This window comes from Labeo rohita, chromosome 13 (assembly GCF_022985175.1).
Source record: "Labeo rohita strain BAU-BD-2019 chromosome 13, IGBB_LRoh.1.0, whole genome shotgun sequence".
Lineage (NCBI taxonomy): Eukaryota > Metazoa > Chordata > Actinopteri > Cypriniformes > Cyprinidae > Labeo > Labeo rohita.
In genome coordinates this window covers 1,454,207-1,598,385 of record NC_066881.1, presented here as the reverse complement: position 1 = coordinate 1,598,385, position 144,179 = coordinate 1,454,207, and the positions used below count along the sequence as shown (strand labels likewise).

The following is a 144,179-nucleotide window of genomic DNA, read 5'->3' as shown; positions in this document are numbered from 1 at the left end:
CAAAACAATTAATTCACACAACTTTTCTAGTCATTTATAATAAGAATTAGGGATAGAGATTTTAAACATATAATTTCTCACAATTTCTACATAAAATTATTTTTTTTAAAAAAAGTATATTCTTTATAAAAATGCCCAAAACTCTTGTAATTAGTCTACCTCATTTATCAAGACATTCTTAGCTTATTTTAATGGCTTTTTGTCTTATTTTAAATCACTTCAAGTCAGCTTGAGGCCCATTTGGAGGTTTGCTGAAGCCCTCTTGTGAACCCCAGATGCATTGCTTAATGTATTTACATTTTTTTATTTTCTGCATTTAAATATGCATTATTTAATATTTTACTTTGAATCTAAAGATAGCTAAGGACTATTGCCTTTCTGTACCTTTAATTGTATATTCTGAACCTTTCCATGTGCTACTGAGGATGAACTGAATGAGTTATACCTGTTTTTGAATAATCACATAGTATTTTATTATTTGGAGCCAATTTTAAATGAATTATGTGACTAAATGACAGCCTGGAGTAGAAAAGTACAGGAAAGTAGTTCAATATTTGTATGTTATGGTGCGTCTTTTGGCTATATTTACACAACCTCTTGCCACAATAAACAGGATGCATGCAAACTCCTGAGCAGATCTGAATAACTTCTTTAACTGACCGGTTATGTAAAGTCCACAGAGCTTCAGAACTGTTCAAACTCATGTAAGTAACACATTTTGTGTAAAAGCTAACCTGCAGAATATTTCACACAAAATTCATACCTTATTTTTCTAAATGCTGACCTCAAGTTATTGGCTAGTTCATTAGCTCATAGAAGTCTTGGTGTAAATAAACGCGAGTTAATAAAGGTTGTTCCCGTGTGGACGTGGCTGCAGCGGAGACCAGTGCTCTCTGTATGTGTGCGGATTCATCTCTGATATGCGCTCTGTCCATTCTGATGGAGTTTAATAGCAGAAAATTGAAGGTAATTACCTTGAAGAGCATTCTCTCTCTCTCCCTCTTGCTGTAGTGACATTAATGGATATTACCAAATTCAATTTGCAGTCTTGAATGGAGCTTTTGTTTTCCAGTGTCAAGCCTTTCAATTACTTACTGCAGTGTAGGCAACCATAACCTTATTTCATGTTTTGTATGTGGATCATAATTTGCCTGTAGCAGAAGGAACAGAGATAAAGATGCTGTGAAAGACCAAAAGTGACCTCTATTCCTCTGATGCACTGTATCTGACAAATGAAATTGATCGTTTGGGCAAAAATGGAAATTCTGACATCATTTACTCCCCCCTCATGTTACTGAAGTCACGTAACACTTTACGTTAAGGTTTCCTTTGTAAAGCGTTTATAAATGATTCATTTGCACATGCATTATAAATCATTGATAAGCAGCTGGAAAAGAGTGTTATTAATGTAATACCTGACAAATAGTGAGCCATTTTTAACTCACATATTATAAATGCTTAATATATATATTAATTTATATTTATTTTAGAGTCAGTGGAGAAAAGAGAATCAGGGGATCAAGTCAGTGTGTTTGCTTTTGCAGTGTTTCAAGTCAGAAAACCAATATGGACACATCCATTGCTAGCAATACCAGTCCATTAAAAGCACATAAAAAGTGGCACTTTGCACAAATAATGCCATAGTATCATATCCATGGATAGAGGCTGGAGAGTACTTTGTGCACCACTGAGCTAACTGAGACACAGTCAAACATAAATGCTAATAAACAATCTATTCCTACTGTTTCTCTTCAGTAAATGCACTGACCAGCCATGCTGGATCCTGAAGTTGTGATTCCTTCAAGATTCAAAGTTGGAACTGACTTGGGAGGGCGTTCCATTTAAAAGTTCCTACTGGGAATTTGGAATTTCCAACTTCCAAGTACAAATGGGACACACCAAAACTCTTCTAGAATATTATAAACATCAACTTCACACTTTACATTAAGGTTCACGGGCATTCACTTTATATTAAGGTGCACTTTTACAAGTTATTAACAGTTCACAGGTGTCCAGTTTACATTAATGTTGACTTTGCAGGTTAATAATGATTATAACTCATTAATAAATCATTCACAGGTGTTCACTTTACAACAGTGTTCCCCAGCCACTGTGTTGCGGCAGCTACACAGGTTGTCAGGTGTGTTGTGAAAAATGATCAAAACTTCCCATCTCTGCTACATTCTGTTATTATTTCAAATTAATGCTTTTTGTCATCCTTATGTCTGTTTGTGGGTTTTACAAATGTTTAATCAATGAAAGCATTCGAAAGAGCTCATAATGCTATGGATCCTCAAACTGTCAGCGAAACTCCACCCGTGCATTTGGAGACAGATCTCTGCTTGTTCGCAATGCAAAGGTAAATAAAGAACTGATGTTTGAAATAAGTACAGCGTTTACTCAAAACACACTGTGTCTATAAAAAAATAATGTTTTTTGTGTGTGGTCGAAGAGTGAAGAAGAGTTTTATTTGCTGTCTAGTTGTAGCTAATATACTTTCTTTCACATTATGAAATTTTGGCCAAATGTATTAAACACAAGAAAAACTGAGCGCCAATATAGCTTTAAAATACGTTATAACCTGTAAGTCAATGAAAATTTAATGTGATGAACTTATGCGTAATGTGCAGTGTTGAAAAGGTTACTTTGGAAATGTAATAGGTTACGGATTACAAGTTACCCTATTTAAAATGTAATACGTAGTGTAACTTTTAAATTACTTTATTAAAGTAATGTCACTTATTACATTTAATTACTTTTTGATTACTTTTCTAAATTTCTAATATTTTCAACTGTTAAACATTTTGAAACATTTAAACCAGGCACAGTTAACATTACGGTAGCACTCAACACTGATTACTGTCAGACTTACAAAATCCTTCATCACTTGAATTAAGATCATAATAAGTAAGTACGATGTAATATATATTTTTATTTTGCGATAACAACTGGCTGGATGTACATTATCCCACGTATTACACAGCTGTTTGCCACAGAAGTAAACAATTAAATACGAAACACTGATCTGAGTTGAAATATTTGAACACAAAGCTTCCATGAAGAAATCAGTTGCTAGCAAGTGACAAGTTTAAACTAGACGGACATTTAAAGGACACAGTGCAGTCACACCACTTTTATTACACAACATTTCACCACATAAATAAGTACTAGTACTTGCAGTACTTGTTAGTAGCAGCAGCTGCAGTCATATTAAGCAAGAGAGCAAGTCCACGATTCCAGGATGACAGAATTAAGAAAGTGAACACATAATACTGAATTGAATTTTAATATTTTTTTAGCTAACCAAACACAAAGCTTCCACCAAGAAAATCTATCAAGCGTATAGCACCAACTTTAGTTGCCCGGATGAGTCTGTGTTATTAGCTTTTACCAGTTGTTATCGGGGAATAACATACCTTGGAATGTCACGACTGACCAATCAAAATCAAGCATTGCACAGAGCTGTGTATTAATTTAATTTAAATCACAGACATCACAAATTCAGACTTAACACCTCTTATTTCTGAGGTCATTCTGAGGTTAAATACAGATTTAAAATCATAACAAGAAATAGTGTAATAGCTATAATACTGGTTTTATGGTTTATGATACAGGAAATCAAATGGTTGCATAGTCATGACAGGAAACACTGGCATCTAACAATGCCTTGGAAAAAAACAATTAATTAAACAATAAAGCATGTGCATAAACCCAAATAGGGGGAAAAAATGAGAGAAGTCAATTAAATCTGTATGTGTGTGTGTGTGTGTGTGTGCGTGAAAATTCAGATATAACCCACTTTGCAATCATTTTCAAAAGTAACTGTAATTTAATTACATTTTTTTTATCCCAGTAACTGTAACTAATTACAATTACATTTATTTTGTAATTAAATCATGTAATTTCGTTACATGTAACTAGTTACTCCCCAACACTAGTAATGCCCCGCACTAGTGATGGGGAAAAAACACTGATATCTGTCATTTGCTTGTCAAAAACTCAATTGAGCATGAATTTCAAAAAATGTTAAGTGCAAGTGTCTGATCATATATAAAGCCAAAATACCAACTCCAAAAACTATAGAATTATATAATAAGGGACTTATTGTGACACTATTTGATCCTTATTTTGACCCAACTCGACAACGTTTATAATTATTAAAAAAAATAACAAAAAAAACTTTTTCCCCTTTGTTTCTTTTTTTTGCCATATTTTAGTGTTTAGTGGTGTGCCGTGGGAATTTTTACTTATCAAAAAAAAAAAGAACAGTTGGGAAACACTGCTTTACATAATGTTCACTTTCACAGGTTATTAACGGTTATAACTCATTAATTAATGATTCACAGGTGTTCACTTTACATTAGAGTTCACTTTGCTGTATAGGGATGTAACGACGTAACGACCGTATTTGATTACCGCGATTTATGATGATTAAAAAAAATACTGTACAGCATAAAGCACAGTTTTAAGTGCCATTTGCGGACGGGACCCAGAGTAGTTTCGTTTTGTGTGAAAAGACGGCGGATGTTTAAAAGAGTGATAAGGGCATATTTTAATGGTAAATGTCAAGAGTGCATTATTGTATGAGAGTGTGCCAGCACGAATCTTCTCGGCTAGCAGCTGGCTTCCTCTCCCATTTATATAGTGATCATGGCTTTGCGCTCCCTCAGATATTATATGTGCGCCCTCAAACATTGTCCTGTATACGCACGAATAAGTGCTTATTGCAAACAGGTATTTATTAAATAATGTTATTTAGTGAAGCGGTAACTAATTTGAAACTTATTAGGTAACTAATGTATTTGCAGTCGGTACGTTTCACTTTGCAGTTGGGGGTTGAGCACCCACCAGCAGAAACATAAATCGGGAATTATAATGAATATTTTAATGAATTAATTATATGAATGTACCTCTTAAGGTTCTGACTGTCTTCAGAAAAGATTTTAAGGCATTTTGTTTTCACCTTCGCTCCATGTAATACCTAAAGTAGTGTTCTGAATCGCAATGCTTCTTTATCCAGTTCACAGGAAACAGCTGTAATTCAGCTTTTCCATAAGCGCCATCTAGTGTCATACAGTGGATTTACAGGGACTTACATTTACATTCAGCTTGTGTGTAGTTTTTTTTTCTGGCCAAACGACCGAATTTGCATGCCTTGCTCTAGCCAGAATTTTGACCGGTTGATGAAAAACAAGCTTAAGTGGATTCTACACATTTGAACAATTCAGACCAGTTATCTAGATTATTTATGGAACAGATAAAATACATATAATAATTAATTAAATCAGTTATCACTTTGACTTAACCCTTTTCTTTATTTAAAGGCTGAAATGTGAGGTTTATCTTTTTATGAAATTTTTTCACAGCTTTATTTGAAAATTTACATTAGATTTTGAACATGCTATTAGTTAAACTGTTGTCAGTCATGTTGTCATCTAAAATCCGGACATCATTGGTAGGCTACTGTTGTTGTTTTAGTGATTGTGCAAACAGAAAGTCATGTCATTTGTTGTTTGTCGATTTTAAATATAAAACTTGGTGAGGTTTTTCAACATTTCCAGTACATTTTAACAATACCATGATAATACTGATAACTGTGATCATTTTTGTCACTATAATCGTGATAAGAAATTTTCATACCATTACATCCCTACTTTGCTGTTTACAAACATCTATAACTCATTAACAAATGGTTCATAGGTGTTCACTTTACATAATGTTAATTTTCAAAGGTTATTACTGTTTAACTTATCAATAAATGGTTCACAGGCACTCACTTTACATTAAAGTTCACAATCACAGGTTATTAATGTTTATAACTCATTAATAAATGGTTCACAGGTGCTCACTTTCAGTTGACTTTGACTGGTTACTAACATTTATAACTCATTAAGAAATTCATGGTTCACAGGTGTCCACTTTACATTAAGGTGCACTTTTGCAGTTTACTAACAATTGTAACTCATTAATAAAAAAGAGCCACAATTGTGAGAAAACCCCCCCCCAAAAAACAAGACTACTTTTTTTTTTATTATTCTGTGGCGGAAACGGTCTTCCATGCTATTCGCTGTTATTAAATGCAAAAAGCATTCAGTATATTCCTAACACAGGCAACTTGAAGGTGAGAAAATGATGACCGAATGTGACCGAACTCACTCGTTGCAGACACACCGATCACTTCAAAGTGCTGAATATGGATGTGAGATGGAGGAGCTGAGCCGTGTGTGAAGGCTGAAAGAGTTTGCATGGAGAGGTATGGTAATGTCCCATCTGTCAACAAGGACATGTCACCCTTGAAGCTATGCAAATCATTTGCAGCGATGAATAAAAATAGTTTAATTGAATATCAAAACTCACAAAGCCTTATTTCAATAAGGCAGCAAATCCATCACGGTGTCACCAAAGTTTAGGGCTTCTGCGTGATTGTTCTGGTCATTTGTGAATACCAGATAAGGATTTTTCTAAATAATATCGATAGTTACAGTATTTTCTTGATGGAATTGAAAAAGAACTACATGAAGAATAATGATAAACATAAATCCTATTATCGAGTTCCCTTTCTGGCAAATAAACATCCTTTTTATCTTTTTATCAAGCGCAACTGAAAATGCAGCCAGGCGTCCTGTGAGAGGAGTAAATGTGGTGACGTGGCTTGTAAAAGCAATAACTTTTTCGTTAGCTGATTTTATGGGTGTCAAGTGACTAAAGATGTGAGTCAGAAGCCGTTGCTTTCGCACACGGCAGAGGCGAACGCAGGCGCGTATGATCTGCCCTCCGGGCTGGTTATACATGGCCTGACATTTCCTGCTTCATTTAGGAGACCAACCGCAGGAGCGCACTGGATCATTACAGTCCTCCATGTTGATTAACGCTGAATTTTCAATTTCCCTCCCGCGTCATTCATGCTGGGATGCCTCTGATGTCAGATCTTTGTCTGCTCGGCGCATATCGTTATTAACATTGTCTTAATCCGCCTTAAGTGATATTCAGCTGTGTCATTGTAATGAGGATTTTATGAAAGTGTGGCACTCAAAGCTTGTTCGCATATTCTTGGCTGATTTTGAGATTTAAACACCCAGTTTTATGACACTAGTGGGAGAGACTTACTTATGATGTACTTATTGCTAAATTATATTCTCTATCATTTTAGGACCACTAGATGTGTATAGCCTTTCTTAAAATCCCAAACAAATTTGTTAAAATTTTGTGAAATGCATGTGCAGCTGGGTCAAGCTCACTTTACAAAATGGCTGCCATCATATATAAAAATACATCCAAAATGACTTTGTTCTACACACATTAGCAAAAAAAACATATATTCTCTTTACATACTGTATTTTAGTTTACAGCAGTCTTTAAATGTCAGCTCTCTCACCATCAATTTATATACCAAACAACTGATAGTTAAAAAGCGAACAAATGTGCAAATATCAGCATTAAATCCTCTTAATACTGAACACCTTTGGCTTGAGATCAAATTGAAATGTAAACACATAATTATATTCTGACGCTTTTAAAGGTTACACTATATGACAATAGTCTACATTCTAGATGCTATACACAACTTTGCAGCTATGACAACTAACTCTCATTAGAGTAGACTGTTAGGTTACGATTAAAGTTAGTAGAATAAGTTGATGCGCTTATAGTTAGTAGAATGTCTGCTGATTTTTTTTGTTTGCCTCTTCAGCCTCTAGAGGGAGCTAACTTGTTTAGTATTTAATGGTTTGCATCTACATGAGAAATCAACTCTTTAAACCTCTTTCAAAAAACCTTAAAAGGGCTATGCGGTAAGACTTTTGAATAAATACTTCATTTTTTAAAGCATATAATTTAATACAGTCATAACATGGCAAAATTGCTGCCACGATTGTAAATTACACATGTTTGGAATATGGTGCAAATGCATTGCTTCTCGTCGTTTCGAGAGCTTCTCTGCGTCTAACTGTGTTTTTAGTGGATTTCTCTGAAATGCCGGCCGTAGCCTGTTCACTTTACTTGCACTACAGCCCTGTGCATCCATGCATCTGAGTTGATTTAGCCAATATCCCATCACAGCATGCCACATCTCCTTCAAGCCAAAGTCGATCACCGGTTCGCCAGCATCAGCATTGGAGCGTTTCCATGGATACGGCGGGTCCGTCGAGCCGAGCCGAGCGACAGAGTGACGGCGAGACCTCGATGTGTGTGTGTGTGTTTGTGAAAATGAGGGCAGCAGCTGCGCTCCTTCAGCCCGCACAGTCCACAACTGAGGAGCTCACAAAGAAAATCAATCTCAATCTCATCAGAAAGCATCTGAATCCATTACAGTCGGCCTGATGTAAATATGCTGTTCACCAGGCTCTGCTCTTTGAGTCCTTGATTGTTTGTAGGCTGGGAAAATACTTAAAAAGCAAATCCCCGGCACTGTCGTCGACATTATCCTCGGATTCGCAGCTGCAAGCACTTTTTCCCTTTCTGTCTTAGCGTGCATGCTATCTTACATACACACCAAAGTCTGACCGACATGAATACTACTGATTAAATGGCCATTTTGAAATGATGGCATTGGCTAATAGCCACAGCCACTTGGCCCAATTATTTTTCAAAGCGATACAGTGTGTTTGCCATTGGAAAGTAATCGCCATTTGTTTTCTAGACTCGGAGAGTTTCTATCGAGGTCTGTCTTAATCTAGAGAGCCTCTGTGTTTCAGGTGAGCAGATGTGGCTGATAACAGCGGCCTAGCGGGAGTCTGGTTTGTCACGGTCTGTAGATTACACAAATAAACAGAAGGTCAGAAACAGGGTCGTAAATCCTGTTCTGGCAGGCATGGGAATCCAGTGAAAGAATCAGAGCCAGTGATGTGAATCTCTCTGGAGAACAGAGGTCGGGAGACTCACCGGAGAAAAGTGATGTGCACTAGTGGTTTCAGCCTATTCTAAACATAGCATCACGCAGTGCTGCAGTGCTCAAGCCTGGAAGTGGTCTTGAGTCCAAGCCCAAAACCACATTTTTATTTGGACTAGGTCTCAATTTGGACTTGACTGTGTCCTCTGATCTCAGCAGGACAACATGTTGGCGCACCTGCCAATGGCTGGAGACTTCAGAAAATTGACCACATATTTAAAAACAAGCAGAATAAACTAGGGAAACACATCTAGAGTGGACTTGTACTCAAACTTTTCTCAGGAATTTAGGATTTTATTTTTTATTTTTTTACAGTCAAATCACATCACGTTTAACATGAAAGATAAAAATATAAATAACAACATAAAATTAAAATGACAAGACATTATTAAATGTCTCCCACTCAAACTCAGTTGGTTGACTCAATTGCAGTCAATCAGTCAATCAATCAATCATTTCATAAATAAATTATATAAATAATTAATGTTTATATAATAAAATACTACCACTACTACTATTACTAATTATTATTATTATTATTATTATTATTTTATAACAGCTGTACAATTAGTACAGTTTATATAATAATAATAATAATAATAATAATAAAATATTAATATTACTATCATTATTGTTATTATTAGTAGTATTTTGTAACAGCTTTACAATTAGTACAGTTTATATAATAATAATAATAATAATTTTTATTATTATCATTATTATTGTTATCATTATCATTATCATTATCAGTATTACTATAATTTTATAACAACAGTACAATTACAATCACAATACTAATATTTATGGGTTTTATTCTGGTGAAAACCACAGGTAAACTTCTCTTTTTATATTATTTTTATATTTTATTTTATAGTATATTATTTTATAATAACAGTGCAATTAGTACAATTTATAACAACAACAATAACAACAACAATAATAATACATTTATTATTATTATTATTATTATTATTTTATTTTATAACAACAGTACAATTATAATCACAATACTAATATTTATAAGGCTTTATTCTGGTGTAAACCACAGGTAAACGTCTCTTACAAAATACTGCTCTTTTGTTGACAACAGATAAAACTTTTCTCATTACAAACTTAGGAAGATGTTTGATGCATTGTTTTTTTTTTTTTTTTTAATGATTCATGATTTTATAACAACGGTACAATTTGTAAAATTTTAAATAACAATAGTAATAATAATAATAATAGTAATTATTATTATTATTATTATTCAAAAACAACATTATAATACTATTATTTATGGGTTTTATTTTAGTGAAAACCACAGGTAAACGTAATAAAATGTTTCTGTTTTGATGACAACAGATAAAACCTTTCTCAGTACAGACAAAAAATGTTTGGCGATTTATGAGTGACTCAGACTCACAGCACTTGTGGAGTTTGAATTTGTGTGAAGTATTAACCATGAAAAGATTAAAGTGCTGCACTTCAGTCTGAAACACGCAGCACATGAGATTACATGTTTATACAATTACAGTGCAGTCTTTGCAATTTGGTAATCACACTAAACCATATCACACTCTCAGGCATTGTTGAAATTCATTTAAAAAGTTACTGGCCATCTGGTGAGTAACACTGTTTGATGAACTGATTTTTATGCACATTTGGCGTTTGGCGAGTGTTAATTTTAGGCCTCTGGATCTGGGTCTTGACTCTGACTCAACCTGCTCAGGTCTCCGCACTGGTGTCACGTAAGCAACTGCTAACCTTGAAGATTTTGAACTTTGGCAAACGTGGCGATCTTCCTGGCAGGCAGCCATTTTATCAACCTGTAAATAAGATTGTATGGCATGTGCGATACACAGTGTTGGGAAGGTTACTTTGGAAATGTAGTAGGTTACAGATTACAAGTTACTCTATTAGTGGGGCTGCTTAAGTCCATTTTTGAGCCGAATCGTTCACTTCATGGTACAAGCACCAAATTTGGTACAAATGATGTCCAGGACATACCTTCTAATAAAAGTACATTGCCCAGCTGAAAATCCAAGAGGGCCGCCAGTTTTCAAGATGGCCGCCTCGTCAAACGCCAAAAAAAGGTTTTCGAGGTAGAACTTGAATTAACAGAAGAATGTTAATGATCCAAGCATCAAAATGAATGTATTATGACTGGAATAACTCGATGGTGTCAATTGAATTCCAATATGGCCACCAATTTTCAAGATAATGGCTATTAAATGACTAAAAAGTAGCGTTTTTGCGTTTTTTCTTCAGTTTTCTGCAATGATCTTAAGTGAAAATCTGCAGAATTCTGAGGGATGTGTTTTTTGTGTGAATCATTTGTGAAAATGTGTCCAAACTTTTGACTGTCACTCACCACACACACGCACACACGCACACACACACACATACAGCAACACAAGCGTTCTTTACTGAAATAAAAGTACTAATTTAGCAATATAAATGATAATTCATTAAAATTCTGTGGTCAAGATTTATTGGTTAGTAATTTTTTATAAGAGTGATGTCAAAGCACAACCAGGGCACACTGGTGACATCACTGCTGTGAGACTCAGCATGGGGTTCAGTGTCAGCTTGTAGTGTACTAACTGTAGTTGTAGTTTACTAACTGTTGTAGTGGTGTACTCACTGTAGTTGTAGTATACTACCGAGCCAAGGGTAACGGGGCTTTAGTTACCTGGATGGTGTACAGATCGCACGGGATTTATGGCACTGGATGAACGATCGGGCTAGGTGTAGGGCACCAGATACTTGAACCTAGTTGCATCCCATATTCCAATGTGCTATGATATTTTGTATGTTTGGGTGGTAAAAGGATAATCCCTCGACCTTCAACTGTATAAGATGTCTGCCGATAATCCATTGAGTTGTGCTACTAAAACTGACTGGAGCCTCTGTCAGACAGATACAAAAGCAGCGTTGAAGTCTCCCCCTACCCGTTATGAGTGTAGTTCTGACGGCTATTCCATGATAGCCAAAAACATACCTCTATTTCAGGCAATCAACCTGTTGCCCATCAGGTTAGACACATCCAGATTGGATGATGGAGGTGGCATTGAGGATACATTGAGGCGAAACGGTGCAATGTATCACCAAAATTGTCGCAAAATGTTTAGCAACTACAAACTCAAGCGTGCCACTAAAAGAGCAGCTGAAACTCAAAATGATCCTGGTGAAGGACATCAAAAAATTCGAAGGGCTAGCACTGAAGTACAGCAGTGTTTCTTATGCGAAAAGATGGAACCAACATCAGAGATGCGACAAGCCATGACCATGCAGCTGAATGAGAGGCTCAATGAATGTGCTCGTAACCTTAATGACGGAAAGCTTCTGGCATTATTGAGTGGCGGAGATGTGGTGGCCCTAGAACTTAAATACCACTGGTCTTGCTTAACGGACCTGTATCACAGAGAGAGGGCACACATTAAAGCGGAAAAACAAGAAAAAATCCAGTTGTCTCAAGAAAAGGAAGCCTTTCATTTGGTGTTCTCTGAACTTCTGACCTATGTCATTGAGGCAAAAAAAACAAACAGTGATGGGCCTTCTGTGTTCCGACTTGCTGAATTGGTTAATCTTTACAGGGAGAGACTTAAGCAGTTTGGGACAGACCTACCTGATGTGAATGCGACCCGACTGAAAGAAAGGCTTTTGGCAGAGATACCTGGACTTGTAGCCTACAAGAAAGGGCGAGATATACTTCTGGCATTTGAAAAAGATGTTGGTCCAGTCTTGTCAGAAGCGTCATCCGATGCTGATGCCATTATTCTCGCCAAAGCTGCCCAGATATTGCGCAGGCACATGGTGAATCACAAGTCTAAGTTTGAGGGCAATCTCTATGAGAGTTCAGTGCACGATTCCTTTCCTCCAGCTCTACTTCAGTTTGTCTGTATGATTGAACATGGGGCAGATATAAAATCTCAGCTGAAATTTGGAGCGACTACAAATGATCTGGCAATGGCTCAGCTCCTTCTATACAACTGCTTTGCCAAGTGCAAAGAAGGTGCTGCCACACAAAGGCATTCCAGAGACAGGGAAACCCCATTTCCGGTCTATATAGGGATGTCTATTTATGCTAAGACCAGAAAGAGACACCTTGTGGAAATGCTGCATGACCATGGTCTTAGTATTCCATATAATCGAGTACTTGACATATCAGCTCAGTTGGGAGATGCAGTTGTAAACAGATACATTGAAGAAGGTCTGGTTTGTCCCCCAAACTAAGAAAAGGCCTCTTCTGCACAAGTGCAATGGATAACATCGATCACAATCCTTCATCTACAACTGCGACTTCATCATTTCATGGAACCAGCATCTCCATCTTCCAACATACATCATCAGAAAATCAAGGCGAAGTTCGAGAACCAATTCTTATTAAGAACAGCAGTGTAAAGAAAGTCCCGGAACTTCCTGATTCCTATACAAATGTCCACCCTGCTTTCTTCACAAAAAAGAAGCCATCTCCTCCAAAGGGCAATGTCACATATGCATCTCTGCCAACTCTCCTCCTGACAAATGAATATGAATGGCTGCAGAAGGTTAGCCTAACACAAGATGTAGATGATGAGGTTAACATCACTTGGTCAGCTCACCATGCAGAGAAGAAGCGAGGTCTTGCATTTGATGTGAGCATTACCTCACTCTTCCCCCTTCTTCGCGATGAGGCCCATTCTATTGCCACAGTGAGGCATACCATGAACAAAGTCAGGGATGCTATTGCACACCTCAACCCTGGTCAGGTCCCTGTGATAACTGCAGACCAGCCTATTTATTCTATTGCCAAACAAGTCCAGTGGCACTGGCCTGACCTGTATGGTGAGGACAAATTTGTTGTAATGTTTGGCGGTCTCCACATAGAGATGGCTGCATTCAGATCACTTGGGACCCTGCTTCAGAGTAGTGGGTGGACAGGTGCTCTTGTGGAGGCTGTGGTGGCCTCTTCAGGAACAGCTGACTCCTTTCTTTCTGCCTCAAGTGTCACAAGAACACGCCACATGCACCAAGTTACAGCATGCTGTCTGTACATGCTCCGAAAGGAAGCATATGAGTACCATTGTGCAGATCAGAATGATGGAGCGCTGAATTTCAATGACTGGTGTGAGAAGTGGACCTCCTCAGTCCTCAGAGTCCTCAGTTTCAATTCTGGGAGCTTGTGTTGTCAATGGAATTGGTGATTTTCTCGCTGGTCAGGTCTTTCAGAGAGGCTAACTTCAACTTGTATTGTCAAGCACTGTCTGCTCTAATCCCCTTTGCAAACAACAATGTGAACTATGCTCGATGGCTCCCCATTCACCTCAGAGACATGGTTTCTTTGGAGCAAACTCACCCTCAGATTTTCAATGAATTTCAGCTGGGAAAGTTTGTGGTCCACAAGACTCACAGGGAGTTCTCAGGCATAGCCATTGACCAAGCTCACGAGCAGGCTAATGCAGTTGTTAAAGGTGATGGTGGTGCCATTGGAGTTACTGAGGATCCATCTGCACTGAGGCGGTGGATGGTGTCTGGACCAGAAGTTAGCCAGTTAGTCAACCAGTATGAGTTGGCATCTGAGGTCAATGAAGCAACTGAAGATATCAGGCATCATGAGCAGACTCGTCAGTCTCAGAAGTCCTTCACTGACAAGGTCCAGAGGTTGTTTGCTGTGATGAAGGATCTGGGTAATCCTTTTCAGGAAGAGTCCAAAGATCTGCTCACATTGGACACAAAAAACATTGCACATCCCAGTGCTGCTGAGCTTGTAAGAACTCACTTGGAGAAAGGTCAAGTTGCCTTCAGAGACTTTTTCAATGGTCTGGGTGATGAGACTTCCTTCTATAGGCCGATTAAAAAGAACAAAGTTGACTTCTTTCGCCAAGAAGCAGCTTCAGCTTGCAGTGACATGAAGAAGCAGGTACTCAAAGATGACTGTCGCCTGTTCTCACAGCTCTTTATATCCTGCCAATCACGAGAGTGTGACCTGCTTGAGTTCTTTAAGCATGAGAATCAGTCTTTCCCTGCAGCACTGAGCGACACAGGGAAACTCTACTACGGCCAGAAGTCTCAGCTTGCAAACATTTTGGAAGCTACCATTTCTCCTCCTGACAAACAACCAGAATGTGGTGCTATTATCATTGATGGTTCCTCTCTTGTGTATTCATTGTCTCCAAAGACATCAAAGACCTTTGAGGAATATGCTGTCCAAGATGTAGTTCCAAAGATCCAGGCATACTCATCAAAGTATGAGCGAACAGACATAATTTTTGATGTCTACTGGACTTCAAGCCTGAAGGCTGAAACAAGGTCAAACAGAGGTAAGGGAGGTCGACGTAGAGTGACCGACAAAACCAAACTACCGCCCAACTGGAAAAGCTTCTTGCGAGACAATGAAAACAAGACTGAACTCTTTGGGTTCCTAGCAGAGAAGATAGTGACCTTGTGTCCTGACAATGTCGTAGTTGTGACCAAAGGAGAGCAGGCTCTTTCAAACAAACCCATCAGCCTTGAAGGTTTAAGTCCTTGCAACCACGAAGAAGCTGACTCCAGAATCTTCACACATGCTCTTCATGCAACCAAGCAACAGATAAAGTCTGTGTTGATTAAGGCATGCGACACAGATATTCTTGTGGTTGCAGTCAATGTTTTTGCGACTCTTCAGGATGCAGGCTTGGAAAAGATCTGGATAGAATTTGGCCAGGGTCAGTCCATTAGGTGGTTGCCAATTCATGATATGGTGGTGAATCTTGGCCCAGAGAAATCCAGTGGCATGCTGTTCTTCCATGCCTTCACTGGCTGCGATGTTGTGTCAGCTTTCCGTGGTAAAAGCAAGAAAAGTGCATGGCAAGCATGGGAGGTTTGCCCTGAAGTTAGTCCTGTCTTCAAAAAGCTCAGCCAATACCCACCTATCATAGAAGATGCAGACCTCAACATCCTTGAGAAGTTTGTCATCACCATGTATGACAAGCAAAGTACTACATGCAAGGTTGATGAGGCAAGACTGGACTTGTTTGCTCGGAAGCAAAGGTCTTATGATGCCATTCCACCAACAAGCGCATCCCTCGTTCAGCATGTGAAACGGTCTGCTTTCCAAGCTGCCTGCATATGGGGCCAAGCAACAGTGTGCAAAATGCAAACTGAAAGTCCTGCCAACTGGGGCTGGCAAAAAGATGGTCAGATCTGGCAAGTTCTCTGGACAACCCTTCCACCCATTGCTCAGACTTGTGAGCAGTTGACAAAATGTGGCTGCAAGACTGAATGCCAAGGACGATGCAAATGCTATCGCTTTGGCCTGAAGTGCACACAGTTGTGTGCCTGTGCATGTGAGGGCTAAGAAAATAGAACAACCAAGTTTAAGTTGAATGTTTGAGTTGGATATTTGTATTATTATTTTTTTATGTTGATTCAAGTTCTGGATCGTAAAACATGCAGCCTATGCTTTGACACCTTTTCTGTGTTTTTATACCGTTATCTAAAAAAAAAAAAAAAAAAAAAAAAAAAAAAATAGCCTATACAAAAAAAAAAAAAAAAAAAAAATGGGGGAGACAAAGACAGCCTCTACGTGGCCTCCCCTACAAGTAGCTTACAGGTCCAAAAGCTTTAAGTGAAACTAATGTCTTTGTTTGTGAGTGTTTTTTTCATTTAATTCGCATTGTATCATCATAATATTCAATAATTTTGATTTTCTAAATGCAGAGTTGTATTTCTCATGTGCAAAAACACATATTTCAATGTATAAACCATCAGAATAGGACTATTCAATCAAAATATAGTTCAAACGCTGTTTCAAACCACTTCCAATGGCGGCCATCTTGAAAAATGGTGGCCACTTTGTTTGTTCAAGTGGGCAACGTACTTTTATGAGATAGTAGGTCCAAAAGCACTTGTGTACCAAATTTGGCGCTTGTACCACAAAGTGAACGATTTTTCATTAATGTGCTCTACTATATTTATGACTTTATTTTGTGATAACAACTGGCTGGATGTACATTATCCCACTTATTACACAGCTGCTTGCCACAAAAATAAATATTAGACATGAAACACTGATCTGAGTTGAAATATTTGAATGCAAAGCTTTCATGAAGAAATCAATTGCTTGCAAGTGGCAAGTCGACTGAATTAAGAAAGTGAACACGTAATATTGAATTTAGTTTTGATATTTTATTAGCTAACCAAACACAAAGCTTCCACCAAGAAACACTATCAAGCGTATAGCACCAACTTAAGTTGCCCGGATGAGTTTTTGTTATTAGCTTTTACCAGTTGTTGTCGGGAAATAACATACCTTGGAATGTCACGACTGACCAATCAGAATTAAGCATTCCTCAGAGCCGTGTAATAATTTAATTTAAATCACGGACACCACAAATTCAGACTTAACACCTCTTATTTACTTTGAGATCATTCTGAGGTTAAATACAGCTTTTAAAATCATAACAAGGAATAGTTTAATAGCTATGATACTGGTTTTGAAATCATATGTTTTCATAGTAATGACAGGAAACACTGGCATCTAACAATGCCTTGGAAAAAATAAAAAACAATGAATCTTAGAAAATAAAGTATATGCACAAACCCAAATAGGAAATAAAACAGTTAAGAATAAACATGCGTCCTAAACTCCTGAAACATTGGTGACTCATTTTAGAGCAGTCAATGCAATTTTGAAAAGAAGTTAATTAAATTTGTATGTGGGTGTGCGTGGGGAAAAAAAAAACAAAAACCAAAAAAACAGATGTAACTCCCTTTGTAATCATTAATATGTTCAAAAGCAACTATAATTTAATGACACATTTTTTCTCAGTAAGTGTAACTAATTACAGTTACATTTTGTAATTAATAGACGTAATTCCGTTACATGTAACTAGTTATTCCCCAGAGCTGGCGATACACATCAGCAGGTCAGTGAACGAGCCCCAGACCGGACGGGACTTAGAGGTTGATCCAGAAATGTGTCCTACTTGACTAAATCAACAGAGTTACAGCAGCGTGATCAGGTCAACTATTTGCAAGGTTTCTGACACTAGGATGCAACAACTGTGTGACTTTCCACAGCGATGAGAAGAAACTAGCTGAGGTGAAGAGTAGGTAAGTAGACATGATTGATCTCTGCACTAAGACAGAAGTTGCTGAACAACACGAGCGTTTGGAGAAAGACAATAAAGCAATTGCTTGAACATCCAGTGCCAGAACGCTCCGGCTTGTTTGCAGGATGACAAGTGTGGGTGTTATGCCAGCAGGAACAGCTCATCTCTCCCAGCAGTCCAATCATCCCAGCCTTTGTCTCCGGATGGCAGGGATTTCCTCAGCGCTGAGGCTTGAGAAGGACCTCTTTCTCTGAGGTGGTAATCGCTGCCAACCTTAATCAACTTCCACCTGCTTACATGAGGCTCTGCATGTGACAGCCGGCCTGCCCACCTCTCAAAGACTGCAGAGAAGTGCACTACCCTTACGGAAAAGAAGTTTATTCAAGTGTGCTGTTAGTATACTTCTTTTAAACTAAAAATAGGAAAGTATACTTTTAGTCTACTTTTTATGTACTTCTCAGAAATATACTTAAAATGACATTTAAGTATACTTGATTTATACTTAGAAAACGTCTACATATATTTAAGCTATACTTGTGCTCCTAGAATCTGCGTTTTAATTGTTATATGGTAGGGGGCACTAGTACGCATCTTCTGTACAGAATTTCCAGAAAAACACAAGTGAAGAAGAAACTGAAACAACAGATGCTTCCACATGTAATCTAACAGGATCAGCAGACATAAAACAGCATCAAAACTGTGTAACGTTATGGAATAAAATGTCAACCGATGGAAAGGTAACAATGACTGTCAAGCTTTGGAGTGTTGATCAGCTCCATCTAAATTTTGATTATCATTCTGAATCCAATTCATTTTTTCAGATTTTTGTTCAAAATTTTCTTTCTTTCTTTATTTTTTATTTATGAAACTTACCCACATTCGAGTGTTTTAAAAAGAATGCATGAATAGAACAAAAAGTTTTTGTTTACAAGCAGATACCCTGTTCTTTCTTTTGATGTTTTGTATGTTCAGATATACATATAGCAAAATATATACAAATTAATACCTAATAGTAGTATACTTAAAGCATGATGTATAGTTCACTTAAAGAAAACTTACAAGTATACTTGCAGTATAAAACTACTAAACTAATAGTTTACTGAGACCATACTTCAAAGTGGACTTAAAATGCTACTACAATAATTTAATGAGTAAACTATCAGTATACCTATAAATTCACTTTTAGTTCAGTTGCAGTAAAGCTAAAAACACAGATGTAAACTAGTTGTGTATTCAAAGTGTACTACTGTCATACTTAAAGTATAATTAAATGTATACTTTTATACTAGAAAGTGGGCCAATTTAGTCCCAAGGAGTACTGAAATAGTACACTTACAAGTATACTACTAGTACACTGATATTTGTATACATACTACATAAAGTATACTAAAAAATATAGTTTATATAACTTATACTAAACTTGAAGTATACTACTTTTTGGTAAGGGATACTTAAGCAGTTTAAGTGTGACCTCCAAACGAACAGTACAGGAGGCCTAGACATGTGTGGAAGACACACCATGTGAAAAAGATGATTCTTTGTTGAAACATAGCAGTCCAGTAAGGCTCTATTTTCAGATCTTTTTTTTTTTTCAACACATCAACCATCTAAACAGACTTCCTAACACATGCTTCTGCTACCTTTTTAGGCCACAAAATATATTAAACACATTTATGGTATGCCTGTTGTGAATAATGTAAGTGAAATAAAAAAAATATATATTAAACACATTTATGGTATGCCTGTTGTGAATAATGTAAGTGAAATAAAAAAAAAAAAAACAATCATCAGCATACAGCACTCAAATCATTATATGAGCGCAAGCATCAAATGAGCCAGCCTTCGCCTTAAAAAAAAGATGCAACAACAGTTTGGGTTTTGTGAAAGCCCACTAAAGCTTTTTATGACGGGAACAATGATACAAAATGAGTGTGTTTTTATAGCACAGACAGATATAGACACGGGAAAAAAGGGTTTTATTGGACACATTACAGGTGTTATTTTCTAAAACAATGTTACTTACACCTGATGAAATCAGCCCTCATGAGCGTGGTGTGCTGGTCACCATAGTGACGGCCGTGTTTGAGGAAGCGTCACGGTCTAAATGCACTGTGCTCATTGCTTTTCCCCTTGAGAGAAATGGGCCAGAAACAGGTAATGGCAGGCTTCAGTACTTCCGAGACAGTGCCGTAACGCCACTTAACTGCTTTCCTCCACCAATGCAAAACAGCACGGTCGTCAAGGCAGAGTCATTACAGGCAGTTTTGCGAGTGAAATAATTTCTTCCAATTCGTTAAGTCACACGTCGTTTAGCTTTGGCCAAAATAAAGCATGTGGTCGGTGTGCATGTGGCAGGACCTGTGACATCTGACTGGACTGCAAAACGCTCGTCCTTTCCCACTTCACATGCCTCCTTAGTATTGATTTGTGGGTTTTGTCAGAGATTTGCATTGTAAACAGGGCTTGTTTGTTCCTCAGTGACATGAACGAAAGGCCAAAACAACCACTGTGACACATAAGACTGATGTCTCGCTCTGCTAATGACATCACTTGTGTCGGGTGTGTGAATAGATGCACCAAACAAGCACAAAATCTTTCAGCATTGCTTTGTTTTGTTTGCAGGTAGATCACAATGCAGTACAAGATTTTAAAAGCATATTCCAGAAACCACATACTTGTAATTTGGATTATGTAATCTGATTCCAAAAATTGAGTACTTGTAGATTACAGTTACTTTTTATGGATTACATATGGTTCATAAAATGTCAGCAAATCATTCAGAATTAGATTTTCCCTAATGCTTCTTTTTTCTCCTTTAAAAGTTTTCTTTCCAAAAATCATAGGATAGCATGTCATAGCATTCAGCTTCAACTATATTGAAAATATAGAATGTAAATGTAATGTAAACAAAAAAAAAAAAAAAAAAAAAAAAAAAAAAAAAACCTTCGACATAAGTTTATTTCATTCATTTAACAAGACATTTTCATGTTCACAGTTCTCCAGTGTCAGTTATTGGTCACATTGACATGCATTTTTTGTTTTTGTATCTATTTTTATTTCACATTTTTAAGGCTGAATTAATAGCGTTCTATTAACTCATGAACCCACTGCAGTTCTTACATGAACCCAAGTTAGGGTAACTCTGGTGTAATATTGTCACATATAAACAGGGATGAGACCAGAAGCAGCGGTAAGTGTAAACAGTAGAATCTTTATTAACAGATTGAGAGTAAACAATGCAGGATGTAAAGATGACTCAGGAATCTTATCTGACTGTCCTTTTAATGAGTAGCGCGAAGTCCGAAGGGGTGAGCAGAGAGGCAGTCCTAAGCACCGGAGAGTCCTTGGAGAAATAGCATGGGTCTGGAGCTAGCGTAGGGGATGTGAACAGTAGACCAGACAGTGAAGGACTGAGGGAGACATTACCCCCTCCTCCAGGGGCGGCTCCCGACACCCTAACAGGATGCCGAGGGCAGCCGCAACTGTGAGGGGCAGGGCGATCCGGGTGGCTGTGATGGAATTCCAGCAATAGTGATGGGTCGAGTACATCATCTCGGGTCACCCAGGATCGTTCCTCAGGACCGTACCCCTCCTAGTCAATGAGGTATTCCAGGCAGCCCCCTCGACGCCATGAGTCCAGGATCTCGTGAACCGTGTAGATGGAAGGCTGGTCCAAGATTTCCGGAGAAGGGGGTTCCGCTTCAGCTCCAGGGGTGTCTGTGGCAGAGGGAGAAAATGCTTTTAGCAGGGAGACGTGGAAGGTGGGGTGAACGCGGTACCTGGGTGGGAGCTGAAGCTGAAATGTCACTTCGTTGATCTGCCTCAGGATGCGGAATAGACCAATGTAGCGGGGACTCAGCTTGCGGCAGGGCAGTCGCAGGTCACGGGTGGAGAGCCAGACTTGATCCCCTGGTTGGCATAAGGGTGCTGCCCTCCTCTTGGCATCAGTGAAGCTCTTGTGACGACAAACTGCCCGCTGGAGATGGTGTGCGGAGTCCCACACTCTCTTGAAACCAGTGGTCTACAGCTGGAACATTAGAGGGTTCCTCCGTCCAGGGAAACAGCAGAGGCTGATATCAGAGTACGCACTGGAAAGGTGTTAAGATGGTGGTATCTTGGCGGAGGGAGTTTTGTGCGTACTCGGCCCACGGGAGGAAACTGCTCCAGCTGTTCGTGAGAGGCAAGTTGAGTCCACTTGCATCGGTTCTAGTACTGGATAACAAGCAGCCACCGAAGCGGGCTGAGGAGCGGTTACTGGTGGCTGGCAGGTGGCTAGTCGCTGGGAAACTCGGGTGGTCCGTTGTAGGAAGGACTCCAGCCCAATGGAGTCACCGTATAGCGCCATTGCCACGCAGTTCTCTGGGTTGAGTCCTTGCTGGTAGGCGCCCAGTACCACAATCTCATTCCAGCCACTAGCCACCGTCAGCGTGCGGAAGTGGAGAGTGTAGTCGTTCACTGAAGAACCTTGGTGGAGACGGAATAGCTGATCGGAAGTGGTTAGCGTGTTTGTAGCGGTGCTGAAAACTTCGGAGAAGTGATCGGTAAATTGTTCAGATGAGTTAATAATGGGATTATTAGAGTTCCAGATAGCCTTTGCCCATTGGAGAGCTTTACCGGTGAAGAGTGAAATCAAAAAGGCAACTTTGTCATTCTCCGACAGGAATTGTTGTGGTTGCATCTGGATGTATAAGTTGATTTGCAGAAGAAAACCGCTACACTCAGCCGCTTCACCCGCAAACATTGCGGGCATGGCCATGGGACAACCTGAGGCAGAAGGCGGCGTGGATGTTGGTCTCAAAGCCGCCTTGAAGGCATTCACCAGTTCCATGAGTGGGTCGGATGTAGCGGGTGCCTCGGCGCTCATGTTCGGTGTCGGTCTGGTCTTCTGTCACGTATAAACAGGGATGAGACCAGAAGCAGCGGTAAGTGTAAACAGTAGAATCTTTATTAACAGACTGAGAGCAAACAGAATGCAGGATGTAAAGATGACTCAGGAATCTTATCTGACTGTCCTTGTAATGATAAGTAGAGTGAAGTCCGAAGGGGTGAGCAGAGAGGCAGTCATAAGCACCGGCGAGTCCTTGGAGAAATAGCATGGGTCTGGAGCTAGCGTAGGGGACGTGAACAGTAGACCAGACAGTGAAGGACTGAGGCAGAGTCTTTTATAGGGCATGGCTAATTGGGTACAGGTGTGTGTATTCAGAACTCCGGTGATGAGGAACGGGTGGGCGGTGCTATAGGTGAAATGGCAGGTGGAGGTGGCTGTAGTGAATGCCTGACAAATATCATGTTTACTGCTTATGATGTTAATATCAAATAATGGGATATATTTTCTTTCTTTTTGCTTGTTTGTATATCAGTATGGTACATTTAATGGTAAGTTTAAGAAGCAATCTAAAAAGAATGCATTACTAGAATACATTGCCTAAAATAACTAACCAAGATTAAGTTACTAAATAAAATTTTCATCATGTAATGTGTAATCAGTACAATTTGTAACTGCCTATAGCTACAGCATTAAATAAATAAATAAATAAACAAATAAATAAAGAATAAATCCAAAGCAGAAGGTCCAGTTTATATATTTAATTTATCAAAAATGAGCGCTTTGGGAAAAGTTCGATTTTATCAGCATAACACATTTTTGCTATGTATGCAAAACCAGACCAATCTGCACCATTCATTTAATTTGTAATCTTTATTTGTTGACTACATTTGTTTGGGAAGTAAGAAAATCACTCCTGTGCATTTTCCTTTGACACTAATATACTTTTATGATGCTTTTGAGTTGCTTATATGGCAGTTCTGGTGTTCAGTTTATGGAAAACAGCAGCCTAAACATTCAACAAAATAACTTTGTGGAAGAAGATTTTGAAGAACACAAGGGTGACCAAATGACAGAATTGTCATTTCTGGGTGAACTATCCATTTAAGGGAACATCAGAAGTCTGTCTGACATCTTTAAGACACACAGAGGCCTTCAGAAAACCAGCTACAAAATTAATAAAAGCTAATTAACATTTAGGATAAGCTGTTCAGTTGTCACACTGTATGCTCATTTTATTGATAGACAAGCGTTAATTAAACTAAGCTGCTGCTTTTGTGTCCTCAAAAGACTTTCTCATATAGTTTCTTTCTACTTTCTGTTCTGTCTTTCTGCATTTCTCTCAATGCTTCTCTGTTCTGTGTATAAATGAATCCTGACTGGAGGGTTTGCATTAGCAGCACATGAATCTAAAGTATTGACATCCCATAATGTACAGAAGAGAAAAGAACAAGGATGAGTCACTCATTCGAAGGGTATTTCATGTGTGTCTCTGCTGCTCTGCTCGAATAATTACATCATATTCATCTGTCTTTGTTCAGAATGCTTATGGAGACCCTGAATCTCACACGCATTCACAGTATGAGGATTTCTCTTTCAATAAAACAAGTTAATTTGAAGTCCCTAAAGCATTCTGTGTTTGCTGGATATGAAAAGCAAGATCTTTTACAATATATACATTACAGCAACCAACGGCAATCATTTTTATTACATACAGACATTTTCGAATGCATACAATTACTATCCTTAATTCATTGTAATAAATCTTCTAAAAGAGTCTCTGTTTTCCCGCTGAGAAATGACCTGTAACCTTTTATGGAGACTCAGATCTGTGAGATCAGTGGCGGTGATTCAGTCTGACGTGGATCTAGCACTGTGTGCTTCCTGAATGAGCTGTTTTCAGCTGTTTTGAGTCCAGAGTAACAATAATGGACAAACTGTCCAAGCTCATACAGCAGGTTTCCCTTCAGTTTGTTTGGGTTGATGTGGGTGGTTGACTAAATCCAAAATAATCCTTTCACAAGGTAAACACTTGACCTGACTACTTCAACTAATGGGTTTATATACATTTATTTTAATCATGACAACTCACAGAATAGTTTGTCATGGTAGTGGATATGACAGTGCTACATACAGCAGATCTAGACAGGTGGAGCTGGGGGAGGTGGAGGGTTTTTGACAGCGTGCTGCGATACGTGCTTACAGCAAATGCAGAAGCAAACGATTTAAATGTGATGAAACAGAGAACAGATGAAACAGACCAGAAACAGAGATCAGCTCATGCCATTTTGGGATGATGTGATTCTTAGCTAAATGCTATAGTTACTGTACGGTGCTTAACAGTGGTCAAAAAGGATTTACAAACCGACTTCTGGATTGACCCCTTTTTGTAAACTCAGACATGTGGATTCAGATGGCAATTAAAGTAACACACTTGGCGTTTGTCAAAAAAATAATAAATAAATAAATAAATAAATAAATAAATAAATAAAAATATAAAAGGTAGGCAATTTAGCCCTGATTTTTTATGCAGGTGATCAGAGTAAAACACAAATATTCTGGATTTAGACAGCAATAAAATCACAGACTAGACCCTGTAAAGTTAAAATGACCTTATTTCCCCATGAGAAACAATTACCATAGATTGATTTTCCATAACCATTGCAAGCCTGTCACTTTCACTTCATCTGAAACTCTCAAATGAAACAAGTTAATTTTATATAAATACTAAAAGTTCATGACTTACTAGAAAAAAGTTTTGTGAAGTCAATAACTAATTATATTGAGTCATAACATAACTCAAACTGAATCAGTTACAGCAGATATAATTTTCCCAGCATGTTTTGCTTCTTATTGTTAATGGACAGTAGAAGATTTGAAATCAAAAACGTGTTATTTTATGCGTTTTTGGCTGAAGATTAATATCTACAATATCTAATAACTGAATAAATCAATAAATATCTAAAACGTCTAATATATTTACAATCATGGACAAAAATATCAGCACCCTTGCAATTCTGTCAGAAAATGCAACACTTCTCTCAGAAAATGGTTGCAGTTGCAAATGTTTTGGTACTCACATGTTTATTTATTTATTTGTTTGCATTGGAACAACACACACACACACTGTCACACACACACAAACACACAGGAGGAGACGAGAGGTAAGCGACAAAGAGAAACAGGGTTTATTGACAGCAATAGAGCAGTAGTGGGATTGAGACAAGAGTAATATCTTAGCTGACTGTCCTTGATGCGGTGAGAGTGTGAAGGAGTCCAGATACTGGCAGCCACGCGGAGAATAAGGAACAGGGAGGTACCAAAACGCAGGAGAACGACCATAGGGAGTCCGGTGCGAGCTTGAGACCCGACAAACGTAAACTGGTCAAACAGTCCTATTTATAGGGAGTGGCAGGTGGGAACAGGTGCATGTAGTCAGAATTAAGGTGACGTGGAACGGGTGGGAGGAGCTCCCAGAGGCGTGGCTTGTGAGGGTGGCTGTGGTGAATGCCTGACACACACACACACACACACACACACAAAAAAAAAAACAGAGAAGAAAAGTCAAAACTCTCCAGCACTTTGTTTGTAACCATTTCTAAGTGCTTTTTGAAGTGTGTTTCGGGTCATTGTCCTGCTAGAAGACCCATGACCTGTAATGGAGATGCAGCTTTCTGACACTGGCCACTATGTTGCGCCCCAAAACTATTTAGTAATCATCAGACTTCATGATAGTCAAACGTGGTGGAGGTTCAAAGATGTTTTGTGGTTGCTTTGCTGCTTCTGGCACTGGATGCCTTGATTGTATGAATAGATACAATCAAGGCATCCAGTGCCAGAAGCAGCAAAGCAACCACAAAACATCTCTGAACCTCCACCACGTTTGACTGTAGGAAAAAAAGCTCTGCTTTTGTCTCATCTGTCCACAGTATGTTCTCCCAGAAGGATTGTGGTATTGTCACAGAAGTTTTGACAAACTCCAGTCTTGTTTTTTTATGCCTTTGTGTCAGCAGTGGTGTCCTCCTGAGTCTCCTACCATAGCGTCACTTTTCATTCAGATGGTGACAGACAGTGTGAGCTGACACTGTTGTACCCTGTGTCTGCAGATCTTCTTGAATTTGTTTGGAAGTTAATCAGTGTTCTTTATCCACTATTTGAGCAATCCTTTGTTGAAATTTTTAATTAATTTTGCTCTTCCATCCACGTCCAGGGAGGTTAGCTACAGTGCCATGGGCTATAAACCTCTAGATGATATTGCTCACAGTGGAAACAGGAACATTAAGATCTCTGGAGATGGACTCGTAGCCTTGAGATTGTCCATTTTTTCTCTCAAATCCACAGAACTTTACACTTCTTTCTTTGCTCCATGCTCAGTGTGACACACAACACAAAGGCTGAGTCAACTTTTCTCCATTTTAACTGGTTACAAGTGTGATTACTATATTGCCCACACCTGTTACTTTGCCACAGGTGTGTCTAAATACAAATTACAGAAGCATCACACGCTTGAAAAGCAATTATTTCTTACAATTTTGACAAGATACCAATATTTGAGTTCTGTGTGAAATTTTATCAAGTTTGACTTTTCTTCTCTGTTTTTTTTTTTCTTTTTTTTTTTTTTTTTTTTTTTGTGTGTGTGTTGTTGCAGTGCAAACAAAAACCATAAGCACGTGAATACCAAAGCATTTGCAACTGGAACAATTTTCTGAGAGAAGTGTTGCATTTTCTGACAGAATTGCAAGGGTGCCGATATTTTTGGCAATGACTGTATATATATATATATATATATATATATATCAATAGAACATTAATTACTGTAATTTTGTGAGATAAATAAGCCTGTAGTTAGATTGAAGGTGGACCAAAAACATGAAGACTATCTTCTGCTTAAGGATGAATTCCCAAAGCAACAAAAATGTCCCAATTAATCTGAATTCACCTTATTTAAAGTAACGTCTGTGCACACTACACCGCAATCTGTTAATCATACATGCATGTGTGCTTGTTTTATTGATAGCTACTTAGCAGTAAGATATTTAAATTGTTTCTTATTTGAATTGTTTTATGTAATTGAGTTTTAGCTAAATGAAGTACTTTTGAATGTATTTATAGTTCAGTTTAATGCTAAGAAATATTATTTTTCCCTCTTGTTTATGTTCTATGGATTATTTCTTATGTAACCTGTTTTGGTTCTCCTGTTATCTGACCTGCAAAGAAAATCATCTTGTACTGTTAGGCAGGCATAACTGTGTACTGATCATTGGTAGATAGTTCTTGTGGTGACACGGCTAGAGCAGAAATGAATTACTTGTACACTGACCATCACTACCAGAGGCTAACAAAAACTTTACTCAACTGCCATGCTGTCTACAGCCTACAAAGACAGCTGCCTTTAAATGCAGCATCCTAATGAAAATGGAAGTGACTAATTTGCAAAGCTCTGCATTAACAGCAACTCATACATAAGCAAAGTCATAATAATAGTCGTAATTGTATTTAAATAAAGTATGATTAGCTATGCCTAGTACCGCTGCTTCATTACTAAGTCGATTTAAAAATGTAAAAAAAGAAAAAGAAATGCTGCTTTTGATTGTCTGCATATGGATGTGTGCATCATAAATACACTTCTTGGCCATGGTAGTGGTGTTTTAGCAAGTAAACACAGTTAGATATGTTTTTAGTGACTGTAAATTAGATTTGTGTCAAAATATTAGATCTATGCATCAGGTCTTGCACTGCAAAAGCAGCCTAATAGATGTGTCTGCCTTTATGCTGCAAGAAACAACAAAACCACTCTACTGCTCTTAATGTTTCATTAAGTAATAAATAACTATAAAATGCATTCTATTGTTTTATATTTATTTATATATTTTATTCTAGTTTTCTTTCTGTTTTTACATTTTTTATTTTATGATACTTTTCAGATATTGCAGAAACATCAGGTGGCATCTGTCAGATGAAATCACACCTCTCCATCAAAGCAGAAGGCCAGTCAAAATGAGAGCCGTTCTTCACCTGTGACAAGTGTCCGAACGTCCACAAGCCCGGCTGCCTTTGTCCTTGAATATAGCAGGACCAAAACACACAAAATCCTGACTTCTTCAGCACTGCTTGGCTGACGTGGCACGTCTCGATGTGGGAGAGTCAGTTCTCTTGGCTGTTCTAGTCTTCTTTTGTCATGGTGGCTTTTGCGATTTCCCTCCCTCGCTGCTGCATGTGAAGTTCGTCATGACAACCAATTAAACACAGCAAGGAGAACAAGCCTAAGTAAAGCAATTAAGAGCTGATGCCGAATTGCGTGCTCACGGCTGTGACTGATATTTAATTTTTGCGCTTACTTGAAGAGGAGTAATTAGAGGAAAAGAATCCAGTGGAAAGATTGAGTGTGTTGAGTCAGACTCCGGTTAACACTTCACAAACATGACCCACACAAGCGCTCTTTGTACGGATGGATGGCAGAAGCAATGCAGTAAAACTCTTCTAAATGAGACTGTGATGAGTCGATATGTAACAGGCGGTAGCATTTTTAGGCACAATTGAAGCCCCACGGGGACCCCATCGGAATGCGATTTCTACTGAGAGGGCATATGATAAAAATGGTACTAACTATGGTGTGAATTTGTTTGTCTAATTTAAGACTATTATCTATGGAGAATCCATGGCGGACACCCAAATCCACTGTAATTTTATAAATAATACAGTTTAGGTGTCACAGATCAGGCGAGAATGTACTTGTAATGCAGTTTGTTAATAAAGGTAGCGTCTATTTGAAAATTTGTGTCAATGTTTTCAGACATGTGAACTCCAGGGCATCAGAAACTGTTCAGCACTCATGAATCCACCCGAGAGCACCTCACCTCGGCCAGATCTTCTGGAATATACTGTTGGCTCTGATGTCGCTATAGTGGTTAAACATGAGATATAATTAGTTTTGGGCAACTCTAATGGGTAGTCTTTGGTCTCATTAAACTATTATTTGTTCCAGAGCAAATAGTTTTGGCAAAATCTCGTCATGTAAATTCTATGTTGTATATCAGAGTGCGGTCTTTGTATGTTTGACTGAATTGCTTAGCAACTTTTATGATGGCTGTTGTTTATTAATTATTATTATTTAATAAATAATATTTTATATAAAAATAGTAGTATTTATGTTACATCCACGCCAGGCTCCACCCTCACTACAACGCAACGCTCACAATCACCCGAGTTCTGATCACCAGCACCTGACAGCTATCATCTCATCAATCAAGCACCACATAAAAGCACACACCAACCTGCAGTCCCTGTCCAAGCTCGACTATTCGAAGTGGACTCGCTGATCTCAACTTATTACCTGTCATACTTACCTGTTTGCATTTACCTGTTATCTCCTTGTTGGTTCCTCGTTCTCCTTCAGATTCCCAGCGATCGCCTTCCTCGTGTCCTCCCGTGAGTTGTGGTGTGTGATTGTGGTGTTTGTCATTGGCTTCGTCGTCGTCGGATCATCTGTGGATACAACGGAAACAGAACTGGTTACATTCTCATTCTACGCTCTCAAACTCTCTCAAGATTGTCTACTTACCTGTTCTTCTCATCCTGTCTGTTGAACTCATTTATAATAAACTGTTATTGCATATACTTACCATCTGTGTCCCGTCCGCTTCATAACAATTTAAAGGGGTGCTATTATGCTTTTTCACTTTTTGAATTTTAGACAGTGTGCGGTGTGTATGTTTGGGCATAAAAAGATCTACAAAGTTACAAACATCAAAGTCCACTCCAAAGGGAGATTTTTTTTTTAAAAATCCCTTTTCAAGAACTACAATGAACAGCTCCTTTGGACTACAACGTTTGTTTTCCGCATGTTCTGATGTCACTACACAGCCCATTAGAATATCATTAAAATAAATTCCACCTACGAAAATTCAAATTGATGGGGGGGTGTGTAGGGACGAGGTGGGGGATTAGCTTAACTTTAGCGATGCAGTGCAGTGCAGTGCAGTTTCAACGAGCTGCAGTGCAGCAGGTATAAACACAAGCATTGACTAGAGTAGCCGTGTCAGAGCTGTAATGCGCCGCAGACGTGTGCAGTGTGTGGTAAGAGATTTATTTATCATACAGTGTAGATAGCTTCACTTATAACGCAAGTGTTTTTTAAAACGCATAAACTTGCACTAGAATAGGTTAGACTAATCAGTGATGATGTTCTTTGATAATGTTAAACTGCTTTTAGCATTATGCTGGAGCTGGTTTTGGGCAACAAAACTAGGTATGTAAATAATTAAATTAGCACGATAATATCATGTATTGGGGATCTTGCAGGTTGACGATAGGACCCAACACTACTGTAGTGTATTATTTACTCACCCTCCATGCATCCTATGACTTCCTTCTTTCAGACGATTGCAATCAGAGTTATACTAAATTTTATCCTGGCACTCCCAAGCTTTAGAACGGCATAGACGGGTGTTTGTCTTCATCAGTCCAAAACAAGTCCAATAAAGTGCATCCATCCATAATAAAAGTGTCTCACACGGCTCCGGAGGGTCAATAGCAAATCGATGCGTTTTTGTAAGAAAAATATCCATATTTAAAACATTGGAATCACTTTAATCTAGCTTGTGCTAACAGTTGTACATGGAACTTGCTTCTTGACAAGGGGCGTGACAGTACTGAAACACCATCTAAGCTGTTCGCAACACAGTGGGACAGCTAACCAATCACAACACATTCGTTTTTTGGATGGCGGGCCTTCATTAAACCCGGAACTAATCAAGCTATTTGTGCCAGGCTGGGAGAAAGGTATTGTAATAATGTAAATTATATGAAAAATAATGTGTATTTCGAACCACCAAGCATGAGTTGTTCTAGTACACCCCCAAAACAAAATTATGACTTTGTAAAAGAGCTTAATACGACCCCTTTAAAAGTGTTTAGTACTGAGAAATGGTGTCTGTGTTCGTGATGGTGATTTTAGTTAGATTGTTCCTCCATTAGATGGCGATGGCATTAGATGTTCTTTTTTGCGTATTTACAAACTTGTGCCATCGAACTGTTGTATAAATGCAATATCACACTCATAGACGTGAGATATGTCTGTATATTTGCACGCTACGGCTGAATCACAGCAGTGCCGATATACAGCCATATCTCACGTCTATGAGTGTGATATTGTTAATTTATTACACGGCTCTGTGGAATACTCGATTCTGATTGGTCAGTCACCACATTACAGGTAACTGCAGTCAGCACTGGTTGCTTGCTAGGAACGTTTTCTTCATGTAAGCTTTGCATTTGGCTGGCTAATAAAATATTAAAACTCAAATCAATATACTCTGTACAATTATTTATGTCATCCTGGTATCGCAGACCTGTAGTCTTGTTTTATACAAACACAGCTGCTGCCATTTTGCGACAATTGTTTTGTGCACTGTAATGGATTGTAAAATACCTAATAAACTGTTAGGATTTTAAAACAGTTCCATCTTAAATCAATATTTTTTATCGCCATAATTATTTATGTGTTGCAATGACATTTGACAACTAGTATGACTATACCATATCTATGAAACGCACAATATGTACGATTTTCTGATTAAAATATCCAAAAACCACTAGAGTTTTAATATTTTTGATGATGACAGGTGACAAACGCACAGAGTAGCATTATAACAGAAAACTTTCAACACACTCAAATGCATCTAGTATGATAAAACAGCGCTGCTTTTTCTTACATACAGTGAACTTAATAAGTCTTTTAATACATTAGCTCATCCGTGGACATGATTTCTGCCCGAGTCCCATTGGAGTGCATCGGCTGTGGGGATGAAGACAACAACTCCCGTGATTCCACACTCAAACATGCCGTCATCAAACTACACTTTTGTTTCTTTGTTTGTTTTAAATATGTGCCCTCTAGCGGCAAAAACTTACATATTGTTCCTTTAATGTCCGTCTAGTTTGAACTTGCCACTTGCTAGCAACTGCTTTCTCCACGAAAGTTTTGTGTTTAAATATTTCAACTCAAATCAGTATTTTAGTTTTGTAGCAAGTAGCCATGTAATAAGTGGGATCATGTACATCCAGCCCCTTGTTAATGCAAAATAATGCCCTTTGGTCTTTTACAACAGCTCTCTGCTTTGATAAGTCTGTCTGGCTTTATTCTGCGATAATAACCAGCTAGATGTACATTATCCCTTACACAGGGAATCCTCCGGCATCAAAGAAAGAGCAAAAGGCACCGCTCCAGATGTTGATGGCTCTTTGCCAACAGGGGATGGGAGTAGGAGGTCTTGCACAGACTTTCTGGACTTTGGTGGTAGGACTGGAACTTGGTAATTCCGAGCTCAGCAAGATTTTTAATGATTGCCTTGATAACCCCTTGCCTCCTTGGGAAATGGAGGGGCTCAAGACTCTTGATTATTGGGAATTCATTGATTATCTCTGTTACCGCATTTTACTAATGCAGTGTTGGTCTGAGCCTATTGCAGTGCCCCCGGAGATGTCAGAGCCCCCTCCAGTTGATAGTGAATCTTCACTGTCTTGCAAAGCGAAGGTCAAGCATGAGGAGGGTAGCAAGGTCCGCTCCAGTGGTCTCTGATCAGGTGGTCCTGGAGGACCTGACTCCGGTGGTCTCAAGTCTGGTGGTCTTGGAGGATTCGACTCTGGTGGTCCCAAGTCCGGTGGTTCTGGAGGACCCGACTCTGGTGATCCTAGAAGTTACTGAGCTGCCCGCTCTCTTTGTCTATCCTGTGATCCTTCCTCTGCTGGCTCCACCCAGGCTCCTTGCTTTGCCAGCTCCAACCAAACTCCTTGACCTACTGGCCCCACCAATGCTTTCTGCTTTGCTGACTCCACTTGAGCTTCCTGCTTTGTTGGTCCAGGAGTTTTCAAAGTCCACTCCAGAGCCCACTCCAGTCCAGGAGTCCTCAGATACACTCCTGAGCCCGCTCCAGTCCGAGAGCGTTTAGAGTCCACTCCAGAGCCTGCTCCAGTTTGGAAACCCTCAGAGTCCACTCATGAACCCGTTCCAGTCCAGGAGTTCTCAGAGTCCACTCCAGAATCCTCTCCAGTCCAGGAATCCTCAGAGTCCAGAGGGGGGTGGGGGCATGATACATGCCATGAACTCTATTTCCCATAGTCCTTTGCTCAGTCTTTTCTGTACTGATTATCATCAGCTTTAGGTCATTTACTCATTGGCTCATCACTATTTATACCATGCTCACTTTGTATTTTGTTGTTGCAGTATTGGACCTATTGTGTTGTGTTTTTGTTACACTGTCTTTATGGATTACTTTTTGCCAATGTTTGAAAGGACACCTAAACTGACAGAAAAGATTGGATCCATTTCAATACCATTCCTGTGATACCAATCGAGTGCTCAAGCAGATAACAGAATCCTGTGACCCACAAAGTCAAAAGCTGAACTCAAATCTAGGAGCAGCAAGGCCATGGTATTAGCAGTGTTTGTGGTCATTAAAATATCACTGAAATGTTTAAAAGAGTAGACTCAGTGCTATGAAGTGTTTCAAAGCTGGACTGAAAATATCATAGAAGGAATTGATTTGCAGGCAATTCTTCTGTAAAAACTGTATGAAAAGCTTTTTTGAGAGTGGATAAGTGTAAAAATGAAACATGGATCTATAATTTGCATATATTGCGGCATCAAGTGAGCATCAAGTTTTGTTTTTTTTTTGTTTTTTTTGAGGATGGGAGACACAGTGGCGAATTTAAAGCAGGCTGGAAGCATCCCAGTCACTAGACAGTTATTAATGATGACCTGACTGTTTAAAAAATGTGTTTTAGAAAACGGGAAGGAAGAATGTCATGAAAAGAAAAAGTAGGTTTCAATTTTAAAGTGATTTCTCTACATGTCTGAAGGGAGACTGGCTCAAATTCACTCCACTGTGAACAGGATAAAGAGGGATCAAGTACAGGCTGTATCGAGGTAAAAACCTGGGCTTGAGTAGTATTGATTTTGTGAGAAAAGAGGTTAAGAAAATTTTCACACTCGAAAGAAGAGATAACAGAAGTCTTAACAGGAGGGTTTAGGACAGAATCGCTAGTAACACTTTAGTATAAGGAACAATTCTCACTATTAACTAGTTACTTATTAGCATGCTATTATTAACATACTGGCTGTTTATTAGTACTTATAAAGCACATATTCTGCATGACCATATTCTACATTCCTAATCCAACTCAATACCTGAATTTAACAATGTATTAATAAGCAGCAAATTAGGAGTTTATTGAGGCAAAAAGCTGTAGTTAATAGTGTGTTAATAGCTACTTCCAAAACTATATGCTGTTACATATACAAAAATGCCTGATTTAGCCCATAAAACCATCAAGACAACACCAGATTTTTTGATTCTTCATTTTGTAGCATAGCACATCTACTTACAGTTTTCTGTATATATACTTTTAGGGGCACTTAATATGTGTCAGCATGAAGTTAGCAAACAGCAAAATAAACAATAAAACAACAACAAGTGCATAATTTATCCATGCTGCAGAGCTTATGGGAAAACATTTAGGGAAATTATGTTGGGCTGACATGGGTTGTTATGCAGTAAGAAAATGACATTTAATATTTGAGACTCAGAAGGTTTCGTAAACTAGAAAATACACTATATTGCCAAAAGTATTCGCTCACCTGCCTTGACTCGCATATGAACTTAAGTGACATCCCATTCCTAATCCATAGGGTTCAATATGACGTCGGTCCACCCTTTGCAGCTATAACAGCTTCAACTCTTCTGGGAAGGCTGTCCACAAGGTTTAGGAGTGTGTTTATGGGAATTTTTGACCATTCTTCCAGAAGTGCATTTGTGAGGTCACACACTGATGTTGGACGAGAGGGCCTGGCTCTCAGTCTCCGCTCTAATTCATTCCAGAGGTGTTCTATCGGGTTGAGGTCAGGCCAGTCAAGTTCATCCACACCAGACTCTGTCATCCATGTCTTTATGGACCTTGCTTTGTGCACTGGTGCACAGTCATGTTGGAAGAGGAAGGGGCCAGCTCCAAACTGTTCCCACAAAGTTGGGAGCATGGAATTGTCCAAAATGTCTTGGTATGCTGAAGCATTCAGAGTTCCTTTCACTGGAACTAAGGGGCCAAGCCCAGCTCCTGAAAAACAACCCCACACCATAACCCCCCCTCCACAAAACTTTACATTTGGCACAATGCAGTCAGACAAGTACCGTTCTCCTGGCAACCGCCAAACCCAGACTCGTCCATCAGATTGCCAGATGGAGAAGCACGATTCGTCACTCCAGAGAACGTGTCTCCACTGCTCTAGAGTCCAGTGGCGGCGTGCTTTGAACCACTGCATCCGACGCTTTGCATTGCACTTGGTGATGTATGGCTTGGATGCAGCTGCTCGGCCATGGAAACCCATTCCACGAAGCTCTCTGCGCACTGTTCTTGAGCTAATCTGAAGGCCACCTGAAGTTTGGAGGTCTGTAGCGATTGACTCTGCAGAAAGTTGGCGACCTCTTCGCACTATGCGCCTCAGCATCCACTGACCCTGCTCCGTCAGTTTACGTGGCCTACGACTTCGTGGCTGAGTTGCTGTCGTTCCCAAACGCTTCCACGTTCTTATAATACAGCTGACAGTTGACTGTGGAATATTTAGGAGCGAGGAAATTTCATGACTGGACTTGTTGGACAGGTGGCATCCTATCACAGTTCCACGCTGGAATTCACTGAGCTCCTGAGAGCGACCCATTCTTTCAGAAATGTTTGTAAAAACAGTCTGCATGCCTAGGTGCTTGATTTTATACACCTGTGGGCATGGAAGTGATTGGAACACCTGATTCCGATTATTTGGATGGGTGATCAAATACTTCTGGCAATATAGTGTATGTCATTGCTTTTTTACAGTAGCAGCACAGACTATTTAAATGTTTTTTTGTCCTTCTGGAGTTTGACAGCCCCTGCTCACTATGAACTGTGGTTATATGGAAAAAAGCTGTGTCAAAATTTTGTTCACCACTGATAAAAGAACACACAACAGCTATTCAACTGCATCCCATTTTTACAGCAGGTGCATCTGATGAGAGTTTGAACTAAACTCTGGAGAGCAGAATAGCCCTGATATACAGGTTTCGAATGACAAAAAAAGGCCATCATTTGCTTTTTTTTTTTTTTCTTTTTTGCTCAAGACTATTGTGTATTGTGTATTAGTATCACAGGATCACATGAACTATTACATCTAGTGTTGATTAAACCATACTGATATGTTCCAGGGTTATTTTTAGTGGCCAGCACATGAACACCCCTCAAACTGTCACACGTATATGCATGAGTAAATGCTTCCTAGCTGTTACTCCAGTTGTGCTTTTATTTATTTTCAAGAGTCAATAGAGAGTTTATAGATCCTGCAGGTTTGTTAAGCTTAATGGCCTTTTCATTGATTGAGTTGCGTGCACAGCTACTTGGTGGACGAGAGCCAGCAATATTCTTTTAAATAAAGATATCTAGGCACCTTTTGCTCTCTGGTTTTATAGCTCAGGTTGTGTTTAATGCACGGTTTGTTTTGAGTGCTGCAAAATAGCCTTTATGAGAGCGTTATTTATTCAGCAGATGTCTGATTAAGCCTAGTTTCTGAAGAGGGTATTGAACCAGCGTGTCTTTCATTGCCGTTGCTGAGCCTGCCAACAGGATTCAATTCAATAATGAAATTGTCTTTCCCTGTGCTGCAGCTGATCTGTGTGTAGCATTAGTTTTAGTAACATCCAAGACCCATTTATTTCTCTAACGCTCACAAATGAGGGTCTGCTGACCTGAACGAGAGGGGGCATGTTGTTCATTCAGTTTGGCATATGAGTCAAACTTGTTGCAAAAGGAGAGTAAGATGACCAGATTATTAAAAAGGTTTAATTTATTTAGGCTGCTGTTGTTTTCCCTCTAGATTAATAAAAGTCATGTATGACAATGTTTTGGATGGAATAGCATAATGCACTGTATGTTGTCTACAACTGTCACAGTATGTTTGTGTTTGAGGACTTTTAAGTTGATACATATTAAAATAAAACCAAAATCGCAATATTTAGTCAAATATATGCATTTGAAAAATCAACTTGTAATAAGTATCAATAAAGCACATGAGTGTCAATGAAGCATACAGTACTGCTCTCGCCACCCTATTTCCTATTTTAAGTAAAAATAGAAAAAGTATATTTCTCTCTAAAGAAATTTAAAGCAAACAGCATAATCCATATGTTGTTTCCGTGTATATGTGATGCCGCTGCCGGCTAGCTTACATCACAGTTCCTACGGTGCGAATACAAACAGGAAAATGTCCTTAGGGAACATTTAGTTCTTAGAAATGTCCTGGTGCCTAGTTCCTAGAATTACGTGGTGCAAAAAACCCTAGTCTATGTATTAAAACCCTTGGTATACCCATTCTGTTCATTGCCCAGTTTAATGTCATATATAAAGAATGGTTTTGTGATTATGACAGAAGTTTGACAGCAGGAGAGCTGGTTGCTTTCCATCCAGCAAGACATCCATCCCCTGGAAGAATACCATGGCTCCTTGCTCCCTCAGCTCCAGCATAGTCTGTCAACCTCAGGATCCACCGGCCTCCCTTGCCACTCCAGCTCTGCGTAAAAGTAAAAGTGTATTTACCAGAAAAGTAAATCTGTTAATTTTATGGTAATTTTCCAGGTTTAATGTGTGAAAGGGGCTAATGAGTCAGGAAAAACTCATGAAGATTGCTAATTACTTGGTGTTCTTTCATCACACTGGAAATGAAAGGTCAGTAATAGTGCATTGCATTGTTGGAAATTATATTTCCCACAGTCTATACAGCATACTCTTGCAAAGTTTTGCTAAAGTCAAGCCGCAGTTTATTAAAGAGGTCCTATTATGTTTTTGGTGTGTACTAGATTAGGTTTTCATGCTTGATTGTTCTAAAAATGCATTATTTTCCACATATTTTACATTGTTGGAGCATCCCTCCTCCCAGTTTGTCTCAAATGCTCTGTTTAGTTCCTGATGAAACACCTCCTTCTGAAATGAGTCAGTCAGTTTTAACAGTAAAAACCTGTTAAACAGTAAGTTTCCCTATGGTGAAAAACTGTATTGGACATTACATGTAATATACCGTATACTGTATAATATACAAAGTATACCGTTTTTGGAAGTGAAAATGAATGTAAAATTTAAAGTGAACCATAAATTATATTAATATTAATATTAATATAATATTAACCATAAATTCACATTCCCAGAGTTAAAACTTAAAATGTTGCTACCATATTTGTTTACGATTTTTTCCCCCCATAACTTATTGTCAGTAAAGCATTCATGTAAATTCAAACAAGCAAGAGCAGCAAGATGACCGCAGACCCTCACCCCAGTCTTGCAATGTTCAAGAAAGTCAAACCAAATTTCAGCATCAAGAACAGAAGGACCAAATTCTGATCATCTACCTTGCCTAATAATTGAACCAGATCAGTATATTTTAAGTTCTGTGAGAGGACACACTCACACAGACAAACAGATTAACACATGATCTAATTTACAATAGTCTTAAAACATTAGATCTCTTGAAATGGAATGTGCTAAATCAACAATAAACTGACTTTAACTGAAAAATTGGCTGTCCTACTGTCCTCCTACATTATCGACACACCATTGTCCTGTTTATATAGCATTATAAAGCTGCTTAGACACAATCTGTTGTATAAAGTGCTAAATTAATTAAGATGACATTACTTGACTAATACAATTATGTCAAGTAAGTGCAAAACAATATAATGCAATTTAAAATGGTAAAACCTTACAGTATTATGTAAACAAACATGTGCAGTGTGCTGAGCAATGTGTGTCCTGTCATCCCTGTTACTCTGGTCAGTCCTGTGACTATGGCATCAATCCTGTTACTGTCATTAATTTCATTAAAAAAAAAAAAATATATATATGTATATATATATATATTTGATACAACCTTCCAGGTTTTTCCATTGTAACTTTAACTATAATTTATTTTGGACAAAGCCCTTTTTTTTTTTTTTTAAATATCTCTCATATATATATATAATGACAAATATAGAAATATAAAACTAAACAGTATACACTAAAAAGTATATAGTATATAGTAACATATGTGTCTGTGAGATGGTTGACAAAAAAAACAAGTTTTTTTTTCCAAGTAGGAAAGGCACCGATTTGGTGGAATGATCCACATATGAAATATGTTCTGATTGGTTCCAGAAATGAGTCATTCAGGCCTCGTCCCTTTTTTACATAACCTTGTGAGTTCACAATATCCGGAAGAAGCGTGCTGTAGTCTGAGCAAACCATTTGTTGCAGTTCTTGAAACGTGTTTTCTGTTAAATAGACTATCTCTCTCTGGAGTAGACTTTAAGCTTTATAACCTTTCAACTAAAGTTGAAAGCATGAAAAAGCAAAATGCAAGGGCAAAAACTACAAACAAAACCAAAACACAAGGAATACTGGAGACAAAAGGAAAGCAAACATGAGGCAGTCCATTTAAATGAAGAAACACACGAAAGAAACAAAGAAGACCAGACATAGAAATATAAAAGAAAACAAGGAGCTAAATTAGACACGGAAACAAAAGCAACAAACAACAAGAGCAAAGCACACTACAAAGTAAAAGCCCACATAAAAGAAAAGAAATGAAAAGCACAAGGACAGGAAGAACATGCAACTTCTTTCATATATATAGTATACATATTATGCAAAGCATGCATTTGCATATCTGAATGACCTTCTACATTTGCTAAACTCTGCACTGTAGCGCACATATGCTATCATGAACGTAGATGGGGTCGAACAGGGACACCATCTCTCCACACGGACATTTTTTAATCTGACAGGGCTCGTTTTACCGCCCTCACACCTCTCTGCTAAGAGCTCGTCCTGTCAGAAAGCCTCAGTGTCAATGTTGCTTCTTCACTGAGCTGCAGGCTCGACCTCTCGCCTTACGGCGTCATCGTTCTGCTTTAATGACAGCAGTAGTCGAGCCTGCATGGACTGATGATCACGTTATCCGGCATGATTTGACAATCTGCACATTCACGTGATCAGTTATTTAAACAGTGAATTGGAAACATCATTGTGTTATAACATTTGTAATTACGCGCTTTCCATTGGTGGCTCGGCTCATTTTGTCCATTGTTTTATAAACAGGCTTATCAGCGGCGGCTGAACAAACACCCAGTGTCTGTGTACCGCGCTGGGGAAAAGTGGAAACCTACTTAAGCTTTGCGCCTTGGGTTGTCTGTAAAGACCCTGTTTGCTTTTCTAATGGAGTGTGCTCTTGTGCTGGTCAGGTGTTGCCTCTGTGATAGCGTAAGTACAGCGAGTAGACAGAGAACAGTAAGGTACCATTACCGTTTTGGCTAATGTAATTTGGAGGTGGAAAAGAACATCAGCCCCACACAAACAAGCACACACATGGCGTTGGTGATTTGTAGCGCTGCCGTGAAGATGATCATTGGCTTTGACCCAAACCGCAGGTCAGATGTCTGACTTTGCAGTTGATTTCTCTCATTAACCTGAACATTAGTTCACCATCTTTTTTTTTTAGCAACACTAGCAAATCAGAAAGCATGAACAGACTAAACAGAGCTGAATAATGACTATGAATAAGTTTTCATGATAAACTGTGCAACGCTGACACCGTTAAACATGATTAAACGTGATTTTTTGCAGCATGCGAATTGTCGGTATAGGCTTGGCTGTTTTATATTAGGGTGCTGTTATTTTGGCCGGCATCTTATCATGCGCCTAACAGGATATTACTGTTTTTGTGTTGTTCTGCTTTTATCTGACTGTTGAAGAATGATTATTTTTCTGGAGCATATTCTCAGATGTCAGTTTGATCTTGATGGAGTGAACCTGTCCCTTGAGCTCACCTATCACTTTTAAAGGAGTCATTTTCAAAGAGCAGCCCTAATGTGTCTTCTTCTTTCATCCGTGTACAACACAGATGGAGCTCGAAGGACGCTTCGCCTTTGAGTCGATCCACCCATGCTGTCGCAGAGTTACGACCAGCACTGCCCTTCAGCTGCTGCATTGAAACCTCAGCTGAATGAGAGCACAATATAAAGCATGTGAAAGACTCCAGATTCATCTCACTTACAAAGACAACATCCAATATTGGGCTGTATTTTATAGCAGCAGACAGAGCAAGAGTGATTATTGGGCATTCAACATCAGGGTTGCCACAAAAATAGCCAAAATGCATTCCGGGGGGAAATGGCAATCAAAATCCCAACTAAATCTGGGAGCTCAAAAACAAACAAACAAACAAACAAACAAAAAAATGTTTTTATATATACACTGACCAACATTATAAACGCAACACTTTTGTTTTTGCTCTCATTTTTCATGAGCTGAACTCAAAGATCTAAGACTTTTTCTGTGTACACAAAAGGCCTATTTCTCTCAAATATTGTTCACAAATCTGTCTAATCTGTGTTAGTGAGCACTTCTCTTTTGCTGAGATAATCCATCCACCTCACAGGTGTGGCATATCGAGATGCTGATTAGACAGCATGATTATTGCACAGGTGTGCCTTAGGCTGGACACAATAAAAGGTCACTCTAAAATGTACAGTTTTATCACACAGCACAAAGCCACAGATGTCGCAAGTTTTGAGGGAGCGTGCAATTGGCATGCTGACTGCAGGAATGTCCACCGGAGCTGTTGCCCATGAATTGAATGTTCATTTCTCTACCATAAGCCGTCTCCAAAGGTGTTACAGAGAATTTGGCAGTACATTCAACCGCAGACCATGTGTAACCACACCAGCCCAGGACCTCCACATCCAGCATCTTCACCTCCAAGATCTGAGACCAGCCACCCGGACAGCTGCTGCAACAATCGGTTTGTTTGGATTTTAGTTTTAATGTTCAAAAGGGTTGTGTTGTTATCTGCCCTAGCTCCCTCTGAAGGTATTACAAAAAATGTTTTATAACATTTGTTTACTAAATTACTACTGTAACTTTACAGTATATAATGATGATCTTTAAGCATAGAGTATTTTGAGTGATGATGGTAGTTTAGTTTAGTTAGAACTACTGCTGTAGTTGTCTTTGTTTACTTAGTTAAGCATTAAACTGCTAACAACTCTTAGCAGCCTGTTTACAGATGAAACTGACCTGCACTTGACGTCCTGAACAGGTCAGTAGTTTTGCCTCTATGATCCACCCATGTGCTTCCACTCCATTCTCGAGTCACTTGCAATGATTACTCTTTGGAGGAGATGTGGAGCGCGCACGAGCCGAATCGCAATGCCAGTCAGAGATTTGTTATCGAATGGTGATCCACCAAATGCTGATTAAAACTACAGTAACGAACCTAGTTTGAAAATGTAAGAAGTAGAAAGTACAGATATTTGTGTAAAAATGTAAGGAGTAAAAGAAAAAAGTAGTCAGAAAAATAAATAGTGAAGTAAAGTACTGATACCAGAAAAATCTACTTAAGTACAGTAACAAAGTATTTATACTTCCTTACTTCCCATCTCTGACTGTACTGAAGTACCTTTTTTCAAACATCTGTACTTTACTGAAGCAGTTTTATTTTGAGTAACTTTCATTTTTACTTCACTACATTCGAGAGCGTAAGAAAACATATCATTACTTCTTATAATATATCACGTGCTCCGAGACCCAGAAGCGTGTCTGATTCATGAACAAACTGATTCTTTTCAATGAACCTAAATAGATTCGCAAATCGCACCAAACGATTCATTCACGAATTGGATCTCCAGTGAACTGAATTCACAAGAAAGAACTGCAAAAAGTAAGTTACTAATGTCAAATTTTAGGATTAATTATTGTGACTAAAAATCATATTGAGGTCAAAACTGTCCGTTGTTTGTGAATTAAATCTGCTGTAAAGGGTGATCTGTTTAAGACACTGAAATGCTTTAATTCAGACACATCAACATCAGTGTCTCTATGTTTATTTAAATAACACAGATTAAATAAAATAACCAAGAGGCAACCTCCCGGTCTCCCTCTTGAAGCCAACACGGAAGTGACTAAAACTGCAATTCATCAACTGGTTGCTAGAGACTGGCTCCAAAAGGGAGTCAGTCCCATAGACTCCCCATGTTAAAATGGCCAACTTCACAGCAGAAACAAATATGTTTACAGCCTGGTTCAAAAAGCGGTTTTGGTCTGTATCGCTAATTTTGCCCTTCATGTCAACTGTGAGGGGGATGAATTTTTTTATAACTCATCTGTTTAATTTATATTGCGCCTTAAAGTTCTGCATAATGTAGGGCGTGGCCACTTGAGTGACAGGTGGATTGCTGCTTTTGTCACCACCGTTGCACTAGGTGGGCGTGGTCTCAGCAACCAGCTCTACCCACGTCCCACCTATTTGCCCATTTTCGATTATCTGTGAGTGACGTGCAATGTTTATTCATAACCATACTGAAAATAAGTAAATATTGTTATTATTGCTAACTGTCTAGCTAACAAGCTTGCTGGTGCTAAGTTGAGGTAATTTTTAGATATAAAGTCCAAATACTTTTATAGAACAAAAAAACAAAAAACAAAAAAGGCCTTATATAACTGTGACGTTACGCAAAACAACAAGCTTTAAAACACTTTTTTCTTACTGGTGAAAATTAGATAGTCAAATGTGTTTTCTCTCAGGTACATCGCAGTGTAAGCTTGGGAAAATCCCAGGTATTTTGAGCAGTAGGATTATAAAAAATGTGCTAATATCAAATTAAATGAAAAATAAATGTATGTGTACTTTTTTACTTAAGTACATAAAAAATTGGGTACTTTTATACTTTCACTCGAGTAAATTTGAAAAAGGAGCATGTATTTGTACGTATTTGTACTTTTACTCAAGTACTTGATTTGTGTACTTTGTCCACCACTGTAAGACACAAGACACATACAGGGGCAATTTTTGCACCAATATCTTGAATTTTAGGACATAACTGCATTTATGGAGTTGTTGCCCTGCATCATATTTGCCAACTATCATCTACTGTGTATGAAATATTAGATGAACGTTAACTGCGTTAAGATTAATTGCGTTAAACTGACAGCCCTAATATATAGGGCACAATGGGGCTAAAGGCACCCCGGGGCAAAAGGCGCCTTTGATATTATTTTTTTCTAAACCAGCTGGCAGAAAATGTGATGTAGCACTTTCCAAAACATCTGCTTTTCAACATACAAGTGCAAAATTGTCTGATCCTTGACACAATCATGGGCAGCAGCACAAAGTCGATTCTGTGCTTGGTTGATCTAATATTTGATGTTTTTAAATGTTGTTAAACGCTTGGTTATTTTATTTAATCTGTGTTATTTAAATTTTTCGTTTTTTGACCTTAAGCATAGAGACATTGATGTTGATGTGTCTGAATTCAAGCATTTCAGTGTCTTAAACAGATCACCCTTTACAGCAGATTTAATTTACAAACAACGGACAGTTTTGACCTCAATGTGATTTTCAGTCACAATAATTAATCCTAAAATTTGACATTAGTAACTTTCTTTTTGCAGTTCTTTCTTGTGAATTCAGTTCACTGGAGATTCGTTCTAAATGGATCATTTGAATCAGTGAGTTGTCGACTTGAGAACAGCGCAATAATTAACATGATAATTAATAGAAGCCAGACTTTTTCATTTGTTCACATGACATTGTTAGATTCAGATGGTAAATATCATATATTATGTTGGGTGTCCATCTTAATCACCATGTTTAGAATAAAACCATCATATTTAAAAACATAATATTAATCATATCATATAATGAAATATCATTTGTTGTTACTACTGTAAATCTATATTAAATTATTATGGGATCTCCTTCAATGCTTTCAGAATCTTTACATTTTAAAATGATTTTGTTTCTGCATTTAAAAAAATATGTTTTATATTAACATAATTTAATGACAGTATATTTACTGAACAAAAAATAATTGTTTTATTTATCAAAAGTATTAACATACAGTACATTATTTTAGCTAAAGTATTTGTATTAATACTGTGTGCCTTTTACCCCATGTGTGGGGTAAAATGCCCCCTTGGCACCTCATATATTTCTGAGATTTTTAAACAAAATAAACGACTTGTATGATTTATTTTCACACAAAATCTGTTGCTCCACAAATGTTCAATACAAACGTACATTGTTTATCAGTGTTTACGCCCCCCCCCGACCCAATCTACACTATTTATAATCTTGTCATTTTTAAAAAGTATTACTCTGATTGTCTAATTTGTTAAAACAATTTTCTTTGATTAGCTTAACTCTTTTCCTAAAATGTGAATTGTGTCCTGTGAAACTCCAGCTGACTCTGAATCACACTTTCCCTCTGTCCATCAGCAGTTCATTCATTCGAGCCACAAGTGCTAAAGAAAACAAGTGCATGCTGGGAATTAGTCTGATTATTCATTACTCACCATTCCTGTTTTCTTTTCATCAATTATCCTAAATTCATGCACAGAGCATGCCAAGAATAACAGTGGGGCATCATTTTCTTGGAAATTTTCCTTTCTTTCATTCTTTCTTTCTTTCTTTCTTTCTTGCATACTATATTTATTTAAATTAGTTGATTAAACTAAAGATTAACTGAAAAAATTGATTGTAATTGAAGGCCAACACACAATTTGAACATTAAAAAAGAGCTTCATTAAAGCTTATTATCAAATAAAAAATTGCAAGGCCAAAACATTTCTAACCAACTGAAAATGCTGGGTAAAAAGTGAGTTGCACTGTGATTTACATAAAGTTGAACATTTTTCAACTCTCAACAACCAGAAAAAAATGCTTTGGTGGACACACAGCCTAATTCTATTTATTTAAATTAACCACAGCACTACTTTATTTTTGCTACATTGATTAACGTATTAGGAATAACATAACTTATGCTGTTTTTTGTTGTGAATGCATCTGAACCAAGACAAAAATGGCTGCTAAATTCATAATAAAAAAGGAAATATGTCATAAGAACTGTGAGAGTAAATGCTGTTATTTCAGAACAGGCATTCATGATATATTCGGAGAGACGTGTGTGTGTCCTCACACCTGAACAACACAGGTTGTGATGGAAGCGCATCTCAGCGGGCGCCGAACACGCAGCAAATCACTGAGTTAGCAATGCGAGAGCCTCATCTGTCATTCGATTCCTGACCTGGTGCGGAAAATATAAATAGCTCTGGCACGGTGGCAGGACAATTTAGTTTCCTGAGAGAGGGAAGCGAGACGGATGGATTTAATTTAATCAACCTCAGCCAGTGTTGTGTCACATGACAAATTGTCAGTCACCGTCTGCCACTACAAACTCAGCTGAACAGGTGTTTTTTGCAGTCTGAAGGGTCCTGCAGTCTTCTGCATGTCATATGGCTCTAGGTACAAAACCCAGAGGAGCCACGCAATGCTGACCGACAGCTATGTTGTAGAAAACACATAAGGTGCCATTGGACAATGTTATGCTATGGGGCTGATGATCAAGTGCATGATTATACTGCACTTTTGGCTATTTTTATTTATTTGTTTATTTATTTCAAGAACAAGGAATGATTCTAGCATGTGATATGGGTTTGGATCTTCTTTAGCTCCACTTTTAACCTTCCCATTACGTTCAAGTCAATTTTGACCTGGCAAAGCTACATAGAAATGGAATAGAAATAGAATAGAAATTAATTAAGATCAACATATGCATCAGTCATTCATTAATTCATTAATTCATGCATTTATTTATTTATTTACGTATTTTCATTTTTTGTACAATAAGAAATATTTTCTTTTTTTTTTCCCTTTTTTCCCTTTTTTTCATTGTCTCAGAAGTATTTACCATGTCTCACAAACACTTTTTGCACAGAATTTTGATGGTAAACATGAAAAAAAAGAAAACACAGACAAAAGATGTAGGCAGAGAATTTTTCTCACCCTATTTTTACTATTTAATATTTATATGTTTATATATTTACACCCTTGCCATTTTTACCATAAACATTAAAGTTTCTGCAAAAATGAATATATTTAATCTGAAAACATTCCATATTTTTGTTGTTTTGCTGAAGAATATGTAGGTTTTATAAATGAGTTATGAGTTATAAGTCCAAAGAGGTTTAGTGAAATCCATTTGATATTGCTAATTCTCGTATGTTCTCTGCTGTAACAGAATTTATCATGAATATAGCAAAATAATAATAATAATAATAATAATAATAATAATAATAATAATAATAATATACATATATATATATATATATATTATAACATTTGAAGTGGATCAAAACCTTTCATCAAAGTTGTCCTAAAACCAAAACAATTCCCATTCTTGTCTTAGGACTACTATATATGAAGAGTTCAGATGCAAAACCAGCTAAAAGCCATCTCGGTCAAAAATGAGACAGTGATAATGAATGCTCCTGACACATAGTATACGTCCATCAAATACTTTTACTTCAAACTCGCTAAATTCCAGCCCCAGCCCAATCATAGAAACCTATACAAAGTAGCCAGAAAGAAATGCTCATTTTAAAGAAATATGTCAGATGGATTTAGAGGCTTTTGCATCTGAACTCCTATATATATTGCATCATAGGGGTTTTGCTGTAGTCCATGTAAAGATACTATTTCTCAATTTTTAATGAATAAAAATAGGTATGGTAATAACATTGTAATAGCACTGTAATATCCAAAGCGTTGATATTTTTGCATAATCATTTCTTAATAAGAAGTTTTTCATCTGACATAAGATCACTGTTTTATAAGCACACCTTCTGGTGAAGCAGAAGATGATCCCAAGAATGCAGAAGTTGTCTGCTGTTTTTGAATGAAAGAGAAATTGCGAGAGACAATAGACAAAGAAAGATTCAAAGTCTCTGAGCAGCAGCAAAGCCAATAATGTGCACACAAACCTGCAATCAGTGCGGATCCGTGATGACTGTGATTAAGTGTGTGCACAGAGATCAGTCTGAACCCTCACCTCTCACTTAATCTACCATTCAGAGTCAAAGAAAGAAGTCGACGCCTCCAAAGACAGTCTTCTCGCTCCTCTATGGAACCGCAGGTGAATAAACAAGCTTCTATCTTTCCTGAAGTTAAAGTCCTGCTTGTTTCCCAGGCAACATCCAGCAATTATGCTTTCACAAGTTTTTATTTAGATGCTGTTTGGCGATGTTGCTGTACATCTGACATCGGGCATCTTTTTTTAAGGGATTCCTCTGCTGAAGAAAGTTTTATATGAAACCACACGCACAATAAAACGAAGCTCTGGATGATATGAAAGGATGCATGCTCAGTGAAAACATCAGATCAATATGTTGTTATGTTCAAAAGGTCAGAGTGAGCAGGTGAACGAGTCTGATAGAGTGAAAGGTCAGTGCTGACACGGCTCTTCCGCTTCACATCCAGCTCCGTTGGACTGCGGGAGTTTCTTTGCGTCATGTGATCATGACCGATTCCTGCAGCCGCCTGCAGGCTTTCCTGCCTCACTGAACTGCCCAAAGGCTTTTTAACTGTCAGTTTCAACTCACAATCAAAAGAAGAAAATAATCTTTATATTTAATCAAATTTATATTTCATGTAATTAATTAAATGAATACTTGGGGGTGAGGAACTAAACCAAAATGAACCTTTAATGTACAGCCTGCTCTTTGCTCAATGCATGCATGAAGCTTGCCACAAAGCACCAGCAAAAGTAATGACCGTGTTGGGAAAATAGCAAGGAGATAGTTAAATTATTTATTAATGAACTTGTGCTTTCTCAATCAGTAAGTCGGCTGCAGAGATGAAATGGATGCTGATTTGCCATTTCTGCTTTACAGTGATGCGCCTATAGAGGGAAATGCACCTTTAATAATCAGAGAGTTTCAGTTTTGATTTGAATTGGTTCATGTTAAAGTAGACATTTCAAGCTTTCTGTAGATATGAGTTTTGTGCCACGCTCCAGTGCACAGAAACCGAGATGGCACAAAACACATCCTGTTTGTTTTCTTTATTTTGCAAAAGCACAACATTTTTTTTTAAATTTTAAATGCACACAAATAAAGAAAGGACTCTTTACAGTTTCAAATGATATTACTCTTATCTGTATGAGAAAAAATTATGGTGTATTTTGTTTCCACTGTTATCAGGAAAAAAGCACCCTAAGTGAAAAGTACCCTAGTGAAAAATAAATATAAATGTATTTAAAATACATTTATTTCATACTACAAATACATTTACATATTATGAACCTAAAAAAAAACCCTGCAGTTGTACTTTTAGTATACTAAATCGGTATATTTAAAGTCTAAATTGGAACAACTAATTTTACACTTAAAGGAGAAGTCCACTCCCAGAACAACAATTTACATATAATGTACTCACCCCCTTGTCACCCAAAATGTTCATGTCTTTCTTTCTTCAGTCGTAAAGAAGGAAAACATTTCAGCATTTTTCTCCATATAATGGACTGATATGGTGCCCCAATTTTGAACTTCCAAAACGCAGTTTAAATGTGGCTTTGAACAATCACGGTTGTAAACCAGTGCGGTTGTAAACGATCCCAGCCGAGGAAGAAGGGTCTTATCTAGCGAAATGATCGGTTATTAAAAAAAAAAAAAAAATTAAATACTTTTTAATGTCAAATTGATATAGGATGATTTTGAAGTTGAGGAAGAACATGAGAGGGGAGTTTTTTGACATACACTAACTGTCATGAACCGGACCAGCCAGAGTAAGACAAGACGAGTGTTTGACATTAAAAAGTATTTAAATTGTATTTTGTTTTATGAAAATAACCGATCATTTCACTACTACGTTCTTCCTCAGCTGGGATCGTTTACAACTGCATTTGGGATTGCTTTAAGCCGCATTTAAACTGCATTTTGGAAGTTCAAAATCAGGGCACCATATCAGTCCGTTATATGGAAAAAATTCCTGAAATGTTTTCCTCAAAAAACATAATTTCATTACAACTGAAGAAAGAAAGACATGAACATCTTGGATGACAAATCTTGGATGACATCTTGGCTTCTTAAGATGTTAACTGATGGACTGGAGTGGTGTGGATTACTTGTGGATTACTGTGATGTTTTTATCAGCTGTTTGGACTCTTATTCTGACGGCACCCATTCACTGCAGAGGATCCATTGGTGAGACAGTGATGGAATGACACATTTCAAATGTGATGAAGAAACAAACTCATCTACATTTATTAATTAATTATTAGTATTTATGAATGAATAAATAGTTTTTTTATTATAATTAAATATGCATGACTTTTTTAGTTCTGCTTATGGATTGTTAAACAGAATTCCTGCATACAGCACATTTTTTCACTCATAAACAAAGACAGAAGAGCTCAGACAGCACAGATGATTCTCCCTCTGCTGTAAATTGCAGGTGTGTGAGTATTTGTTCAAGTGCATTCAAATATGCTCATCAAGATTACAGCCCCGCCTTCCTACTGTTTCTACTGTTATTGTAATGCGAGGACACATGCGTGATTTACTAACATAATATCTGGAGCAGCGGTGTACGGTAATGATCTGGAGCTGCATATGTGGTGAGAATGTGGATCATTAGCAGAAAGCCTCCTCATGCACCGAACAATCAATGAACAGGCAGGTATGAGACCACTTTTACATTCATGCACATCACATACGTCATCTTGAAACTATGAAGTCATTAAAAAGATTACACTGCATGAAAACAATTTTCAGTCTTCATGGCATATAAGCACAAGTGGATATAATTTGACACTGTAAGCAAAAACGATTCTCTGGTGAAAGATGAGCTCTGACTGAAACCTTTTCTGAGAATTTGTATAAGGAATAGTGCGTGTTTTTAAGTGACCGGTCATCATTTCTTATGCATTTTGCACCATTTTTTTAAATCACATTTTTAATATTCCATGTAGTGTTTCAATTAAACTGAGGTCATGAAAACCCCCTAAAACATGACAAATTGAATCAACAGAAGGAGGCAAAGCTCTCCCTCTTCCTAATGTGCAATATTTATTTTCTGTTGGGTTTCTGATTAGCAATTTCGTGGATCCCCAAGAGAGTGGCCTTTAGAAAGGGGTTTCATAAGTCACTCCAGCAAACTCAGTAATGGGCAGAAAATTGCCCAATTTTGTCACTAACTGCCCAGAATTGTTTTTACATTTTAAATGTGAAAAATGCTAATTCGTGAATAGATAATGCAAATATAAATGAATTAATATTTTCCGGTAAGCATTGTTCATTTTGATTTTTTGCTGTCCTTAATAGTTTTTAAGATAATTTAGAAAAAAAAAACCTGACATTTCTAAAAAGTACTCAAATATGTATCAAAGAATTAAAATATAAAGGAGAAACAAAGCACTGGCTAAAACATCAGCCTTTTTGTTTCATCCACCTCATTTTATGTCAACTAGCTCATCACAGACCTTTTTTAATTTCCAACATGCTAGACAGTCGTCCTCCGGCACGAGGCCGCAGCTGATGTGCACATCACCATTCACACGAGAGCCCATTCAGAGCCACAGAGAGAAAAGGTCACTTTCAATAGAAACCCCAAAAAAGAACGACTATTCAACATCACATGCAGCCTGCAGAAGACTGTCCGTCTCTAACAGCACAGTATGACGCTGAGGATTTGCCTGGGTCTGTAGTGTACTCTCTTATGCATACAGTAGTGTTGGGATGAGCAACAGATGACAGCTCAGTAAACAACATCTGTTTGTACACGCATCCCTCCCTGACCTCATCTTTGATTTTTAATCGGTGTTAGTTACAGTCGTTCTGTGAAAAGAACTTCAGCGCTGAATAAATGACAGTGACGTCGGTCAGTGAGGATGATGGACGTTTAGCCACTCATTGCCTCTGTTTACTCTGAATGAAGGAGTGCTTGTATTTGCATGCAACAAAGAAGCCAAACCAGCATTTGGGTTACTGGTATAAAATCTTTAATTGGAAAACATGAAAATCTTAAAACACATTTCTGGTTATTATTCACAATTTATCACATTATGGCAAAGAAAACAAATGCTTATCTTGGAAAACTTTCATCGCAATGTAGGCTAATAACCCTTCCCAAAGTATATTTATAAAGTCATTTATTTAACAAAACATATGTCACAGTTTGAAAGGGTCATTTTTCCCATTTTTTTCTTTTAGAATATTACAGTAAAAAAACAAAAACAACAAAAAACAACAATTTTAGCTGACCATGTTTTGAGAGTCATTAAATACACATTAAGAAAGCACTGGAGTGTGAGAGTAAGGAGGCACACTATAACTCATTACAAAGTGCCTAGGTAATGGCACTTTTATTTTATATATAATATAGTTTCAGCTTTTGAATTAGCAGTTGAATTCCCTGACTGGATCTCTACTAGACCATCAGTTTGTAAGAAATTATGGTGGTTACATAATTCACCTTGCAATGAAATCAATGCTACACTACACATTACTCTGGAAGTATACCAGAAAAACACTGAAAACCTTATCCCAGACATTCCACCCTGGAGAAATGCATTTCCGGAAGATGCAAATAGACGATACCCCCGGTAGTGTAGTATGACGAAATAATAGGAAATCTGAATGCAAGTGGTCACAGGAGACACATCTGAAATGCATGATAATACCAGGTAAGAACAATAATGTCTTGACTGACCATTTGTGATCGGATCACCGAAAACACATCTTAATACCAGGTTTGAAACAGGGATTCTCTCTCACATGCTTGATTTCTGGGATATTGTATACAGTGTAATTTCTGGGAGAGGTGAGATGTCTGTTACCCTCAGATCAAATATAGGACATTATCAGGAGACACGTGTGATCCAGTGACATTTGATGCCATTGCTGCAATAACAATTTACACTACAAAGGCTAATTGATCTGAAAGCGTAAGTGATTTTCAGTGAATAACAACATCATGTTGCTTCAGAATACTTTAAATGAGTCATGAACTGAGAAGTCAAATTTCCCTTGATCTTTTGACATATAACAGGTCAGTTAACTATAAAAACATCCTGTAAGTTTCAGAACTCCAACTTTCTGGTTCATTCAAAAAAACAGCTTTTATCGAAACACAGCTTATGACGTCATAAAGAAAAAAAAAAACGCCTCTGAAGATCAACGCCTACTTCTATATCACTGCCTTGTTAGCCCCACTAACTGATTTGCGCGTGTCACAGCAGCAGCATCAGCCTGTTATTTTAGTAAACAAAACTGTTAGCCAATCATAGCAGAGGGCATTTACTTTAGAGTCTTGAATGTGCCCCACCTATAAAGAGAGAGAGAGAGAGAGAGAGAGAGAGAGAGAGAGAGTGTCAAAAACAATAATAATAATAATAAAAAAAAAATGTTTTTTTTTGTTAATGTGAAATTCTTTGCTAACATCATAAGTGGACTTCAGAAAACATCCTAAAATGAGACCCTGGACCACAAAACAAGTCATAAGGGTCAATTTTTTAAAAACTGAGATTTATACATCTGATACATACTGCTGAAAGCTGAATAAATAAGCTTTCGATTGATGTATGGTTTGTTAGGATAGGACAATATTTGGCAGAGATATTTGAAAATCTGGAATCTGAGGGTACAAAAAATAATGAGAAAATCGCTGTTAAAATTTTAGCAATGCGTATTACTAATCAAAAATTCAGTTTTGATATATTTACTGTAGGAAATATCTTCATGGAACATGATCTTTACCTAGTTTCCTAATGATTATTGGCATAAAAGAAAAATCTATAATTTTGACCCATACATTGTATTGTTGGCTATTGCTACAAATATACCTGTGCTACTTAAGACTGTTTTTGTGTTCTAGGGTCACAAATAATAATAATAGTTATAATGATGATGATGATGATAATAATGTTTAATTTTACCATTTTGCAAACATTATGGGAACATTAATTTTGAATGTTCTCTGCACCTTCTGAAAGAGTAAATAATAAAGTTTAAAAACCATTAGGCTATCATTCAACTAAAATGTTTCAGTTTAAGTTGTTTAAGAAAAAAAAACATTCCATGAATAATGTATAATTAATGTTTCTGTTTTGATAACATTTTTAAAGACCATATGACTTTGAACGAACGTTTTAGTAACATTAACATACTAGAAAAACCTTTGCTTTTTTCAGAACCATCATGTATGAACAACAACAACAAAAAAATCTATTTAAAGAGGTCATGAATTGCATTTTATTTTTATTATTATTATTAACTGGACGTTTGAGTTGCTTAAAACTTAAAGACAAAAGTAACAAAACGTTCTTTTTGGTCGCTGGGGCAAAGTTCAAAATGGGAGGTTTATAACTTTGAAGCTGATTTGTAGCTAAAAGATGACCATATAACGCAGGTAGCGCAATGACATGAAAAAGGATTGTTTACATACAGCAAATAGAGAGAAAAAAATTCCATCGTAAAACTATTTAACGATTTACAGCTCAAATACTCACTTTTGTACAGTAAAATGAGCTAATAATTGTTTTAAAATTAAAATCTTGAAGCCTTGTTTACAACTGAGGAACAAGTCTACATTTCTGTTGTAATCAGGCGCATCTGAACTAGTCTGGATTCCCTGTGAATGCGAGCTGGGTAAACTAGCCGGAGTCGGATGGAGGAATTCTCCAGGGTGCTGAAAGTACACTACTTCATCCACACTACTGAGGGAGGGAGAGAGGCGATCAGCCACACCCGCTTCAGCTTATTGGGCATCTTTCCGTGGAACGTCACATGCAAAAGAGCCACACGTTTATGCCGATGAATTATAGATTAAAGGGAGGCTGAAAATGCAGATTCGGTCCCACACACAAACACGGAACTCGATCGACACACGGTCCGACTGCCCGCGCCTCATCCACCGATGACTGAGGAGATGCGACCTGACGAGCCCTGCTGAAGAGCTCCAGCGTTCAGAGCGATCTCCGTTTGACAGCGTTCACTCACAAACAGCACGGCGAAGACTGAAAACCACACGATGCTTGGATTCTGTAGAGATGGGACAGCGGTGGCTCTCGTACTGCTCAATGCACTGGCGCTCATAGCTGCAGCAGACGAGGAGGTCATCTTTACCGATCATTTTCTGGTCCAGCTGCACGAGGGGACGAATGAAGATGCTCATCAACTTGCCCTGGAGCATGGCTTTGGGAGCGCAAGGAAGGTAAGTGGCAGTATGCGCAGCAGAACCCCTTCGAAACTCACACTTTGATGCATGCACGTTTGTTTCCACACATTTATAATTATGCAATCACATACATATCAGTCATGTAAATCTGAGTACATGATGTTCTTTTGTACAACACAAACAAAAGCAACTGGAATGAAGCGCTATTCATTCAGCAAAATACAAGCTCAGAAGTTGAGAGCTTGGTGAATAAAATTGCTCTTATGTTACAGTAAAAAACAAAACAAAAAAAAAAAAAAAAAACATGCCTAATTTATTGTTTTTATGGTTGGCTTTCATAGTAAGAATTCCTTTTCCTACAGAAATATTAAAGTGATTCCTACAGGAACTGCCTAATGAAATAAAATCCTCCTTATTATAATAATAAATGTGAAAACAGGAATGTCAGTTTATCCGGTTTATAAGTTATGATTCCAATAGACATAAAAAATCATTTGCCTAGTGTATGAGATTGGTGAGCTACAGACATTCATGTAATTCTGAAAATAATATCATTACTATGTGGATTTTTAAAAGTCAACACAAATGAATCACAGATTCTTGTTTGGAGTGCAGTAGAAATATTCACATAAAAACAAAACATTGACCCCTCAGAATGGCAGAACATAGCATGGCTTGAGCTAATATTATTCTTTTCAGTTGCATAAGTGTCACAATCAGTAAGAAAATGACTGAGAATGACTCTAGTGTAAATAGTAAACATGTCTTTCATCTGACATCCCAGTGTTTATTTATTCCATCTCCACGAAGGACCGTTTATTACCGAACAGAGGACTTGATTAGCCTGACAAATCAGCCTTGTCAAATGTCAAAGCATGGCTGCTGCAGCTCTCACTGGAGTGGAACAGAGCTTCACGTGTGGCCGTGCTTAGGAATAACACCTGACTGATTATATGTATGGCATATTGATTTTGACATGTTTTTGAGAAGGATTTTGTCCTCCTAATTCACACTCGCTTTGCCTGAGACAATATACGCTCCCCTTGAATTATGTAATTCTCTTCTGTCTCCGCACAAGAAAGACGCACCTTAATAAACACTGAACTCTGGGACGGAGCCTCCGTTAGCTTTACTGGAGAGTCAGCGGCTTTTCGCTTCAGTCCCTCGATCAGAATTCACCATCAGTGCCTCTCATACAGGGATTTTCCTCTTCCTTTTCCTTTTCCTTTTCATTTTCTTTAACATGTCAGGTCTCATAGAGCAAGATATTTATTTGCAATGACAGCCTGGTGAAATGAATGAAATTAAATCAAATGAATTACAACCAAAAGGTAAATTAAAACAGCTAACAGACAACAAAATGATAGTTTAATCTACAGCAAGAATATGTGGTTCATTTGTGATGTTTCAGCCACACAGAGCTGATTTTATATGATTTACAAGGATGATGATCTGATTTGATTTAAGTGCCGTTTCAGTATATTCTGCACTCAAACTGCGTGAGTACACAATATTTCAAGTTAAGTGTAGTGAGTATAGTGTAGTGCAATATCTACTGGCTTTTATCTTGAAGTTTTTTTTAAATAAAAAAAATATATATATTACCTATTTTTTTGGACTTCTGCAGATTAATTATATTTTGCTGATGTCAGACTAGGTTTTGTAGATAAATGCAAACCAGTGAAGTTCTTGTCTAATATTCAGACAGTGTAAGTTGATAATATAATACACATGAAAATGATCATTACTGGCAAAATTTGACCCATAAATGCTTAGCTTTAATGGTGCGCGCTCAAAAAATTTCACAACATTTTTATGCTGAGGAGTGTTTCAGTATATTAAAGAGTTTCCTTAAGTTTATAAATTCACAGCGGGATGAAACATTGACATATAACCAGACACTCTGCATTTTGACCTTTAAAAGTAAAACATGAACATTATCAGTCACACTTGAGGAAAACATGCATCTGTTGACTTTCCATAATCATATTCCACACTTCTTACGAGGGCAAACTGCTTTCAGCTGTACTAATAGAGATTTGTTTAATTGCAGCTTCCTTTTGGTGTGGGACTATTTCATTTCTACCCACGGGAAATCCCTAAAACCAGGCGGAAACGCAGCCTCCAGCAGCACCGGCGCCTGGCGAAGGATCACCGGGTAAGACCAGAAACTCACCGTGTGTTTGTATCCATAGAAACTAGCCCAGGCACTGAAAAAACAATAGCCGATCTGATGCCAAATCCATTGTTTGTAGAAGTTAAAGGCTAACGTGTCAGTCGCCGAATGACTCTGTTTTGGCTCGTACCTTGGTTTGATGTTACAGTGGAATTTGCTCAGGTATTATGACATTATGCAGTCTGAATGAGGTTACATTAATATTTATGAAAATGCATAGCTGCTGATGGTGCTCTAGTTTTGCTATAATACACAATATAGTAAGAGCTACGATGTGAAATAGCTGTTATGGTGTATATTGCTGCGCAGCACCTATCGAGGCCAACTATTGACATTAGATCAAATGACAGTGTGTTCATGTAGTAGAAGGTGGCATCTATTGAGTTTTCTCAATTAAAATGACATTTTAGAAGATTTGTCAATGTCATGCTGTACTGTTCAACATCATTGTATATATATATATCACTTAAAACAGCACTTACAGCAGTTGATCAAAGTTGACTGAATTGGGACATAAAGTCAGGTCACACATATTCTGACCAGCAGTTGCCATCTCTGACAGGAGGAGATGCGTTTGCTTTGTTTTTATGTTATGATGTGAACGAATGATCAAAAAGTATGTAGACTCCAATCCAATAAGTACTGATTATGTCAAAGTAAGACACAAAAAGTGAAATATTCAGCTGTGCTCATGAATGTCAACTGCTCATCAATGCCACTACTTTTTTTTTTTTCTTTCGCACAGTCAGTGAACAGACCTTCCAATCTGTCTGGAGCTCAGACTACATGTTCATAAAAATAAATGAACCATAGATGGATTTTTGAGACAGAAAAGAGAAGATTTCGGTCTGTAAGATTTAAGCCTATAATCAACTTCCATAATCCTGTGAGTCGCTAAACAGCTATTAATGTTCAATTGTGGTTTTCAGTCGGGCTTGAGGATCTGAATTATTTATTAGTCCGTTCATCAGGGCTGAGTGTGTTAACTCAACGTAAAATGTTTCTGAACCATCAAAGCACTCATTTATCGACATATTGAGCTGGAGTCATCATTTGCACAGATCTTCAAAACATCAGGATGCATTAAATTAAGTTGTGATGGCGATGGTCGATTCACATAAACTTAGTCATTTTGCTTTCACTCTAAAAGTCTGTCAGAAGGCCCATTGTACTGTGTTTTCACAGGAGTTTTACCTGTATTAAGAATTACTCACTGCATTATGTTGTGTTTCAGATCTGTAAACTCTGAAAATTACCAGAACCTTTTCTTATTACAATATGCATAATCTGACATGTTAAATGAGGGAAAACCATCTGACGAACGCCCACTCTTCAATATTCACTCATTTCCTGGTGGATAAAATCAAGTCCGGCTTTGCATTATCATCTCCCAAAATACGTCACATGACGGGAGCGAAATGTCATAAAATCAAAGAAAATTGTTTCCAATAACTAATGCCTCTGAAATGTTACATGCATTCACTCTAATGTAAAATATCCCATTATTCCATCTATTGTACGGCTTATGTCTAATAACCTCCTCAATCTGAGTTTGGATTCAATTAAAGGCTGTTCCAACGACCAGGGTAATAAATTCAGAAGTGACAGACCTATCACATTCAATCCATTCATCATCTTGACAAACGACACACGCGTCTCATTAACGGAGTGTGATGTGCTTTAGCTCAGTGCTTCTCACTGATGGGCCAAAACCTTAAAATGGACATCAGGTCATGGACAGCAGGGAAAAAATATTGCGAATGCAAGTAATAGAAAACTGTGTGTCCAATCAAACTCAAAAATTTGACTCAGAATTTTGCCAAAAAGACAAGCATGGTCTCATCTGTACTCAGCCATAAACAAAACCACACAAAGTACAGGGAATTATGACCCAAACTACATTCAACTCAGGTTCAAATACAATGGGAATAAACACTTGTGTTGGCTTGTGCATAAAATGTGGTTTGCATTAATGCATAGCTTTGTTGCATTGATTTTGTATATGGTTGAGCCTGTGCATTTCATTGTGAAATAATTAAATTCCAGTGTTTGACTTTATAGACATTTTTGTTTAACTTTAAACAATGCTGGCTTGCCACTTAATGTCAGTTATCAAATCCGAGTCCTGGAGAAGCAGAAGCAGACCTCTAGCCGTCTGTGATGGATTTACCTCAACAGTGCGTCGGCTTCAGGTGCTCGTTCATATTCACGCAAAGAGCCTTCGGTTTGACCCTGGAAGGCTCTTCAGAATCAGTGCTTACGGATGAAGGGGAGGTTTCTCCATCGCCACAATCATTTCAGCTCAAGTGTTGTCACAGAGCGCGGCGTATTGATCTGTTTCTTGTTTTTGTGCTCTGCTCATTCACACGCTCCTCTCTGGCTGTTTACACTGAGACTCTGCTCATGTTTGCTTTGCTCTTCATTTGGACAGTCTCTCCCTTTCTGTCCCATTTGGATGTTGCATAACAACATCCTTTATTACACTGTTGAACGTCTCCTTGAAGTCAACATGACTGTCCACAATCCTTTTTACTACCATATTTCTGTGTCAAGTTATTAGAGTTTAATGAAGGATTGTGCAGATGACGTGCACTACTGAATAACAGCAGGAATGTATGTTGGGGGTTGTTTTTGAGACATCTTCAATCTCATTTAGAAGTAAGCCACTGGCTCCTCGCATTGCTTCACCTTTAAAGACACTTTAAATAATAACGTTTAAATCAAGAATGTGTTCTTGAGAACTTTATGGACAAAATTACGGAAGGCTTTTATGCACTTACTGCCTTGGAAACGCTTGTATTTCCTTCATGGAACTTTCATTAATCTTCTCATTTGAAAGTTGCTTTGGATGAAAGATAATAACATATGAAGATCTGGTTGCAAAGAAAAAGGAAAGTACTGCACATATGAAGTGAGTGGTGCCATTTTGAGAAGCAGCATCATCTGAGTCATGAGTGTTTGAGGAGGTGAGACGGGCTGTTCTGAGCGCAGTTCCACAGGAAACACCGGCGCATCCAGAGCACACAGGGTTAAGCAACATATGTCTGAATGTGTCATTGCCGTTCTGCTCTTTCAGTCAGAAAAACATCAGAAATCAATGTTAAAATCTGATGTTTTTTGAGATTGCGGATCATAAAACACAATGCAACTGATTGCAAAATTGCTAAATGAAAGGTAATGTGTCCTTCAGTGCTGATATACAGCAGTTTAGAAATTGTTCTGCAAATGATGTGAATCTTTACAATAGACATAACCGACCCATGAAGCCAATTTAATCCAGAGAACAGCACTTGTACCTGTCACTTTTCCTCCTTTCAGCTCAAATTCTTACAACTTAATTATCATGTCCTTGAATCCAGTGCCTGGCGGAGCTGGATTTTCCTCTTTTGCAGAAAGAAGCACACGCTCTGATTCAGATAGACATTTGCACAATGACCAAAATCTCATATCACGGTATGAGTCATTTTTTTATCACAGTAATATCGTGATGTGTATTTCTCCTAGATATGTGAGGACAAAGCTGGTTTATACCAGTGTTATTAAAAACTAAAACTATTAAAACCAGTTTCTTTACTTGGAATTAAATAAATGTACGCTGGAGTAAAATATAAACTTAAACTTGTTATTTCAGCTCGTATCCAATGCAACTTTTCTCATTTTTATTTAGTTTAACTGATATAGCCTATTAAAATAATTAAAATTAAAATAAGCATTAATAAAAATGATATAAATGACAAAAGAAGTTACTAAAACTTTAAAATTAACATGAAAGCAGAAAATCTAAAAATAAAATCTAATTCAAAATATTAATAAAACTGTAATAATACCTAAAATAACAATGTCTACCTCTATGTTTTTACTTTCTATGACCTGTTATATCAACAGGTAAATTCAGATACAGGGTGCCAACCAAAGCATAATTGTTAATTAACAATACCCAACAACTGAAGAGTGCAAAACATGAACTTCTATACAATTTATAAGAATATCGTCATTATCTATCTATCATCATATATCTACCATTTATATTAAGCTATGACAGACATTCAGCACAACCTTAAAGGAGAAGTCCACTTCCAAAACAAAGATTCACATATAATGTGCTCACCCCCTTGTCACCCAAGATGTTCATTTCTTTCTTTCTTCAGTCATAAAGAAATTATGTTTTTTGAGGAAAACATTTCAGCATTTTTCTCCATATAATGGACTGATATGGTGCCCCGAGTTTGAACTTCCAAAATGCAGTTTAAATGCAGCTTCAAACGATCACAAATGCGGTTGTAAACGATCCCAACTGAGGAAGAAGAGTCTTGTCTAGCGAAACGATCAGTTATTTTCTTTAAAAAAAAAAATGCAATTTAAATACTTTTTAATCACAAACGCTCGTCTTGTCTCACTCTCCCTGAACTCTGTGTATTCTGACTCAAGACAGTTAGGGTATGTCGAAAAACTCTAAATATTTTCTACCTCAACTTCAAAAATCATTTCAAAATCATCCTACATCGCTACAGAAGCACCAGCACAGTCTTTGCAAAGTGAACATGCAAAGAAGATCAAACACCCTTAACAAAAAAGGGTAAAACAGCGATATAGGATGATTTTGAAGTTAAGGGGGAAAACATGAGATGGGAGCTTTTCGACATACCCTAACTGACATGAACCGGAACAAAAACAGTCCAGGCAGAGTAAGACAAGATGAGCGTTTGACATTAAAAAGTATAGAAATTGTATTATTTTTATTAAAATAACCGATCGTTACGCTATATAAGACCCTTCTTCCTCGGCTGGGGTCGTTTACAACCACATTTCGTTTGAAGCTGCATTTAAACTGCATTTTGGAAGTTCAAAATCGGAGCAATATGTTTTCTGTATTTCAGCACGACCCTTACCTGCAGAGACATCAAACACAGGTTAAAAGCTGATTGAATGACTGAATGTGAGAGACTCTGAATGAGTGTTTCATCTGTTGATTTACTCTCACACTGGATCAATGGGGTCATAGAGGTCTGACCTCTCCTGCGTCTCCAGCTGCTGACATTTAATTGCAGGACTGAGAGTTATTTATCTCACAGAGAGCATTTCATTGTTAGTGTTTTTGTATTGGTAATGATATTTCAATGGATGTAAAGGTCCAAAGTAATTACAATAATTTGCCACAAATTGTGGTCAATGAATAGATTTATTCCAACATGAGTCGCAAAAATTATAAAATGCCACTACATAATTTTTTTTATTTTTTTTTGGCTTTAAAACATTATTACACATTAGTTATGAGTATAGAAGTAAATTAAAACATGTATCATCCTTTTGCTAGAAGATGTGCTAAGGAAGATGAACTAAGGTTTGGTCACCTGGAATGCTGTATTGACAAATCAGAATGCAGGACCAGAACTAATAGATTTTCATCTAAGGTTGTAAATAATCGAAACATCATCAGCTATCAGTGTTTTGAGCATTAAAATGACCTCTAATCTGTTTATCTTTACACTTGTTGATGCAGCCAAGATCAAAATGTAAATTACCAATCAAAATGGCTGTGAAAATGAAAAAGCCCATTTGATGCCAGTATTTTGGTCATCTGGAGGGCCGGTTTGTGCCGGCATCAAAGCACTCTTTGAATGCGAGGGCAGACTTTGATCTGTTATCTGGAGCAGGCGCACATGCTAATGTGAGAGTGTCATTGGGGTTTTCATCACTGTGAGGAATAGCTGACGTCATGTTTTATAGTGACAGGCTTCAGGAGCTTCTGCTGCTGCTGAGGTCAAAGGTCACACTGTGAAACTGCTTTAAAGGACAGTCGTCCAGCCATGAGTAATCCTGCACTCTGAGCCTGTACAGGCTGGAATATTATGCTTTGCTGATGAGACTTCATGGCTGATCACCAGCAGATGTTGTGTTTTGGATGCTGGTATTCCCAACAGGCTTTTTAACTAGCTTGGGGACTATAGATTTTACTTAATTAATTTGCTTAATAAATTTACGTTTAAAGGCAAGACAATACAGGCAAAAACACTGTTCTTTTCCATGCACTGGTCAGTTTGGTTCAGTTTTCATAACGTGTCTGATTTCATATTTCAGTTTGGTGGAAAAAATCTAAAAAACTTCCAAAATACACTTTGAAGTGTATTTTATTGCACTTCTGTTTGTGTCTGCAGATTTCCCCTCTCTATTTTAGTAGCATTTACATACATATATTATACCCTGAAGCCTTTTACTGAGAGGTTTGTTCATATATAATTTATCTGATCATATATAACATTTTATTCAAAATGCGACCTTGTATTTATTTATTTATTTATTTATTTATTTTTTGTATGTTGACAGCATTTTCAGATTTATGGAGCAATACAAAGAAAAATCCAAAATCCCCTGTGTAAACACCTTTTACACAAAATCAAACAAGAGTTTTGAACCTGGCTTTATCAAATGTTCAGATTTCTGAAATATATGCAAATTAGTGTATATTTAATTATGAGTAGTGCTTCATTTTACTATTTAAACATAAACATAATTTTTAAAATCTTGCAATAAAATATATTTGTAATGTAAACCCCCTTGCATTTATTATACACTAAGTGTAGTTCAAGTCTATTAAACTAACAGACATATCGCTCCAGACTTACTGATATATATATATAAAAAAAGTAACTAAATTTTATTTAGAGTACTACATGTGCACAATGCACATTTCTTAATATTAAGCCAAAAATATGTTTTTAATGTCACTACTGATGAGGACTGTGTGATCGGTTTTTAAATGCAAAATATTTAAAGTGTACTTGAAGTATCCTTGCAATAGTTCCACTTTAGCACAATCAAATATACTTAAGAATATCTTTAGATGGACTTCAGCACTACTTCCGCACAATTAAAGTGCATTAAGTCCAAAATAAATTGTTCCAATTTAGCAAACTTTAGATATACCAGTTTAGTATACTAAAAATACAATTTCAGGGTATTTTTATTAAGTACATAATATGCAAATGTATTTGTAGTATACTTAGCATGGAATAATTGTATTTAAAATACATTTTAGCATATTTATTTTTCACTAGGCCAATCAACTGGAGAATTATGGTGATATCCATTAGTTACATCTGCCTTAAACAAAATAACTTATCAATGGAAAAAAGCAAAAATGTGCACAGAGACGTGCTATCTTACGACTCTAGTTCGTTGCATGCTAGCTTATTGCTTAGTACAGTATTTGCTGTCTGAAATGTGGTATTCAAGCAAAGAAGTATGAGTCTGGAAGGCTGAAATCCAACAAATGTTGCCTTTGCTTTGTTTTTCAGGTGAAAAATGTGTTTCCTCAGGAGGGTTTTGGCCGTCAAAAGAGGGGCTACAGAGAAATCAGTAACATTGACGTCAATATGAGTGACCCGCTTTTCACCAAGCAGTGGTATCTTGTAAGTAATTACAGTTCGTAATGTCTTCATTTGATTTGACCTTCACCATTGGAACCGATTGCATTTGATTAGCCGGGATCGCTGATATTCTTCATTTAAACCATTTTCCTCATTAGCCGTCACCGTCAACACTGGTGCGTGATCCGGCGTCAAAACACACTGATATCTTCCTTATTTCCCCAGGGCTTATCGTGACAGGCATCCCTGTCTGTTTTGCCAGGGAGAACGGTCTTTAATTTAGTTTGTCAGTTATAAACACTGCACAGCAGGGTTTCAGCGAAGTGTAATATCTGTGTGACATTTATTTTCCCTCCCGCGCCACCTCCCTCATGACATCTCATTTTCCACGCGCTGGATGCTCAGCCCATGTGACGCTTTGGTTTTGTTTGATTAGATAAATACAGGCCAAGCGGACGGGACCCCAGGGCTGGACCTTAATGTGGCTGAAGCCTGGAACATGGGATTCACCGGCAAAGGTGTGACCATCGCCATCATGGACGACGGTGGGTGAAATACGGTCACCAGAGAGCAGTTATTTAAGACTTAAATGCTTGATAATGTGCAATAATGTAAACATTTGCCGTCACCTTGCAGGTATTGATTACCTACATCCAGATCTCGCCTCAAATTACGTAAGTGCTTTTTTCTCTCCCCCATCTGATTAACGTGTGTACTGTAATATGATTTGAAGTAACCTTGGTGGGTGAATGGAATGACAGATACCCAGTGCTAGAGCTGAAGTACTTTTGTCCAAAAATAGGCATTACTGCATGGATATTTAATAGATAAACCATTTTATTGAATGTTCAGCAAATAACTGTTGGATATCTGATGTTAATTGTGTCCGAAGTTTATTGGAAATGTAGAAACACGGTGACGTGCCTGATTACAAAACGGTACAAACACCAGTCCTTTGCTCTGTTTGATGAATATTTCACATGACATGACATTCAGAGATGAACAGGATGGAAAAGATTCACAGGGAATAAATGGACGGGGTTGATGTATGGACAGCATGGTCATTAAATGAGAAGTCCATTTCCAGAGCAAAGATTTACATATAATGTACTCACCCCCTGTCATCCAAGATGTTCATGTCTTTCTTTCTTCAGTCGTAATGAAATTATGTTTTTTGAGGAAAACATTTCAGCATTTTTCTCCATATGATGGACTGATATGGTGCCCCGAGTTTGAACTTCCAAAATGCAGTTTAAATGCGGCTTCAAACGATCACAAATGCGGTTGTAAATGATCCCAGCCAAGAAAGAAGGGTCTTATCTAACGAAAAGATCAGTTATTTTAATAAAAATAATACAATTTATATACTTTTTAATGTCAAATGCTCGTCTTGTCTTACTCTGCCTGGACTGTTTTTGTTCTGGTTCATGACAGTTAGGGTATGTCTAAAATCTCATGTTCTCCCTCAACTTCAAAATCATCCTATATCGCTGTTTTACCTTTTTGTTAAGGGTGTTTGATCTTCTTTGCATGTTTGCAAAGACTGGGTTGCCACTTCTGTAGTGATGTAGGATGATTTTGAAATGATTTTTGAAGTTGAGGGAGAAAATATGATTGGTGTTTTTCGACATACCCTAACTGTCTTGAACCAGAATACACAGAGTTCAGGCAGAGTAAGACAAGACGAGCATTTGAGATTAAAAAGTATTTAAATATTAATTTTACATTTAAACTGCATTTTGAAAGTTCAAAGTCGGGGCACCATATCAGTCCATTATATGGAGAAAAATGCTGATATTTTTTTCCTCAAAAAAATATAATTTCTCTACGACTAAAGAAAGAAAGACATGAACATCTTGGATGACAATGTGGTGAGTACATTATATGTAAATTTTTGTTTTGGAAGTGGACTTCTCCTTTAACGCAGCCAATGGAAAGGATTCAAAGGATTTGTGTCCATTTAAATACCAACACTTCTTATGGAAGGAAGTGAGATCTACTTGTAGAGACTGACCAGAGGAGTGTAGTTTGTTTGGAATTGTGGAACATGCAGTGTAAAGGAAAAGTAAAGGTGGGTGGGGGCGGTGATATTAAATGACTTATATGGTCGTGAAATTTCAGTCACGCCACACTCATGAGTTTTGAGTTGTTCTTTCACACGTCTGGACCTCGGCTAGTGGCAAATTTCCCAACCGGCTGTTTAAGATTATTGTAGAGTGCTAAGCGAGAGCAAAAGAAATCGTCATTTTGGGATTATCAACCTAATTAATGTTTAATGCTCATGTGGCTTGTGAAGTAGTACAGCATATACACAGTGGACTAAATCTAACGTATGGCAAAGATCCTCAGTCTAACGAGTTGCAAAGAGAGGCTTTATTTTGCTCAAACAGATGACACATTTGCATCCTGTGTGCAATTAAATAAGCAGCTAATTGTGGAGTTATCTTCTCCACTGAGATGGGAGTTTGCCGCCTTGGCAATTATGCTGCCACACATCAAACCATACATACAGCAGATCTTTTTCTATCTTTACTTCACCCTGTGTCACTGAAAACATGCTTTTGTTAATCCGCCTTGACTTTTTGTTGATGTGGACATGCTAAAATGCTCTTGCAGTGTTTTCTGCACTTATCTTGAGGGCAGTGTCTCGGCAAAAGCAGTAATGATTTAGTTATGATGTTTTGAGTTGTGAGCTTGCTAGTCTGAGTTGAATGAGATGAGAAAGAGTGATTCTGTGCCACAAAGTCTATGAATAGTTAATGCATGTTTCTTTTGTTGTCCTCACTCGTTGCACGCAATAACAAACATGCAGCACGACCAGTGTAGTCCAATTTATGAACCAATGGCTATATGAACTGGCTCTTTTTAATGAATCTTAAAAATGGTCAGCAAGTTATCAGTTAATACACACCCAAAAATTCAATCATAATTTATTTGCCCTCATATCATTCTGAGCCAATAAAACCTTTATGTTAGAAACACAAATTGAGGTATTTTTTTATGAAACCAGACTGACAGATTTAGGTCCTTCCATTGAAAATTCACCCACTCAAAACTTTGATGCTTCCAATAGTTAATAAAGAGATATGAAAAAGAAATCAAGCGGTTGAATCTAAGTCTTCTGAAGAGACATGTAACAGCCAGTGTTGGCAGATTGGGTTGACGATTGCCAGCTCCAGAGCTCTCAAAACCTGGTCAAAAAATTCACAGCCAAAGGCATGTGATAGAAATCTAATGTCAGGTGAACCGAGGTTGATACTGACAAAATAAAATCAATGAATCCATGCAGGAGAACAATACATCAGGAAAACCGATCAAACACTGCAGATGCAGTAAAAGAAAACGAGACAAAATTTGACAAAAAAATGTTTATAGGCAATAATTATTAGAGTATGTTAAATGCTTCCAAACAGTAGTCAAGAAATGTTAGGGTGGACATTTTTTCCCCTCAGAGAAATTGTTTGAAAGTCTCTGCACATCCTGATAGCAATCAATAATTAAAGTGGTCTACATATAAAAATTTTGGGCACAACTAAGACTAAAGGCAAACCCTAAGAAATAAATGCACCCACATATAAATTGAAAATTTATGGAGCAACATCTTTTGAGTGAAAATAAATCATAAGTCATTTATTTTCTTCAAAAATCTTATAAATGTATGAAGTGGCAAGGGAGGCCTTTTACCCCACACATGGGATACAAGGCTTACCAGCAGGGGGTAAAAAGCACACAGTATTGATACAAATACTTTAGTTAAATAATGTTTTTTTTTTTTTGTTTTTTTTTTTTAAATAATGTCTAAGTTAATAGTTGTTCAAAACAATCACTTTAGCAAAGTTTGTACTATTTTCTGCTTATTTTGATAAATAAAAGTTTTTTTTCAGTAAATATTGTCATTAAAAAATGTTTTTAAGTTCACAGAAAATCATTTTAAAAAGCAAAGATTCCAAAAGCATTAAAGGAGATCCTGTAATAATTCAATAGATTTACAGTAGTAACAACAAATGGAAACCCAACACAATATATGATATTTTTCATCTGAATCTAACCATGTCATGTCAACAAATGGAAAAGTCAGCCATTAAAATTGTTAATTATTGTGCCTTTTAGCCCCAACAACAGGGGCACTTTTCACCTCAAACACCATACTGTTACATATTCTTTCATTATTTAAAAAATGTTACATTATTTATCTTAAATAAAACTAAAAATAATTAAGACCTTTGTCTCAAAAGATGTTCAATAATTTTAGTGATTCTCTACTTAAATCTACAACCTTTTTAAAAAAAACATCAAATATTAGATCAAGTAATCACAGAATCGACTTTGTGCTGCTGCCCGTGATCGCGTCAAGGATCAGCTACATTTACACGTGCATCTTGAAAAGCAGATGTTTTGGAAAGGGCTACGCCAAGTGTTTGTGCCATCTAGTGGTTTAGAGGAAAATAATATCAAAGGCACCTTTTACCCTGGGGCGCCTTTAGCCCCATTGTATCCTATAAATATATCTTCTCTTGAAGTCTCAAACGATAAAATGTTCATCCAATCTTTGCATTTGGTCCAACTGCAGTGATAGGGTATCCTACCTGCCTGTCAAAATATGTATTTACACACCTCCAAGCAGCCAACAGCGAGAGTCTGGGGCGTGGCTTCAGATTCCATTACAGACGTGCAATCCAAAATTCGAAGACAAAAAAACAAACAAAACAAAACAAAACAAAAGAACACAGATACAGATAATGGGGTAAAATGAGGGTAAACATTGGCAGTGTTTTTACAAGATGGAAAATTTGACTGAATGTATCACTTTCAGTGTCAACAGCGAAACCAATTCAAGTGTATGCTACTTTGGCATAGAGATCACTTGAATATACAGTGGGGAAAATCATTTTTGATCCCCTGCTGATTTTGTACGTTTTCCCACTGACAAAAAAATGGTCAGTCTATAATTTTAATGGCAGTTTTATTTTAACAGTGAGAGACAGAATAACAACAAAAAAATCCAGGAAAACACAAAGTTACAAATTGATTTACATTTTAATGAGTGAAAAGCTGTTCTGAAATAAATTTTTGACCCCTTCGCAAAACATGATTTAATACTTGGTGGCAAACCCCTGGTTGCCAATCACAGAGGTCAGACGTTTCTTGTAGTTGGCCAACAGGTTTGCACACATCTCAGGAGGGATTTTGTCCCACTCCTCTTTGCAGATCTCTTTCTTTGCAAAAGCCATTAAAGGTTTTAAGGCTGATGTTTGGCAACTCGAACCTTCAGCCCCCTACACAGATTGTCTATGGGATTAAAGTCAGGAGACTGGCTAGGCCACTCCAGGACCTTCATGTGCTTCTTCTTGAGCTACTCCTTTGTTGCCTTGGCTGTGTGTTTTGGGTCATTGTCATGCTGGAATACCCATCCACAAACTCCATGAGGTAAGATCTTGCGTCACACAGACAGAGGCCACTCCCACGATAGTTGATTGACATGAGCGTCTTACCTCAGACCCGCCCTAAATCAGCTGTAATAGTCTGACCTCCACTGTTTCAATGCCAGAACAGGGATGTAAGTTAGACAAGAATATCTCTGATTGAGTGATTGAGGTGTTGTGTTGCTGGATGTAATAATGAACATAGTGGTCATCATTTAAGATGTAGTGGATTACGTTTATGTGCTTGTGAAGGGAATGCACCTCCCGATCTACATATATCCGTCTATGTTCGTGCAAATCATTCGTGATCCAGCTTCACCTACAGCAGAAGTGAGTATAAGGGTTTTTTATGAATCTCTTTCCTAATAATGTGCTAGTTAGCAAGTTTTGTGGCTAAACACGCTAAAAAGTAAACAATCTCTTTGAGCACAGCTCCTCACTCCACAGAGAGAAGAGAGGGGCGGGGCGAGCAGAGCTCATTTGCATTTAAAGGAACAATTTCTATTTTCGATATTTGCAGAGCTCATTTTGACAAGGTAAAAAGAATTGAAAATTTTTAACCAAGGTATATTATAGGCTTTTTATTAAGACCCTAAAGAATCATATCAACTTGTGGAAAATGGGCATCCGATGACCCTTTTAAGAAAGGGCTCCCAATCTCAGCACAGTACCTGTATAAAAGACACCTGGGAGACAGAAATCTTGCTGATTGATAAGGGATCAAAAACTTATTTCACTCATTAAAATGCAGATCAATTTATAAATTATTTGAAATGTGTTTTTCTGGATATTTTTTGTTGTTATTCTGTCTCTCACTGTTAAAATAAACCCACCATTAAAATTATAGACTGATAATTTCTTTGTCAGTGGGCAAACATACTAAATCAGCAGGGGATCAAATAATTTTTTTCCAACACCAGCTGACTGTGTGTGTGTGTTTAGTAACAACATGATGACTGAATGCAGTGCATGCAACTTTGCCAAACTGCTTCCAAACCAGCCCAAAATTCGTCCACCTGCCCAAATCTGGCAACACTGGTCACAGCAACACTGACTCACTGATTGGCTGCGATTGCGTTTGCCTGACTAGTGAAAGATAAGGAGAGTGCTTAAAAACGTTATTTTTTGCAGTTCTGTTTATGTTATCATAAAAGTGTTGTTTTTGTGTCGATTTCTTGTTTAGTATATGCAGTGTACAAACCTGAAAGAAATCACGATGGAATCAAAATAAGAGTCGAAAGCAGAATTGCATCCTTGCAGAATATTTCACAAATGAAACGAGATATCTGCTAGTGAAATAGAGCCATTATTGTTTTGAGACCCGCTGAGCTCTGTGAGCCGCAGGAGCCGTGAATGTGCACCACAGATGAGTTTTAACCCAAAAATAACCTGCTTCGACTGCGGTGGGGGATGATGCTGACGTCTCCAGCCGGGCCCAGATGAGGCAGTAACTCAGCATGTCCTCCCCTGCTACTGTTTTATTTAGCACCAATTCCTCCCAGACTTCCCTCACCAGAACCGCTTTTTTTTTTTTTTTTTTTTTTTTTTTTTTAGCAGAGCTATACTCGCCGAAAGACAGCATGTAAACGTTTGTTTTTAGTGTGTGCGTGTGCCTGAAGTGTGTGGGGTTAAAAATAGATTCAGGATAATTTGCCTAATAAGAACTAATGCGGGATGAGGGGTGAATTAGCATAATCGTTTGAAGGATTTTTTGACAGGGGACTGGATTTAATTCATCGCTCACTAACTGCAGTCTCCAGGCGGCAGCTAAATGGAGAGTTGCCAAAGAACAGAGCGGGTCACGCTCAGCTGCTGCCGCTTCATGTCTGTCTTTCAACATACGACTGCTTTCCTCAATGCTATTCTGTTTCCATAGTGATTCAAATTATGTCATACACACGCACGGTCCTCTGAGCATTTTAAACTTTGACCTCACAGATATAGCGTGAGCAGAACTACTTAGTGCACGTTTGTCTTGTAGTTTTATAAAAGCAATAAACTTGAGGCTGTCCCTTACAGAGATTTTACCATGGTATCACTTCCCTTTAATTGTGGTAAAATCAAACAGTTTAGCTTTAATAAACTTTTTCAGAGTGATGTAAGACTCCTTTTATTGGGTATAATTTTGCAGTAATGACCCGCTGAGTGCACATTATGTTTCTCAGCCAAATAACTGCTGAAGAAGCTGTATGTATGTAAACATTTCAGAGTCAGAATATCGGTATCTTTGATGATGTTTGGAAGCGCTGATGCGGTTTCATGTTTTGGTCGTGCTCTCCATTAATGAACTCTCCTGGGCAGCAGAGAGCAGAGGGAGCAGATGAACGGCTGGATGTGAATGTGATGATTGCAATGTGATGGATTTGGATTATGGAGACGGACGTGCTGCTGTACAGCACAGCAAACTGATGTGTCATTAGTTCCTGTGCTCTCACTGTGTGCAGGGGCTCCGGGGGCCGTCCGCTCGGGGACCGCTGGCCATTATCATGCTCTACTTTCTCTCAGCGCAGACTCACAGAAAAGTCTGGCTTCTCTTTTTTTGATTCTGTGGCAGTGACATTGCTGGCAGAGTTTTAATGTCATGTCTGTCTCTCACAAACATGAAAATTCACTTTCCCACCCCATTCAGCTGTTACATTTCATACCCATTCAGCACTCTTTTCTGTGAAACACCAAAGCTGTTGCTCCAGAAAAAAATCAGAAAATTAAAAAAAAAAGTAGCTGTATTAACGAATAAAGCCATAGTGAGGCAGAAGTAGAGACAGATTTCTTCTTCTATATCGTGACGTACATCCAAGTGAAGCAGACTATCGAAAAAAAAAAAAATGTAGGGCGGGGACTTGGTTCTTTACATCAGCTGTTGATTGGATGGAGGCAGATCTGAATACGAGCTTTAAAATTTTAAGATGATTAAACAATTTGAGAAATCCAGCTTGAGGTTTGCGATATGTATCATAATTGATCTTTTACTGATGTGAAAATGAACATTTTCAATAATGTTGCTCACTTTGAACAAACAAGAAAATAAACAAAAACATGCCTTGGCTTGATGTGGCCTAGTAGAACATAGTTAGAATTACCTGAAATTCAATATTTGGGGAGAAAATCCCTGTTTAAAGCTTTGTTTTGTATTTATATATGTGATAGAGTTAAGCAATGTCATGGGCAAGGGTGGCGTTTTTTTTTTGTTTGTTTTTTTTTTCTGGAATGTCAGCACGATTACAAATGTGATTAATTATACGCAGCACATGAATAAACTAGTTAATATTGTGAGTTACATTTTAGGCACAACATTATATGGTTTTGCACTATTTTGCAATCAATAATGGTTCCAAACAAATCCACTGCAAAGTCCATTCTACTGACTTCAAAGTTACTCTTCATCACATTCTGGTGTAAATTTGCATCCTGATGGCTATTCAGATATATCTACCACAGTCTAAAAGATGTGAAATCTCTCTATCTACTGTCACATCTACAGTTATTAGTAACTTTGCAACTACATGTCAGCTAGCAGTCATTAGAGTGTTATTGGACAGTTAGATTAGGGTTAGAGCTAGTTGCCATGTAGTTACAAAGTTATTCATACAGTGGAAGTTGAAATTAGAGAACAATCTATAAATGCTTGATTTTTTTCTAGAATATTCTTCATCGCTCAAAATTTGAAGGATTATTAGCTGTAGCTACACCTGTTTTACTAACATGTTTGACAAAGTAACATAATAAACAAAAACCTTTATTTTGTGGAAAACACAGTGATCACAATTAGAGAACGGTAGCCACTGTAGCACAAAAGAAGATTACAACTAAAATTTAGAGGGTTATAGCTGTCAGAAATTGTAGAGACAGCTGTAGAAATAGAAAGTGTAGAGGCCCTTGCTTTGACTTCAGCATATCTACGACTACAGGACATCACTAGTTTCTCAAATCAGATCTTGGGCCACTCTTACACTCTCTTCCATAGTTCGGTGACTGTAGTGGGTCTCTAAGCCATAACTTTGTTGCCAAGAATGTTCCAGAGATTTTCAGTCGATTTTAGATCAGGACTCTGGTCTGCCCATTTCATCATTTCATTGTTCTTAGCTTCAAGGGACTGCTTTACCTGTTTTGCAGTGTGACACGGCATTGTCTTACATGAAAATTGCCGGAGGCTGATTGGGAGGTGCTTGGAGGGAAGAAACTGCATGTTGCTAATGGAGGTTCTCATAAACATTTGCATTCACTCTGCCATGTAACTGTATAAGAGGCCCAACTCCTGCTATAGAAAACATCCCCCAAACCATGACACTTCCTCCTCTACCTCTCACTGACTTCTTTACGCACTTGCTCTTCAGTCTTTCCTTAGTGTGATGCCAAACAAAATGTTTCCCATCAGATCCAAATAAAGTAAACTTGCTCTGATCACTAAAGTGAATTTTGGACCAGTTATCCACTCTCCACACAACATGCTTCTCAGCAAAGAGTAGTCTAGCCTTTTGATTCTTTCTGCTGATGAGAGGCTTGGTCATTGCAGAGTTCACTTTCAGTCTGATTTCTCTTAAACATGTCGAGACACATCCTTACCTTGTTTAAAAACAAACTGGCAAGCAATTCCAGCTGCAGCGCTGAACCGATTTCCCATTGAGATTCTCTGCATTGTCCTGTTCTGTTATTCATTTTTCTTATGCGGATGACCAGCCTTTTGGGGGGACTTGAATGAATTAGTGTCATTGTAAACCTGCAGTATTCGAGAAATCAGAGATGTGGAATGACCAACTCCTCTTTATACTGTGCTTCAGAATACAATTAATTTACACTGCCCTCCAAAAGTTTGGAAACACCCCTGGCAAAGTGTGGTTTTGGACGATATCAGCGTAAATCCTTATCATTTTTTGGTGCAAATACATTAAAGTAACTTGACATTATCATTGAAGACCAGCAATAATAATTTTCATTTTGATTACATAATAATGGCAATATATACATGTCAAAGTCAGACATGCCCCTTTGCCAGCTGTGATGCCTGGTTACTGGTTTAAACTTGGCCCAGGTTTTTAAAAGATTTTTGGGTCAGCACACCTTAATAGCTTCAACAATTGATTGCCAATTAAGTTTAATACAATGAATTTAGGCCCAGATTATGCAGAGCTGTAATAGCTGCTAATGGTGGATATTTTGATTAACCAAAAATGTAAGATAACTTTAAATTAAACTAAACAGTGGCATCAAAATTTAGGAAATTATAGGTTTTACCAAAGCCACAGCAGATGTGTCTCTGATCAAAACATGAATAAATTTGCTTTTCTGAACTTAAGGAAAAGCATTTGTGAGTCAGCTGTCCACAACAGCTGGCCACAAAAACACACTGATCAAACTGATTTTGACAAAATCCCAGAAAAAAAAAAAATATATATATATATATATATATATATATCTTTTTTTTTTTTTTTTTGCTCAGTGTCACACAATCCTTGGTCTGACATATGTCAACAGAGAGAAGCCTGAGTGAATTGTGAGCCAACAATTCTGATGATGCTTCATGTTCTTGGCAGCCAGTAATTACAAACACTGAACATTTGTGGCTAGATAAAGGCATACTGTAGGTCATCACCTACCAGATATTTCATTGCATGCGTTTGGCTTTTCTAAATAGTTAACAGAACAATAACTCCTTGAAGAAATTCTTGTCACCTTGTCATAAACGCATTACTCATGAATGGTTCCACTAGGAGACAGACTGAGTTTGGAGCAGTGAATCTCATTTTTGAGGGTCCAGCATCATCTCTAGTCCGGCGGTATGAAAACCTCCCCCAAGCCATTCCGTCCTCCCAGTTACCAGCTCCAAACACGTCATTAACCCGGGCCTCGGGAACGAAAGGCCTTTCTTTTGTCTCCCACTGAGTCATCCTGGTAAATGCCAGGCTGCATCCTCATCAGCCTGGGCCTCTGACTACCAGAGTCAACCATCTTTTCAACTCCAGCCTAACGAAGGCCGTGCTCTGGGCTCTCCGGGTAATGAATGCTCCAGATAATGAAAGAGCATATGGTGGCCCGAACGCTGCTGAGAAAAGCTGTTAAGACCAGAGCGACAGAGCGAGTGACCATTGATGAGTGAGACCGGGGAAAGTTCTCTGGAGGTTTCTGCCTGCCTTTGCTCCATCGGCTCTGAAGATGAGCTGGAGGAATTTATGAGAGATGTTTACGGCTCCTGCGTCTTTCCTCGTTTTAGGACTGGGTTGTATATTCTGTGTGACAGTAGATAGAGAGATTTCACATCTTTTAGACTGTGGTAGATATATCTGAATAGCCATCAAGATGCAAATTTACACCAGAATGTATGAAGAAACACATAGTGATGCAAAGTTTTTGCACTGATTCCACTGATGCTGGTGAGAAGTTTGGGATCAGTAAGATTTTTCTCTAAGAAGTTTCTCAAAAATACAGTAAAAACAGCAATATTGTGAAAAAATACTGCAATTTAAATAAAAAGTTTTCTATTTGAATATACTTTAAAACATAATTTTCAGCATCATCACTCTTGTCTTCAGAAATAATTCTAATATGCTGATTTATCATCAATGTTGGAAACAGTTGTGCTGCTTAACATTTTTGAAACTTGTGATACTTTTTTTCAAGATTCTTTGATGAATAAAAAAGTTGAAAAGAACAGCATTTATTTAAAATAAAAATCTTTTGTAACAATATTGTTCAAAAGTTTGGGGTCAGTCATTTTGTTTTTCTTTTTTGGAAAATTAATACTTTCATAGCAAAGATGCGTTAAATTGATTAAAAAAAGTGATATTAAAGACTTATATCGTTAGAAAAAAAATGTTAGTGTGCATTCAAGCATTTTTAATTTACTGGATTATATATATATAATTGCTGTGACACAATGACTCATACTGTGGTATTAGATTTTGTCATTACCTATTTTTTGTACCTCATATCTCTGCTAGACTAGAATAAAGTTCCTCACATAATTTAGGTTTCAGTGTCGTGTTTCCCGCCGTGCTCAAATATATTACCTCTGAGAACGGGTGGATAGTTAATTAACGAATAGCTAGACAAATGCTTAATGAGGGGCAGCGGAAACACACAGGGGTGTGAGCACAACGGAAATTCCAGAGTTGGTTTCGAAATAATGAATGACTAATTATTGAAATGAGGCTCATTGTTTGTTTTGACATAATTGGCACTAATTCATAAGTCTGTAAAGCTTGATGACGGATACTTTATTTCTTGTTGATGTTTCAGAACGCAGAAGCCAGCTTTGACTTCAGTAGCAACGACCCGTACCCGTACCCGCGCTACACGGACGACTGGTTTAACAGGTAATGAGCTCGGCGGTGCTGTTTCCTGCTGTGGTAGAGCGGGCCAGTGTGACAGTATGCACTGTGCGTGTGTGTTTAAGTGGATATCAGTGGTCAGGACAGCTTTGTGATTTTTATGTGAAAAGAAGAAAGAAGCATGAAGAAAATATCAAAAATGGAGTGAACTCGACGCACAGCTTATGCAGTGTTGCAGGTCTATATATGAAGAGTTCAGATGCAAAACCCTCTAAAGGCCACTTCAGTCAAAAATGACTTAATGATACTGAGTGAATGCTCTCGACACATAGTATACGTCCATCAAATACTTTTACTTCAAACTCGCTAAATTTCAGCCTCAGCCCAATCAGAAGTACCGGTACTTAGGTAGAAACCTATAAATAGGAGCCTGATAAAAATGCTTATTTTAAAGAAAAACATTTTTGCATCTGAACTCTTCATATGTACTGTTGTACAACTTTGAGTGTGACTCATCCAATGGAAATTTAGAGACAAAACTCTTGTTTTTTCTTTTTTTTTTTAATAATAATATTTTTTGTTTTTAGACTTTTTTCAACTCGCACCACATATTGTAAAGCGTTCCAAATTAAAAAAAAATAGACTAATCAGCACAAAATTACTTTATTTAAGAATTTAGAATTATATTATTATTTATTACTTATTTTACAGTACCATTGAATCCGGAGTTAGTAAGACTTTGATCATTGAAGACAAGTATAATTTTTTAATGATTTTACTATATATTTTAAAATATAAAAGTGAGAGAGAGAGAATCTTAGTGACCCCAAACATTTGAACAGTAGCGTTCACTACATGCCATATAAGATATAAGATTACTCATAGCGTGCTGAAGGATTTTGCTTGAGTCGCTCACACCCCTCATGGGCAGGCAGTGCATTGACCTGCAACTGTGTTTCTCAGCAGTGGTTGGATGAAGGACTCCTTGCCTCTCTATATTGATTTTCCTTACACGTAGCCCCATTAAGTCATCTCTGACTGGCTCTCAGCCCAGCTGCATTAACACAGCGGTCGTGCCACAGCGTGCCGAGCCTTTCCTTCTGCACTCTTATCAGAGCAGTGTAGGCCTGACCAAAATGCCCAGAGGTGAAGATTAAGAGCAAAACTGTGCCATCATTTCATGTCTTGTTTCAAAACCAGAGCCAGTGCTAACTCTGATGAGACACTCAGTATTCAGGAGATTTCACTTCACAATAAATGTTAATTGATGCTTTGTGTGATGCAAATAGTTTTAATAGTTAAATCAATGCTTTCCTCCTCTCTCTCTGAATAAATCATTTGATCCTCCTCTCTGCTGCACATACTGAAACTCAACAAATGAGAGATGTTTATGTGAGTGAGGGAGTGTAAACAATAAAGAAACAAAAATCTCACCATAAAATACAGTCCAGTTGAACATACTCTGGCCTTCGCTGCTCAAAAGTGTGATAGACTGCTCTTTAAATGTCTGAGCCAAACTGGATGTGTTATTATTTAGGTAGCTCCAGTTTGAAAGAATAGGTCACGTGGGCAGTGCGTCTCGTGGGCAGTGCGTCAACATGCAGGGCCTTTGCGCTTCAGGCGTCCCGTGTTCAAGTCCCAGCTCGCGGACCTTTCCCAATCCCGTCCCCCTCTCCTTCCCACTAATTTCCTGTCTCACTACTGTCCTATCAATAAAAGGCAAAAATGCCAAAAAAAAAAAAAATATGCTGAGAATGTTTTCACCCCCAGGCCTTTCAAAATGTAAATGAGTTTGTTTCTTCATCAGATTTGGAGAAATATGTCATCACTCAATCCGTCACTTGCTCACCAATGGATCCTTTGCAGTGAATGGATGCTGTCAGAATGAGAGTCCAAACAGCTGATGAAAACAAATAATCCACACCACTCCAGTCCATCCAATGTCTTGAGAAGCCAAAAGAAACAAATTCATCATCAAGACATTTTGAAACTAAAATCCGAGTCCATAATCCTCAATAACACTTCAGTAACGCTCCAGTGAAAAAGTGGTCTGGTCTGAATCAGGAGAGAAATCTGCACAGATCAAGCACTGTTTACAAACCCAAACAGTCCAAAATAGCTCTAAACAAATATGTGGCTGGATTTTGATGTGAGAGACAACAGGAGATGCATTACTATGGGTTATGGACTCTCATGGAATTTGAAGTTAAAAATCTCTTTGTGATAGATTTGTTCTTTTTAAAAACACAGCTTTTGGTTTCTCAAGACGTTAATTAATGGTGTGAAGTGGTTACTTGTGGATTATTGTGATGTTTTTATCAGCTGTTTAGACTCTCATTCTGACGGTACCCATTCACTGCAGAGGATCCACTGGTAAGCAGATGATGGAATGACACATTTCTCCAAATCTGATGAAGAAACAAATTCTTCAACATCTTGAATGGCCTGAGTATGAGGACATTTTAATCTGATTTTCATTGGTAAACTGTTTCTTTAACTATTATCTTTGAACTTTTGGTCTGTAACTGCAGGTCTGAAATAGAACTAGCAGTAGATGGGTTATTTTAGGGCTGTGCGATGTTCAAGAAAAATACAATATGTGATCATGCTTTAAGTGCAGCATGCTCAGATGAAACATGCTCAGATGAGTCAGTTCTGTATATTGTCATATGGTAATTTATATGCATGGATGTATCAAGAGCTCCACAAACAACCACAACAAATTCCTTGTGTTTGTGAACACTCTATGAATTCAATATGCACTGATTTATATTTAAGCTACAAAAGTTATTTAGGCATGAGCAATGAATTTTTTTTTTCTTTGTCTTTTCTTCATGGCCCCAAATATTGCAAACTGTAGCAATATGCATATTTCAGTTTGTACATTTGTGATATTTTGACCATTTCGATATATATTGCACAGCCCTAGGTTATACAGGTGCATTTAAAAAAATTTGAATATTGTTAATAATATTGAATAATAAGTTCATTTTTTGTTTGTAACTTATTTTAAAAAACGGAAACTTTCATATATTCTAGATTCATTACATGTAAAGTAAAACATTTCTAAACTTTTTTTGTTTTAATTTTGATGATTAGAGCTTACAGCTAATGACAGTCAAAAATCCAGTATCTCAAAATATTAGACTATTTCCTAAGATTAATCAAAAAACGGATTTGCAAAACAGAAAAGTTCAAGTTTTTTAAAATACATTCATTTTTGCACTCAATTCTTGGTTGGCAGCACATATTACAGCAAATTCCTTGCTCCTATCACAAATTACAGCTTCAGTAAAGTAAGCGATCAGCCTGTGGCACTGCTGAGGCACTATTGAGCCTTCAGATCATCTGTATATTGTTGGATCGACTGTTTCTCATCTTTCTTTTGAAAATATCCCATAGATTCCATATGGGGTTCAGGTCAGGCATGTTGGCTGGCCAATCAAGCACAGTAATATCATGGTCAGCAAACCACTTGGAAGTGGTTTTGGCACTGTGGGCAGGTGCTAAAGTCCTGCTAGAAAAGGAAATCATCATCTCCATAAAGCTTGTCAGCAGATGGAAGCATAAAGTGCTCCAAAATCTCCTGGTAGACATCTACACTGACTTTGGACTTGATAAAACACAGTAGACCAACACCAGCAGACGTCCGGCACCCCAAATCATTACTGACTTCAGAAACTTCACACTGGACTTCAAGCAGCTTGGATTCTGTGCCTCTCCAGTCTTCCTCCAGACTCTGGGACCATGATTTCAACATGAAATGCAAAATTTACTTTTATCTGAAAAGAGGACTTTGGAGCACTGAGTAACAGTCCAGTTCATTTTCTCCTTAGCCCAGGTAAGATGCTTCTGATGTTTTTCTGTTTCAGAAGTGGCTTGGTAGCCCTTTTTCTGAAGACGTCTGAGCGTGGTGACTCTTGATGCGCTGACAGGAAGCTCTCGCAAGTGTTTAAATCTGCTTTGTTTGACAGTTTTCTCAAGCTTGTGGTCATCCCTGTTGCTTGTGCACCTTTTCCTACCCAATTTCTTCCTTCCAGTCAACTTTGCATTTAATATGCTTTGATACAGCACTCTGTAAACAGCCACCCCTGTCAGGATTGACCTTCTGTGACATAATCTCTTTGTGGAGGGTGTCAGTGATTGTCTTGTGGAGAAGAACAAAGAACAAGAGATACCCAGAATTTATACTGTAGGGATGGACTTTTAATAAAACTCAAATGTAAATATTCTAATATTTTGAGATACTGGATTTTTGACTTCCATGAGTTGTAAGTTCTAATAAAAAAAAAAAATAGAAATGTTTGACTTGTAATAAATGTAATAAATCTAGAATGTATGAAAGTTTCAGTTTTCGAAATAAGTTACGATATTCTAATCTAATAAGTTACGAAGTCACGATATTCTAATTTTTTTGAGATGCACCTGTTTGTTAATTTCTGTTACAGCACCCCTTGTGGCATCGCTGAGAATGCAGTACATACTCATGTATTGCACTTTGCCACTGCTTTAGGAAAAGTGTCAGAGCTAAGAATCAAGCAAACAAACAAAGACAAATACATTGAATATTTTTTTAAAGACTATGTACCTGTTGAGTTGTTTGTAATGTTTGTAGTTTTTCATTTTTTCATGAATGAGTGTCACATTTAGAGCCCAATACAGCAGCTTGTCTACAAAAGTGTATGATTTCTGTGCCACTAGCAACAGTCATGAAGATAATACTGTTTTCAAACGGGCTTATGGAGCACCTGCTATATGTAGGACGAACATTTAGTTCCAGCCCAAATTCATGCCATTGGATGAGCCAGTGTTTTTAATACTCAAACAGTAACACTTCAGTAGTGGTGTAGAGCCAAAAAAGTTACACCGTTCACAGGAATCAACCAGCTAAGGATGGTTTGTAGTTATCTCTATTTGTTAAGCTAGAAAAATGATTGGTAAATGCCATTTTACCAATTTAAATTCACGTCAACTGAGCACAATCCCTTCTGCTCCTGTAAATATCATACATCATGCTGCATTCAGTACAGTAGCCTGATTAAACCTAGTTAAAAAGCAGTCTATGCTCAAGAGAGCCAGAATTCCCAGCTATGAACCTGCTCAAAACTGAAATGTGTCCAAAACTACAGGGTAGATGTTTTCTTGGCTTGGATGCAGAGCTGTGTATTGTGGAGGCTTGTGCAGCAGGCAGCCTACGCTTTGAGAGATATTTCTCCTGCATACAGTATGTATGGTGGACAGAAGGTGCCCTACGGGAGGAAGAAGGTCAGTGAAGATTGGCAAGCCTTCTGTCAGCGTGCCGCACTGCTCAAACAGCACACTATCACACCTTCAGGGACGTCACTGTGCCAAAGACGCACGGCAACAAATGCTAATAGTTGCTGTGCTTTGCTGGGAAATTTTTACAGTAGTAGTTAAATGACAATACGTGCTTGGCTTTGTGTTGAAATCTGTAGCTGTATTTATGATCAAACTTCAGGTACAAGATGATAAAAAAAACAGATCGAGGTCAGGTGAAGAGCCTTGTTATACAAGGCTTTCCTAATACTGGTTAGTCTTTCTCAGAATAGATGATTTTGAAAATGTTTGCACACAGAAATGACTTAACCTGCATTGATTTTCAAGTACAAATCTGAATACAGTATTTTGTAGGAAGGTAATACAGATAAACCTTGGCATAATTGATATTTTGTACAGTGAGCATCAAGGACAGACACAATCTAATAGAAGGAAGACAAGTGGCTCTTGTGTTTTTCCAGCGCCGGTTGCGGGTGTGAAGCATGCTGGGGCGTGTGCTGAGAGCAGCAGTAATATCATCTGAGCTGCAGACTCACAGCATAATCAGACGCTTATATATAAATAGAAACGCTGTCTGTCTGAGTGCAGGGGAGGAGGACGCATTGCTGTGGCTCTTCCGGAGGAGTCTCTGTTCCTCAGACCATTTTAGCAGCTTGTCTTGAGCATTTGTGGGTTGTTATTTAGGCAGTGCAAGGGTCAAAATCAATGACGTAATTTATGTGCACATAAATTCAGAATAATTTAGGGATTTAGTCATATTCTTATCGCCCAAGTGTCGTAAACATATTGACCTTATTACTATTTCCCAGTTAAACCAATATTCCAATTTCATTTAGAAGCCTAGCTGCTGGTAAAAAGATAAACATCTTATTGCCATTGTAGTGGAAAATTCAGTTACATGTCCATATAAAATCTTTGTGGATGCTGCGTGATACAGGCGATTTCTGACAGACAGATTCTGAGAATGCACATATAGAAATATACATTGCAATGGATCAAGTAAACATATTGTATGTATCTGAATAATTGCCTTAATTAGCCTTAATATACATTTTGTTTCGGCGAAGAACACATCAACGTCTATTTGCATAGGCTGTACTATTTGAATTTGTGATTGGTTGATTGCAAAATTAACCTTGTGTGACCTTTTGGACATTTCTGTCCTTTTCAGTTTTGTTTTATTTGATCATTTTGCGTGTGTTATTGCCAGCTGCGTACATTTTGGCACAGGTGTGTATTTTTATTGGAATTTTACTATTTCACCTCAATTTCCTTTAATAAATCTATTTTGCACTAGGTACAAAAAATAGTTCCTCTCAGGACCTTAAGGACAAAAATTTCCTTATTGTCCTCATTGGAGTGTTGGTATGGATGTCAGAGTGTGGTTTGAATGTGTGTCATAAAAAAATAATAATAATAAAAAAATGTGTATGCGCGTTTGTGTTCTTGTAATATTTAAGAGAGAAAAAGCACTGCAAATCACAAATCCAACCACTGTGTGCACCAGTGCAGTTTTGCTGGCACCTAGTGAGGAAAATCTGGTACTGCGTCTGTACAAAATCTTACTGAAATCTCGTTTTTTGAGATATCAACCTCAAATTTGGAACACAACGTGTTTAGATTTATGGCTTTGATTTTCTTGCAAGTTTCTTGCATGTTTCATAAAATACATATTTTATATAAAATATTGTTCATAAAGCATTTGGTATCACTTTTTAAACTTTTTCTACTTCGACAATAATCTGCCATCTTCTTTAAATGAGACCAAACTTAACTCTGTGCTTCCTGTAGCTTCAGATTTTTATGACACATTTTGACGGACATTTTTATTGATGCACAAGGGTCTACTAAAGGGTACTAAACAGACCGATAAAATAACATTATTAAAATTGTATTCATTTTTGTTTCCTATCCTTGAACCGGTATTTAATATTTAACTGTTATATCAAATGAAACCATTGTGAAATATGTGATCTCTGAACTGTGTTTTTTTAGTCATGGAACCAGGTGTGCTGGAGAGGTGTCTGCGGTTTCAAACAACAACATCTGTGGGGTGGGCGTGGCCTATAACTCCAAGGTAGCAGGTACGTTTCTGATAGGTTCTAACAGTGATGACCTCATAAATAACATTAACATTCCTAACAATATATGAGATGTCAAGCGAATCGTCTTGAAAGTAGATGAGAGTAGGCATCGCTGTCAAGGGAGAAACTAGAAAAGAGCTGTCAAGTCAGACAATAGGCACCCGTCATAGCACACCAGCAATGGCAAAGATTGCATTTGGTACTTGCTGATAAATTTTCAGTGTATGCAGTTGAAATACTGCTGCTTTTATTTGAAGGTGAATTCAGAAGTAATCCAATGTCCCATGCATAGTGCCTGTCAGTGTTGATAACTTTGTTTTATTTGTTGACTTTCCAGGCCACTTTAGTGACTTTTTCAAACAAATGACTCCTTGGACAAACCTTTTCTAGTTTCCACCAGTATGACGTCATCTAGCGGCAGTCAGCAGGCAGGCTTTAGCTTTTTTTCTATTGAAAGTTCTTGGTAATAGTGTTTCCTGTCTCCTTCTTTTTTTCGAGATTGTGCTATTTGTACTGACTATTGGTTTATTAGGCTTGCTTGCGTCAAACGACATCACAACAACTGCTTCTAAAAAGAACCTAATCATATCAAAAACATATTCGTTGCACATGGTGCAGACAAATTCAGCATGCAATTCAATTCAGTGTTTATTTGTGTAGCGCTTTTTTAAATGCATAACATTTAAAGGCAGCTTTACAGAAAATGGATGTTTTAAATGTTTACAGTCAAGAAGCAGATTCAGTTCAGAAACAGAATCCACATTAACACGTTTGGATGGTATCAAGACAGTGGTTTATTTAAAATACTTGTATGCTTTATCAGGTTTGTTCTGTGCAGTCAGTAAATATGATGAATGACTTGTCTCCCTTCGAGACATTGTTTTGTTTCTTAGCCTAATGGAATATAAGCTCAATTGATAATTTCTACCCTTCCCCTCTTCCAGAACATCCAGCAGCCAGCAGCAACAGCAGCATCAATAAAAACATCATTTACGCTCTGCAGCGCATTGATTTTTTTTTCTTTTCAAAAGGCCACAAAAGAAAGGGAGAGTAACTAATAGCCACTGAAAGTCTTTTGTCCCTCACAAAGGGACACACATGACTCTAGCGTTACCTCTTCAGCTCACGGAAGATTTTCTTCCAGGAAGAGGTCAGTATGACGAGTCTCAATCAGACAGCCAGTGATGTCTCATTGCACACAGCAGTGATATTCCTGGAGTGCCTTCATATGTGGGTTTAAGCTTAAACGTTCAGCAGCCACCTTATTTTTCAATTCGGAGGTATGCTGTTTTCTGAATGTGCAAGGCTTCTGCTTCATTAGCTGTGGTAGAAAAAATAACGAGAAGAAAAATAATAAAGTGCAATAAACTGTAATGTTTTTTTTTATAATAATATTATATAATATTTTTATTATAATATAATATTATTATTATTATTTTATAATAATAATAATACATTACAAATGGCTGCGCCCGCTCTTATGGGGAATAATAAGGTGGATACTGATAAGAAGTGTATTTAAAAAACACTATATACAAGTATATTTAGCCATCCTTGTATTGCTTCTTTTGATCAAGATTACAATTGCATTTGCAGTATAAAAAACTATTGAACTTGTAGTTTACTGAGAGTTTTCATCACAGTGTACTTTCATGGACAGAAAATTGAGTTAGATGCTATTGACGTAATACACATACTTGGAATACTTGAACTGTACTTAAGTTTGCATAGTATACTGAACTTGCAGTAAGTGTAGACCAGCATAAGGTCATTTTCAGCAGGTTTGGTAGACAAGAGAGAAAAGCAAAGTTTAAGGTTAAAAATCATTTGTGCTTAATGAAGCACCAAAGCAATTATCTTAAGTTGACACCAGTGGATCTCAACCCCTCTCACCCCTCCGCTCATCACCGCAGAGCATGAATAGAGTAACATTGAGGGTTTTCCTGCTGTTCCCAACTTTCTCAATCTTGCCATTTCGCAGGCATTCGTATGCTGGACCAGCCCTTCATGACAGACATCATCGAGGCCTCGTCCATCAGCCACATGCCACAGGTTATTGACATCTACAGTGCCAGCTGGGGTCCCACAGATGACGGCAAAACGGTGGACGGCCCGCGTGAGCTCACGCTGCAGGCCATGGCGGATGGAGTCAATAAGGTACCTCATGTTTAAAAGCCACAGAGGTTTCTTGCAGGATAAGCGTATCTAAATTGATTCCCTTGTGAAACACCTGAGAGAAAAATAGAATTGTAACATCTGGTCCGATCAGATAAAAAACCCTGGACATCAGAGGAATCCTGGTCTCTCTGCCACTTTACATCAACTTTAACACCAGACAACTGGACAGATAATTCAGAAAATATGAGTGTATTTAGAGATCCAAACTCAAAATAAAACAGGTTTCATTAGATGAACTAGAACTTTATATATCCATAACAAAATTCTTCTCTTTATATATTAATAATAACTCATAGAAGAATTACAGTTTAGTATGCAGACATTATGATGATGTTGTAAAAATGTTAGCTATCTTTTGAATTGCAGTAAGAATTTCTCACATTTTAATTTTATTAAATGTAAGTACTTGTAGGTGCTCCAAATCTGTTATTTGAAATGCCAGAATGATCATTGTCCTTCTCCACATTCCTGTCTCAATGATGCTAAAGTGCTCCTGTAATATGAAGCAGTCCTGAACAAATAGTTGTACAGTGTTAAAAAACAAAAAAACAAACAAAAAAAAAACTTGCAGCTGTGGATATATACAGAACATACCATTAGCTAATTAACAGATTTTTAAAATAGCGTTTTTACAGTCCTGTACTAATAAAATGTCAGTTACTCAAACCACATGCATTCAAAGGCATCTATGTGAAGTATGAAGCCTCATTTCAAAATAACTTTGGCTCCCCAAGACTCTCCAGGAGTTCTCCAACATATGTCAGCCTTGCACAGTCTCGTCGCATCACACTGAACGTGTCATTTAGCTGCACATTCCCTGTCCGTGACTGCTGCCTTCACAAATTGCCTTGGCTAATGGGTATAAATGCTGCTGAGCGCTTCTCTGCTGAGCAGGATTTATGAGGGCGCTCCACTTGTCAAGCCGAGGCATTGCACAAAGTAATCGCTGTGTGTTTTGAACAGCCCTTTGCAATTGAAATCAGATTGGACAAGAATAGCAGTGATGGGTGAAGACTCCCTCGTGCTCCCCGTCTGTCCCTCAGGCTTCCTCACTGCAGTTCGAGAGGGCTGAGGTTGAGCCTGGGAGTAATGCTGAGCGCAGTTGAATCATTATGAGGGTTAGATGGCAAACACTTCTAGTATGCTTCATTTATTTATTTGTAGGACGCCACACAGAGTGCTAATGAAACACCAGATACAGTTCAACATTGCGGTTTGGCTGCTGGTGACAGCATGTTTGGCAAAATATCAGTTACCACAGAAAATCATCTCGACTTGTCAGTCAAAATTTGTGGTTGCAGCTAATACAATGGAAGCAAATAGGGCAATAGACGTATAATGTTATATCTGGTGTTTCTCAGTGTCATGTCCTTGTAACACGGTATGATTATGTGCAAAATACACACGATGATAGAACAAAGAGGAGAAAATTCTAGAACTTCTGTCAGCATACCTACCTGAAGGACAGCCTTCACATTGCTGCTTTTAAACCCTGCGTAATGGCTTTGTGGAAGAAATCTGGGATCAATCCCAATGATTTTCTATGGTAATAAACTTGCCACAGATGCTGTTGATGGAGCTGAAGACAAAATAAAGCAAGAACGTTCCTTTAATGAGCTGAACTTTGACTGACGAGTTTCTGTTTTGCTGTCGAACACCATGGTAATGCTGGTCCACCAGCTAGACTAGCAAATAATTCAAATAATAAAATGTATAACCAGCATTATACATTTTGTTTAAGTAGAATTATTCCATGGTCTGTCAGAATACTGCATTCTGATTGGCCGGCAGGTATGCAGTAAAACCGTTCAATGCACAGGTAGTTCCAAGTCAGTTTAATCACCATTCTATATTAATGCGCTGCTTTAATTGATAGACACAAATGCACACACACACACACACACACACACAGAGAGATCGGAGAGGTCGGAGATTGCATTGTGTTGCTTAAATAGCCTAGATACTACATCACGTCGGGTGTTTTTTTGCCCCCGCGTTGTGAATTTAAAATCCTTTAATGCACGGCAAACCGCTGATTATCCCTTACGTAACACATGTCCGATTATTGAATCTGGCTCTTTCCAAATGTTCTTCCTCCTATCATCATAGGAAGTTTTCTCCCTTGCCACAGTCACCTTTTGCTTGCTCCATGGGGGCATTTGTAAGTTACTTTTCTATAAAGCTGCTTTGAAAGAGTGAAAAGCAACCATCCAAATGCAACCATAAAAACTTTTGACCTCAAATCACGCAGCTTATTGAGGAGAGGTGCGCTTTTACTGTTCCTAGCAATCAGACTTAGGATTTCCACCTGGCAGTTAATAAAAAATGGGTGAGTAATCCCACATACTTGTGTTGGAGGACGGACCCTGAGTCATATCTAGAGACCAGAATATCACAGGGACTTGGGGCACTAAAAAATCATGTACTGTAACAATGTGATAGAGACTACCCGTAATTATATTCCATACTGAAGTCAATGTCATGACACTGGATTGTGTGAATAGCTGCAGAGACGCTTCTGTTCCTGCTCTTTGACCAACTGTTCCTTCATTTGTCTGGAAGAAATTTTCTCCCTCCCACACTAAACAAAGCTTGTTACAAAAGCAGCAGTGCTTAAAGCACAGTCGTTTGTTTTAGCTAATTGTTCCAGAGTTCAGCTGATGGGTCTCCATTCATAAAGAGCAAGAGAGGAAGAGAAACAGAGAGAGATGGAGAGGTTGTGTTCACTGAAATAACACCAGTCGAAGTTATCTGTTATGTTAGATCTTTACTTTTACAGGAACCAGAAGATTAATTTAATGAGTCAAATGAAATGTAAACAAGGTTGGATCATGGTCCAGGCCAATGGGGCCAGTATCCTGTGAGGTCTGACACTTATAACAAGGCAGTACAAATGTAAAATTTATATTAATGGACAAACAGTGCTCAAGTAATTGCCTCTAAATGTTGGCACAATGTGAAAGACACTAAAAAAATGCAACATGGGCTCACTGGACAACATGTGTCTACCTACATTTTTACAAAACTCCAAAATCATACCTGTACATGCAGGTTTCCAGCAGAAATCGAAAGTAACATATTCTTTAACACAGCTCTTATTCCTTTTCACATAAATTACAGGAGCAGATTATTGATTATTAATCCTTATACTATGCTGAAAACTCTATAGCATCTTTAGTGTTCACTGTCAAAAATGACGAGCCTACTAAAAATAGCTTAAAAATGTCTCATCGTGCTATATTATCATCAAAGATTAGATTCAATCTTATTGTGAACTTACATCAGGTTATGACCTCAAAACACCTTTACCATAGTGCATAATTTGTAAACAAATTCAGATGTTTGCATCACATAATGAGCTCTATGTGTATGCCTTTTTTAATGAAGTAAACTTGCTTGGTGGCGCACCTGGTACAGCACTGCACTTGCATTGTGGAGTCCCATAAAACACTTCACAACTCCAGATAAAAGAGATCAGTAACTGTAGTAGTCAACATTCGAAGTGGATCAAAATCTTTCATCAAGATTGTCCTAAAACAAAAACAATACCCGTTCTTGTCTTAGGACAACTTTGATGAACTTTTTTTGATCCACACTGTAAAAAATAAATAAATAATTAAATAAAAATCTGTAAAATTTACAGTAAAAAAGAGAAGCTGTGGTTGCCAGAAGTGTAAAAAATACAGTAGCAACATTTTAGGTTTTAACTTAAATTTACATTTAAATACCGTAATTTCATTAACTGATGATGTTACCGTATTCTAGACTAAATGTGAACATGCATTAATTCATTTCACTCGCAAAAAACAGATTCAGTATTCCTTAAAACAAATAAAAACAGTGAAATGCAAACTCAGAATATGCCGCAACCCTGCAATAATTAAATCTTTTAAATAAAACAAATATCCTTTATGTATTTAATCCAATTTTATTAACCAGTCTTTGCTGCTGACCTTCGATGATGCAATTCAACCATACTAATAAGCAAAAATCACTTTCGATAAACTAACATCTGTGCTTCATTTTTGTATAGCCGAAGAGTAATATCCTGCATAAATGTACTTTTCTTTCAGCCTGAGGTGAATTCATTTCACTTTTGGTGTAAAAGGGTTTTTACATTAGAATTGTAACGTAACACATTACTTTCCATAAAAAGTAACTAAGTAACGTAATTAGTTACTTTATCAGGGAGTAACGCAAAACTGTAATGCATTACTTTTAAAATTAACTTTCCCCAACACTGCTCACTGGACATGTGAACGTGTTGCAAAACATGCTAAAAGCAATGTCATATAATTTTGCACAAATGTCACTACAGGCACGTTTTTCCAATGAGCCAGGATTGAAGAAATAAGATGTGTTATTTGTCCCTGCACTCGTTCAGCTCTAATAATAGCTTCCGAACGCCTTAGCATAGCTTCGATGTCAATGAAATCTAAATTGTTTTCACCCTTGCAATGTATTAAACGAGTGCTGTGCAATTGTGACTTTAATGTATTACGCAGATGAGACTTTATTTCTCATATCAGCAGACAAACTATATCACATTTTATTAGCTCCTTGTCAAGGTACATTTGCCAAACATAACGTTGGAGTTATTAGATGCTAAATGAGTCATTCTGATATAAAATCTAAATGATGAGAAGTCATAAAGTTTCTGTAGCCACTGCAGAATGTAAAGACACCATCTTATTTTCTTATTTGTTTACTCCAAAGAGGCTGGTGCCCAGGGGCCTGGAAGCACCATAATCGCTCCTCGATGTGTTAGCATGGTAAATCACTACGTACTGTTCAAATAACAATAATCAAACAGCCTTTTAAGATCACAATTGCACTGTACAAATTTCCTCCTGTCAGGTGCCTGCCACTATAAAACACAAAGCCTAAAGAAAAGAGTGCTCTTGCATTCAGCTAAAAGCATGGAAATTATATGTTCAGACAAGAACCTTAAACACAATGCCTGTGCCTGAATCATCGACACTCAGAGGAGAGCTTGTAGTCTTTAAAAGGTCTTGAAACGCCTCTCTGATGTCTCCGTTGAATTACTCGTGGTTATGCGAGTGTAATTTGTATGATAAATGGAGTAAATCTCAAAGGCTCTTAAAGAGTAATATCAAAGAGAGTCGACTGCTGCTTGTTGAGCTGCGGCGGGTGCCGCTCGTAATCGTGTCGCTTTGCGTGTCCAACAGGGCCGAGGTGGGAAAGGCAGCATCTACGTGTGGGCCTCCGGAGACGGTGGTAGCTATGACGACTGTAACTGCGACGGATACGCCTCCAGCATGTGGACCATCTCTATTAACTCGGCCATCAATGACGGACGCACCGCGCTCTATGATGAAAGCTGCTCCTCCACCCTCGCCTCCACCTTCAGCAACGGCCGTAAACGAAACCCTGAAGCAGGCGTGGTGAGTGTGTGTGTGTGTGTGTTCTGTTTTATATATGTTTTATGAGGACACAAACGTGTATAATGACATGAGCACTACAATGTAAACAAACAATGCTTTATGAGGTTCACTCTTCCTGTGTCCCCCCTAAACCAAATGGCTTAAAAAACATGATGTTTTTTGAAATTCAAAAATTGTCAGTAGTTTTAAACCTATCCAGTTATGTTTTTACAACAGTATTCCATTTGGTGCGCAAGAATGTGCATAGGTGCTTTAAAACATCCTTTTGAGACACCATGCCTTATTCTGCAGTGTGATAATACAGAGTATGACAGTGATAAAATGACGGGGAGTTAATTGTTTCATCCATTTAGTGTCTGAACAATGACTCTCAGATGGAATCGGAGGGATGCATTCAGCTAGGAACTTAATCAGAGCGTATCTTCAGACTCAAAGAAAGCATCTGAGATGAAGACTGTGGTTAGTCTGTCAGAGATCATCCTGTCAATGGAAAGGCAGGAATTGCCTCGTGTCAGTCCGGATTCTGTCAGGGCGATCAGGGCGGCTTTGGTTCGATGTTGTGAGATACCAGTTAATCGCCTTTCTCTGACTGAGCGCCGAATGGAAGAAATGAAACCAAAAGATTGAAACCCAAATGATTACCTTTTTTTTTTTAAACACACAAACGTCAAAATGAACTATTTTTTTAAGTTAATTCCATGCTGTTCTTTGGACTTTTTAAATAATTGTAAGAATATCAATAATATATGCAACATACTTCAGGCTTTTGGGTGAATAATTTCTTTAAAGACAGAAAATATGATAAAAAATATTATGATTTCATTAGGAAGCAAGTGACTTAATAGATGCCATTATCTGGATTTATTATACAGATGTTTCTTCATTGCTAATATGATACCTGCGACAGTTTTTAAAAACACATGCACCAAATTTATGAACCAGTATTTTTGACAGACAGTGGTATTCATTCAAGTTTATTCACAGAGATTAGGCCTGCATCAAATAAAACAAAGCACTAAATAATTCATTTTTTGGCTTTCATCTCATTGCTTTTAGTGAGGTTTGCTTACATCAGTCAAAATTGGTCACAAGTACAAACGTCTGTCTCTGGAGAGTAAATATGGATGTTTCTTTCATCTCCTACCTTTGATAGGTCATGAAATGCCAGGCAACTCCAAAGTCGACATTAGCTCAGTGTTGTGGTGACGAGCAAAGCTTTGGGATTTTGTAGGGTTTACCTCATTGTGCTCAAGCAAACCAAGTGCTTCTTTACATGCCCTGTTAATGATCAACAAAGTTCAAAATTTAAAAATTGAGTTCTATTCCGTTGATGAGCTGGAGTGTGAATTGGCCAACAAACAGGACAGGAGGGGAAATTGAATTACTGAACTGAATTACTTTTAAACAAATTGGGAACAGTCACACAGCAGAGGAATTTCATTAGTACAACACAATGACAAAATGAGCTAGAACAAATCATTTATTAAGCCAGAAACCAGGCTCAGTCAGAGGGCCAGACAAACCAGCAGTTTGTTCCAGGCTACAGCAAAGTTATAATGTGCAGAGACTCAACTGGTTCCTGTGGTCTTGTGCCAATGGCCATCTAGCTGACGAGGTCCTCACTGGGGATCCGTCTCTGGGACTCATGTAGTTGACGTGGTCTCCGCTGATTTTCAGGGCTGTAGAGGTCATCTCTAGGTGCTGATACACCATCTGGGCTGAAAACAGACTGGAACTGGCTGACTGCAGTGACCATCTGATCTGGATACACACTGGATCTGGTGGCTACGGTGACCTTGGAATAAAGCCGGGCTCACACTACAGGATTTTAAAAATCCTAACCGATTATGAAATCTGGTTGCAGCGCACACATAAGGAGAATCTTTGCAGATTATCTTCCCTGAAATCTTAAACATGCACACACTACAAGATTTGAAAATTGTGGCGCATCACACATTATTTACAAGATATTACAAGATATTATTACAAGATATTATTATGATCAGTGTTGGGCAGTAACGCATTACTATGTAACGCGTTACTGTAATTTGATTATTTTTTTAGTAACGGAGTAATTTAACGCGTTATAATTTCCAAAGAGTAATTAGCCTATAGTTACAAGCATGCGTTACCGCTGCGTTACATAATTGCCGACAGAATGTGCTTTATCATCTATATAGATTGTAAAAAGGGTGTTGGCTAGCACACGCGACAGGGTGCTGAGGGCAATGCATCAACTTCGGTTGTCTTCACATGAGTCTCTGCCCGCCCACGCCCGCACTCGCCCATCAAGTGACCCGCGCCACTTAATACACTGTTGCGTCGAGTCCAGCGGGAGTGCGGGACACAGAGAGCGGTGCGGGACAAGACTCGATGGGCGAGTGTGGGTGTGGGCGGGCAGAGACTCGTGTGTGCGTGAAGCAATAGAGAAAAATTATATGTAAACACAAAACATCTAAAACAAATTGCTATTCATTTATTGCACAAAAGCAACAAAAACAACTAATATAAAACAAAAAAGATTAAAACGTGTAAGCATAGGCAGAGTTTCTATTTATAACACGTGTTTGCAGCGTTAAACAATGTTGATTTCTGGAATGCAATGGACAATCAGAGAATCCACTCACCGCTCGAAATGCCGTGCATTCTGCAACCAAACACACAGCGGCCTATTGCTTTTAGTAAAAATAACAGTGAATGTTGATGCTTTAATAACAAATATTTTATCGGGAGCGTTTCTGCTGGGATGTTAGGCAACACACAAACTTAATATTTCATGCAAATTTCGTGGATGTACAGAAAAAAAGTAATGTAACTAGTAATGTAACTAATTAATTTTGAAATAAAATAATCAGAACAGTAATTTGATTACTTTTAAAAGGAGTAATCAGTAATCAGTAATTTAATTACATTTTCAGAGTAACTTGCCCCACACTGTTCATGAATTTCTAAAATATAAAAATAAAAGTTGTTTAAAACTAGTTTTGAGGTAAGTAGTTTCCTATTTTTTATTATTCATTTTTTCAGACCCTGTCTGACTGGCTGGGATGGAACAACATTCAAGTAAATCCATCGTAAGCAAATACTTTAAAAGTGGTTTAAATGATCTAAATTCCATTCTATTAAAACATTTAAGTACACGTACATTCAGAGCCAATGCTAGCATTTTGGGGGCCCTAAGCAGATTTTCAAAAGGGGCCTCCACCTATGGTTTCACCTAACCACCACCTCCCATCCTCCAATATGTATATCCTACTCTGACACCATATTGTAAAGTTTTAAATCGGAACATAAGTCTATATTTCATATTATATATAATTGTATTAAAAAATATATGTCTGACCATTACTCTTAAAGAAATGCACTGACCCAAATTATAAACGCAACACTTTTGTTTTTGCCCACATTTTTCATGAGCTGAACTCAAAGATCTAAGACTTGTACACAAAAGGCCTGTTCCTCTCAAATATTGTTCACAAAGTGTTACTAAAAAAAATGTGTTAGTGAGCACTTTTCCTTTGCCGAGATAATCCATCCACCTCACAGGTGTGGCATATCAAGATGCTGATTAGACAGCATGATAATTGCACAGGTGTGCTTTAATAATAGTAGGCCACAATAAAAGGCCACTCTAAAATGTGCAGTTTTATCACACAGCACAATGCCACAGATTTTGAGAGAGCTTGCAATTGGCATCTTGACTGCAGGAATGTCCACCAGGGCTGTTGCCCGTGAATTGAATGTTCATGTTTCTACCATAAGCTGTCTCCAAAGTCGAATGTGGCAGTACATCCAACCGGCCTCACAACCGCAGACCACGTGTAACCACACCAGCCCAGGACCTCCACATCCAGCATCTTCACCTCCAAGATTCCTGAGACCAGCCACCCGGACAGCTGCTGCAACAACCGGATTGCATAACCAATGTGATGAATTTCTGCACAAACCAGGTAGAAACTGTCTTTAGATTTAAGCTCATCTGCATGCTGCCTCCCTCATCCACATCCGGTAGATTCTCTTCACGGATGAAAATAAGAAAATGATCTGCCGCCAGGGCAGATGGCATTCTTGGTGTTATGGCGTTGTGTGGGTGAGCGGTTTGCTGATGTCAACGTTGTGGATCGAGTAGCCCATGGTGGCGGTGGGGTTATGGTATGGGCAGGCGTATGTTATGGACAACGAACACAGGTGCATTTTATTGATGGCATTTTGAATTTTCGAGATCCTGAGGCCCATTGTTGTGCCATTCATCCACGACCATCACCTCATGTCAAGTCACCTTTATTTATATACTTCTTTTAACAATACAGAACTGTGACAAAGCGGCTGTACAGTATTAAGTAGGAAATATTGCATCAATAATGCAAAAAGGCAACAGTAAACACTCAATTTTTAGTTAAAGGCATCATCATTCAGCTCAGTTCAGTTCAAATAGTACACGAAATCATTTGAAAATAAAGTGTCCCCAACTAAGCAAGCCAGAAGCGACAGCGGCAAGGAACCAAAACTCCATCGGTGACAGAATGGAGAAAAAAAAACCTTGGGAGAAACCAGGCTCAGTCAGGGGCCAGTTCTCCTCTGGCCAGGCGCAGAAGACTCATCTGGTTCCTGTGGTCTTGTTCCAGCGGCCGTGATAGGTGATCCGATAAGTTCGCTGGGGACCGTGCCAATGGCTCATCTAGTTGATGCCAACATAATTTGTTGACCACAAAAGAATGTTGTGGTCAACAATATCGAATGCAGCACTAAGATCCAGTAGCACTAACAGAGAGATACAGCCATGATCGGATGATAAAAGCAGGTCATTTGTAACTCTAAATAAGAGCAGTCTCAGTTCTGTGATACAGTCTAAAACCTGACTGAAAATCCTTACAGATACCATTTTCCTGTAAGAAGGAACAACATTGTGAGGATGCTACCTTTTCTAGTATCTTTGACAGAAGTTCAAGATAGGTCTGTAATTTATTTATTCATTGGGGTCAAGTTGTGTTTTTTTAATGAGAGGCTTAATAGCGTAATCAGGATATCATTGGCACTAATGTTTAATTAAGGCTTTCTCTTTGTCTCCATCTGTCTCCAGGCCACCACGGATCTGTATGGCAACTGCACGCTGCGTCATTCAGGCACATCTGCTGCCGCCCCTGAGGCCGCTGGCGTGTTTGCTCTGGCATTGGAGGCCAAGTATGTACACTTTTGTTTTCTGATGAGTAGTGAGCCTCTATCAAAGATTTATGAAACAACAAGGCAGCGGCTCTGACAGAGAGGCAGCTGAGATCGTAGATTACTGCTGACGAGGGCTGTGTCAGAGCGCAGCACCACTACACTGGCCCTAAAATGCCTCCCTCATGTATGATTGATACCTCTTCAACACTGAAACGGTGCTGATGCCAGAGCCAAAGCTGCGTTCCCGGTGATTAGAGAGTTGAATGATGATGTTACCGCATTACCTGCAAACAAATAAACAAGCTGCATCACGTTGCCTTACTTATAAGTCTTACTACGTGATTTAAAATCTTATATTCCCCCCAAAGTCCTTCGATTTTTGAACTGCTTCATATCCACATACTTTCAGCCGTTGAAGAGGATTTAAAATGGGGCGTACGTTGCTGATCACTTCATGAAAAAGAAATTGAAATTTGCTTTTGGTTCAAGCCAACAATTACCCCATGTTTCTCTGAATGCCAGGGAACAAATCATATTTGGCTGCATCTGGCACTTTATGCTCATCAGAAGAGTGGGAAGCTCAAGATTCGATATTTCATGTCAAGAGGAACCACTGTTCCTTTTAGAGGAACTGATCCACTGTTTCTTTTAAATGGGTCAAATCATATTATTTTCTTTCTGCTATTATTTTATTATAAAATGTGCCACATAAACACACACCAACACTAGCACCTTGTTGTAAACATGCCATGCAGTCCTTACTAACAATCCTATAAAACCCATGCAGGAATGTAGTTATCTTAAGCCAGGAATAGTGCATTGTTTGGCAAAATTCCCTGACCTCTATTGTTTTTTTTTTTGTTATTTAAATAAAAGCATGTCAGGAAATGCATTTGCAAGTTGATTTGTTATATAATAGCAATCTCAGCTCAAAATGGAAAAGAGAGAGAGAGAGAAAAAAAATAAATAAATCCTAATTAGATCCTAGTAAATAAAGTAACAGATTTAAAATGCATTTATTTTATACTACGTATAGCTCAAGTCTATTAACATATTTACTGACATTTTTCTTAAGACTTACTGATATAAAAATTGTTATTAAACTTTATTTGGAGTACTGCTTGTGCACTATGCACATTTCTTAATATTAGGCCTAAAATATGTTTTATGTCACTACTGATGAGGGTTGTATGATCTTTAAATAATATTGGTCTTTAAATGCAAAATATTTAAAGTGTACATAACGTTTACTTACCTTAACGTTCCCACTTTAGCGCAATCAAATATATAATCCTTAGTTGGACTTCAGCACTACTTCCAGACAATTAAAGTGCATTAAGTGCAAAATACTAAAAGCACAGTCGCAGGGTATTTAATATGTATTTAATATGTAAATGTATTTGTAGTATACTTAGCATGAAATTAGTGTATTTTAAATACATTTTAGGGAAACAAGCCCTAAATGAGGAACAAACAGACGATGAGGATGAGGATCAATTTACAATTGACTTTTAACACTCATTTTAAAAATGTTACTAAAGTAGCCTTTTATCATCTCTGGAATATTGCACGTTTCTTTCTATGTCCGATGCAGGAAGGCTTATTCGCGCCTTTATAACATCCAGACTTGATTATTTTAATTCATTTTTTGCAGGGTTACCTGCAAATTTGATTAAGAGATTTGCAATATGTGCAAAACTCAGCTGCTCATGTTTTAACTTACACACCATCCCGCAGTCATATTACTCCTGTGCTTTCTCAGCTACACTGGCTTCCTGTCCTATCATGCATTGATTTTAAAGTTCTTATCTTGGCTTATAAACCAATACATAGACTGGACCCTGAATATATTTGTAATCTGGTTACAGTAGTGTTTCTCAACGGGGGCGTTCGGACAGCATCGGGGGGGCACTGGAAGCAATATTTTTGAAAGGCGAGTTTACACTGAGCTGAAACTTGCAAAAGAAAATGGTCTGCCACACCCTAACGCTGTCTTTACTGGATACATTAAAGCGCACTTTCTATATATATTTCTATATATATATCAACTTGTCGGTAGTGCAGGCGTGTGGAATCCCGCAGGCAGAAATAGAACGCGGCATCCGTTTACTGTAGCGCTCGCGCTCAGTTGTTACTGAACGACTGATTATAACGGGATCGATGTGCTTTAACACAACGTGTTGTGCTGTTTGCAGCCGCTGTTTGCTAGTTTACACCAATACTCCCGCTCCTGGACTAGACGGTGTATCATTTCCTTAGCAACGACTTCAGTACTTTTGCTTGACTTTGGCTGCATCAGAACAATAGCAAGCATTTAGACACGATAAAGCAAGATATGTTTTTTCTTTTTTAGAAAAAAATAATATTAAAGCTTTTTGTTTGCTGATTTGCCGCGGGTGGTCTGAATGCCGAATTTCTAAAGAGTTTATTCAAAGCTCACAAAAATAGCCTAATTTATATCAACTTGGCTTTTTTGCTCCTTTTTTTTTTTTTTGCTTCTAATGATAATGATATTTCAAATGATAAATCAAAAATGTGATTAATGTCATGTGGCATTCAATGACATTAAAAAAAATAATAAAATAAAATTATATATGGCTGCTTTTTGGGGTTAAAATACATGCTTTCAAAACGGGCCTATATATTATAAATAAAATATAGAATATAATATAAACTACCATTAAAAAAGGTCAGTATGATTTGTTAATGGGTTCATAAAAAAAGTTGCATTTGTTTGTTTTATAAAACAGCCTACAGTAAAAACAGTAAATCTACCATTTGAAAAAAAAAGCTTTTTATTTGAATATATTTTAAAATGTGTTTTCTTCTCATGCTAAGCTATATTACTACAGCTTTCAGTCTCACATGATCTTTCATAAATTATGCTGATTGTTGCTTAAGAAATATTTATTATTATTATTATTATAGCTGGCACAACACACTGACAAAAAAAGCAAGATTTGAAATTTAATCAACTATAACAAATATATAAATCAGGACAGCACTAAAATAGTAACTATTTTGAAAATGAGGAGCATATGTTTCCCATCTTTCTACAACCCCAGTTAAAAGTTGGGGCGTTTTGTGAAATGCCATAAAATCAAGAATATGTCATTTGTTCTCTTTAGCCTTTATTTAATTGACTTAAAAGAAAAAAATACAATGTTTTCACTGGCCAACTTAATTTTATTTTGTTAATATAAACAAATTTTGAGCCATGATCCAGCTTTGCTTGCGAAGACTGAGAAGCTCCTTTTATACCCATACATGGTACCCTCACCTATTACCAATTCACCTGCTTGCTGTGTTTCAAAACAGTTTATTTGGTTATTCTATAACCTTTTCACTTTTATTTTGCCTCTGTCCCAATTTTTTTGGAGTGTGCTGCATACTTCAAATAAATAAATAAATAAATAAACAAATATTTTCTAAATAAATATGCTTATATTTACAAAATTAATTTAAGTTGGTCAGTGAAAACTTTGGAAATCTTTTCTATGTACTTTTGTCAATTAAATAAAAGATAAATAGAATGAACAAATCACAGATTTTATCATTTTACAAAATGTCCCAACTTTTCCAGAAGTAGGGTTATTTTTTTTTTAAGTAAACTCACAAAATCTATGAAATATAATGAAGTAGGGTTTATGTGTAAATGTGGTATTTACTCACCAAAATAACAGTGTCCACTATGTCATTTTTATTTAGTCTTTTTAAATTTGGGGCAACAAAATATATCCGCATCTCAACAACACTGAAGCTGTGGTAACGAAAACCACCAACATGCTTAGAAACTCTGTAAATGAATGTTATTACAGACAATTTTAAAATAATATACTGTAAAAAATGACTTCACTGTCTTTTTTGATCAATTCAAAAAAAGTAGTTTCATAAAAAATCATAATGACCCCATACATTTGAATTACTGTAAATATAGTGATAGTCCTCATTATAAACACAAAATAATTATACTCTACTTTAATATTCAGTGAGGACAATTAGACTACGATTTATTTGATGGGGGGCGGTGAGGGACCTGGATAATGGGTAGGGGGGCGCTGGCCCAAAAAAGGTTGAGAACCACTGGGTTACAGTGTCCACACCATCTCGGCCTCTCTGGTCTGCTGGTTCTCTTACTTTGTACCAGCCTCGTTGTAAACTCAAAACTATGGGTGGGAGGTCATTCTCTTGTACTGCCCCCAGGTTGTGGAATTCTCTGCCTTTTCCTATTAGGAATGCTCCGTATTTTGATTGTTTAAAGAAATTACTTAAAACTTGTCTTTTTAGTAAAGCTTTTAAATTGTAATCTTATAGTTGAGGTTAATGTTATCGTATTGGTATTGTGGTTTTATGGAATTGTGTTGTTTGGTTGTTTGTTTGTTTAATTCTGTTTTTTTATTTCTGTAGCGCCTTGAGTGTAAGAAAGGTGTATTACAAATAAAATGTATCATTTATTATTATTATTATTATAAATACAAATGAAGTAGGACAGTCACACACAGTCAGAAGAGCATGATCTTGAGTTGGATAAACAGACCAGACAGTGATTTCAGCAGCAACCGTGTTCATTACACTTGAATGAGAAATCGTTGTAAGGAGCGACTGGTGGGAAAAAGGCAGTTCTGTCACATCATTTCTGCCTCCGTTCACACATTTCAGTAGGATGTTGCGGTGTCAGGATTGGTGTTAATAACTGTTGACATGGCCTTCCCTGTGTAAAGTCTTTGTGTTTGCTCAGTACTAAATAATGATGTAGGTGGCGAGAGAGCAGGTCTCTTTGTTCAGCCAAATGTAAATCCACATCATAAACTGCAGCTTTATTTGCATGTGTTTGTATATTTGAGCAGTACTCAAAAGAGTGTAGTGCACTACGACTCAGGGCTGCAATGGGACAAGAAGTCAGCCCTGGCATTTTTGATCCCATCATTATGATCAGAATTGGTCCTGTATATACATATACATATACATATACATATACACATACATATACATATACACTGTTCAAAATATACACACACTAACACTGTGTATACCTACTATGTATGCTATCCAATTCTGATACCGATATGTTTTTTGTTTTTTTTACCAAAAGACAAGAAAGAATGAGAGAGTTCACGAACAAGTTGTGTATTTGCAGGCTGAACTGGCCTTAAAGTCCCCATGAAATCAAAATTGGAGTTTATTTTGCTTTTACTATGAATATGTTATCTATAAGCTAGTATGCTCCAAAACAATGACAAAATTCACATTTACAAGATATAAACATTCAACAGTCCCTAATGTCCACCAATATGGATCTATGATTTTAATGACACCGCACTTCAGCTTCTCATCAGACTTTCTGTCCAATCAAATGCTCTCTAGAATCCAAAACGCCCGCCCCCTACACTATAAAAAGACACTGAAACGGTGGCCGAAATTGGTCACTTGTTCACAGAGTTAGTATTTTCTTTACAGTGAATGACACATAGTGCACTATATAGAGGATAGGAAATGATTCAGACAGAGTAAGTAAGAGAGTAAGCTTTTTTGCAGACCACAAAAAGTATCGTCCCAATTTGAGATTAGTAGAAGAAGCGGTTAGACAAACAGCACTGACCAATAGAAGAGATACCACACTTTTTAAACTACACATCTTCAGCATCATTATGGTCACTGTTTTGCTTTAGTAACAGTTTCGTATTGAATCAAAAGGGGAATTTATTAGACTGCAGCTGTCATACGCTGTCAAATGTGGATTTACAGAGCTCAATGGCTCTGACCCAAGCTGTGATATAAATGAAACAATACTGGCTATTTTAAAAAGGGGGCAGCACTGCCTGATATGCCCCGCCCTATCCTACTGTTTCAGTTGAAATTACGGCAACACATAATAACCTTGCATGTTTCAATACACTTCAGTGGACCTGGGAAAAAACAAAACAAAAACAAAAACCCTCTAGCCATTTGAAATTAGAGGCAACCACTGCATTTTGATGCATGAGCAGTAAATTTTTATTCAAAGTAATTTCAAAACTGTGAAAGCATGCTAAAAATGCAATTCATAATCTGAACATTCATATAAAGCTCCACCTCAGTTCAATATTTAGAATTTTCTTCAAAAATTTCAGCCATTGCAAACAGTACAGTATTTTCTCTGCTAGCGCGTCTATTCTCTTGTCCCATTTCTGGCCTCTGTTAACGTCCTGTTTATAGACTTCACAATACTTCCCCATATTTCCATATTTCCCATGGGCCGCTGTCCCTACATTATTGTCAGATTACCAGTCCAGCCCTGGTACGGCTGGGAGGTAGAAGTATACTGTAAGTACACAGTTAATTACCAAATAAATAAATAAGCAGATATGAAATAGAGTTGAAATTATTTGGTTATCATACTTGTAGCCTAAAGCTTCAGTTAAGAAAATAATTAATTACCACGCAGAAATCACTTAACCTAACAGCTAGATGAAAACTGCAACAATAACACCATTAAGTTAGGGTTAGGGTTAGTAAGGGTTAAGTTACTTCTTTTCCTCTGTTTTAAAAGTCACCATGAAATGAAAATTCACCCTATCTGTTCTCTAAATGCATGTTTTAGATCTTGTTGTGAGCAATCCATCAATGCATAGTTCATTATTTATTTATTTATTTATTTATAATATCAAAATATCATGACTGGATCTTCAAGTGAAATTACAGTCTTATCTTTAGTAACAGATGCAGGACATTTAGTGCACTTAAACTCCACCTCTTTTGTTGAGAACCACACCCACATCTCAACAGCCTATATGAAAAATAGGACCTGATGCCTCTTCTACAACTTAATCCAGCTCTTCTTGTTCTTCTGAAATTCCTGTTTTAGTTGTCTTGATTTAAACTTCTTCTGAGCCTTCTGAGCCTCTGTCCATGTATCAAATTTCACCATGAAAGTAATACTGAAGACGTCCAAGCCCATTTTTTCTACAGTCGATGAGGGTTTTGTAAGATGTCATGCGGTGAATCTGGCCAACCACAGCTGTGTCGTCAGAAATGTTTTGCCACTGAATGCTGTGACTAATCGTAGTGAAGTATTCCAGAGCTGTGTATTAATAAAATATAAGCCTCATATATGAGTTTAGCCTAACTGCCAATATCTAGGATTATTAGTCAGAGTATGGTCAACCAAAAAGGTATATAGTCAACATCCATTTCCTCTAGTGCTCTGTGCAAATTGCTCTCCATCTTAGGTCGAGGGCTCTTGAGGAACCATATGTGGATTGTAAGGGTTTTGTTGTTCTCTTGCTGTGTGCTCTTTGCAGGAAGTCGTTCTCTCATAGAGCACATTTTATATTAAATTGATATGATAACTATTAGGATTGGGAGCTTGAAGGCGGCTTGAATGATTCAAGTTTATGACAAACAGCAGTCATGCCAGTGATTTTTTTCCTAGGCCTGACTCCATTTCCTTTATTGTGTTTGTGTGCAGTCCAAACCTGACGTGGAGGGACCTGCAGCATCTGACCGTCCTCACCTCTAAGAGGAACAAGCTGCACGACGAAGTGCACCAGTGGAGGAGAAACGGCGTGGGCCTGGAGTTCAACCATCTGTTCGGATACGGCGTGCTGGATGCCGGAGGGATGGTCAAACTGGCCCGCGAGTGGAAGACCGTCCCGGAACGATTCCACTGTGTGGCTGGATCCGTGCAGGAGATACAGTGAGTACAGAAAACATGCCAGATAAACAACCACAGCGACTGCAGCCAAAACATAATGGTGCTGCAGCCCTTTTACTGCAGTAATCTGACAGTAATATTTCAAATTGTACAGGATAATGAAGACTAATGCATTGTGTGACTTTAATGGATCGATTCTATCCATCAGAAATTTAAAAGACTCTATAAATGATCCTTTCGCATTCGCTTCAATGGCCACTGCAACTTCTAGTGCAGATGTGTGTGGAAATCTTGAGAAAGTTTTACACAACAAGACAAAGCAATATGATCCACCTTCACATTCAAGGTATTTAAAACCTCTGGAACTACTAAAATATTATAGTTTAATATAATATACTTTTACTATATGTACTATATACAATATGTTTACTATGACTAGTGCATTGTATAATGTACTATATTTTAATATAATCTAATCATTTGTGGTCAACAATGACAGGAAGAGTTTTTTGGTCATGTAGCAGTGAGTTTTTTTTAGCAGAAACACAAATGCAGACGGTGAGTCAATTGACCCTTTGTAAACAGCTTGATTGACAGGCGATCTGACCAGTCGTAACGCTGAATCCGCCATTTTGTCCAACAAACAAACCAGACAGGAGAGTAGATTAACTGTGGTGGGCTTAAACTTGAAAATGGTGTGTATTGACGTCTTTGAGTGGTTAAAATAAAATACATTCTGATCTTCATTCATGTTTATTTCGTGCTTTAAGGAAATATGAAAAAAGGTTCAGTTCACATGCCATTTTAAAAATGTCAAAATTTGAACTCTTAGACTTTGTTTCATACCAGAAGTAACAAGAAGCAGAAATAGCCTGCTCCGTCTTGTCTATCAACATGACGTCAGTTTTCTCTTTGCTCCACAATATATTTTTCACCGCGTGAGAACATGGTGTGAAGGGTGAGAGCGGCATTGTTTGTCGGACATAGCAACAGTAACTAAGGGGGGCGGGTCTTTGCGAAGGGTCAATTGACTGGATTGTGAGCTGCATGTATTTCTACCAGAATGAAGTCAAATGGTTGAAAAATAAAAGTTACTTGTGACATCAGCCGAAAAGAAAAGCCACTGCAAGGTTACAAAGTCGGAGCAAGTGATTCGATTTTCTTATTCAATGATAAAGACAAACACTTTATAATAATATAAGAACACACAATGTTAGTCTGTTTAGTGAATTCTCACCTGTGAAATCTAAAAGCAAAAAGACATTTGATCAATCAAGGGTTGAGCTCTTGGCTCACTATAACAAATAAACTTCAAAAGCGGTGCCTTATGTATTTTATATATAACTTGCTCAAAATGTAAGCACTGTGACATCACATCCTGTTGGCCATATTCATTGTGAGGTCATACATGTACATTTTAGATACTATTTGCAGCAGTTCTTGCCAATTGTTATTGTCCTACGCACTGTACAAAATATATTTTTTGGTTTTAAAGAAAACAACTAAAAACAATTATTGGAATACGTTTTAGAAGAAAATACTATTTCAGTCTTTCAATTTCAACAATTTCAGGTTTAGTTTGATGAATGACCTCTGTTTCTGATTGGAAATTATTTCTAAAATTATTGATAATTTTCTAAGTTATTTTATTTTCTAATAAAAATAAAATCATATATAATACTTTTCTTCAGTATTTACACTAGTTTCCAAAGCAGCTTTCTATGCTATAGCTCCACAAATCTTACCATTTTTTTGTAACAGCAGCTTGATCTAAAGCTTAAATCTGAATGGACGACTCTTTTCATCGTGGGGCAATGGGGGAAAAAAACAACACACTGGTTGGAAAAAAAAGAAATCTCGCTTTGTCATGCTGCAATTGATCGCGCCAGGTGAGAATGTGTAACAAAGTCCCACTGGAGGCGAGTAATAGATGAACCCAAGTGAAGTTTGTTTACAATCCATAAAAGAGAAGATGAGCATAAAACAAAGACTTCACTTGGCTTGTACATGAACAGGCTTGACCAAGACACTCACCAGCAGCAAGGTTACATACATTCAATACATGACAAACTAACATGGCATGCAAGAGGGCATATGCTGCGTTCACACCATAAATCGTAATTACCGTAAATTTTAGGTGTGTTCAGTTTAACGCAGCGCTGCGCAGCTTGGTCAAATTCTGGCTTGAAGCAGCGCATTCCAGGTTAGAAATTTTGTCCGACTTGAGATGGCACCGACACCTCGTGACTGTCACGTGTGGAAACAAAATACCGCGATAGTGATTCGAGAGCAGCCGACTGACTCAGCCACTGCAGTTTCTTCAGAGCGGCTGCAGGAGCTCTGATGACGACACAGCTGTTTCACGGTTGGCCAGATTCACCGCATGACAGCGATCACTTGGGTTTTGGGTTTATTCTAACATCCTCAAGTCCAATAATGCTCACAAATCTGTTTTTAGAACAGTAAAAGTGTTTTTACTGTAGTCGCAATGTTATATTGAGTTACGTTTGACATAAAACACTGATCAAAGCATATATAACCCCACCTTATTCGTATTTATGTAGTATATGTTTATGTTGAACGCTGTATTAAGCAGTATATGCAACGTGTTTCTGTTGCTCATAAAAACGCTTTTGAAACGTCCGTGTATTTGACAAATATTGCATTTAATTCACTTCATCTGTGATAGTGCATGCAAACACCACGAGAGCTTCACTAACAAGAGCAGAAAGTGTCCAACTTGACGCCTCCGTTTTCAACACCGCCCCCGACTACTCTCGGCTACTCTCGTTGATCGTCGTCTGTAGCCGTAGTTCAAGTCGAACACACCAATTGAGATGACAACATGTGACGTTCTACTCGGAGCGGTTCACGTCCTCAGACTACGTTGGTCAGGTGGTACAGCGGTCATGTGGTACAAGTTGTAGCTCTCAGAAGACTCCCAGTTCACAAGTTGTAATTACGAGGTCTACGAGGACGTGAAAGCTTTTTGCAAGTTGGAATCTCGTAATTGCTGGAATTCCGATATGGCGTGAACGCACCTTTAAATACTTAAACAAGGGGAACACATGACAGACCAACCAATGAGAACATGAATACAAAGTAAAAGACATAAACACCAACAAACCTAAAACCAACCATGACAGAATGGCTCCATAGGGATCTATTGTTTTGATTCAAGAATGTCATTGCATTGTACGTTTGTGTCACTTAAATGCTCTCAGTGTGAAAGGCCCTTTTTAGAGTTCTTAGGCTGGAGTGCCTAAAACCCTTTTAGCATCATACACACATACATATCAAAACAGAGCATAAAAATAATACTTAAGACAGATTTGATTTCAGAATTCACTGTGGTGTTAAATATTATTTTCACTCTGTTTTGATTTGCATTACCTGTGTGTGAGTGTGTGACTGTGGTTTTAGCCAGGCCTCTCTGACCCCCTCTGCGCTCTGTGTGAAGGCATATTGCATGTGTCGCCCTCCTGACTCTCCACACTCAGTCCGCTGCTCTCGACCGCTCGTTCTCACATCTGCTATAATTAGTCCTCTCCCACTCACTGCTGGGCACTGCATGCTATGGCAACAGCCGCAATTACACTGAGTGTGTGTGCGCGCGCTCTTGTTTGTGTAGGTGTCCTTGTCAAAACCTCCATTGACAAAGTGTCACCCCTCGTATCATACCTCGCACAGGGTTGGTGGGAGTTCTGGTGAGGCACAATTCAAGAACGGCAATTAAGCAGCGGTGGAGGAAAGATGTGAGTGAAGTGTAATGAGTGGAAGCACGCAGAGCGTTTGCCGTTTGATAAGACTGACTAATGAATACCTCCACATGTACATGAAACTAACTACAGAACACATCGCAAGTGTCACAGGAGCAGGAAAAATCAGGGTTTCATTGATTTTGCAGGAGTTCCCTGAATGTACGGCTGTCTGAGCCATTACAGGATTCAGCCATATCTTGTGAGAAAGAATACAACATTATTTCTGTACCTTTTTAACGACATTACAGTTCTTTTTGATCTCTGTGAGTTGCATTTTTTTTTTTTTTATATTTTTAATTTAAATTTGTTTTATAGATAGATAGATAGATAGACGTGAACTGTTATTTTGTGAATTGTCACAGAGATTGCACAAAGCTATACAGAAAACAACAAGCTATTCACATGCAGCAAATGACATGCAGTGGCCCACCTTTTGTTCCAGAACAGTAATTAAAACGAAAGCATGAGTTCACGTTCCTCCTTGTCTGCTAGCGGCTCTATCAATAACAGTGTCCATTAATCTCCACTAAAGTCGCACAGTGTCAACTCTCTACTAGCAGCACTTTTCTTTATAAAAACACTTTGTTTCTCAGAGTGCACAGTTCACTGATGTGTTTTAAGCAAAGCCGTTAATTACATTTGCATAATATCAGATCACTGCATGTCAGGTACTCTAAATATTCATGAGTCAATCCAAATTTGGTACTCACACTACCTATTCGTATTCCTCGTGAGCTTCATAGAGCTTAATGCATGGCTATAGCCTGTAGACTTCGGCTCCTCCCCGTCTTTCAGCGCGTTCTTTTATCTGCAGACCACGGAGACGCAGAGCGAGAAAAAGAGGACATTTGAAAATTTAAGTTTCAGTATAATACATATTACAGTACATGAGCCAAAGAGGTTTGCATACTTGAGTTAAAGAAAGAGGGTTGTACTAGAAGTGCAAACAGTAAAATTTATGTTTGTAACTAGATGTGTGTGCAGTGTTGGAGGTAACGCATTAACACGAGTAACACATGTTGCGTAATAATATTACTTTTTTTAAGAAACTAGTATTAAGTAACGCATTACTTTTGAATTTCTAAAAAAATATAGTTATAGTTACTATTACTAAATAAGTAATGCCAGTTACTTTTTTCCCCATTTATTGATTGACAAGTCTCCTTTTGGGAAACTGGGAGTAAACATGATGTTACTGTACTCTAGACTAAATGTGAACATGCATTCATTCATCTCACTCACAAAAAACAGATTCAGTATTCCTCAAAATGAATAAAAACAGTGAAATACAAACTCAGAATATGACGCAACCCTACAATAATTAAATCTGTTAAATAAAACAAATTTTCTAATAATCCCAGTTTATTAACCAGTGTCTTTGCTGCTGACCTTATATTAAAAACAAAGAAGCAAGCCCTGCCCAGATTCAAAAAGTAATGCAAAAGTAATGTAACATATTACTTTCCATAAAAAGTAACTAAGTAATGTAATTAGTTGCTTTTTCAGGGAGTAACGCAAAACTGTAATGCATTACTTTTAAAAATAACTTTCCCCAACACTGTGTGTGTGTGTGTGTGAGAGAGAGAGAGAGCAGAAAGACTTGTATTTGGCTTATTCAGTAATTAAATGTTATACTTATCTAGGCAATACAGTGGAATACTGCAATAAGTTTAGTAAACCACCCCTATTATTCAAACATTTTTATTTTATTTTATTTATGTTTATTATTATTATTTTTTATTATTATACCCTCATTGGGCTGAGCCCCCCTAAAATGAAAATCGTAGAATCGCCCCTGGCTCAGTGTACTGTGTTCAGTGTTCTTTCTTACGTAAATTGTTATGAATTAACATAACAGTGGTTTTCTAAATTAAATTTATTCTTCTTAGATTTTACAAATGATGCCCATCGCTATGGAATCATGGAATTAAACTACCTGATCTCATGATGAAAACGTACCTGTGGGAACTTTATTGCGAGACACGAAATACGTATCACAGCAATTTTCAACAGAAATCTCCACTAAAGGTGGTAAAACAGCAAGCACTTGTAACAGGTTTCATACACAGTTGTGATTACAGATGTAACAAGCTTTATCAGTAGCTCAGCCGGCATGGAATTGGACTTAGGATGTGGAATCCTTGGGTATGAATCACATGAAAAACATGGCGATGGAAGAGCTGAAAGATTCCAGACTGAATAACAAGCTAAAACGGCATACTTGAAATTGCGTTTTTGTGTCACATTTGCTTTTTTTTCATACTATTGGGTAGGTTTAGGTGTAGTGCAGATGGTTTGTCATTTTAAAACATCATGGACCACTAGAGTTATAGCGCCACTCCACGGATATTTCAAGTACACATAAAACATAAAACATACCATATGTAGGCTATGTTCATCTGTTCCAAAAAATAAATAAATAAATATAAAAATGACTCTTTTAGCCCCATGCACTCAGTGCACATTTCTGTTGGAAACTCCATCTCACAAAAATGTTCCCCCAGGTACGTTTTCATCATGAGACCAGGTTGGAATTAAAGGGCCTGTTTACATCTCACATTCATTTTCTCTGATTGGATAGTTATCTGAATTATTAAAATGGTTTCATTTACACTTGGCCACATAAATGTGTCTACGCAAAATAGGTATAAATCCGATCCTTAATTTCTGTGCTATATGCAGATTTAATGTAATTCACATCAACGAAAGCAACGAATATGCGCTGCATTTGATTATTCATCAGCTAATTTCAAGATCAAACACCGCAACAGGAGAGAGAGAGAGCTTTCAGTTTCATTTGCGGCAGGTTATGCGTCGGCTTGCTGAAGAAATACTCAGCTTCTCTTCTGCGGTGATGCGTGTTGCATTAGTGCTGTCATATCTGACTATAACATGTCATATAGCCTATAAAATACTCTCACACATTAATACAGGGGTGCCCAAACTCGGTCCTGGAGGGCCAGTGTCCTGCAGAGTTTAGCTCCAACCCCAATTAGACACACCTGAATCAGCTAATCAAGCTCTTACTAGGTATACTAGAAATGTCCCAGCAGGTGTTGATGCAAGTTGTTATTAATATTTTGTGAGAAGTAAAATTTACATATGTGGTTTCAACAATCAGATGCATTTACACTTGTTCAGTTTTATCTGGAATGCATCCCAGACCACCTCCTGACGTGGTCTGAGCGATCGGATTTAAATCCATGCCAAGCATTTCAGAGGGCTGATTTCCACGTGTGAAGTGACCAGGTATAAACAGGCCCAATAATAAGGTAGTTGCGAGATATAAACTCAAAATTGTGAGATATAAACTCAGAATTGTGAGATAAGCTCGTAATTCAGAGAAAAAGTCAGAATTGCGATGGTGAAAAAGTCTTTTTTCGGTTACACTTTATTTTGATTGTCCATTTTAGACATTCTATTAACTATAAGTAACTTTGCAACTACATGTCAACTAATTCTCATTCATTTGCAGCTACATGTCTACTATGTCAACTCTCAGAGCTGACTGTTAGGTTAGGTTTAGGGTTAGTAGAATAAGTTGACATACACTACCGTTCAAAAGTTTGGGGTCAGTAAGACTTGTAATAGTCTTTAAAGAAGTCTCTTATGCTCATCAAGGCTGCATTTATTTGATTAAAAATATAGAAAAAAAACAGTAATATTGCAAAATGTTTTTACAATATAAAATAATGTTTTTTATTTTAACATACTTTAAAATAGAATTTATTCCTGTGATGAAAAGCTGAATTTTTATCAGCTGTTACTCCAGTCTTAAGTGTCACATGATCCTTCAGAAATCATTCTAATATGCGGATTTATTATTAGAATGATCAATGTTGGATAATATCAACAGTTGTGCTGCCAAATATTTTTTGGAACCTGTGATTTTTTTTTTTTTTTTTTTTTTTTTTTTTCAGGATTCTTTCATGGATAACAAGTTTAAAAAGTACAGTGTTTATTCAAAATATAAATATTTTATAACAATGTAAATGATTTATTATTAACTTTTAATAAACTTTTAATTATTAACTTAATACATCCTTGGTGAATAAAAGTATTAATTTCTTAAAAAAAAAAAAAAAAAAAAAGAAAGAAACAATAAAAATGTACTGACCCCAAAATTTTGAACGGTAGTGTATACGAGTGTTAGAAGATATTAAGCAGACAGTCTACTAATACTCTAATGACTAGTTGACATGCAGTTACAAAGTTACATACTTTTAGTAGAATGTCTAAAGTGGACTATCAAAATAAAGTGTTACCTTTTTTTCCACTGAATTCTGAGTTTACATCTCACAAATCTGTTCCCATAATTTGTGATTTCCACCACGGAATAAAAAATAAGAAAGGTAATTGCGACTTTTTAACCCACAGTTTAGACTTTTCTTTGAATTTCAAGAAAAAAAAGTCATAATTGTGACATATAAACTAAAAATTTAGAATTGAGAGAGAAAAGCTGGCATTATGTTTTTAACATGGTGGAAACAAGCTTCTGTACATTACACTTTAAACAGCTGCCAAAAAACTGGCATTTATGTGCAAAGTAGGTTTTCACAAACACAGCAAACAGATCTTACATTTTCTTCAGTGTTTCACATGGCTTTTTTAATAGCTGTTGTTTTCATCACATCCACACCCTTGTGTCCTCTTGTGTGGCCTTTGGATATTTCTATCAACTAGTTTCCCGGGAAACACTAGCCTCTCAAAGACTGATGCACACACAAACACACCCACTAATCTGAGCGAGTAATGGGCCAGGCTGGGAGACCTGCCTCTGATAATGCCATTACATCCACTTTACGCTCGCTCACTCAAGTCCTGCACCGTTATCATTGCAGGAGCACAAAACAGACCGTCGGCAGTGGCGGGCCACAACAAAGCAGCCTTATGGAGGGGAAAAAACCCATCATCTGGCCAAAGCAATTGTTGGGCACCAGGATGGTGCGCCACTGAAAATAGAGGAACATATAATCTTTTTTTTTTTTTTCCCCATGGCCCAGTTTTGCTGCTCATTTTGAAAAAGGCAGTAGCTCAGAAGGGCAGAAGTGTTCTGAAATGAAACACAAGCTTTGCATTAGAGCTCCAGCTCTTGCACAAATACTCATTTGGGTAATTATTTATTTGACATTTCTGTAGTTGAGCCTGATGCTTGTACATTGTGGCCATTAGGTCTTTACATTCATACTGGTTTATTAGCTAATGTCGCTGAATTAATATGAACTATGGGAACCAATTAATCTGATCTAATAGTCAAGCACACACAGACGTTTGTTTCTGCACTGATTTACATGTGCAGGGGTTAAAATCAGTGTGAAATAATAAGTGACACTATTTTCCTTTTTAACCTTTGTGAAAAATAAGTAGCTTATGGTTTAGAATTCCTTTAGGAGAAAACAGCATGTTATTTACAATTAAATGAAAATGTGTTATAGTTTACATTGATATTAAATATTAGCTGAACATAGTCGTACATTTTTTACAATTACAGTTATCTCTATTGCCTTTCAAATGTGGTTAAAATGCACTGTGAATGTACTGACCAGCATTTATGATAAATTAAAATATATTTCAATACAGGACGTACAGTTTTCAATAGAAATTATATTATATGCATATAATTGCTTACTTGTCATGAAATTGAAATTTATTGCATTTAAACCAAATTAATTTTAAATGTCATATCAAATAGGTCTACTGCTTTTAAAAATTATTAAAACATGTTTTATTGTTTCTTTGAAGTACAACTGTAAAAAGTGTCTTAAGAAACATTAAGCAAACTTAGGTGGCCTTTTATTGTTGTATTATTTGCAAGGACAGCCTTTTTACGTGTAGTTTCAAGATCTGTAGCACGCTAACCCTAGTGAGTACAATGGATTTAAAATACATTTATTTCATGCTAAGTGTACTACAAACGCATTTACATATTATGTACTTAATAAAAATACCCAGCAATTGTACTTTTGGTATACTAAACTGGTATATTTAAAGTCTGCTAAATTGGAACAACTAATTTTGTACTTAATGCACTTTAACTGTGTGGAAGTAGTGCTGGTGTCCAACTACAGATATACTTTTAACTGTACTAAACTATTGCAGGGATACTTTAGATACACTTTGTATGTTTTGCATTTAAAGGACGATATTATTTAAAGATCATACAGTCCTCATCAGTAGTGACATTAAAACATATTTTAGGATTAATATTAAGAAATATGCTTTGTGCACAAGTATTACTCCAAATAAAGTTTGATAACTTTAAAATAAAAAAAAAGTTCAGTACATCTCAAGCGAAATGTCAGTAATTATGTTAATAGACTTTAACTATATTTAGTGTCAAAAATAAATCCATTTTATATCTATTACTTTTTACTAGGGATGTGCATATTCAGTACAATTAAACATGCTTCTTTTTCACAAAGGAATGAATGTTACTTGTGTTATTGTAAACAATCTATTTTTAAAATTTCTAAACAAGTGTTTTTGTATTATTTTATGTAAATAGTGTGCTTTGCAACACATTTCCTCTCATTTTTAAACCCTCCTTATTCCTATATCTAACACCAACCTTTCAGCAACAAATTCCTAATGCATACAAACAAGTCCTATCCCACGTTTTTAGTCATTCAGTATCCATTTACACTCTGCAATATGAGTTTCACATTTCACTAAGAGCTGAGAGTACTGCACTTTTACTGAGAGCTGAAAGCCTCGAATCAAAACTTGAATTTTTAATATAAAATTGAAATTTTTGTGAATGATTGCTGTTTGATTCCTACAAAAAAATCTGCATAAGTTCTCAGCATAGCCTTTTTCTCCCCCAAAGACATGTTGATCAGAATGATGCATATACCTCCATTGCTCCAGAGAGGTGATTATGGAAGAACATGACATTTGTCTGGGTGGAGATGCTTAGAGCTCGCCTACGGCTCATTCGTGGAGTTTAGTGTATATGTCAACCCCTGTTAGCTGCAGACACAGCGGTGGTTAACATATAGTGCACCTGATAAAATGCCATCTGTTTTCTGTACATTTTCCTTTCGCCCATGGCTCTTCAGCAGTATTAAATGCAAGTTTAATAATATCTCGCTCTCTCGCTCTCTTTCTTTGCGCAGCAAAATACAGTCGGGCAACAAACTGGTGCTGAGCATCACGACCGATGCCTGCCAGGGCAAGGACAACTTTGTGCGCTACCTGGAGCACGTGCAGGCCGTCATCACCGTCAACGCCAGCCGGCGCGGGGACCTCAACGTCAACATGACTTCGCCGATGGGGACCAAGTCCATCCTGCTGAGCCGCCGACCCCGGGACGACGACGCCAAGGTGGGCTTCGACAAGTGGCCCTTCATGACCACCCACACGTGGGGCGAGGACCCTCGAGGCACCTGGCTGCTGGAGGTGGGTTTCCAGGGCGAAGCCCCGCAGAGCGGCGTGCTGAAAGAGTGGACCCTCATGCTGCACGGAACACAAAGTGCCCCTTACATAGACCAAGTGGTGCGGGACTACCAGTCCAAACTGGCCATGTCCAAAAAAGAAGAGCTTGAGGAGGAATTAGACGAAGCTGTGGAGAGAAGCTTGAAAAGCCTTTTGAGTAAAAATAACTAGCCATGTGCATGATGATATCCTCTCTGTATTAGCGTGTATTCCTAGCCCGTTCTCTCTCGGCTTTCTCTTTTTTCTTGTGATTATTTGATGAATGTCTGACGTGAGTCTCTCATATTAAAGTGTATTCTCTGAATGATACAGGGGCCGCAAAAACCATTTCGACACTTAAGATGCACTTCGAAATGTTTGAACATCATCATTCCAAAAATCAAAGCAAGTGGCATTTGCATTAATGAAAGACAGCACAAGCACACTACACAAGCAAGCTTCACAATCAGGTTCATACTATAATATATAGTATATATATCTACTATAAATCATCTGGACAGCAGCTGGTTAAAAGTCATTGCAACAACACCTCAGAAGGTTAGTTCTGAAAAAACCTCTAGCATCATTTGTTTGTATTTTGTTTTTAAATGCAGTGGCATTCAGAGTGTAAAGTGTGACTTGAGTGTCCAAATGTGTGTTTTGGCACCGCTGTGTGTCCCACCTAGAAAATATTACATCTTACTTTCGATGTTCCTTTTTTTACTCTTTACAGAAATGTATATAAACCAAATATATCTATACTTTATTATGTTCTTGCTTCCCCTGCTGTCCCCCACCTCTGCTGTACAGTTTGTGACTGTAAATCATTTTGTGTGATTCATCTTTAAAGTTTAGTATCTTGCAAACAGAGCAGTGATATTTCTTTGGTTTTTATTTTATTCTTTCTTTGTTTTTTTATCATTATTATTTTATGAAGAGATGAAATGTGCATCATTCTACTGCTTATGGCCAAACAAAGCATATTTCATAGCATTGTCTATATACAATAAATCTATTTAGCTGTTTGTTAAAGCACTTGAGTGATTAAGACAGTAATTTACCAAACGGGTTGGTTGATGTGGGGTACAGTGGTTTAGAGTCTAACTTGGAAACGAAACACTGTGATAAACTGATTTACGGTTACCAAGAAGCTTAGAAACTAGCAATTTTACCGTTTTGAACACGTCTCATCCAATTAGAATTATAAGTGGCATAAAATAATATACATTAGGTATACATAAACAGGTACATTTATTGTTAATAATAATCAGCATATTAGGTGATATATTTTATTATCTTTACTCTAGGCTGTTTTTGGTTGCAAATCAGTGTAGCAACTTGCTGTTAATTTTTGTAGTTTCAGGTGCGTTTGTAGGTATTTTACAGCTTAATGTTGTACCTGGATTGTTTGAATTTAAATCAGTTTTTTGAATTAGTATAAACAAATACGTCTTTAACAAAAAAAAAAAAAAAGAAAAAAAAAAAAAAGAGAAAGTGTATCATGCCCAAGTCAGAGCCCTCTACTGAATTCTGAATGCAAGATTTCAGTGGTTTCTCTTCACTTTGGACCTTGCATAGTAGATTATGCAAAGGTTACATCTGTATCACACATCTGTAAAACGGATGAGGTTGTTTTTTTTTGTTTTGTTTTTTGTTTTTTTTGCATCTGACTAATGCAGAAAAGTGAAAGAGTGTCACAAACTTGTAGGAAGAACATACTCACACAGGGATAAAGGTGAAATCCAAAAGTCTTTGATATGATCCACAATGAATCATAGGAAGGCAGCAAAACGAGACCAGATGACAAATACTAACCTGAGACCAACTTATAAAGACAGGTGATTACAAAGAACTAATTAGGACACAGGTGAAACGAGTTAACTAATCAGGACACAATGAGGGCAGGAAGAACCAAATATGGGCACAAGAGGGAGAAACCAACATAAACAGTCCAAAGGGGTGTGACAAAGAGGTAGTTGAACTAAATTAACCCCTAAATGAACCCCAGATAGGTTTGTTTGCAATAGTTTACATAAGGTTCTGATTTGACATGTATGTTAAAAGCTGCATTGTCATTTTTACTACCTCATCTGTATCCCTTTATGGGTTATTTATAAATGACGCTAAGACAGTTGCATTTAACATTAATGTTCAACCAACAAAAATTTATTTTAGTGATGTTAATTGACATCCCCTTCAACCAGGCAAATTAAAATTTATTTGCAATGTGCTTCACATTTTTGGTAACAAAGTAGTAAAGGAGACACCAGCACATATTAGGCCACATGTTCTCAAGGCTCCATAGTGAGCTCATTTTAGACTAGAAAATACATATAAATTTAAGTTATAAAAAATTTAATTATACATCCAAATATATATATTTTTTTTTTTGGCAATTTTTTTGTCACTTTTTTATATAGCTCCAAAAAAAAAAAAAAAATCTGAGTGTCATGCATAACTAAGAAAGTCCTATTATGGGATGCATATTTGCTGTAACTGGCACTATTGACCAGCATTGGCAGGCAGTATAATAGTCTTTATGCATGTGTTTTAGGTTCATTTTTGGAAGATTTTTGGAAGATGGAAAGATATTGATGATAGTGATAGGAAATGCATCAGAAAATCAGGTTGTAAAAGAATTTGTTGAGGACCAAAGAGGACAGAAGCAATAAGGGTGAGGACAGTGATGAAGAATAGGTAGTTGTGGAAGTCAGGCATTTGGATACATTATTGTATGCCAGTTTGAAAGATGTGATCCAACAACCAGAGGTCAGCAAAGATGCTAATGTCTATTGGCATTATTATACTGACAGGCAGTGATGCTCCAAGGGTACACTGAAAAAGGAGAGTACTGTTGACTTTCCCTTGTGCTATGATAATTGATTCGAAATTCTAAGATGAAACACAATGTTAAAGTTTTTTAATGGTTTTGAAACAGTAAGACATGGTTTTCAGGTAGTGAAATTGCATCCAAATTAGTGTCATGTTTTGGATATTTTCACGTGTGAGTTCCAAATCAAATATAACAGCTCAAGAAAAAAAACTGAATGTTCATGAAGATTTTTAATGTTTTTTTTGTTTTTTTTTAAACAGTAAGACCTTTTCAATTTTTTTTACATAGTGAAAAAAGCATTTGATTGTGTTTGAAGTTTCACAAAATTTGCCAAAAATAGTTTACCCTAATGGGACAAAGTCGGTTATAAATGACGGAGCCCTAAAAAAGGTATATGTAAAATATAAAGTCTATTTTTTTTTCAAGCTATGAATTTACAGTTAGTCCCATAGAGGGTTAAAATTAATCAATACAATTTAGGTCTTGGACTTTATGCTGTCATCTATTGGTGTAGATGCTCTGCCATATAAAGTTATCAATGGCGCTGGAGAAATACCTTTTTTTACAGACTAAAGTAGGGTATTTACTGAGAGCGAGCAGAATGATCTCAACGTGGCAGTCGCCGTGAGGGTCAACTCCCCATTTAAAATAAAAGTGTTTCCTTAGGACACTCATATTTTGTGAAAGTGAACATCATTTTAAACATCTCTCTCATCTTTCAGATTGCTCCCATAAGGGGAGCCACAGGGGAGTAATATGCACAACCAATTTGGCATATATTACACTGGATGCCCTTCCTGCCACAACACAGCACTGAGATGCAATCCCAGCACTAGAACATACTCATTCACACCTACGGAGCATGTTTGTGGTGGAAACCAGAGCACCCGGAGGAAACCCATGCAGACATGGGGAGAACAGGCAAACTCCACACAGAAAGGCTCCCTGGGGACCTTGTTGCTGTGAGGCAACCAAGAAGCCACCCAAACATTGTAAAAAGTATAACGTGACGACACACAGATAACACACATTAAGATTTTTTGGTTTTGATGTTTATTTGTGGCACAGTTAATACACATCAAGACTGTGGTGGGCAATGCTGGTATCTTAAATTGAACAAAATAGTAGCAAATAAAACTCTAAACATTTGCTTTAGTTTGACCTGAGATAAGGGCGAGAGAGGGTGATATTATACGTGTTAATTGGGGTAGCTGTATGGCACTATTCCACAACCTAGGGACCTGCCTACCTAGGCAGCATTGTAAGTCATCACAGGTGTCCTCCCGATGATAAGGCTGTTCCAAAAGGTAGGCAGCTTTTCGTTCACTGCCTCCTACGAACCAAGATGTGGAAAAGGCAGCATTGCAAGTTTCTTTTGCAGAGAAGGCAATCCCAGAGTAAAAATATCCATCCAAGACGGCAGATGAAGCAAGAGAAAATGCAGAATATAAAATATAAAACTGAAAATGTACCATTTGTATGCCCTTTTTTATGATTATAAACTTATGAGCATACTTCATTAGCTTAGCAACATGGTAACACCAAACTCTTTTGAAACCATTTGTTGAACAGAGATTCCCCTGTGTACTTTGTAAGTAGCTCTAGGTAGAACGTTTCAAATCAATCACTTAAGAAGTTCTGTTTCGGTAAGGATGGTGCCATAGGAGGCTCACTAGGTTTTGGAATAGAGCCTGTGAATCCAATTGAAACTGGCAATTAAGGTTTTCTGTGTCACGGTTCTTAGTTGGGAATATGGGGCGTTTTATTTTTGGCTTCCCAAGTTTTCAGACAGTAAAGGTCAAAGGCAATGGTGCAATGGTGCAGGAAGTTAACAGCGCAGCACTAGGAATCTCGTCAACAGCAGGCAGGAGGCACTGGCGCAGGTCCAAGGCAGGAATGGATAGAATGTGTGGAATGTTTGAGTGATTTCAGGAAGCTCTATCGGTGTGTTTCTTTCTGCTGGTCTTCTCAATCATGGTTTCCACCACTGTGGTTGTCTCTTCATATCCCTTCACTTTTTTGTCAGGTGAGAGCTTCTCCACTGACTCCACAACTTCTACCTTCTCATAACTCATTGAGTCAGGGGGGATGGAACTGGGTGATGGCATGGGTGGAGGGCCTCGAAAGCTGCCGGGATCATCCGAGGTCTTTTTCTTGCCGCCACGTTGGGGTGAGGGCTGCCTGGGGCCTGGAGGAGGGCTGGGGCCTTTGTCGTCATTTGGGCCCGGTGGTGGACTGGGGACCTTTGGATGAGGCTCTCCATTTTCTGACTTACCCCTCTCCCCATTTCCACCCTCCTTCCTACCTCCATCGTCTTTTCCCGCTTCCGGTTCTGACGGTGTGGAAGGGGTTATGGGTGTTGGTCCAGATAGGGGGCTCGGGACAGGTGAGGGTGTACCTCTCCAGTACGGATCATAAGGCATCATGCCATCATTGATTGTAACATAGATGTGACCGGCAGAAGGGGTGGTTGAAAAGAAGCAGGGGTCCAGGTAGCTAGAGTCGCCTGTTACTAGTACGTAGCGTCCCTTGGTGAAGAAGTCAGCGATCGGCTCTGGTCTCCTTACCCGCCTCATGCGGTCGCGTATGATGTTACAGAGCGTGTCGAAGGCTTTGCTGATCTGGGCGCCATCAGGCTCATCCTCACGAGGAGCATACTCCTCATTTCCTGCGCCTTTCTCCTCCATCACCTGTCCTTTCTCTTCCTCTTCAAATTCTTCTGTTGGCTTCTCCTCAAGTCCACTAGCTCCTTTGGACGTGATCTCTTTCTTTTTAAACACTTTCTTAGCCAAGTACTTCTGACGAGGCTTTACGTTGGTGATGTCTTGGATGACTTGAGTGATATCTAAAAAGCAGATAACAGACATGCTTTTAAAGAAATTTAGGGTCAGGGCTGTTAAGCACGTTGAACTGTGCAAAAATTTCTATGGTTGTGTTGTACTTAAAGAAAGTATTTTAGTAAATGCATATGTAAGACTTTTAAAAATATGCTCTGGCATCAAACAGCTGAGGCATGAAACATTCTCAAAAATAGTTGTAGCTACACTTTGTACTATTTGTGGATGATTCTGTAGGTTGGTTACCACCTCAGCACAAAGTGCACGTCGCAAGTGTGGGACTATGTGCTTGCAATGCATTAGTGAAATGCCACTTCTGTTTGCTAGTTAAGGGGTGGTCTCTTCCCCAGATGCCACGCCCATTGACCGCCCACCCTCCTTTCACCGAACGTCAAGCCCTGTTCCAAATGGCACACTTCATGTGAACTTGCAGTCTTGTAAACAATGGCAGCCATGCGTGCATGTACATTAAGTTCACGAGACTGTAGGGTGTCCTATTCATCATTTAAGTTTGTGCTTGTGAGTGCCCCCTTTGTGGCTGCTATGTGCCATTGATGTGCATTTTTTCCGAAACTGCAGTGAGCCAAGCTCACAGCAGACTTATACCCAAGAGTCAAAGCAGTGCACTGCAAAAGTGTAGATTTAGAGGAGGACTGCAAGGGTTTAGGGTGTCATTTGGGACAGGGCCTCAGATAAATATGGCATACTTAACAGGAAATACGTTCACAAAAGCAAAATCCTACGCCTAACTGGCTGACTTCTACAGGTTTTCCAGGAACCTACTGTGCAGTGATCTTTAACAGTCCAGCAGGAAACAAAAGCTGTGTTTCCAAGTTCCAGGACTACAGCAATGAGAGATTCAGAGGAGCAACTAAATGATGTCTTTGAAAAAAGTTGTGAAGTTCACAGTTTAAAGAGTAAAGCCGTTATTTTTGTTTTTTTTTTGCGTACAAAAAGCATTCTTGTAGCTTCGTAAAATTACAGTTGAACCCCTGACGACACATGGATTATTTTAGTGATCTCCTTGCTATGTTTCTGGATGTTGATGCAATTGGCATCTCCGTCCACCGTAAAGTCATTTTGTGCGTAATTTAAAAAAATACCGCCAAAAGAAGCTTTATGTCAGCCTTGGTTGTGAAATGCCATTGGCTCTTGTGTGTCTCATGACCGATTGCATCATGCTAATGTTCGGGAGTATCTTTTTTGAATGAGATATGAGTGCGTTAATGGAGCGGGATCATTTTCAGCGATTCAAATCTTATGTTTTACTCAGAAGTCAAAATGCAACACGACTTGTTGTTTGTAATGCTTTTATACTGCTTGTTTATGGTCAGTTTCAGTTAAATACCTGTGACTGTACTTATATTTGCCTGTTATGTGTTTTATATTGTTAAGTTTAGATAGGGGTGGGGTTAGGTGCTACAATGAAAGTATGAATTTATATAAAATTATTATTATTATTTGTTTTTTACAAATGCATGCAAACCATTAAATTAAGGCAAACAACTGAAATCAATGGAGAACCCTGCACGTCCAAAAGTGACGCTAAAGGGATACCTTGAGCGACCAAAAGCTACGCCAATGGGTCCTGACCAAGCGTCAAAACATGACGAGTTGGGAGTGGGAACATCTTGATGGGAGGGTCAGAGAGCTGTCAGAATGCATCAAAAATATCTTAATTTGTGTTCGGAAGACGAACAAAACTTTTACGGGTTTGGAATGACATGGGGGTAAGTAATTAATTCATTTTGGGGTGGAGTAACCCTTTAAACTCTTTAAAAGACATGAAAATGCTTTGTTTGAGGTACTTAAATTAAAATTTAAAAGAGATGTGTTTACATTTACCCACAGTATACATGGAAAGTATTATTTTCCAAGCTTGCCTGACCCTTTGGATTCCCAAGTGATTTAATTTTAGCCCTCTAACATCTCCAATGGAAGATGAGGTGAAGTACCTCACTGAGAAGTGAATATCTGCAGCATACGCAGGTATACAAGAAAGTACTGACGGTCTATATAGCCGGCCAGTCAATAATTGTATTATTTGTTTAACCAGCCTTATGTAGACGGGCGTTAGATATTTACAGTGAACTAATAGAATGGAAATTGATTGACTTTTTTTTTTCTATTTTAGAACATTTTAAAAACTAAATAGTGAAATTAGTCTTATTTACATTTACATAGACAGTCTTATGTACATTCTTATAAGAGCGTGACGTTACAGTCTTTTTCTTTATTTTTTATACTTAAGTCAATATAAACAGATATGCACTGGACAAAATGCAACCTAAACCATTTTCTTTCTTCTTAGAAAACATTTTGTGGCTCTCAACAAACAGCAATTACTCGCTACGGTATCGTGAGCACAGACATAAAGGTCATAGTCATTTATCATTGTTAACAAGGCCAATGCATGGATCTTAAAGGCAATTTTATTATGCTTCGACATTCAAGTAGCTGGAGAGAGACTGAGCGAGACAGAGTGGGCATGATTGACAGCTGTGTGGGCGTAAATCTTCATTCTGGCCAGCAGCTGCTGGCTGCTGATTTGATGCCTGTTAAGACTATCACAATGATGCAGTCATGTTACATAACACCCCACCCCCAGCCCAGACACTCACCTTTTCCTTTCCTGGTCATGCTAGAACTGTGGCTATATTTATAATTGGATGTGAGCAAAGTAATGGGTGTCCCAATTATCGCCGAGTTCAATCTGTGACAGTGAGAAGGAGAAAGAAAATGAAGCAGCTGTATTAAAGACATGAGAAAGATTCCAGAGAAAACAATGTCAAATATTATAAATATACAAAGCTTTTAAACGGAGCGTGTTAATAAAAGATGTTAGAATAAATATATGCTTAAATATCTGTAAGGGATTTAATTACAGTAGATGAAAAAGAAATTGACCAAAAAAAAAAAATCAAGCTGGGTTTATTGGGTAAAACAACAATGTAGTTATACTGCCACTGTGTGGCAGCAAGAGTCTTAAACCAAGTAAAAATGAACTTATATTTTGCTTTAAATAACATGATAATGATTTTATAAGTGAAATTCAGAGTTACTCAGAAAGACTGTCAAATTCATCTTGATAATGTCAGATAACTTTGATAGAAAGGTATGCAATGGATTACAATGAACCAAAAATTCAGACAACTGTATGACAGTATTTACACAACTATCAGTACTTTGTTGACTAACTACCAAGCAATGCTTAATTTTGTTCAGTCTGTGGTGTAAAAAGGTCGCATTAGCAATTAAAGAAAAAAAAAAAAACACATAAGCAAAACATGGTCAGGTCAAAGTGTCTGAATAATTTTTGATCCCAAATTTTCAGTTTTACTGGTAGTCCACTGTATGAAGATTTTTTGTGTATATGTCACAGTTTACTTTGCTAATTGCTAATTTTGCTATCCTCACTTACATAAATGATATTGTCCTGCACCCACTAGTAATATATATATATATATATATATATTTTATATCTGCTGTCTGAATAATTTTTGTTTTATATTTTGGTATATAGGGGCCACATATAAAACTGTGTGGAGCATGACTTTTCTGGATGTCATGAATCTCATATGAGGAGGTGAAGACTAAAAGCTTGTCCCATTGTCTCACCTGTTGTCTTCATTCTCGATAATCCTCTTGTACCGCTCCAGCTCGTTCTCCAGAGAGGTCTGGTACATGGCCAGCTTTCGACACTTATTGGTATAATTATCCAGTGACCTCTCAGCCTCTTCGATCTCCTTCCTGAGGGTCTCAATTTGTTCATTGTACAGCTGGATTTCGTCATCGTAGCTCTCTTGTGTGGTCTTGATAGTTTGTTCCAATACAGAGGTCTAAAAAACAGCCATATTACAGCCATTTACATTATACATACGTTACACTACAGGTATGCATTATAGATCAGTAAGATGTTTAAAGTTTTTTAAAAAGAAGTCTCTTCTGCTCACCAAGGCTGCATTTATTTGAGTAAAAATGGTGAAATACTGTTAGTTTCAAAAGGTGTTTCCTATAGTCTGTCATTTATTCCAGTGATCAAAGCTGCATTTTCAGCATTATTATTCGAGTCTTCAGTGTCACATGATGTTAATATGCTCAGGAAACATTTCTGATTCAGTGGCGAGAACAATTGCTGCTTCAAACTGTAATACATTTCTTTGATCAATAGAAAGTTCAACATGTATTTGTAATGGAAATCTTTTGTAACATATAATTATTTTTATGGTGACATTTGATTAATATGATGCATCCTTGCTGAATAAAAGTATTAATAAAAAAAAGTATGAATGTACAAACTTTCTAATGAATGTATTTAACAATATATATATATATGAAGAGTTCAGATGCAAAAGCCTCTAAATCCATCTGACGTCTTTCTTTAAAAAATGCATTTTTATCAGGCTCCGATGTATATGTTTCTATGTAAGTACCGGTACTTCTGATTGGGCTGAGGCTGGATTTTAGCGAGTTTGAAGTATTTGTATTTGATGGACGTATAATATGTGTCAGGAGCATTCACTCATTTTTGACTGAGATGGCTTTTAGGGAGATTTGCATCTGAACTCTTCATATATATATATATATATACTAATTGCATTAGTAGTAATTGTCTGGCTTACTATTAGTAGTAATATTAACAAATCTTAACGTTGCATTGTAACAACTACATTGTTACATTGTTACTTTTGTGTGCAATTTTACTGTGTTGGATTTCCATGTATTAATTACAGCCTGGGTAATGAAGCAAAACTAGTTAAGAATCATTGTCTTACTTGCTCTCATCTATGTTTGAGGTGAAAATGAAAATGAAAGTTTAAGAATTCTGTCCATTTGCTCCAATTGGCTATTGCATCACAGTCCAGTGAACTACGCATAGTGTCTTTGTTAGGTTCACATCATGCTTAGAACAATCTGAACTGATGACATTAGGGTTACTGATCTGTGTCTGAGACTAAGAGATCATCTAGCTCTTGGTCACTCACCTCGGTCTGCAGCTGCTGTTTCTGCGCCTGTAGCTGGCAGATGGCGCTCTTGTACTCCTCCAGCTGACTGCGTAGCGCTGGAACGCGCCTCTGAGCGATCAGCCTCTCCTGATCCTGTGGAAGAAGAGCAGGTGAGACTTCTGTGTAGTTATGATCAAAGATCGCTTGTAATGTGATCACACTTAAGTCGAACATGTTTCATTTTCATTCACGTCACTGAAAAACTTTCAAATCCAGATAATGACTTTCCTAAAAGAGCTGTGACGCTGAAGGTCAAACACGCCTGAGAGAACATGTTCATATGCAAGACTAGTGCACATTCACAACTTTTTTATGGCTCCTACTCAAATACAGATATAGGCTAAATCACAAGCAGCCTAATAAACCTGCAGAATCCAGATCGAATTTTTCTTTTAAATCTATTACAGGTTGTATGGGTTGTGACATTAATTTAGTGATTAAATGTTATAATATATGCTATTAAAGGGGTAGTTCACTTCCAGAACAACAATTTACAGATAATTTATGCACCCCCTTGTCACCTTGTCATCCAAGATGTTCATGTCTTTCATTCTTCAGTCAAAAAGAAATTACGTTTCTCGACAAAAAAACATTTCAGGATTTCTCTCCATATATAGTGGAGTTCTGTGGTGCCCCCAAGTTTGAACTTCCAAAATGCAGTTTAAATGCGGCTTCAAATGGATGGAAATTTATATGATCTCAGCCAAGGAAGAAGGGTCTTGTCTAGCAAAACGATCCATCATTTTAGAAACAAATTGACAATTTATATATTTTTTAACCTCAAAACTCCCATTTTGTTTTTTTCCCCAACTTTAACTTCACTGCAGAAGTACCAACCCAGTGTTTACAAAGTGAACATGAGAAGAAGATCAAACGCCCTTTACAAAAAAAAAAAAAAAAAAAAAAAAGGTAAAAGCGATGTAGGACGATTTTGAAGTTGAGACAGGAGTTTCTCGACATTCCCTAACTGTATTGACCCAGATTACACAGACTACGCATGCGCACCGCAGAGATGAGATAAGGAGAGCATTTGAGGTTAAAAAGTATATAAATTGTCAATTTATTTTGAAAATAACAGATCGTTTTGGTAGATAAGACACTTCTTCCTCTGCTGGGATCATTTAGAGCTGCATTTTAACTGCATTTTGGAAGATCATACTCACGGGCACCATTGAAGTCCACTATATGGAAATAATTCCTGAAATGTTTTCCTCAAGAAACATAATTTCTTTATGAATGACGATAGAAAGACATTAACATCTTGGATGACAAAGGGGTGAGTAAATTATCTGTAAATTACTGTTCTGGAATTGAACTAATCCTTTAAGCTATTAAGAGTTTACTTAATAATTGTAACACTTAAAGAAAAGTATTAAGGCCCATTAACAGCAACTAGCCTAAGGTAACAATAAAATATAGTTTTAAAAATCGTTCTAACTATAAGAAAATAATGATAATGACACAGAGGAACGATACTGTTGGAATCACTTTCAGAATGATTTTCATCCTCAGCTGATTTATGATCATAAAAAATTTTGACAGCTAATCAGAATCTTTTCTGTTTTAAAGAGATTAAGCATTTAAAGTGGCTGCAGCATGCATATGATCAGAATGTTATCATATGCATCGGTGTGGATGCTAAAATAGTTATAGTTATAGTTATTATATTTCATAAATCACTCCACACCATCTGTGCAATTATACCTCAGAATGTTTTTTTTTTTTTTTCTTAGAAAACTCTTCAAAAGACTTTCAGCTGTCAGGCTATAAAACGAGCAAAACAATTTCACAGACTTACGATGAAAGAGAGACCTTTTGACTCGGGCCAGTAAGCAACCGTTCATAAACCACATTCAGAAAACACTCAAACACCTTAGCAACCAGATAGCAGGGCCTTGGCAACCTATTTTAGCAATGTGCCTTTGAGCCTGTGCCACTCACACTTTTCTGAGAAAATGTCATCATGTGTAGCCTACTCTTTCTGATCAATGTTTTTCCTTGAAGCCCTTCCGAAATGTACAAGTGTGTGCCTTTTTAGCTGTTTTTAGTACATTTAATGTAAATATTGCAAAGCAAACAGACATTAATTTAACTCCAGTGTATATGTTTTACATCTCAGCTGCTGCAATTAAATTGAATTACATATCATGTATTGGCAATACACCTTGCTAACTTATTATACTGTATATTGGCCCCTGATTTTTTTATCTGTGCATTACTAATAGCAGATTTTTTCTCCAGGTCCCTGCAGTACGAATGTGAAGCATGCACTTCATACAGTGAGTATGTGAGGAAGCGTGTGAGAAGCCCTGCTGCTGTAGAGCGCACAAGAGCGGTGATACAGGAAGATAAAGGGTGTCATCGCTCAGGGAGACTGATCACTCAGGGCACATTCAGAGCACCACGTTAATTTCACTGGCACCGCCGCCGCACAATTCTTATTGCATGTGACACCCAGAGAGTCAGCAAGGGCCCGAGGCGCTGTGAGCCACAAGGTCACCCTACCTCTGAGACAGACGTGCTCGCCATGAGGGGAATAGTCTGGTTGATCTGGTGCAGGATGTTTAGATACGTCTGGATTTCTGCGAGGTTCTGTGGAGAAAACAAACACAAGAGACAAGAATCAATGGAGGGGGACATGATGAGCGGCAGAGATTGTTGAAAGGTCAATTTCATTACAGAGTAGGCTTCCCTTGCTTCACTGCAATTGTGGAAACAATGAAAAGCAAAATGTTGTGGCCCAATAGATTCATTGTGGTGCAAACACTACATGAAAATGATGAATGAGATTGTACAATTCATACAAATTTTTAGCCAAAACGTGAAAGCACTACAAAAATAGCAACGATCATGTGGTGGAGAAACCACATGATATTCAGTGTACCTGGTCCATCTGAGATGTGGCTTGATTAAGATTAAGGTTTGACATAATCTATAAGCAAAAAAGACAAGCTCTTCTGATCTGAACTTTCAAGAAAATCAAGATGCACTGCAGTGCTGGGTAGTAAGTGATTACATGTAATCTGGATTCTGTAATCAGATCCTAAATATTAAGTGCTTGTCAGACAAAGGAGACATGAAAAACGTGTAATGTTGGTGTGCCTCCAGGAACAGGTTGGGAAACACTGCTTTAAGGTACCAACAGGCACCCTCTAGGGGTAAATAAGGTACAAAGGTGTACATTATGAACATTTTGACAGTTTTATACCTTTTATTCCTGAGAGTGTATGATTAAAGTTGAATATTTTACAGTGGATCTTAGTTTGAACGTTTAGATCCGAAGCAGTTGTCTTTGTCACTGGAGATGTGACGCACATACAACGGCACAGAAAGCTTGTCTGGATCTGCATTCTAATGCACATTTCATTTATACTTTTTTGCTCATATGTGTGATATTCACTTCGCTGTAAACAGTGAATGATTAATCAAGCCAGCGCCTTTAGACACAGTGTATGCATGACTGCATAAAAAGCATCTGTTCTCTGAAGCGCCCAATGAGATGTCACAGTAGACATGAGCAGAAGAACAGCTAAGTTTCCATCACCCTGTTTTTATGCGCATTTTGAAGTATTGCATTAGAAAAGATTTTCAAATTTCCAATAAAAATCCCTTGATTTGCAAAAAAGTTTTTGTACTCGATTAAGGTGGTTTTTGACTTGCGAATAATGGAAGATGGAAACGCATCTGACGAATAAATTCCCCCATATGCATCAAAAAAGTCATGTGACTTTGCGCTATGGTCTAACCAGTGGACCGATCTCGTTCCAAAGCATCTGAAATATTGTTATGGTCTTTCTGCAATGCCTGAGCAAAGTCTGTTGTCAAAGTACTTCTGTGTAATTGCCTCCCAGAACTGTCTCACACGACTGCGTTCCCAAACAGCAGGCATCCACCTCCGAAAGAAATTATGACATTATTGTGTTTCGTCTGGTGCAAGTAATTTATTATATATGAAAATTACTACATTCAGTGACTTCTCCTATAGTGTCAGTTTATCAGGAAGTGATGATTTTGTTATCTTTGACTCGTTGGATGGAAATGGTGCTCATTCGCAAATGTTTTATGTGATATTGCAATTTTGACATGAGTTACTTTTGCAGCTTTGGATGGAAACCCGCCTAGTGTCCGTTTTTTATCACCTCTTTCTGAGAGGCTTACAGTACATCATTACTTCTGCAACTGATAGATAAACTGGATATTAACAGCTCTTATGACAACAGATCTGAATTCATCAACTGCAAAAATGTCAGTCTAAAAGTCAGTATACTTAAAGAAACAAACTCATCTACGACTTGGATGGCCTGAGGGCTTTTTTAGTGCATTTTCAGCTAATTTTCTTTTTACATGAATTACTCCTTTAAGTGTGTCTGAAGTGTCTGAATAATATTTGGGGCCACTGGAAAGCATTATTGACAAAAATGTTGTTGTTCCTACTGAATTGCGCTTTTATATTAAACAATAATACCAGCAAGACATCAAACACTGCTAAAAATGTAAATGCCAAAAGCAATATTTTGGCTGCTGTGTCATGTGTCTATGTTTGTGTTGGAGAGAGTGTGTGTGAATGTGTTTTTGTGCTTCTGGCTGCTGTTCTAGCTTCTGAGATCATGTACATGTTGATGAGAAAATTCTGGCAGTCAGACGCTGAATGCGATGTACAGCAGTGCTGATTAAACATAATGCAGGGCCACACAATGGCCTGTCACTGTACGGCTCAGAAAAACACTGCTGACATCACATTTAAAAGATGGTCCAGTGCCAAATTCTGTCCCCTGAGTGAACAAATGTAAGCTCAGCACAAAAACACACCTCTCAACAACAGCCATAATTCACTGTATTTCTGAGGTGAAAGACATGTGGAAATTGAATTATAAAGAGAAACATTAATATTATTATTATTATTTGGATTAACTGCTGTGATGAATCGTTAACAATAAGAACAAAAACATGCAGTAAAAGTTAAACAGGTGCATTTTACCTTATGTTGCACAAGGGAGATATTTTGTAAAACTCTAATAGCTGTCCTTTCAATTTGATGTCCTATGCAAAAAGCATCCACAAGTGTATGCTTTAAAACATAATTTGTGTCAAATGCTTTTAGTAAGTGGATTTACCATGGTTTGTCATTCAGTGTACACCCTGCTGCCAACTGACAGTTTCACAGAAGAGCTTTAGAAAAGCTATTAGTAAAGATAGAAGTGCAAATAGGAGTTGTGGTCGCCTCCTACCTTTTTGTGCCTCTCTTTGGTGGCGTTGACGTCATCTTGCAGGAACTGCAGCTGGATTTGATACTCAAGGTTTCTCAATAGCACTGTGTCGGCTTCCTGCAAACACGAGAGCAAATGGACTCATAATCATGTTGCTGTAGAGACTTAGCAAGATACATTTTTCTTTTTTCAGACTCCCGTTAGCGCTGTTACATTGCACTCGAGCAGATAAACGGAAGTGGATTTTTAAAGCAATGAAACACTCCAGGGTATGCATTAGAGACTTTACCACAGGTAAGGGCTGATCTTAAACCAGAAACACAGTATGTGACATCAACGCAGATGCCTGGCCAGAACACTCATAAGCTTTTTATACATCAGTGGTCATGCATTTCTGATAATGTTAGCAGTCCCCCAAAATCATGGGAGTGACTGAGTTACCTTCAAATGTATGTGCCAACAAAATATGTTATTATCCGGGTAGCTACTATTTCCACTAACTTACTCAAAACTTACAGTAGTTGACTTGAAAGCAAAAATGCAATGAAAGTTGAAAATGCAACGTGTTACAAAACAAACTGCACCAACACACAGACTTTTAGCGTGTGTTTCTGGCCTTAGGCTTGATGCAAAAGTAGTAGCCTACAGTATAAAAGGCCTAGCTTACAGTATTGCATTTATAAAAGAATGATAAGTCACTTGAGCCTGTGTTATGTTGATTTTAGCACTGCATAAGGGGGTTTGAAACCGTCCACCTAGTGCTGAGCCTAAGAGCAGCCCTTGCCTGTGGTTATGTTACTGAAAAGCATCATCTCTTGTGGATTATTGCTTTATAATCGCCTGAGAAATTGCAGGTCAGAGAGTGGCACAGTTTATTTGTACCTTATTGAGCTGTTCCAGCGTGTGCCGCAGCTGCTCTTGATATTCACATTCATTTCTGTATCTGTGGACAACAGAGAGCGTTTCAAGTGCAGTTCATCATATATGTTCATGGTTTTCATTTCAAGGCTCTTTCTAACCATTAAGGGAAGATTATTGATCTGCTTGATCAGTGGGGTCTGCTGTGATTTCTTTTGACTATAGTTCAGTGGTTTCTTGGGTGTTTTGAAACATCTAAACAAGGTCAATTCTCATTTACTATAGCCTTGACCTGCGAAAAAAGTTAATTACTAATTAGTGACTTTCATCAGGATAGCTGCACTGAAAAAACCCAGAGCTAACAGTTTATTTATACCCATAAGCATTCATTTACCAGCCAGAACCTGTTTCAACCTGATATTTACTGTCAGTGATGTGCCTTAAACTCTTAGCATTACCATTACATACTCTGTAATAAGTGACAAATGATGGGCTGTACGAATATTGTAAATCCCAGACATCAGTCCTAAGCATAATCTTAATATTGGTTTGGGTGATAGGAGTGTTTTTCTAGGACCGAAATGGTGATGCCATGACCATGACATTTCTATTGGGATAAAAAGATAAATAAGGTAGTTGCAACCTTTTATCTCACAATTCAGACTTTAAAATTGCCAGATATACAGTCACAAATGTGAGATGTAGTTGTGAGTATATATTGTGTTCAATTCAATTGAGTGAGTTTACTGAACTGTGAGTTTATAACACAAGAGATGTAAACTGATAATTCTGAGAAAAGTCTGAATTATGAGACAAAAAAAAAAAAAAATGCAATTACCTAATTTCTTTTTATTATCCCAATTATGTAAATATTGGATAAAATGTAACAAATCATACTTAAACCCCACCGTCCGTTTCTTGACCATCTGATGCATATTACACATAAACTTTAAGTGCTCTCTCTGACTGACTTTACATAACCTCAGTTTTTAATTGGTCCATCTGGAAAGTTTACTCATTGCATCACTGAACACCTTTGAGGAAAACTAATTACAGGATTTGCCAAAGTTTGCCAGGTTAGTGGCATCAAATCTTAGATATTCAGAGTTTTAAGGCGATTAGTAGCACACAAACTACCACAAGCCGAAAAGTTTTGTTCTATGTCTATGTCTGTGAAATCATCTGTATTGTTGCTGCACTATTACCTAAACAGTTTTTTCTGTAGTCTGCTAATATGGTAGGGTACAATGGGGCTAAAGGAACACCCTAAGAAAATAAATGTGCTTTTCACTGTGCCCAAAGTGTATGATTGCAGAAAAATACATATTGAACATTTATGGAGCAACGTATTATTTGTGAAAAAAAAAAAAAAAAAATCACACAAGTTGTTTATGTTGTTTAAAAATCTCATAAATGTATGAGGTGGTAAGGGGGGCACACAGTATTGATACAACTACTATAGCTACGATTTTTTACTGTAGCTAAGCGCATAATGTCTAAGTTAATACTTGTTCAAAACAATCACTTTAGCAAAGTTTGTACAACTTTCTGCTTATTTTAATAATTATTTTTGTTCAATAAATATACTGTAATTAAACTATGTTAACATAAAACATATGTTTTACAATACAGAAACAAAATTATTTTTAAAATGTAAAGATTCTGAAGGCACTGGAGGAGATTCCATAATAATGTAATATAGATTTACAGTAGTAACAACAAATTATATTTTGTTATATTATATAATTAATATCATTTTTTCAAATATGACAGTTTCATTCTAAACATGGTGATTATCTCTAAGATGGACACCCAAAATAATATATGATATTTGCCATCTGAATCTAAACATATTGTGTCAACAAATGAAAAAGACAGCCTTCTGTTAATTATCATGTTAATTATTGTGCCTTTTAGCCCCAACAACAGGGGTGCTTTTTACCCCAAATACCATACTATTACATATTGTTTTGTTATTTAAAAAACACTGTTTTAATTATCTTAAACAAAACTTAAAATCATTAAGAAGACCCTTGTCTCAAGACATACTGAATAATTTTAGTGATTCTTATTTGCCACTTGAATCTGCAACATTTCTAAAAACATAAAACATTAGATCAAGTAATCACAGAATCGACTTTGTGCTGCTGCCCGCGATCGCATCAAGAATCAGACAATTTTGCACTTGTATGTTGAAAAGCAGATGTTTTTGAAAGTGCTATGCCACGTTTTTGTGCCATCTAGTGGTTTAGGGAAAAATAATATCAAAAGGTGCCTTTAGCTGCATTGTACCCTATAATCTATTTCAGGTAAACCTAAACAGTACTTAAAAACATCTTTACATCTACGTGTCATCAGATAGTCTCTTTCTGTTTAAGTAGATGCTTCAGTATTGTCTGATATAATTAAATGTTCTCGTGTTTAATCTATTAAATTAGATGATTGCTATATGTTTGCAATTATTTAGGCCTTATGCTTCTGTCGCATTTTCTAACCTGTTGTTGTACTCATCCAACATGCGTTCCGCGTCTTTGAGCTCCCTGTCCAGCTTGGTTCGGTCTAACAGCAGTTCGCGGATGCGCTGTCTGTTGACGCTGATCTGCTCGCTGAAGGCCTCCTCCAGTCCTGACGCCTCCTCCATGCGCTGAAGAGTCTCCAGCTGTTTGCGAAACACAGCGTTGCGCTGCTCCAGCACGCGCGCCCGGTTGATGTAACGCGCGAAGCGGCTGTTCAGCTCCTGTAGGCTCTCCCAGCCCTGGGCGGCCGCTGTTGCGGGGCCGGCCGGAGCCGACTCCGTCTCTGGGCTGCTGGGCTCCTCGAAGACATCGGTGCGCTCGTACTTCTTCTTGCGCACCTCATGTCGGACGCTGGTCTTGAACATACCGTGTGCGTGATGGTTTCCACCTCCGCAATCTTCGGCTTAGTGCTTTAGTGCCCCTCAGCACCTTTAGTGTGTGAAAACTAGGGTGCTCACCCTCTGCTGTCTCATGCTAGACTAAACTCTGCCCGTTCAGGCCACGGGGACAAATAGCTAAAAAACTTTTCATCCTTGTGTTTCACATGGTGTCCTCTGTGGATCCTTCCAGTGGAGTCCTGTGCACAAAGCCAGCAAAAGCACCACCATTGTCGAGGGCTTTGCTGTGCTGAATGATCTTTTGAGATCTGCTTTTGTTTGCAGCTCTGTCTGTAATCACAATGATGTGCTTCCCAGGGCTTCTGTTCGACAACGAAAAATTGCAGGACCTGCTGTTTCAGAGCACATGAACAACAGCAACTTCTCGACTGCAGTTTGACAATGGCGTAATCACTGTCAATACTACTGTAAAGTGCCATGTAAATACATGCACTGATGCACCTACTGATAAACGTCTTTATACTGTATGGGATATCACACTATGCATGGAAATACGATTGCAATTCTACTCAGAAATGATTTTTTTTTTCAAGAGATCAGGCGGTCCCAATTTTATTTACACATATTAGGTGGCCTTAACTACTATGTACTTACATTTAAATTAATCATTTGATACAATGCACTTATTGTGTACATACTAGTTTTTACATGGTACTTATATTTAAAAAAATACCTGCATGTAATTACATCTGTAATTCATTTCTGTATTTACATTTATAATTACACTGATTTATCCTTACACCTTTACCCACCCTTAAACCTACCCATACCACCTAACCTGTCCCTAACTTTATCCATATCCCACCTCAATAGCAGCAGAAGTGTTGCAATAAAATACATTTTACTTATTTTTTGATGTAAGCACATAGTAATTAAGGCCACCTAATATAAAGTGTAACTACACATTAACTACAATGTTCTAACACTAAACTGGATTTACTGTGTAACTACATGTCGTTCTGAAAAATTCCCACATTAGCTTTGGTTGGGTGTAATTTAAATGTAATTACTATGCACCAACAAGTATGTTTATAATAATTATACTGTATTAAATGGTTAAGGCTACCTAATATAATGTGTGACCAACAAGTTCAGTGATTATGTCGTAATAATGATTATAAAACAGCATTCTTTAAGGCGCTGTTGTTGTTTTTTTAATCTGATGTTAATATAAAAGATCAAGATGGTGACCATGTAACGGGACTCTTTGGAAGTGGGAGTAGATCCAAGTGCGAGCTTTATTATACAGATCGTAGTCAGACAGGCAAGGTCAATCTCCAACAAACAGTGATAATCAGGGCGAGGCGAGAGCGTAATCCAATAAACAGGCAGAACGTCAAAATACCAGAGAGCAGTCCAAAAGTAACAAATAAACAAGGCAATGGAACAAGGCAAAACTATGGCAATGAAACAGGGCAAAAACTATGACTATGGAACAAAACCGTGGCAAATAACAAAAACAAGGCAATGAAAACAGGGAAAACGCTTGGTAGAGTCCGCACAGGCAAAACAATACTTTGCGGAGTCTGTTTGGTTTAGGCCTCCTTAAATGGCCACCAAACAGGAAGTAACCAATGAAGCAGCAGAGGGAGCAGTAACAGTCAGTCCATGGGTGAGGGCTCCCTCTGCTGGCGTGGCATTACAGACCAATAGAAAGTGAACTTTGTGGAAGTTATAAGCTCTACAAGTGTGTTAAGGTAATGAGTAAACGTCCTTGCCCATGGTAAAATAGAGTTAAAGTGCAGTCTTGGTGTGTTTTTTTTTTTTTTTTGCTTTATTAAAATGGCATCAACAGAAAATAAAGACATCAGTGGTCATCTCGAAAAGCTTAAGTGTATCAGTATGTTGGCTTGACAAAGCGTTGCCTGAATGTTTCAAATAGTTTGAAAGTCAGTTTGAAGACTGAAAGCCTTTATGTGGTTTGAATGCTTTGTAGGTTTGAAGAGAAGCTTCAAGCCTGAAGGATATACAGTAAACCTTCAGCACTATGAATACTTGTGCAGTTTTAAAAGGGATTTGAAGTTTGAATGGATGTACAGTACAAGTAAGCTTTGCTAAGTAACTTCTAAGTTCATAAACATTAGAAGACACTGCATTTGGCTGGAGTGCCTTATGAAATGCAATGTGCATTACATTTGTTTATATAGTTGCTGCCAGTTACTGACTGACATAAACTTGAGAGACATTTATCTATATTTTTGACAGGGATCAAAAATATCAGGGATTAACACACCTAATTTCAACTATGAACAAAAGCATTACAATTATTTAATATCTCTTTTTGATAGAAGCTGGTATAAATAAATCCATCCATCCATTATCTGAAATGCTTGCCATATGTAGGGTCTATTCCAGCATCTCAGGCATGGATGCATGGCCAGTCTGTCACAGACTCACACACACTCTCTCCTGTCTGAGGTTTATTGTCTTACAGGCAATGTAATGCATGTCTTTGGACTCTGGGAGTAACCAGAACATTTAATGTGAAAGATAAATAGTTTTTGAAAACATAAATGTTTTTACTGTCACTTTTAATCCATTTAATGTACCCTTGCTGAATGAAAAAGGGTAACACTTTATTTTGATAGTCCACTTTAGACATTCTACTAACAGTAAGTAATTTTGCAACTGCATGTCAACTAGTCATTAGAGTATTAGTGGACTGTCTGCTTATTATCTTCTAACACTCTTCTAAACTTTGCAATTATGTCAACTTATTCTACTAACCCTAAACCTAACCTAAGAGTCTGCTCTGAGAGTTAGTAGACATATAGTTGCAAATTAATTTGCAAATTAATGAGAATTAGTTGACATTAGTTGCAAAGTTACTTATAGTTAGTAGAATGTCTAAAGTGTAACATACATATATATTACAAATGAAACAGTTCTTTTGAATTGTAATAATAGTTCACAATATCATTTTTTACTGTATTTTAATCAAATAAGTGCAGACTTAGTAAGCATAACAGACTTTCAGAAACATTAAAAATCATAGAGTCCACTTTTGTTAAAAGCGGTTTGCAGCTAATCAGCTATGTGTCTGGCACACTGGGGGCTCTGTGGCTCGGCTCAGGTGAAGCAGTGCATGGGTGAGTCATCCACATCAGGGCTTTGGGGGTCTCTGCCATGCTCTGATTGGAGATGGAGCTCTTCTCTGTCATTATGAATTATTATCACACTGGGGCATCCTCAAGTGATTGCTCAAAGCATGGGCAGGCTTAGCTCCCCTCTCTTTTACTTTATGGGGGGGAACTATAAGCTTTTCAAATGAACACACTCTCTTCTGACATTGTGAGAGACGTGACTGGCTAGAAGCAAATGGGAGGACGGTGTACGAGGGTGTGGAGTGAACAGATGAGTGTACATTCTCTTCCTTGTGCATACTGTGTGTTGTGTGTGTGTGTGCCTAGCTATTGAATCCTCACTGGGAGATCAATGGGGTTTTTGTCATTTGGAATTGATATTCCACAATGCTGCATATTCTAGTGTCAACCATGGTTAGCTTTCACAGAGATACACAGAACTTTGCTGTAACATGACAGCTGAATAGACAGCATTTTTCAAAGAGTGAACAAACACATTCAGGGAACTTGCAGCATGTCTGTGGCATTGAGAGCAATATTGCACAGAAATTCAATCTCTTTGTTTTGCACTATATATTAAGCAATTGACCATATTCTGACTTGGTGAAAAGAACATTTTATCTCCAAACAACTTTTGTGTCTGACGTTTAATTACATATAGCAAATTCTGGTAATCAGAACATATGAAGAACGTGTAAATGATGTAAATGCTTCTGTAGAGGGTTGCATTCAATAGCACATAGAGCTCTATGATGGTCAGGCTCTAGCATGATTTACACCATCAGGCATAATATTATGATCACTGAGAACTAAAGTGAATAACAAACAATGGAAGACAGAAACGCATCTCGCAAATTGTCCATGTGCATCAAAACGTCACGTGACTTGCGCAATGGGCATAACCTGACTAACCAGAGGACTGATCTTGTTGCACCAGCGTTAATTTAGTTTATAATTATAAAATTTAAATACAAAATAATATTGAAATATATGAAAATCTATTGACATTTTTGGGGAATGATTTGGGAAGAGATGATGCAAAAGAGAACTCAATATGGTACAGTATTCACTGTAAAAAAAATCCGTAAAAATACAGTACAATATACCCTAATAATTACAGGAAATTTTCCGTTTTTGTTTTTTACAGGTGTTTTTCCGTATTTTTGAATTACGATTTGCATTGTGGGAACAAGAACGTTGGTGGCTTACACAGGCGCGAAAACAGTGAAGAGAAGACGCTGAGAGTTTCTCGGTCAAAGTTTCATTTTAATGTCGGCTTTCGAATTTGGGAAACATGTTTTTCATATACTCTTCGTGGTAAACAAGTTAAATGTCACATAAATTGTTTACGTAAGGTTAACTTAGTTGCTGTCTGGCTTGTTTGGCAAATGAACGTCGGAGCCGTCGCACTCAACATTTCTCTGCATATCGTCAGACATCTTCCTCGTGGAGTTTTGTGCCAAATGAGGTAAGTTTTGACCTTTTATTGTCTGTTTTACACACACACGAAAGATAAAATGCAAAACACAAACTAATTCGGTAACGTTATTAGCAAGCTGTCTGTGAAGCGACTGTAAACAGGCGTCCGACGCGCGGTAGCCGCGCCAGAATGCCGCTTCAGGTCAGCGCGACAGTAACGTTAGCTCCTCGAGTTATCTTTATCACTTTAATGGACAAATGCACACGACATTATGTCAAAATGACCGTTGTGTTTCTTTCGTTTTCTTTTTTAATGACAGGACGTGATTGCTGCTGTACTGTGAATCTCAAGCACACCTGCATTCTTATCATGGGTTTGTATCCTGTTTTAATAACAGTTTTATTTAACATTAGTGTTAAGTATCAGAAAGAAAATCGTTATTGAGTAATTTATTCTGTTGACTTTCACAACAATGTGAAGTTGTTTGCTGTCTGATGCGTCGGAAGCCACGTCACAACGTGCTAACGTTACCAAAATGATTGGATTGATTACTTTTGCATGTTATTATCCTGGTGTGCATAAGGTGTGTTCAAACTGCTTGTCATTATGTATATGGTAATTTTGTAATGTCTTTTGTGTTTAAGGTGATGGGCAGTTCAAGATTGCTGTCGTTCAAGAAGTTAATGACCACTGTTGAGGTTGTGAGCTACAAATACCCAGAAGAGGCGGCACTTACATTGGAGTTCATACAGAAGTAAGCAACACGTATGTTATGAAATGTGTATCTGTTTATTTAATTGAAAATAATGAAGTATATTGTAAGACACAGATGATCTGACAAGCTCATAAGACAGATGTAAATGGAGACTTTTGGAAATGTAAGTTAAGCAATTTATAAATAAATATTTTAATTGACAAGTATTAGGGTTAGCAGTTATTTTAATGAACTTAAAATACTGTATGATTGATTTTCCATCTCCAACCTGCATGTTACTCTGTAGTTCAGTTTCATTCATTTCATTTTTATCATTATCCATTTCTTTTAGAGTTTTCCTGTGAAGAAATCCTAAATGAGGGTTGAGATGAAGGAAACCAAGTGGGTTTGTATTCTATTTCATTTAACATTAGTGTTCAATATTGAAAAGAAAATAGTCTTTGAGTCATTTATTCTGTTGACTTTTACAACAATGTGAAGTTGTTTGCTGAACACGCCTTCAAAGGTGTTCAAAGATGCTTGTCATTATGTATATGGTCATTTTGTAATGTCTTTTTTGTTTAAGGTGATGGGCAGTTCAAGATTGCTGTCGTTTGAGAAGTTAATGAACAAATCATCTTTCCTGTTGCGGTTGTGAGCTACAAAATACCCAGAGGAGGCAGCACTTACTCTGGAGTAAGCATTGTGTTGCTGTTTATTTAGTTGAAAATAATGAAGTATATTTTAGGACATAGTTGATTTGACAAGCTCATATGACCAAGGCAAATGGAGACTATTGAAAATGTAAGTTAAGCAATGTGTAAACAATTGGAAAGTATTATGGATTGCAGTTGATTTAATTAACTTAAAATACTGTATGACTACTTTTCCACTCCAACCTGCATATTACTCTGTAGTTCAGTTTAATTCATTTCTTTTTTTTTTGTCATATCCATTTCTTTCAGAATTTTCCTGTGAAGAAATCCTGAACGTGGTTTGAGATGAAGGCAACCAAGTGGCTGTGCGTTCCTCCAAGACTCTTGCATGAACAATTTCAAAAATCCATGTAATATTTGAGTTTTTAAATTGAAAAAAAATGGCACTTGCATTAAACATGCAGTTAAATGGTAAATAATACATCCCCTATAATGAATTGCATCACTTCGATGATATTTCTGTTATAATGAACTTCAAAATTGTGTTGTCAAGCCACTGGAGTCACATACTTTATACCTTTCTGGACCTTGAAAATGGTAGTTGCATAGACAATCAATAGAGGGACAGAAAGTACCCAGATTTAACTAAAAATACTCTTAATTTGTGTTCTAAAAATGAATGAAAGTCTTATGGGTTTGGAATGGTATGAGGCTGAGTAATTGACTGAATTAACATTTTTTTTGTGTGAACTATCCCTCTAAACAATATTGTTTTCTCTTATAAGAAAAAAAAGTTTTGAATCTTGACTGTTTCTCGTTGTGACGTTTAAATTTTGTGACCACTTTTAAGTACAACACCTGTATTGTACAGATGCTCATGTTTTCTTTTTTTTTGTTTTTAAATTCTGTCCGTTACTGTTTAAAGCTAAACTGTCTTTTACAATACAGCCATTTTGCCTGAGTTGACACATTGTTAAATGAATTGAGTATTTGATGTTGTTTAGTCCTAACCCACTTAAGGTAAACAAAAGCCATTGAATGCACTTTTAAGAATGTTTACATGAAGTAAAAATAAACCATGCTCAAATTTGTATATTGTGCTGGATTTATTTGCTTTATGTGTATATATATATATATATATATAAATATACCATTAAAACAGAAAAAGTCCTGTTTTTTTTTTACCGGTGGCAGACTTTAAATTAACAGACTGTAAATTTACGGTACAAAGTCCAGGTAATGAGCTGCCTTTTATTTTTTCCGTTTTTTTACTGAATTTTTTTTTTCAGTGTTCTAAGTGCAGACACTCAATCAGTGCCTCTTACGAGTAGCCTACTCTTTCACGGCGGAAGGAATAGAAAAATACACGTTGAATGATGATGAATTGTCCATTTTGATGTGTATGCAAGTTATCAAACTCGGCTATGTCTTAGGTGAATGTAAACAGTTGGAAGAATATCTGTCAAAAGTCCCTTTAAGACTAATCATTTCACTCTGCGGCCATCATTGAAATGCCTCTTGGACAGGTTGTGGCTAGAAGGAATACAGCTGCGACCGGGAACTAACAATGAAATGAATTGTTCTACCTGTTAGATTGTGTTTTTTAACGTCTACACCTACCCCAACCCTAAACTTAGCCCTTATAATATACAATACAAAAACTATAATACAAAAACAGT

The 144,179-nt window shown here is 37.6% G+C and overlaps 3 protein-coding genes across 3 annotated transcripts in view; 2 read left to right on the top strand and 1 right to left on the bottom strand.

Moving 5' to 3' along the window:
• The window catches only part of LOC127174806 (otoraplin), a 2,052-nt gene extending 1,186 nt beyond the window's left edge, over nt 1–866 (top strand). The window contains exon 4 of the mRNA XM_051125394.1: nt 1–866. This exon is cut by the window's left edge and continues 200 nt beyond it. The gene's annotated coding sequence lies outside the window, so the exon portion shown is untranslated.
• A 54,567-nt stretch (nt 867–55,433) lies between these two features.
• Nucleotides 55,434–117,862, top strand: pcsk2 (proprotein convertase subtilisin/kexin type 2). The gene is made up of 12 exons (XM_051125379.1): nt 55,434–55,862; nt 57,880–57,984; nt 65,298–65,411; nt 65,806–65,914; nt 66,006–66,043; nt 78,026–78,102; nt 85,351–85,439; nt 87,421–87,596; nt 92,807–93,022; nt 98,103–98,203; nt 105,633–105,860; nt 116,695–117,862. The coding sequence occupies exons 1-12, from the start codon at nt 55,680–55,682 to the stop codon at nt 117,182–117,184; spliced, it is 1,926 nt and encodes a 641-aa protein (XP_050981336.1). The 5' UTR covers nt 55,434–55,679; the 3' UTR covers nt 117,185–117,862.
• Nucleotides 117,863–120,849: 2,987 nt separating this feature from the next.
• On the bottom strand, nt 120,850–136,820 carry LOC127174791 (filensin). The gene is made up of 8 exons (XM_051125377.1): nt 136,229–136,820; nt 133,758–133,818; nt 132,897–132,992; nt 130,174–130,260; nt 127,648–127,761; nt 126,281–126,501; nt 125,284–125,375; nt 120,850–122,670 (listed from the first exon to the last, which is right to left on the bottom strand). The coding sequence occupies exons 1-8, from the start codon at nt 136,612–136,614 to the stop codon at nt 121,754–121,756; spliced, it is 1,974 nt and encodes a 657-aa protein (XP_050981334.1). The 5' UTR covers nt 136,615–136,820; the 3' UTR covers nt 120,850–121,753.
• Nucleotides 136,821–144,179: the final 7,359 nt, after the last annotated feature.

Coding starts and splice junctions, on each gene's coding strand:
- pcsk2 (XM_051125379.1), top strand. CDS start 55,680: ATGCTTGGATTCTGTAGAGATGGGACAGCGGTGGCTCTCGTACTGCTC. Junction 65,412..65,805: donor TCACCAAGCAGTGGTATCTT/GTAAGTAATTAC, acceptor TTGTTTGATTAG/ATAAATACAGGCCAAGCGGA. Junction 78,103..85,350: donor ACGGACGACTGGTTTAACAG/GTAATGAGCTCG, acceptor GTGTTTTTTTAG/TCATGGAACCAGGTGTGCTG.
- LOC127174791 (XM_051125377.1), bottom strand. CDS start 136,614: ATGTTCAAGACCAGCGTCCGACATGAGGTGCGCAAGAAGAAGTACGAG. Junction 133,819..136,228: donor TTGGATGAGTACAACAACAG/GTTAGAAAATGC, acceptor TGTTGTCCACAG/ATACAGAAATGAATGTGAAT. Junction 125,376..126,280: donor ATCGAGAATGAAGACAACAG/GTGAGACAATGG, acceptor TCACTGTCACAG/ATTGAACTCGGCGATAATTG.